The following is a 141,050-nucleotide window of genomic DNA, read 5'->3' as shown; positions in this document are numbered from 1 at the left end:
GTTTTGTGTTGTTGTGGTTAATTTGTTTATTACGATTATGATCTTAAAAACTCAGGACAAAGATTTCAGGCACAATAAATGTAGTTATTTGTGGAAATGTAACAAATTAAAAATATATTGATACCCCAATATAAAATAATGTAGCAAATAAACAGAACAATTCTAACATTCCATTACTTGTATTTTATTAAATACAATTGTTCAAGCAAAATAAAGTCAATAGTGTAACACCCATTCATCCATCAATTTTCTATACCGCTTGTCTGTCTTGTGATTGCAGGGGTGGCTGGAGCCTATCCCATCTGCATTTGGGTGGATGGCGGTGTACACCCTGCACAAGTGGCCACCTCATCGCAGGGCCAACACAGATAGACAGACAGCATTCACACTCACACACTAGGGCCAATTTAGTGTTGCCAACCAAGTGCATGCCTTTGGAGGGAACCCATGCAGTCACCGGGAGAACATGCAAACTCCACAAAGAAAGACCCCGAACCCGGGGATCGTACCCAGGAACTTCTTATTGTGAGGCGCATGCGCTAACCCCTGTTCCACCATGCTAATACTTCAACTTAAGTAAATAAAAGCCCAATAATTGCATGTAATATGCAGTATTGTGACCAGAAATGGTACTGCAATTACGGTAAAAATGTTGTACTCCCCTCCCCATTCTCCATGACTAAAATTGCCAGATACGCAGCTGAATCCGAATCCTATTCCAAAGAACTTCAAATGTCAATCGACGAGTCCTATAGGTTTCTCTTGTTTGTGCTTTTTGCAAGATGGTTTATTAGGGAATTTGGGGGATGGTGTGGCAAAGTTGGTAGAGTAGCTGTGCCAGCAATCTGAGGGTTGCTGGTTCAATCCCCACCTTCTACCATCTTAGCTACGTCCGTTGTGTCCTTGGGCAAGACACTTCACCCTTGCTCCTGATGGGTCCTGGTGAGCGCCTTGCATGGCAGCTCCCGCCGTCAGTGTGTGAATGTGTGTGTGAATGGGCGAATGTGGAAATACTGTCAAAGCGCTTTGGGCTCCTTAAAAAGGGGTAGAAAAGCGCTATACAAGTACAACCTATTTACCATTACCATTTACCATTATTTTTTTAATCGGGACAGATTGTTGGCATTACTCTGCTAAAATGTCTAGTTTGACCGCATGGACCACCATCAAAATATATTATATACTATATTATACATCGATTAGGCCTACTTTGATGGCAAGCCAAGGTCAACAGTAACATTACCGCCACATTTCGTTCAGCATAACTCCATGTTGCATCCAACCTGACACACTGCATTCTCTTCCATCTACGCACGTCCCCATCTTTCAGTGATGAGTGTGATGCTATGAGCCAACCAAGGTTACGCAGTGGTGACCCTCACCCCATCCTTGTTTGTGAATTACTTAGCATTTCCTGGAATCTACTTTTATACCCAATCATGGCACCCACCTGTTCCCAATTAGCCTGCACACCTGTGGGATGTTCGAAATAAGTGTTTGATTAGCATTCCTCAACTTTATCAGTATGTATTGCCACCTTTCCCAACTTCTTTGATTATTTGCACAAAAAAAATGTTAATCAGTTTGAACATCAAATATGTTGTCTTTGTAACATATTCAACTGAATTTAGTTTGAAAATGATTTGCAAATCATTGTATTCCGTTTATATTTACATCTAACACAATTTCCCAACTCATATGGAAACGGGGTTTGTACTATCTTTGTTTTACAAGGTCATAGACTGTATTGTACAGTATAGATTACATACGAAATGTCCATTTCCATTTATTACAAGTAATAAGAAAACCTAAATGCCTTACTTACCTATCAAGGAAACTACCAAGTTTGGCATCAGATGAAAAAATCTTCAATCGTCTCCATCTTTCAAAGGCATTTCAAAATAAATCTTTGTTTTGTTCCTGGCTTTGTCATGAATAGGTTGAAAAACGTAACGACGCCTTTTAGATTTACTAATGTCTGACATGTTTCGTAACTGTACCAGTGGCTGTAGCCGGACGAAGGTGGCGGTGCATAACTGGCAACCTGGATGTGACACACTCACAGACTTTCTAATTTGTCAAACTGTGGAGGGCGAGGCATCGAAATGAAAACAATATTAAGATTTTGGGGCCGTAAATCTAATTTTGAAATTAACATATTCCGGCTCAACTACCATTATCAGTTATAAAGGTATTGGTAAAGAACATGATTTAATAATGCCTTTTGACATATCAGGGCCATTTATTGATGACTTGACATTAAATGATTATATTTGGAACTTTTAACATAACACTGTTGTCGCTCTTGTTGAATGAATACCTGATGTATAAGCGAGGGAGAAAAACAAAACACCTAAATACTGCCAGACAGTGTCGTTTGCTGTGTTTGCCTAGTTTATGACCCTTTAAACTGTGAAACACCCAAACACTTGGCCGGTTGTCCAGGAATAGACAGCCGTGTACTCAGCTGCACCAAACATGAAAAAGCCTCCATGTGTTTTCAGTTGTTTTTTTTCATCTGTCAGTAACCGCTGTGCTTCAGCATACAGCATGTTTTTGTGTATCTACGTGCATGACCAGTTGTGGAACAGTGGCTGCACGAGATTCCCGCTGCACTAACACGACTTGTTCAATTGTTAACTGGACTGTCTTTAAGCGCTCCTCTGAAAAGGAAAAAAAAACACTGCTCCAACTTGTAATTACCCCATGGAGGGCAATAGTTCTCCCTCTCCATCTCTTCAGGAGCCTTTTGAAGAAGCCCCATAGGGAGTTAGTTGTAATCAGGACACATGACTCATTGATTATTCCTTTGCAAGCTTCCAGGAACATAGCATGGAGTGGATGCTGCTGGGGGAGGGTTAGTGTTTAAAGTGTGCACATGGTGTGTGATGCTGGCGATTCAGAGGTGGATTGCATGACCTGGACCTTGAAAACACAAATTAGATGCTGTAAACAACCAGATTTGCATATTGTTGTGTGGTGGTTATCTCAGTTGGCTTGTAAAGTGGCTGGTCAGAAGCGTAGAGATAAACAACCATATGTCGAACAAGAGCACATGTTTTGCAGGCTATTTGCATTTGAACAAGGGGTTAATGCATGTGCCTCACAATACGAAGGTCCTGAGTTCAATCCCGGGCTCGGGATCTTTCTGTAAGGAGTTTGCATGTTCTCCCCGTGACTGCGTGGATTCCCTCCGGGTATTCCGGCTTCGCCCCACCCCCAAAAACATACTCCTGGGCATAGGTTGATTGGCAACACTAAATTGGCCCTAGTGTGTGAATGTGAGTGTGAATGTTGTTTGTCTATCTGCGTTGGCCCTGTGACAAAGTGGCGACTTGTCCAGGGTGTATGGCGCCTTCCGCTCGAATGCAGCTGAGATAGGCTCCAGCGGTAGAAAATGGATGGTTGGAGCATTCCCCAAGTAATTACATTCTGAGATCCCGCTGTGAATTGCTGGGTTGCACATGACGTCATGTCCGGTTGTAGTCATCTTGGGCTCAAGCACTTGGGTGCCAAACAAAGTAAAGAGAGACGTCAAGTGAAAACATACCGAAAATGCGCTGTTCTTGTCGGTGGATAAAACAAATAGAGATTTTGTAAAAAAGTTACTAAGAGTTCCTTGGCATACCCCTTGGCATACCTTCAAGTACCCCCAGGGGTACGCGTACCCCCATTTGAGAACCACTGATGTAAACCATAGGAAGTGTTTTAAATCAAAAGTAATAAAACATCATAATACCACCCTTAAGGGGTAACTGCCTATCATTCACAATCCCCATGTGAGAGACAAGCACAAAGGTCTTCCTCTTTTTTAATGCATTCTAAATCGTAAATAAACACTAGCAAGAGTCAGAAGATCAAAGCGCCATGATGCTAAAAATACAGTAGTTCCTCGCCGCTAGCTCTTACAATAATAATGTCGCTAAAACTTGGTTTAATGTGCAGGTCTTGACATATACAGTATTGTTGGCAGTTTTTATTATAGGCGGAATAGATTAGTCCCATAAGCGTTTATTTGTGATTTAGAATGCATGAAAAAGAGAAAGAGACATGCTGTATATGTTCGTGACTCACTTAGAGATTGTGATTGATTGGCAAAATTCCTTAAAAAATTTGCAGTTATCCCTTAAAGGTTAATTGATAGACTTAACTAAGAAATTATGTGCTTCCATACTATTGTACTTTTTGAGTCCATGCAAGTGTAGAAGGATCAGATAATTTGAAATGTGACCTTTGGTGATGTTGGTAAAATCTAAAGAGCTGCTGCCTGTTGATTTGTTGAAAGTTTGAGAACAAATAATTATATCACATGCATGCGACATACAGTAAGTGTTGTACGTTGGGACGGCGTGGCGCAGTGGGAGAGTGGCCGTGCGCAACCCGAGGGGCCCTGGTTCAAATCCCACCTAGTACCAACCTCGTCACGTCCGTTGTGTCCTGAGCAAGACACTTCACCCTTGCTCCTGATGGGTACTGGTTGGCGCCCTGCATGGCAGCTCCCTCCATCAGTGTGTGAATGTGTGTGTGAATGGGTAAATGTGGAAGTAGTGTCAAAGCGCTTTGAGTACCTTGAAGGTAGAAAAGCGCTATACAAGTACAACCCATTTATCATTTACGTACGGCACTGCCTGCCCCATATACAAATATCTGTACCGTAGTAGCTTTATGTAAACCACATGTGGGTGTCGTTGTTAATTGTCATCTATTAAATTACTGTATTTAACTTAATTCATAACAGAGAAAACCGTTCATATACAACTAAGACTATCAGTATCATACATTATTGCAGAAAATGTTGTATTTAACGGCCGCTTTACAGAGGAAACACAAATATTCAGTGTTGCAAAATAAGCCTGTCTGGTTGATTACAGTACATTTTAAATACAATATTATAAATACAATTCTGCTTAGAGCTCCAATTGAGCCCTGCGTGGCCACTAACACAGGTTTGACTGTACATGAATGCCATATTGGTATATACGTTTGATGTTTTACAAACTGATTAATGATTTATTACCAATTTAGCATGATCAAGATGGGTTTTCTGTGGAAAAAACGGCTTATTTTTGGCTAAATTAGTTTCTTTGCCACCAAAAAAATGAATAGGAAATGCGCAATTAGGCGGGGATTAACTGTAATGTGAAGCGGAGAGTAAAATAAGTTGTTTTGCATGTGGAGCTGCATGTGGTGGGTGGCTCCAAAGGCTGTAATCATTTGATATACAATGTGTAATTTGAACGTTTCAATTCAATACCACATAATGATAGAATAAACATGCAGTCAAATGCAAACATGATAAACGTCCATGGGAAAATGTTGCATGGTGTTGAAACTTTCCTTCAGCCACTTTTATGTTTGTATTGTTAATTTTGACTAGGTTGGTGGAATCACTTATTAAATTGGGCCTAATTTTACACAGAAATAAGCCTTTGTTTATCTATTGCAGTGGTTGTTTGAATATACTTTGTTTAGCACAAAGCAATAAATTATGAGCACATACAAAAGAAAAGCAAGTGAATCATGAAAAATGTATTTTGATATATCAATGCTTGCCTCTGGACACCTGTGGGTTTGAACTGATGGGCTGTGCAATGAGAACATTTTGAGTTGAGATAACAGGGCATTGTTCCATTGCTGAATAAAAGCATAACGCAGGTATTAGGGCAGTGGAAAAAATAATTACGAGTACTGTCATTTATCCATTAAGACTACAGTATTCATGTTGAAGTAATTTTAGGACACCTTAGTACTGGTGAAGAATATGGCTTGTGTGACCCAACAGTAATGTGAAGGACTGCCGTATAGCAAGGCATTCAAGTCTCTTCTTTGAGTCACAGGCCTAGGAAATCTACACTGCGCTAACAAGCCTCCAAAGTTGCCTTTACTTTCCTTGTTGTATTTATTTTACTTTACTTTTTATTAACTTGAATTTAATAGAACCTTTATTTAACTAGATAAGAAACCCATTGAGATCAAGATCTCTTTCACAAGGGTGACCTGGCCAAGAGGTCAACAGCACATGTCACAGAGCAGTTTCAAAAAAGTAATACATTAAGACATACATTTTAAAACACATAACAGAGAACTGTAAAACAATAAAGATTTACACCTTTTAAAAACACAAGCACTGTCCAAAAGTCTCTTGCTCTCTGTCCCTCAGGACAGAACGGAAGTCTCCAAATGGTAGTAGTTCGGTGATTTTCAGTTTTGTCTGCAATGCATTCCATGACATAGGGGCAACAACGCCAAAAGCTCTTTTGCCAAATTCAGTCCGTACATGGGGAACAGTTAAAACATACAAATTGTTGGAACGTAACGCATAAGAGCTGTTTTTTCTTTGTGACAAAGTACACAAGTATGGAGGTATTAAACCTAAATGAGCTTTATAAATGATGGTCAGCCAATGTGTGTATCTGCGTGCACTCAATGAAGATAAGTCTGACTTCATATATATTTATTTGTAACATTCTATTAACTGATTATCCTGCATCCTAAATATACTTTTTTATATATGATGCCCCTCACAGTGGCAGGGGGGTTAGTGCGTCTGCCTCACAATACGAAGGTCCTGCAGTCCTGGGTTCAATCTTTCTGTGTGGAGTTTGCATGTTCTCCCCGTGAATGCGTGGGTTCCCTCCGGGTACCCAGGCTTCCTCCCACTTCCAAAGACATGCACCTGGGGATAGGTTGATTGGCAACACTAAATTGGCCCTAGTGTGTGAATGTGAGTGTGAATGTTGTCTGTCTATCTGTGTTGGCCCTGCGATGAGGTGGCGACTAGTCCAGGGTGTACACCGCCTTCCGCCCGATTGTAGCTGAGATGGGCGCCAGCGCCCCCCGTGTCCCCAAAAGGGAATAAGCAGTCGAAAATGGATGGATGGATGGATGCCCCTCACCTGTGCCCCATACAACTGTATTCGTACACAATCAAAGTTGTTGTATTGTCCCATATTTTGAAAGAACTTTGCATCCTGTATTGAGGTTAAAAGGACATTGACTCATATTAACGTGGGAATCCAAAATAGTCTATAACATGTCAATAGAATTAACATTTGATATGCGCTTTACATGAAATTTGAAGGCACTCATATTACCAGCTATTTAATACTCTGTTACCAATAAACAGTATTAGTAAAGATACTTTAAAAAAAATAATTAATTACATTAACTTGTTACATAAAAAAAAAGTGTTTGAATTACTAATGTGATTATCATTTAATAGATGTGAATTATTCCTAGGGAAAGTAATTAATGCGTTACTTTACTCTTTAAACGTTTATACATGTATGCAGTCAAGAGATGTTTAATGAGAGAAGAGTGTGTTGGTGTGTGCCTTTAAAAGGTGGTTACTGTTGCCAAGTGAGGCGTGACGTCAGTGAAGTTTTAGCTCAGCATTTGTAATCTGCGGACTGGAAGGAAATTGTTCAAGATAGTGCTAATGGAATAATATTTTTTTTACTGATAGTTAATAAAGCAATTGAACGTTTGTCAATGGCTGTGTCTCTCCTTGTCCACAAATGGGGTAAACTGTTGATGATTGTCACTTTATTAAGTAGTATTGCGCTCAAGTGTGTGTGCGGTTGCTGTCGTGTGCTACTTATCATGCATTGATAATCGGTATCATGGGAGACGGAGGAGGTTGTCGTGATTTTAGGGATTCAGATGAACGTGTTGGCACAAGTGGCACAACTTGTGCCACTTGTGCACAAGTTGCCACTTATTTGGAAAATCCCACAAGTGAACAGGCTAATTGGGAACAGGTGGGTGCCATGATTGGGTATAAAAGTAGGTTCCATGAAATGCTCAGTCATTCAGAAACAAGGATGGGGCAAGGGTCACCATTTTGTGAACCAATGCCTGAGCAAAGTGTTTAAGAACAACATTTCTCAACCAGCTATTACAAGGAATTTGGGGATTTCTCCATTTACGGTCCGTAATATCATCAAAAGGTTCGGAGAACCTGGAGAAATCACTGTACGTAAGCAGCAAGGCTGAAAACCAACATTGAATGCCCGTGATCTCAGATCCCTCAGGCGGTACTGCATCAAAAACCGACATCAGTGTGTAAAGGATATCACCACATGGGCTCAGGAACACTTCAGAAAATCACAGTCAGTAGCTACAGTTTGTTGGTACATCTGTAAGTGCAAGTCAAAACTCTGCTATGCAAAACGAGAGCCATCTATCTACAACACCCAGAAACGCCGCCGGCTTTGCTGAGTCTGAGCTCATCTAAGATGGACTGATGCAAAGTGTAAAAGTGTTCTGTGGTTTGACGAGTCCACATTTCAAATTGTTTTTGGAATCTGTCGACATTGTGTCTTCCGGACTAAAGAGGAAAATAACCATCCGGATTGTTATAGGTGCAAATTTCAAAAGTCATGGGGGTGTATTAGTGCCCAAAGCATGGGTAACTTACACATCTGTGAAGGCGCCATTAATACCGGAAGGTACATACAGGTTTTGGAGCAACAAAAGTTGCCATCCAAGCAACGTTATCATAGACGCCTCTGCTTATTTCAACAAGACAATGCCAAGCCATGTGTTACAACAGCGTGGCTTCATAGTAAAAGAGTGCAGGTACTAGACTGGCCTGCCTGTTGTCCAGACCTGTCTCCCATTAAAAAATATGGGGCGCATTGTGAAGCGTAAAATATGACAACTGAGACCCGGACTGTTGAACAGCTTAAGCTGTACATCAAGCAAGAATGGGAAATAATTCTACCTGAGAAGCTTCAAAAATTGGTCTCCGCAATAAATGATAAATGATAATCGGGTTGTACTTGTATAGCGCTTTTCTACCTTCAAGGTACTCAAAGCGCTTTGACACTTCTTCCACATTTACCCATTCACACACACATTCACACACACAAACGTTAACTGAGAGTTGTTCAAAGGAAAGGCCATGTAACACAATGCTCCTGTGCCAACTTTTTTGCAATGTGTTGCTGCCATTAAAGGCCTACTGAAACCCACTACTACCGACCATGCAGTTCAATAGTTTATACAGTATATCAATGATGAAATCTTAACATTGCAACACATGCCAATACGGCCGGTTTAGTTTACTAAATTAAGATTTTATATTTCCCGCGGAGTTTCCTGTTGATAACGTCGCGGAATGATGACGCGTATGATGATGCGTGTTTGTGACGTTATTGGTTGAAGGGGACATTTTAGCCCGGCACCACTTACGACTAAAAGTCGTCTCTTTTCATCGCGCAATTACACAGTATTTTGGACATTTGTGTTGCTGAATCTTTTGCAATTTGTTCATTTAATAACGGAGACGTCAAATAACAATGCTGTTGGTGGAAAGTGGTGGATTGCAGCCGGTGTTTCTTTGTTTGTTGAGAAGCTTTAACACAGAGCGGTTAAACAAACATGTTTCTCTATGTCAACCAGCAAGTTTTTGGATGGGAACATTTTGATATTAAGTCGGCTCTTACCGGAGACTTGAGTGGATTACGCAACCTCATCCTGCAGCTCACAAAGGCAGCTGTGATCTTGACTCCTCGGCTTCTCTCAGAGACACTGGCGTTCACCGCAGCCATCCGACTTTCAGGTATGACTTTATAATCTCACTAAAATACTATTAACACAATAAGCAGATAAGGGATTTTCCAGAATTATCCTAGTAAATGTGTCTAATTTCATCTGAAACTCTCCCACTGCCGCTGCCTGGAGCCGTCGCCTTTTCTTTTCTTTCTTTTAAATTTTTTTTTTTTTTTTTTTTTTTTTTAGTGCTTCACTTTAACTTTCCTCATCCACAAATCTTTCATCCTCGCTCAAATTAATGGGTAAATTGTCGCTTCCTCGGTCCAAATTGCTCTTACTGCTGGTGGCTCACATTATAAACAATGCTAGGATGTGAGGAGCCCTCACACCAGTGGTGTCACACGCACATCGTCTGCTACTTCCGGTACAGGCAAGGCTTTTTTATTAACGACCAATAGTTGCGAACTTTATCGTCGATGTTCTCTACTAAATCCTTTCAGCAAAAATATGACAATATCGCAAAATGATCAAGTATGACACATAGAATGGACCTGCTATCCCCGTTTAAATAAGAAAATCTCATTTCAGTTGGCCCTTAAATTCAACGTTAATGATTATTTGCAAAAAAAAATTACGTTTCTCAGTTCGAACATTAAATATCTTGTTTTTGCAGTGTATTCTGTTGAATATAAGTTTAAAAGGATTTGCAAATCATTGTATTCTGTTTTTCTTTACGAATTATACAATGTGTCAACTTCACTGGTTTTGGGTTTTGAGTTTTGTAGAACTAATTGCTGCGTGAGGGGAAATGCTCTGGACAAAAGTGAAGCGGCCACGCGAAAACACTAACAAAACCAGAAAAGCTACCAAAATAAAAGCACAGGACAGGAACTAACACAAAACACCAGAGAACACCAACAAAAATGGCCTGGTGTAACCAGACCCCCAACAAAATGGTTACCAGACGTTCTAGAAAACGATTCCAAAGTCACAGGAGGGTGGAGGGGGAACAAAGTGGTGGGTCGCCTGGCCATATGTCCTTACAACCGGCAGGGAAGAGTCAGATGGCGCAGACAAGCAGACCGCCACCACTGCTGGCGAGGTGAGCGACCACGGAACGTCCACCTTCTTGACCGACGAGGGGGCCGATGTGAGCGGCGTCAGAACCCTTGCAGCCAAAGAGTCCTACGCCCCAGTCCTGGGTGTCGCTGCTATTGGCGTTAAAGGGGAACATTATCACAATTTCAAAAGGGTTAAAAACAATAAAAATCAGTTCCCAGTGGCTTGTTGTATTTTTGGAAGTTTTTTTCAAAATTTTACCAGTCCCGGAATATCCCTAAATAAAAATTTAAAGTGCCTTATTTTCGCTATTTCCGAAACCACTATTCGTTTCCCTGTGACGTCACACAGTGCTGCCAATGTAAACAAACAATGGGAATACCGCAGCAAGATATAGCGACATTCAGACTCGGATTTCAGCGGCTTAAGCGATTCAACAGATTACGCATGTATTGAAACAGATGGTTGGAGTATGAAAGTATTGAAGAAGAAACTGAAACTATTGAGCGAATAGCTATTGACGCTATTCACAGCCATAGCATGGCCGATTAGCTGCGTTAGCATCGCCGGTAAAATGTGCCAAACGATCAGGACTTTCGCATTTTGTGATAATGGAGCAACTTAAATCCGTCGATTGGTAAGTGTTTTTTCGCATTAAATGTGGATGGAAGAAAACGTAATATAGTTGCAAATGCATCTGCAGGTTATCCATACATCTCTGTGCTATGTCTGCTTTAGCACCGCCAGTAAATAGCATGTTAGCATCGACTAGCTGGCAGTCACGCCGCGACCAAATATGTCTGATTAGCACATCAGTCAACATCAACAAAACTCACCTTTGTTGACTTTATCATTGCAAATGCATCTGCAGGTTATCCATATATCTCTGTGCCATGTCTGTCATCGCCGGTAAATAGCATGTTAGCATCGATTAGCGTAGCATGTTAGCATCGATTAGCATAGCATGTTAGCATCGATTAGCTGGCAGTCACGCCGCAACCAAATATGTCTGATTAGCACATAGGTCAACAACAAAACTCACCTTTGTGATTTCATTGACTTTATCGTTGCAAATGCATCTGCAGGTTATCCATACATCTCTGTGGCATGTATGTCATCGCCGGTCAAATGTGGAGACACTGGCACATTCAATGGGGGTCTGGCGACAGACACTTTTGCATCTTCGGTGCAACTTGCATCCCTCCCTGTTAGTGTTGTTACACCCTCCGACCACACACTGATGAGGCATGATGTCTCCAAGGATCCAAAAAATAGTCGAAAAAACGGAAAATAACAGAGCTGAGACCCGTGTGTGTAATGTGTAGAAAATGAAAATGGCGGCAGTATTACCTCGGTGACGTCACGTTCTGACGTCATCGCCAGCAGAGCAATAAACAGAAAGGCGTTTAATTCGCCAAAATTCACCCATTTAGAGTTCGGAAAGCGGTTAAAAAAATATATGGTCTTTTTTCTGCACCATCAAGGTATATATTGACGCTTACACAGGTCTGGTGATAATGTTCCCATTTAAGGGGTCTGTCCATGAATTGGCCACTGAGGGAGCCACGTGTAGGTGCCTGATGGTCGCTTGTGCAGCAGGCCAGCTGGAGGTTGTGGAGGCGACGATGACGGAGACGATGATGACGGGCCTTCCCACGTCCGTTGTGGTATTTTAAATTCCCCAAAGTAGGGTTATTATTAATAAATGTAATATTTTCTCAGACCATATAAAAACTGTTTACGAACTTCTAAACATTTTTCGTAGCATAATTAGAGCCTTTTAAACATGAAATAACACTTGCTTAGTCAGTGTTTGCACACTTTCACCCAATATAGTAGCTTTGAGTGTGTTCTACTGTGGATCAAAGTAGTCACCGGTATTCCACACAGCTCACTTCAAAGGTTCACCAATGTCATGTAAAGAATGAAGTGCATCAACAGAGTCCATCTCCATTTAGCATTGCCAGGACAGCTGCTGATAGCTGATAGCAGTCTTGGTAGCATTAAAGTACCATCAGAAAAGTTTGACTTTATATGCTTCAATGTTTTTCATTGTATCCATGAAACTATATCCAATCATATTTTACAATCTGCAAAGTATGTAAAAACACCGTTTGAACATCACAAAATACCACAAATTCAGTCATTTCGAATATTCTGCTCCGAATACTTTCTGCTATTTCCGGAGATTGACGTCACTTGAGTAGCACTTCTGCACACTGACCATAGCAGGGGTCACCAACGCGGTGCCCGCGGGCACCAGGTAGCCCGTAAGGACCAGATGAGTAGCCCGCTGGCCTGTTCTAAAAATAGCAGCACTTACTAGTGGGCTGCCTCTATTTTTGGAATTTTATTTATTTACTAGGAAGCTGGTCTCGCTTTGCTTGACATTTTTAATTCTAAGAGAGACAAAACTCAAATAGAATTTGAAAATCCAAGAAAATATTTTAAAGACTTGGTCTTCACTTGTTTAAATAAATCCATTTATTTTTTTACTTTGCTTCTTATAAATTCCACAAAGACAATTTTAGAGAAAAAATACAAAATTAAAAATGATTTTAGGATTTTTAAACACATACACCTTTTTAACTTTTAAATTCCTTCCTCTTCATTCCTGACAATTTAAATCAATGTTCAAGTAAATGTATTGTTTTTTATTGTAAAGAATAATAAATACATTTTAATTTAATTCTTCGTTTTAGCTTCTGTTTTTTCGATGAAGAATATTTGTGAAATATTTCTTTAAACTTATTATGATTAAAATCCCCAAAAATAATTCTGGCAAATCTAGAAAATCTTTAGAATCAAACTTAAATCTTATTTCAAAGTCTTTTGAAGTTCTTTTAAAAATGTTGTTCTGGAAAATCTAGAAGAAATAATGATTTGCCTTTGTTAGAAATATAGTTTGGTCCAATTTGTTATACATTCTAACAAAGTGCAGATTGGATTTTAACCTATTTAAAACATGTCATCAAAAGTCTGAAATTAATCTTGATCAGGAAAAATGTTACATAAATTCTTTTTTGTATTTTCTTTAAAAAGATTCAAATTGGTCAGTGTTTAGCTAGTGTTTTTTTCATAATTTATTCTCTACAAAAAACTTTCCGTAAAAGGAAAAAAAAAATGTACCCTCATGTGCAAATGTGAGTGTGAATGTTGTCTGTCCATATGTGTTGGCCCTGTGATGAGGTGGCGACTTGTCCAGGATGTACAGCACCGTCCGCCCGATTGTAGCTGAGATAGGCACCAGCGCCCCCGGGGACCCCAAAAGGTAATAAGCGGTAGAAAATGGATGGATGGATGGACATTTCAACAAAAGTGTAGATAGAACATGTTAAAAGAGAAAGTAAGCAGATATTAACAGTAAATGAACAAGTAGACTAATAATTCCTTTTCTACCACTTGTCCTTAATAATTTTGACAAAATAATAGATTGATAAATGACACAATATATTACTGCATACGTCAGCAGCTAAATTGTGAGACTTTGTTTGATAATTTACTACTAAAAGACAAGTTGTCTTGTATGTTCACTATTTTGTTTAAGGACACAATTGCAATAAGAAACATATGTTCAATGTACTATAAGAATTTTTGTTAAAATAAAGCCAGTAATGCAATTTGTTTTAGTTCCCTTTATTTAGAAAAGTATCGAAAAGTATCAAAATACATTTTGGTATTGGTATGGTAAATATGGCTGACTTTTGTGGCAGAGGGAGTGGCCTTGATCCCAAGCTTGGGGTTTGTCAGGGATGAAATTCGGAGAAAGCATTAAGCTAAATCAAGAAAAAGCCGAAAGATAGTTATTCCGCCCGATTGTAGCTGAGCTAGGCGCCAGCGCCCCCCGCGACCCCGAAAGGGAATAAGCGGTAGAAAATGGATGGATGGATGGATAATACAGAAAAAACAAATAACGACTTAGCAATTTTTTCCCCGTGTATTTGTTTTACTATGCATCCAATCAAATTAATGTTTGCGTCAAACAATATGAACAAAATATATACAAAAGGCATAAAAAAGGACAATCCATAAGAGACAAGGGGTCTCCTATTCGTCTCTTATTTTCGTCACACTCTCCTCAGCCCTCCATGAAAAGAACTCCAAGGATGTTGGGTCCTGTTCCGATGGCGACACACAAGAAACAGAGGAGCGTGGAGCAGACGAGCTACACACCCAAGCACAAAGGAGCTCTTGAAGGAATATAAAAGCCTTGCAGCAAGAAAGAAGGTTCAAAAGCCAACAAAGGAATGTTGTCTATACTTACCAGAGGCTTGTAGCCAGTGACCTTATCTTGTCAGAGAGGAGGACCTTTTGTGCTGCAGATGATTTGTTAGCATATTTCCCCTGCTTATTTGTCCCCATTCATATTGTGATTGAGTGATAATGGTGTCATTTCAAGCATCCAAAGCGTGTGGCAAAAGAAAACCATAAATAAGACAAGTGTCATGCAGATAGTGGCTGTGGCCTTATCTTGTGTATTTGTGTGTTTGCAGGATTTCACATGAGTACCGCTGTGTGAGTTCGCCTCCATTTAAAGGTCTATAATTCCTTATTTACTCACATTTAGCGTCTTCTCGCCTCCCACCCTGTCCAAAGAGAACGGCTGGCTTAATCGGGATCTTCTCTGGGTGTGGGCTGGTCTTTATTTGCCAATTGACATTTGGTGAAAGGGTGTTACATGAAAAAAGCACCTCACAGCAAGAGGTAGAAGACCCACACCAAAACTCATTTCAGACAAGTTGCGTTTGTGTGAAAAGTTTAAAACCGGTTTGCTCAAAGAGTGCGACTTCACATTTTGATTTATTTAGATCAAATCATTTACTGGGCTTTCTATTTTTGTTTTAGTGTTTTGACAATATAATGGATGTAATTATACGACGGTAACCTGTACTTGGGAGCTGTTAACCATGCATTATCATTACAATAGGACTGATTGATTGCCTTACTTTGTCTATAATTACCTCAGTGGGACAAGTTGAGGGTTACATTTATGAAAGAGCCAACCAGGCACAGTTTAGGCACAGTGTGCCATAAAAGGGAAATGCAAGCAAATAATTAGTATTTTATAGATAATACAAGAATAAAAAAATAAAAAAAAAATGTTTAGTGTAACCCTATTTGTTTTCAGGAAATGCTGATTGTAGAAATAATCAATGTAGAACTATTTAGAGCATATAAATCAAATACACCATGACGTCCATCCATCCATTAATTTCCTACCGATTGTCCCTTTTGGAGTTGCGGGGGGTGCTGAAGCCTATCTCAGCTGCATTTGGGGAGAAGGCGGTGTACACCCTGGAGAAGTCGCCACCTCATCACAGGGCCAACACAGACAGACAACATTCACACTCACATTCACACACTAGGGCCAATTTAGTGTTGCCAATCAACCTATCACCAGGTGCATGTTTTTGGAAGTGGGAGGAAGCCGAGTACCCGGACGGAAACCACGCAGTCATGGGGCGAACATGCAAACGCCACACAGAAAGATCCAGAGCACATGCAGGATCGAACCCAGGACCTTTGTATTGTGAGGCACATGCACATAATAAATAAAAATACGCTCTATATATCTTCCACCCTCGACATTTGTACAACATCCAGTTCAAATATCATAGCAAATATACATTTAAATTCACCCATGTGTCTTGAACCATTCATGGTTTTGGGGATTTTGATGCTTGTTTTGGTATGTCTAATCACATGTACAAGAGTGAAAGAATGATGATTCTAAATCAGGGGTCGGCAACCCAACATGTTGTAAGAGCCAAATTGGACCAAAAATATAAAAAACAAATCTGTCTGGAGCCACAAAAAGATGCCTTTTGTAAGTTTTATAATGAAGGCAACACATTAAGTAAGTGTCTCAGAAGGTGAGATAACTCCTGGAAATTACTGACTTAAAACTGCCAAAGGTATAGATGTATGTGTCCAAGGTAAAAGAAAGAACAGGCTGTCTTCTTATAATAGATTTATTACAATCTTTGCAAGCTGGGAACAACCTGATGATGTTTGCTGTGTTCTGGAACAACATGACACACAATCAGAAATGCAGGCAATATTACATACAGATAATGTGTCATGAGACATGCAAATACAAACTAAATACACAGAGGACATAAATAAATTAAAATAAATGAACTCAAATATACCTACAAACGAGGCATAATGATTCGATATGTACACACAGCTAGCCTAAATAGCATCTTAGCATGGATTATTAGCACTCCACACAAGTCAATAACATCAACAAAGCTCACCTTTGTGCATTCACGCACAGCATACAACGTTTGGTGGACAAAATGAGACTAAGAAGTATTGGCATAAAACACGTCTTTCTGTGGCAGCGACGGAAATAGTTGTACACATTAACAAACTACAGTGAGTTCAAAGACAGACAAAATTAGTAGGACATAACGGCACTGGCCAAATACCGTCATCAGTGAAGCATAAACACAAACATATTAAAAAGTTGAATTTCTTACAATTAGGAACATTTGTGTTATGTCTGTCCCCCTACAGAAACATTATTAAAACAACAAATATATTTTTCTTTTTCCCTTTTTGAAAAAGCTCCAAGGAGCCACTAGGGCGGTGCTAAAGACCTGGGGGCTGCCCGACCCGAGATCCGCTGGTTGCTGATCCCCGCTCTAAATGTACCCCAAATTCATGCTATACTTCCATGTCAAAATAAATAATGGTACAAAGGTTAACGTCTCATAAAGTGAAGAACTATAGCCTCAGTTTTAAAATGTATAATATATGAAGAAGTATAGCCTCAGTTTTAAAATGTATAATAATAAAATATATATATATATCCTATTGCCAAAATTATCTTCATCAATGTATGGAACAACTAAAGCTCCATCACTTCCCTCTTTTTCGGACTGGCCTCCACCTTTGTGAACACTTTTTGACACTTGGACCCATTGACCCAATGGACTTGTAAGCCCTTTTGCTATACAGAGAGTGAAGAATTCTTTTTCGAGGCTAATTTTTGCAGAAGCTCGCTCTTGTGGAGGTTCGCTCATGGTGTTTATCTTGGTGTTGATCATTTTCAATACATACTTTGCTTTTGCCGGAGTGAGACCAAAGCTGTATTATTTACCTGTGACCAGTTTAAAATAAATACTTCCAGAAGACCAAATGTTTGACTGTTGAGTATTCAGTTGAGAATTATAGCCCGTCCTTAATAATGTTACAACTACATGACTACAGTGATGCCCGTTTTAAAGATTACCATTGCGTAGACGTGATGGCTCCATCTCAGGCTTTATGCTGAGCGCACTTTCCGTTAACACACGTAATTATAGTGTCTGGCCTCCACTCAATTCCCACAGTGTGCACTTTGAAAAGCACTTTGGACGGTGAAGCAGAGAGAAGGCTGGTGCAGATAGGCTGTACAACACGATGGCACTGGACAGTGAAGTAATGGCTCTAAGCCCCTCATTAGACAGCGGACTCACTGAAGGATGAAGGACGCCACTCTGCAGGGGGCTACAATTGTCAGTTTTACTATGAGAAATGGAAGAACACTTGGAATGTGTAGTGAAGTACAAGTCAGCTGAATACTATTCAATCTGACACTCTCTTTAGCTCAATTTTGCACTGCATGCATTTAATTTGAAAAAAGAAAAGACAAGTGAATGTTTGACCACTCCTAGAGTTGTATTTGTCTGAATGTTTCAACTGTTTGACACAAAGTTCTACACAGACCAACAAAAACGAGCAAGGTTTTTTTTTTTAAACCAGTTACGGAGGAGCAGTGTTGCCACAGCTATTTAAAAAAAAGTAATTATTTACTGATTACTGATAACTATTAAAAAAAGTTACATAGTAACTTTACTGGTAACTTTATTTTAAAAGTAACAACGTTAGGTTACAAGTTGCTATATTAGTTACGTTTTGTTGCCAGGACAGTGTGAAACAAACCTCAAAGGAGAAATTAACTTTTTTTTCATTTATTTTGGATATCATTTACAATACTTATGAGAGACAGGAAGACAAAAGGTTGTTTTATTTTGCTTTTTAAATTGTAAAATGTGTCTTGTTCTAGGTGGCTAGCAGTGCAGCTAATGGGAGAAATCCATTCTGCCTCTAAGTAACTTTAACAATGCATTAAACAACACCACCAGTACTTCATTCACGTTCCGTATTAACCATTTAATAACCGTATAATAACCAAGCAGTAGGGTCATTTTTATTGTAAGAGCGAACACTGGGAAACTGTTTTTCTAGCGTAGTAACACATTGGTGTGCTACTGTATTAGCCGTAAGCTAGCTACGGCAAGAGTTAAGATAGCTGCTTCTATGACAGCATTTGAATCGCGTTTGAGTTTGTAATGCACAACATAATGCATTAGAACACCAATCTGTACTGTCTGAAAATCATGAACAATCATATTAGAGTATCTGTAAAGTATTAGCCCACATTTCAAGCTTTGTTGCAGCACGCTCGACGGATTGATTGATTGATTAATACTTTTGTTAGTAGATTGCACAGTTCAGTACATATTCCGTACAATTGACCACTAAATGGTAACACCCGAATAAGTTTTTCAACTTGTTTAAGTCGGGGTCCATGTTAATCAATTCATGGTAGTTGTAGTTGTACGATCATGCATGACGTATGTCACACCCCGCCTCGGGTGAAGGTAATGTAACTTTTGCAAACTGGACTTTAAATCAAGGATGGCAAGGCACATAGTGGTAATGTGATGGGACACAAGTAGGGTATTTTATTTTTTTTGTTTTATTGCCATGCAAGTCTTATTTTATTGCTGTGGATTTTAAATTGCATGTTTTTATATTGTAGGATTTGATTATAGTTTTATTTGCATGTTTTTATATTTTAGAAATTGATTGTATTTTGAATTGCACGTTTTTATATTTTAGAAGTTTATTGTATTTTTAATTGCATGTTTTTACTCCTTGTGGACTTTGCTGGTATTTTAAGACATGGCCCCTTTTAGCTGGTTGCCCCTAACAACCAAAGTGCCCAATCAAACGGCACGGGAAATTGGACGCACCTGAGGAGCATAAGGACTGCACGTTTAAAAGGAGCAACAAGAGAAGGAGTGAGGAAGGCAGGGGTGAGAGAGCAGGAAGGATCGACAGAGGGAAACGACAGGCTTGGACGACAGGAGAAAGAGGACGGCAGGATTCGGCAGGTTCTGGCCGGAACGGAGAGGAATCATCAGGCTCTGCCAAGGGCGACCGAGTGAACGCACGCAGGCTGGGAATGAACCCCCGGACCACGCAGTAGACCCCGCAGGCTACCGGAACGAACCCCAAGACGTCCACAACAGGCAGGGGCAGAGGAAACTCTGCCGCCCAAGTAAGTGCCGTACTGTTGTGGATCTGTGGGGACACCCAAACTGCTTTTGGCTGTGGGCTTGCGGGCTCGTGCGTCGTACGCTGGCTGTGTGGTTCTGTGGACAGGGGGCGATTTGGACCCAGAGACCTGTGGAGACCCCCGGAGCGACCAAGAGGCGGAGCGGGACTGGTGCGGCCACGTAGGTCCTGCGAGTGACCGAGACTGGCGAGGAGAGTGGGCATGCCCCAACACTTTGACGTGGAACTACAGCAAAGGCAGGCTTGTGTGTAAGCGTGACGTCAGCCCAGATAGCGTCGCAGTTTTTGTTGATTTTATCTCCGTGGCCTGCCTCCGTTTTTAATTTTTGTGCAGGAGGACGCCGTGGAAGGGGGCGGAACCTAGACACCCACACACCTGTTGGCCCCTCGCCCATCACATTTGTACCATCTGGTATTTTAGCATCAACAACATGACTGTTTTTATTGTATTTTAATAAATTGTGAACTTTCCTTATTTTGGACAGCTGCTCTCACTACATTGGGTTCTTAATATTTATATTGACAATTCTTATTGGTTTTAAGCAACAACTGTATTAGATTTTAATATTTTTTACCACTCGGGATCATTACATTTCCAGTTTACAAACATTTATTTAAAATCCCAAAAGGTGAACAAAACAGGGAGACAAAGCACCAACAATCTGTAACAGTAATAAATAAAGGCAATATTAGTATGGTGTATTATATATATATACTACATTTATATTCTAAATATATTTCAAAGTTGCGTGCGTTAAATAGGCCTATATATAATTCATCAAAATAAGCATATTAAAAATAATCAAAATATAAATTATATCAAAATACATATATTTACAATCAAAAGGTCAAACATCGAATATATCAAAGTAAAGAATTAAATGACAAAACAGATTTAGCAAAATAAATTAGCAATCAAAAAAATTAATTTAACCGGTTACATCACAACATAATCTCCTCATCAAAATAATCACCTCAGTAGTTGTTGTATGACGACCGAAACTCTTGGTCAGGACAGAGAACCTCCTCTGGCAGTGACAGGCAGCAGACTGCCAGAAAAATTGTTGGGAACTCGCATGGCTGCAGTTGTGTGTCCCCGAGTATGCAAGAATCTAGGAGAGTTGAGTGAAGGTAAGAGGAATTTAATTCAGAACTCATAAAAAAACAAATACACATAAAGCAGTCGTGCAAAGTAACGTTCTCAACATGATATTTTATCGAGCACTGAGGAGTGCTCGAGTGAAACATAGACACTAGTGTGATTGACAGCAGGTGTGAACCGCTACCAATCAACGAAAAGAGAAAAACAGTGCTCCGTGAATAAAACAGGAAATACAACAAAATAAGAGCACTGAACAGGAAGTTAATACAAAAACACGAACAACTATCAGAAATGAAGTGACAGATTGTCACAGGACCTCCCCCTCAAGGAACAGATACCGGATGTTCCTTGTAAAAGAAAAATGGAAAAAAGTCCACAATGTAAGGGAGGGTGGAGGGAGGATTTGGTGGAGGGTCGCCAAACCTCGTGTCCCCGCAGCCTGCGAGGGAAAGTCAGGTGGCGACGGCGCGTAGAGCGCCGCTGCAACTGGCGAGGCGGGCGGCCAGGGAACGGCCACATCACTGGCCGAAAAAGAGGAGAGTGCGTCCCGCGAGGAGAACGCCCAGGGAACGGCCACATCCGCGGCCGACGTAGAGGCGGGCGCGATGAAGCCGGCCGGAAGCAGCAGACGTCATCGGCGGCGTGAAAACCGCAGGCTTCATCGGCAGCGTGAAAGCAGCAGATGAATACGCCGGGCGAGGAGAAGCAAATGCCGGCGTTGGAGCAGGCGGCGACAAAGACAACAACGATGATGGCGGTGTCGTGCAAAGTCCCATCGGCGACGAGGACGTCCCCGTGGGAGAGAACGATGGCGTAGATGACAGCGGCGTGAAAGCGGCAGACGTCATCGGTGGAGTGGAAGCTGACAGCGGCGTGTGCTTGGCTGCACCACCGCGAGTAGTGGCAGCTGTCATCGGCGTCGTGAAAGCGCCAGATGAAGACGCCGGGCGAGGAGCAGCAAATGCCGGCCAAGGAGTAGCGGATGACGGCGGTAACGAAGCCCGGCGTGGTGTTGCTCTTGGCGGTGTTGGAGCCGTGCGTAGTGCCGGCGTTGGAGGCCGGCGTGGTGCTGCTGATGTCAGCGTTGCAGCTGTGCGTAGTGCCGGCGTTGGAGCTCAGCGTGGAGCCGGCATTGGATCTTGGCGTGGAGCCGGCGTTGGAGCTGTGCGAAAGCCCGCCAGGGACGTAGATGTCTCCGTGAAAGGAGACGCTTGCGAGGATGACAGCGGTGTGTGCCTGGCTGCACCACTGTGTATTGTAGGCCCCCCTCCACTAGGCGGCTGCCAGACGCCGTTCACACTTGCGGGAAAACGTGCCTCGTCATCGGAGTCCCCCGGTGCGAAAACCAGGGACGGGTGGGAGGGGGCCAGGAGGAGGGACGAAGACACGTCCCGCGCCGAGTCCCAGCAGGAGCACAAAAAAATCCTCACAGTGGTCTCCACTGGAGTCCTCGGTGAACCAGAAAAGAGAGCGGGAGAAACCGCTGGAAGCTGCGTAGGAGCAGGGAGAAGCAGCACTGTAGACGACGGGAAGGATGGCGGCGGCGGGCGTGCCGGTCGGAGAGCCGTAGTCGGCGACGGAGCCGCGGGAGCCGCGAGACGTGAAGGAGGAGGCGGGCGCGCCGGTCGGTGAGCCGTAGCCGGCAGCGTTGCCGAGAGGAAGGAAGGCGGCGGAGGACGCGCCGGTCGGAGAGCCGTAGCCGGTAGCCTTGCCGCGGGAAGAGGGTCCCCGTCTGTTGGCTGGAACCGCACAAACCTGGCCTTCGAGTCCTACAGGAATTGTGCGGTCCAGAACGTCGGCTGAGGATTGCCGACAGGGATTCTCGCGAGGACACTTTCTGGCTCGATGATACTGTTGGGAACTCGCATGGCTGCAGTTGTGTGTCCCCGGGTATGCAAGAATCCAGGAGAGTTGAGTGAAGGTAAGAGGAATTTAATTCAGAACTCATAAAAAAACAAATAAACATAAAGCAGTCGTGCAAAGTAACGTTCTCAACATGATATTTTATCATCGAGCACTGAGGAGTGCTCGAGTGAAACATAAATAGACACTGGTGTGATTGACAGCAGGTGTGAACCGCTGCCAATCAACGAAAAGAGAAAAACAACAGTGCTCCGTGAATAAAACAGGAAATACAACAAAATAAGAGCGCTGAACAGGAAGTTAATACAAAAACACGAAAAACTACCAGAAATGAAGTGACAGATTGTCACAAAAATGGCATTTTCCCCACTTAAATAGCCCATAGCCCGCCCACTAGCTGGGACCAATTTGACAGGGGAAATTAAGAAAACAGTTATTTTGTAAATTTAACCATAAATAACCATCAGATGTCTAAAAAGTATTCACATAGTACTTTTGCATTTTTAAAGCAGTCACTTTTGTCCACAGTGTATTCAGGTTTAGACAACACAACTTTCAAAAGTCCAGTGTCCCTCAGCAACACCCAGTTACTGACAATCATGGTTTGGCCCAAATTAGGCCTAATTAGTCAAAGCAGGTGTGCTCACCTACATAAAGCCTTCAGCCCCAGCCTGACTCTTTTAGCCAGACATGCAGAACAATGGTGAGTGAAAGGTTACAGTTTGTTTGTTGAGCATGCTTTCCACTGACTAAAAAAAAGTGTTGAGGGGAAGCCAAGGTTCAAACAGTAACAATGTGGGGTCAAACTGTCACAGTGTATCATGATCGATATCATAGTGACTCACTCGTTGGACAGTTGTCCATTTGGTACAGCTGGGTTTTCCAGTTGATTTTGGGTAGGCAATTCATTCCATAGCTTGGCTTTACCTCCACATTTATACCCAAGAGTCACGCTGACCTCACTCTCTCGGCATTCTTCTGCTCAAAAGTTTCACCCTCTATTCATGCTTCGTTCTGTAAGCAGCAGTTCATCCTCCGTATATTCAGGTTGAAAAAGATTAAGGTTTTGAAATCTTTATTTGTCCAAACATAGTTGTCTTCATGGTCTGTTACCAAGTCTGCCATGACTGTATGGAGCCAGAACACTGCCAGTAAAATTCAGAATGGAAAAAAATATATTTGATAGAAAAAGTTGTATTGGCACTGAAACAAGTTTTGGCAACAAATAAATACAAACCCCGTTATTATTTGACTTGGGAAATTGTGTGAGAGGTAAATAAAAACAGAATACAATGATTTGCAAATCCTTTTCAACCCACATTCAATTAAATGCACTACAAAGACAAGATATCTGATGTTCAAACTCATAAACTTTTTTTTTTTGTTGCAAATAATTATTATTAACTTAGAATTTCATGGCTGCAACACATGCCAAAGTAGTTGGGAAAGGGCATGTTCACCACTGTGTTACATCACCTTTTCTTTTAACAACACTCAATAAACATTTGGGAACCGAGGAAACTCATTTTTGAAGCTTTGAAAGTGGAATTCTTTCCCATTCTTGTTTTTTGTAGAGCTTTAGTCGTTCAACAGTCCGGGGTCTCTGCTGTCGTATTTTACGCTTCATAATGCGCCACACATTTTCGATGGGAGACAGGTCTGGACTGCAGGCGGGCCAGCAAAGTGCTGACTGTGGCTTGTCATTGTCTTGCTGAAATAAGCAGGGGTATCCAAGACAAAGACAGCCCTTGGATGGCAGCATATGTTGTTCCAAAACCTGTATGTACCTTTCAGCATCAGTGGTGCCTTCACAGATGTGTAAGTTACCCATGCCTTGGGCACTAATGCACCCCCATACCATCACAGATGCTGGCTTTGGAACTTTGCGTCAATAACAGTCTGGATGGTTCGCTTCCCCCTTAATCCGGATGACACAATGTCGAATATTTCCAAAAACAATTTGAAATGTGGACTCGTCAGACCACAGAACACTTTTTCACTTTGCATCCGTCTATCTTAGATGAGCTCGGGCCCAGGGAAGCCGGCGGTGTTCCTAGGTGTTGTTGAAAAATGGCTTTCGCTTTGCATAGTAGAGTTTTAACTTACACTTACAGATGTCGCGACCAACTGTAGTTACTGACAGTGGTTTTATGAAGTGTTCCTGAGCCCATGTGGTGATATCCTTTACACACTGATGTCGGTTTTTGATGCAGTACCGCCTGAGGGATCAAAGGTCCGTAATATCATCGCTTACGTGCAGTGATTTCTCCAGATTTTCTGAACCTTTTTGATGATTTTACGGACCGTAGATTGTAAAATCCCTAAATTCCTTGCAATAGCTTGTTGAGAAATGTTGCTCTAAAACTGTTCGACAATTTGCTTTCAAACTGGTGACCCCCGCCCCATCCTTGTTTGTGAATTACTTAAGATTTCATGGAAGCTGCTTTTATACCCAATCATGGCACCCACCTGTTCCCAATTAGCCTGCACACCTGTGGGATGTTTCAAATAAGTGTTTGATGAGCATTCCTCAACTTAATCAGTATTTACTGCCACCTTTCCCAACTTCTTTGTCGCGTGTTAAAGTTAAAGTTAAGTTAAAGTACCAATGATTGTTACACACATACTAGATGTGGCAAAATTATTCTCTGCATTTGACCCATTACCCTTGATCACCCCCTGGGAGGTGAGGGGAGCAGTGGGCAGCAGCGATGCCGAGCCCGGGAGTAATTTTTGGTGATTCAACCCCCAATTCCAACCCTTAATGCTGAGTGCCAAGCAGGGAGGTAACGGGTCCCATTGTTATAATCTTTGGTATGACTCCTCTGGGGTTTGAACTCACGACCTACCGATCTCAGGGCGGACACTCTAACCACACACACACACACATGCACGTATGCACACGCACACACATCTTCATTCAATAACTTTAAACATAGATTAAAGGCCTACTGAAATGAGATTTTCTTATTTAAACGGGGATAGCAGGTCCATTCTATGTGTCATATTTGATAATTTCGCGATATTGCCATATTTTTGCTGAAAAGATTTAGTAGAGAACATCGACGATAAAGTTTGCAACTTTTGGTCGCTAATAAAAAAGCCTTGCCTGAAGTAGCAGACGATGTGCGCGTGACGTCACGGGTTGTGGAGCTCCTCACATCCGCACATTGTTTACAATCATGGCCACCAGCAGCGAGAGTGATTCGGACCGAGAAAGCGACAATTTCCCCATTAATTTGAGCGAGGATGAAAGATTTGTGGATGAGGAAAGTAAGAGTGAAGGACTAGAAAAAAATAAATTAAAAAAATACATGGCGCAGCGATTCAGATGTTATTAGACAAATTTACTAGGATAATTCTGGAAATTCCCTTATCTGCGTATTGTGTTACTAGTGTTTTAGTGAGATTATATGGTCATACCTGTACAACCTGAAAGTCGGAGGGGTGTGGCCACGGGTGTGGTGACCGCCAGTGTCTCCGAGGGAGGGCACGTTTCTCGACGAGGCGAAGGCAGCCAGTGGGGCCTGGCTGAGATTTTTATTTTTTTCCCTCCTCCACGGTGGAAGTATCCGACGGTCGGGGGCGCCGGGTGGGAGGAGGCAAGAGAGTCCGCAGCTGCCTCTTTGACAGGTACAGGAGGAACGACGCAAGCTTTCTGCTCATGTCTACGGAAAGAGCTGACTTATCACCACCATTTTCTCACCGAAACCTGCGAACCATGTTCGCTTGACCGCTCTGTGCCATAGTAAAGCTTCGCTGTCATCTTTCGGGAATGTAAACAAGGAAACAAGGAAACACTGGCTGTGTTTGTGATGCTAAAGGCGGCCGCAATACACCGCTTCCCACCTAAATCTTTCTTCTTTGACGTCTCCATTATTAATTGAACAAATTGCAAAAGATTCAGCAAGACAGATGTCCATAATACTGTGGAATTATGCGATGAAAAGAGACAACTTATAGCTGTGAATGGTGCTGGACCAAAATGTCCTCTACAATGCGTGACGTCACATGCACGCGTCATCATACCGCGACATTTTAGCATGATACTTCCGCGCGAAATTTAAAATTGCAATTTAGTAAACTAAACCGTCCGTATTGGCATGTGTTGCAATGTTAATATTTCATCATTGATATATAAACTATCAGACTGCGTGGTCGGTAGTAGTGGGTTTCAGTAGGCCTTTAACAGTCAGCCTGATAAATCAACATTCTTCATTTATTCCTACCTTACAATGTAGCGCTATACTTCCTCACGCACACACGCACGCACGCACGCACACACACACACACACACACGCACACACACACACACACACTAGCAAACCACACACATGCAGTCAAGGAAGGAGAAATGTCAAAATGATGCATACAGAGACTTAAGCTGGGTTTTGGGGAAGTTGGGTGCCTTGCTCAAGGTCAGGAGGTTAACCACTGATATGTGGTGAGGTTCAAAGCAGATAAGTCACTTTGGAGTTTTTTTGTTTTTTAATAGAATTTCATTTGGTCTTGTCATTATTAAAAATAGGCTGCTCATTAAGAGGATAAGAGGAAAATAAGAGAATCGGTAACTCCCATAACATTTTTTATCAAATACATCTTCGTCACAGGGATTTTTACTTTTAGAAGATTAAAAACATTTGTGGTCTGACGTTTTATTGGTATGTGAAGTACATATTATCCTTTTCCAGGAAAAACTATTGTACATGTACAATACTTTTTATTACAAAAGTCTGATCACCTACCATTTGATCAAAAAGTTTGGTTTAGAGGCGTTGTTCAGCATCTTAAAAATCGCATTTATTCATTCAGCGAAACATTAACATAAATTTCATAATTTTGTGTAAATATTTTTTTTTCTAATAAAAATCAGCTGATTTCTTCTGTGGAAAAAGATGGTATGGTAACAACAAGCCCCTGTGAGTACACGCACTCCACTACACTTAAGCACAGTGCTTCGCAGTATGATATTTTTGTATCTATCGTATAAATAGCAATGATAACAATGACACATTTAAATTAAATATATTTCACAAGCGGTGAATTTTACAATGTAGGAAGTCATTGTGTAATAATGTTTCTGAAAACTTCCAGCCATCCATTTCTACCGCTTAATCGCTTTGGGGTCGCGGGGGGCGCTGGCGCCTATCTCAGCTACACTCGGGCGGAAGGCGGGGTACACCCTGGACAAGTCGCCACCTCATTGCAGGGCCTACACAGATAGACAGACAACATTCACACTCACATTCACACACTAGGGCCAATTTAGTGTTGCCAATCAACCTATCCCCAGGTGCATGTCTTGGTGGTGGGAGGAAACCTGAGTACCCGGAGGGAACCCACGCAGTCACGGGGAGAACATGCAAACTCCACACAGAAGGATACCGAGCCCAGGGTTGAACCCAGGATCTTCGTATTTTGAGGTACATGCACTAACACCAGTGCCAACGTGCTGCTCGCGGGTATAAATAAATATGTATAGTGAAATTTATTCTAATCTTTTTATGGTTGTTAAGTAGAGGCAACCTGGACGTCAGCATGGATCTACGTTAGGTTTATTTTTCAACCCACTTATTGTAAATAACCTATGTGTCATGATCCGTTACCCGGCTTAGTCTGTTTCAGCACCCCTGAGTTTGTTTGTGTTTTAGTTACCAAAGGTTATGATTACTTTCACCTGCCTCTGATTAGTGTTGGGGACGTTCACCTGCTTCTGGGCACTAATGAGACAGCTACTTATTCCTGTTTTTCGCCACACTCGGTCTGGCTGTCTTGTGTGATACACCGAAATCAGATGTTATGATGACGTATCCACTTCTACTGACAGGTTGCTTCTTTTCCTGTGCACAGAAATGATGCAGCTTGCCCAAAGATGACGTAAAAGTCGCATTCAGGTCACATTCCCATTTAGACTGCAGTCATATTTCAAAAGATTGGATTCTAACGGGATTTAGACTACATACCTCCTGATGTACCCAGTTTCTGATACGAAAAAATCAGATTTTAAGCACTTTGAAGTAATTAGACTGCCAAAAAATATGCGATCTCTGTCACTTGAGGGCAAAAAAATCGGATGTAACGTGCAGTGAAACAGGGCTTTAAACCGTGACCCAAAGCTAATGTCCTTCTATGTATGGACATACTTCCATTCCCTAAAAAAAGAAGGAAGAAAAACAACAATTTTAGGAAAACAACACTTTGACAATTTGGTTATTTGATCCACTGTCACATTTTCATGATTAAAATCTTAAGATAATGTGCAATTTCCTTCTGACAACCAGCATCCTCCACAGTGGACATATGTGTATTGAATAAAAGGTCTTATTTTTTTTCTAAATTGAGTAAATGACAGACAAAATGTCCACTGAAGAGGACCCTGGTTTTATACAGATATACCAAACTGTGCTAATTGAAAAGGTGTCTCGGCTGTTGGAGGATGACATTTGCTTTTTTAGAGAATAACTTCAACAGTTCCTTCAGAAAGTAAATGGCATGTGTGGTCATGCAAAATAAATAACAGAGCAAATGCTGTTAATACAGCCTTATCTGAAGACTCAAACTTTAAAAAAGGAGATTAGCGCCTTTACATGTGGTTACATTTTTCTCTTTCAAAATGTAGATCTGTAGTGCCCCGGACAAGCCCTGCGTCCCTGCCGTGAGAGGTTTCTTACTTTGACAGACAGCCTCCAAGATAAAGTTACACCCAATTGCACAGGAGGGCACAGCTTGGACATATCTCAGTGTGTCTCCAGCTAACAAACAGCCCAGCTCTCCATGGGATCTCCTATGTGTTGTCATGGCAGTCCTCCAAACACAGTAGGGATGCATTTAGGGGCTTTGTATTTTCTGTGTTTACCAAGCGTCTTGGGCAATCCTGCAGCGAGGCACAGGATGCCTTCCCCACAAAGCGGTGATGTCGACGGTGAGGTCCTTAGAGAAACAGCAACACACACATGGGCAGAGAAGAGAAGCTAATCCTGGATGACAATAGTGTGCAGTGACTGAGCTGTTATGTCACTTTTCCATGGTGCTGACTTGAATGGTAATAACAGACATCCTCTTTGCACTTATCATTCCTCTCATCACGCCTTACCCCAGCCTAACACAACATTGGGTGAGTTCTTCCACAGAGGCTTGCCGATCTCTGTGGGTCATAAGTGGATTTGTCAAGCAGGAAACCAAGCTTTATTTAGAGAAGGATCTAAGTGAGGGTCAGAGGACTGTAATCTGACCCTATTTTAGCTTGACATTAACTAATATAGCAAGCCGCCATCAGGGTTGGAGATCTATGTGGCTTTTCCAGGTGTGAGATCAATACGCAATTGTTCCTTTTCACCAAGCACGCAATAAGTACCAGTAATTGACTACTGTAAACGCTTAAAGCTGCAGCAATAGTAGTGGCAGCAGACACAATGTCATCAGTCTTTTGTGAAGATCACATCAATTAAGAGCTGATGTATTCTGCTGTTCGGCTTAATAAAAAGTGTAGATCACCTGGAATGAATAAAGGATACAATGTTGTTTTAATTAGCTTGTTGATTGGTTGTACATATTGTATGTGTCACAACTTTGCTTGGATTAAAGTTGTTTCTTCGATGCAGAGAATGATTTGCACGGGCAAGATGTGACTGTGAGTACATCGTTGTTTATTTAAACACTATAATAAAAAATAAACAAACTAAAGGCGCTCACAAAAAGGTACAGACACTTGGCTATGAACAAACAAAAGACTAGCATAAATGCTGCAAACGACAAACATGAAACAAAAACACTTGCTCGATTGGCATGAATAATAATGAACTATAAACAAAACTAGCACAATGGCATAAGTACAAAAACTTACACGGCATGGAACTATGGACGAGGGCACGAAGGAGGTACAGCATGGGCAGCGTGTGTGAAGATCCCAGAATTAAAACACGAAAAAGAGTGACTTAAGTAGCTATGATAATTAGTGAAAACAGGTGAGAGGCTGAGGACAGGGACGTGACATGACAGGTGAAAAGTAATGAGTTGGCATGGAGACGAAAACAAACCAGGAAGTGCCAAGACAGAACTTAAATGTCCAAAAAACTAAACCGAACATGACCAAAACAAAACATGATCCATGGGTGTGACAGTGTGTTATGTATTGTTTTCTTTTAAGACAAATATCTGTAAAATTTTTTTGCTTAATCACGTGATAGGTCTTTTCACAATTTTGATCAAAATTGACATGAACACGTATTAGAATAAGACAGTGTTTCTAGAATTAATAAAATACACCTCTGTCACAATTGCGGTGCATCTTGTTGCGCGAAGTTGTCACCTCTTGGATGCACGACGACCAGACAGGCAGGATTGCAGGTAAAACTTGATTTAATATACAAAAATAAAAAGAACACTGACAAAAAGGCATAATAAAGCGCGTGCCAACCCACGGAAGATAACGCTAAGCTTAACAGGATACAAAAAATCCAAACGGTGACGTGCCAAGCGCACGCGAAGCTAAGACGGGACTTAGCAGAGAAAAGCAGAGAAACCAACGTGACTGTTGCATTTAGCAAACAATGAGCCGAGTAAGAATTGAGGTAGAATCCAGGCTTAAATACTCAAACAATAATTGCCATCAAGTGTGCGACAAAGGCATAGCAGCCGGGACAAATAAGAAACTATGGAAACAAGATAAAACAGGAAGTGCACAAACACAGGGATCGGCAGAGTGTAGAACTAAACATGATCAAAAACCTAACAGGCAAAACCATAAACGATCCGAGTCTCTGCTGTGGATATACATAGTATCAGTTGTTCCTAAAATTGTTGTAAGTTCACTTCTGCATAAGAAAGAAAGAAATATCCATCCATATTCTACCGCTTATCGCTTTCTGAACTTAACATTGTTTTTATTGTGTAACAGAAACGATTTAAAGCGCATCATTTTGCCTTGAAATCCACCCAAAAAACATCGAAATCGGAGGTATCAACGTTGGCAAGCATGCCCCCCTAGCATCGCACTTTGCCCCACTTTGGGGCCTCTCCACAATAATGAAGAATTCCACCAAGTAAAAAACCCAAATCCAGTGAAGCTTGCACTTTTTCTAATTCGTAAATAAAAACAGAATACATCCATCCATCCATCCATCCATTTTCTACCACTTATTCCCTTTGGGGTCGCGGGGGGCGCTGGTGCCTATCTCAGCTACAATCTGGCGGAAGGCGGAGTACATCCTGGACAAGTCGCCACCTCATCGCAGGGCCAACACAGATGGACAGACAACATTCACACTCACATTCACACACTAGGGCCAATTTAGTGTTGCCAATCAACCTATCCCCAGGTGCATGTCTTTGGAGGTGGGAGGAAGCCGGAATACAATAATTTGCAAATCATTTTCAACTTTTCTATCCATCTATTTTCTGCCGCTTATTGCCTTTGGGGTCACTGGGGGCGCTGGTGCCTATCTCAGCTACAATCGGGCGGAAGGCAACTTTTTTTCAATTGAATGCACTGCAGGGACAAGATATTTAATGTTCGAACTGAGAAACTTGTTTTTTGTTTTGCAAATTATCATTAACTTGGAATTTATCGGCAGCAACACATTACAAACAAGTTGGCATAGGGTCATGTTTACCAATTTTAACAACACTCAGTAAACGTTTGGAAACTGAGCAGACCAATTTTTGAAGCTTTTCCGGTGGAACAACAGTATTTCCCATTCTTGCTTGGTGTACAGCTTATGTTGTTCAATAGTCTGGGGTCTCCGTTGTGGTATTTTAGGCTTCACATTGCGCCACACATTTTCAGTGGGAAACAGGTCTGGACTACAGGCAGGCCAGTCTAGTACCCACACTCTTTTACTATGAAGCCATGCTGTTGCAACATGTGGCTGGAATAAACAGGGGCGTCCATGAATAACGTTGCTTGGATGGCAACATATTTTGTTCCAAAACCTGTATTTACCTTTCAGCATTAATGGTGCTTTCACAGATGTGTAAGTTACCCATGTCTTGGGCAGTAATACACCCACATATAATCACAGTTGCTGGCTTTTGATAGTTCTATCCCTCTTTGTTCCGGAGGACACAACGTCCACAGTTTCCAGAAACAATTTGAAATGTGGACTTGTCAGACTACAGAACACTTTTCCACTTTGCATCAGTCCATCTTAGATGAGCTCAGGCCCAGCAAAGCAGATGGCGTTTCTGGGTGTTGTTGATAAATGGCTTTGGCTTTACATAGTAGAGTTTTAACTTGCACTTACAGATGTAGCGACCAACTGTGGTTACTGACAGTGGATTTCTGAAGTGTTCCTGAGCCCAAGTGGTGATATCCTTTACACACTGATGTCACATTTTGATGCAGTACCGCTCTATAGAGGGTGGTCCTAGAGAGGTAGGTATTTTTCTGAAGTCTCAAGAAGGTAACAAATACAAGAAAGAGAGTGTGTTTGTGTGTGTGTGTGTGTGTGTGTGTGTGTGTGTGTGTGTGTGTGTGCTTGCGTGCGTGTGAGGATTAAAATGAACAGCAGCAAGAAAACTGAATTTCCTTTAAGCAATTATAATCAGTACACTAAATTAAATTTAAACACAGGTTTGTGTAATGAAACATTTAGATGGTTGAGTCCTGTGGTTCATCAGAACATGGTTCTTCTTTTAAGAAGAACATATCCAATGTGGTTTGGCACTGCCTACTAAAAAAAACTAAAACATTCCACCACATGGTCATCAGAGAGGTCGATACTCCTGTGCAAAAATCCTGCACTCCGACACGCTGTCACCTCTCATTTGTTTCTCATTAATCCACACATGCAGCTGTTTTCTGTTTGTTTTATTGCATCAGTTCTTCTCCTTTTAACCCTTTTGTTACCAGTTACTATCCTTGATGGGGTCTTATTTCTTAAATATGGTTGATATAAAGCATGCTGAGCAGCAATATGAGACGTGTGAACTGCTTTTTTATTTGCATACTGTCGCATCACCGTTGTCCTTTTTGGCTTGCCTTCACCAGTAGTCATTGTGTTTGATTCAGGGAAAACATTTTCCTTCAAAGTGAAAGAACAAACAAAATGCACCACCACCATGCTTCACTGTAGGGATGGTATTGACCTGGTGATGAGCAGTGCTTGGTTTCTTCCAAACATGACGCCTGGCGTTAACGCCAAATACTTCAATCTTTGTCTCATCAGACCAGAAAATTTTGTTTCTCATGGTCTGAGAGTCTTTGAGTTGCATTTTGGCAAACATTTATGATGGACCGACTTCCGTCTGGCCACTGTACCATTCAGGCTTGATTGGTGGATTTCTGAAGAGTTCGTTGTCCTTCTGGGTCTAAACGGCCGGCCAGCTCTTGGAAGAGTCCTGGTGGTTCCAAACTTCTTCCATTTAGGGACGATCGAAGCCAGTGTCCTCATTGAGTTCTTCAAGACATCAGATATTATTCTGTATCCTTCCCTAGATTTGTGCCTCGAGGTAATCCTTTCTCGGAGGTCTGCAGTAAATATGTATGGGACCCTATATACTGTATAGACTGGTGTGCGCCTTTTCAAACCATGTCCAACCAACTGAATTTACCACAGGAAAGGGAAAAGCTGTAGAACATGGATGGATGGATGGACTCCAATTAGGCTGTAGGAACATCTCAAGGATGATCAGTTCAAACAGGATGCCACTGAGCTCACTTTTGAGCTTCTTGGCAAAGGCTGTGAATACTTACGTACATGTGATTTATTATTATTTTTATTTCTAAAAAAATTGCAATAATAAAAAAAAAAAGTTTTCACATTGTCATTAAGGGTTTTTGTGTAGAATTTTGAGGACAAAAAAAATGAGGCTGCACTATAAGAAAATGTAGAAAAAGTGAAGCGCTTTAAATACTTTCCAGATGCATTTTATTTGTATTTACATATCAATGAACTCGGACATAAACATCCTCAACCATCCACTTTAAATAAAAAAACATATAATAACAGCAACAACTCATAAAATTATATATCTATCATTTTACCATCTAAGTGCATCAAACTAGTTATTCCCAGCATTCTGTTGCATGCAAGTCGGTACTTTGGTTACGGACTCTGCGAAAAATTGATAAGGTGCAATTTGAGCCGTTTTCCATCAAAAGTTCAGGATCTTTAAGTTCTTGTAGTAGTGTGTTGTTTGTGTTTCACAGTTCAGGGTAGTTTATACAAATCATGCTGATGATGTATGAAAGAGTGGTACAGTATATATCTACAAGGATATCATGTAATATATTCTACCAAATTACGTATTTTCTGGAAGATTGAAATTAAATGTATTGTAATGGCAGTGGCGATATGAAGGAGGAAGATTGTCTTTGAACAATCTCCCTTTCTTCTTCGCTACCACTGAGTCTATGTTTAATACTGCAGGCATGCCTGCCACTGCCCTCTGCAGCCCACATCGGGTGATTACACTTCACTACACAATAATACCAATCGCTATGGTATCTGTTCTTTTATAACCTGTTCTGATTAATAATCTGCAACGACATATTGTTTAACAAGCTTGAATATTACATTGTATTAGGTAAAGAAGGTTAAAACATTTTCATGCAGAGATATGAATACCATTAAGTTGTACAATATGTAAAATACATAATATCAGAAACATTTATTTAGGTAGAAAAAATATCACCTAACATCTTTGACAATCAAAGCATGATCGTAACAATTCAAATTGTGTGTTAATACAGGTTGAAACTGTTATCTAAACATGGAATTGTAGCTGCTCTCCTCTAAATGCAAGTGCCCCTAAAGCAGGAATAAGAAATACTGTATGTATTCCTACAAAATACAAAATATGGCAAGACACCAACGCTTTGCAGGTATTCTTCTTATTCTCTTTAACAGTATGTTTATACTGTATCCTTTTTGTGTTGAGCTGTTTCAAACAGCATGTATAAAAACATTTAATTAAAGCAAATTAATTGTCTAGTCATGGTATTAGAAACTTAAAATGTATCTGTCTATGGTACACTTACTAATGACGAAAAATTATATCTATCTGAGATTAATCTCGATGAATTTTGAGTTAACTATGAACAATACAATTAATTGCGATAAATATTTTAATCGTTGGACAGCCATAATACTTCTCACTGGGCTGCTACCTTATCGTGGTAGAAAGGTTTGCATGTCCCAATAATCCTAGTCGCTCTGTTGCCCGGGGCTTCTGCGCCCCTGACAGGGTCTCCCATGACAAACAGGTCCTAGGTGAGGGACCAGACAAAGAGCAGCTCAAAGACTATGGGGAGACATATTCAAGGATCGTGGTTTCCTTTGCCCTAACGCAGGGCACCGAGGCTACCCTCTTGAGCCAGGCCTGGAGGTGGGGCTGGATGGCGAGCGCTTGAAGGCTGGGCCTTCCCCCATCGGGCATGACCAGGCATTCTACCCGAAGAGGCAACGTGGGTGCCCCCTCCAATGGGCTCACCACCCGTAGCAGTGAGGGTGTGAGGGGATCTGGTTTAGTGGCTGCGGGATTAGGTCTCTGATGTGATCCTGCTGGCTTCATCTATATCTATGTATATGTATGTATGTATGTATGTATGTATGTGAGTGTGAGTGTATATATATATATATATATATATATATATATATATATATATACATAAATATGCATACAGCATATGTATACATATAGATGTACATATATATGCATATACAGTATATGTATGTATATATATATATATATATATATATACATAAATATGCATACAGCATATGTATACAGTATATGTATGTATATATATATATATAAATATATATATATATATATATATATATTTATATATATATATTTATATATATATATTTATATACATACATATACTGTATATGCATATATATGTACATATATATATATATATATATATATATATATATATATATATATGTACATATATATGCATATACATATATATATATATATATATATATATATATATATATATATATATATATATATATATATATATATATATATATATATATATATATACACACCGATCCGTTGTGGTGAAGAAGGAGCTGAGCCGGAAGGCAAAGCTCTCAATTTACCGGTCAATCTACGTTCCTATCCTCACCTATGGTCATGAGCTTTAGGTCATGACCGAAAGGATAAGATCACGGGTACAAGCGGCCGAAATGAGTTTCCTCCGCCGGGTGGCGGGGCTCTCCCTTAGAGATAGGGTGAGAAGCTCTGCCATCCGAGAGGAGCTCAAAGTAAAGCTGCTGCTCCTCCACATCGAGAGGAGCCAGATGAGGTGGCTCGGGCATCTGGTCAGGATGCCACCCGAACGCCTCCCTAGGGAGGTGTTTAGGGCACGTCCAACTGGTAGGAGGCCACGGGGAAGAGCCAGGACACGTTGGGAAGACTATGTCCCCCAGCTGGCCTGGGAACACCTCGGGATCCCCCGGGAAGAGCTAGACGAAGTGGCTGGGGAGAGGGTAGTCTGGTCTTCTCTGCTTAGGCTGCTGCCCCCACGACCCGACCTCGGATAAGCGGAAGAAGATGGATGGATAAATAGATGGATGTATATATATATATATATATATATATATATATATATATATATATATATATATATATATATATATATATCCCGGTATATAATTATTATTTTTTTTTCCTTGGTACGTCCAACGGGTTTGTGGGCCCCTTAATGTAATACTAAAAAAGCACATGTTTAAAAAAATGTATCATGTCACCCCCAGTTTAACAGCAACAAAGCAACCGTTTACAAATATTATCTCTTCTTGGTGGCCCCTTGCTTCACCTCGTGTATTAAGAGGGGCCTGCCTGGTGCTTTGCATTATTATTCTGCCTCCTAATTTCCTCTCTTCTGTTTACCTTTTCTACTGTTGATATATATTTGTCCTTCAGCGGATGTCTCAGATTTTATGGATGACACAGAGGGACTATATGCTGGGGAAAATTGTAAAGAGCGCAGCAATGAAAAGGGCATTCATTGATCCAGCTAAAGTGCACACAACCCTAATCAATAGGATAGATCTGTCAGAGAGTTATGTGTGTGTGTGGGTGTCAACCGTTATTAAATGACGTCTCTCCCGGATGCTGGTAATCAGCCTGACTGGAGCCTATAAGACTCATGTCACCCTGTCTGCCATGTTTTCTTATTTGTTTTATGATTACAGTATTTACAAAGCGGCGCCAACCTCATAATCCCGGATGAGGTCATAAAATGCATGAGTTATGAGTGACGCTTTGAATTTAATGAATCGATGCGCTGTTATAATCACTTAAAATAGACACTGATGCGTAGAACTTAACCAAAAAATATATATTTAGTTTATTGTGTTGTGTTGTGTGTTTGCTGTGAGATGTGATTGTGAACAATGGAGACAGTCAAGGCCTTTCACAACTGACAGAGCTTGTGGTTATCAAAGATTCTTTGATGTTCAGTCCTGACCTCATCCAGATCTGTGGAAACTCACTCACCAGCAATATTTCCTCTCGGGGGGAGGGGAGGTACGTGCTGCAGTGCAAGTGAAGCTCATCTGTTTTGATTTTAATGTCAGAAATTCAAAAAGATGAGGGAGCTCAGTTGCAAGCTGTCCTCCGAGATCCACTAAATCCCCCGTCCTTCATGTGTAAATCCTTTAACAAACTGGCCTAGAGTGTCTCCCTGGGTTGTCCTGTTCAAAGGATCTTTAGGGTCAAACCTGCTGGGTCAACCTCCCTAAAAGTAACAGAGGTTACCCCCTAACTAACCCCATTTTCTCTAAAAACACATGGGGCCCCATTTAGACTGTCATCCTACCTACAGTCCAAGCCTGTTGTGATTTACTGCATGGGTACACATCCCATATAAACATATCATCCACATGTCATCATCTGGCCCACTGGGGGACTTTTCACCGATCCGTGGTACCGGATTGTTAAGATGTATCCATCTCTGCTCTTTCCATCATGCAACATCAGCACAAAAAATGTTTTTAACAGAGATCCATGTAACCAGCAGCATAATAAATCAAAACGCTGAGCTTGGTTTATATTCAAGCACATTCACTGTCAGGTGTTAATGTTTATCTTAACAGCAGTAAAAGGAAGCTCTGTTGCCACCCTTTTATTTAACCTATTTATGCCAGGAAGCAGCGGTGCTAAATGCCAGGAAAAGATAAAGGACGATTCACCATATGTTGCCTTTCAGTACCACTTTGAAATACCTGTCTGTCTTGTTCAAAAAAATCCAAATGATTAATGAGAAACTGATGTTTGACATTGCCGCCGACTGGACTATCCCATCTTATGTCTGCGTTCTCAAGCTTACAAAAGACTCATTTCTTTCTACTCCCAGTACAAAAGGTTAATGCCAGCCCTCCCCCGTACTTTACTTTGAGTCACGTTTCAAAAAACCATTTATCAGAATAACGTATAGAAATAACAATAGCATGCACCGTTTCAAACTTTTGACCTCTTCACTTTTTTCATATGACCATGTGACGTGCAGCACAAAATATTTCTCAGCGGATTGTCCAGCCTGTATCAGATGTTGCATTAGACTGCAAGAATTGCTATATGCAACAAAATTGAGAGTTGATAGTGACAGCTGTCCGAACCTCTGGGTGCAGAGACTTGATACTGCCAGGAGGATCAGTCTGTTCCCTGCATGACCCCTGACCTCTGCACTAGGAGAGGAGCGCCTTGTCCAAATCACTCAGGAGACAAGACCTCAGGGAGTCCTGCAACTTGTTAGTGGAGCCGGCTGAGATTACCTTTGTACGCTCTTCAGTATCATGTTTGTTTGCTTTTTTGGGGGGCCCTGAGACACAAAAACAGTGAAACGGACACTAATGAAAACAAGTGAAACCGACTATGCGAAAGCACACATCCGGAACTGTAATTCTGCCTCAGGGGGAAAGGCATCTTGTTATACCTCGTAATTTCTAAATGAGTGGAGCCACTCCAGCACACCTGCGGGATAGATGCTAACCACTAACTATACCTAGGAGACAAAGGTAAACAAGACAAACAGCAGTATTTACCCCAAGGAAATGCTGCATTACGGCCTGTAACAAGCAACCTCTCTCTGCTGAGGTCAAATTAATTGGACGGCCTTTCACGCTGTGGAAAATGTATTGTGTGCGTTTGTGTATGGTAAATTTGATCTGCATTGAATGGTGAATGAATGATTTATTATATCTACCTTAATCCATGTTTTCTAACATCATAAAGGTAATTAAAACAAATGGTTCAACATACCAATCATGTAAAAAGCCATAAAATGGTGGATAGGTGCTCATAAAATTAATAGAATATTGACGCCTCCAGTTTTGCCAGCTGAGCCTTTATTTTTATTTAACACAAATAGTGCACTGGAGGAACACAACTACAAGTCTTTGTCTCAAATATTTTTATAGGTTGGACTATAGTCTATTAGGCCTTGAGTTGTTTGAGCTGAAGGAAGCCCCAGCTTTCAAGGGGCCATTGTGTAAGCACTTGCAGTGGATTTATGGCATCTTGTAGGACGGGAGCAGTCACACGTGAAGGGCAACCAAATAGTTTGTCGGAAGGAAGCAGAGAGAGCTCAAAACGATGTATAGTCCATTCATCCATTTTCTACCGCTTGTCCTTCTCGAGGTCGCGGGGGATGCTGGTGTGTATCCCAGCTGCATTCGGGTGGAAGGTGTATTTTATATACAGTAAATACAAAACCCAGTGGTGGTGTTCCATAAGATTTGGTGAAGACTGATGTTTGGTATATCCAATCAATCCAATCAATCAATCCAATCAACATACTTGCCAACCTTGAGACTTGAGATTTAGGGAGGTACTCAAAAGGGGCTACGATATATATATATATATATATATATATATATATATATATAATGGGGCAAAAAAGTATTTAGTCAGCCACCGATTGTGCAAGTTCTCCCACTTAAAATGATGACAGAGGTCTGTAAATTTCATCATAGGTACACTTCAACTGCGAGATACATAATGTGAAAAAAAATCCAGGAATTCACATTGTATGAATTTTAAATAATTCATTTGTAAATTATGGTGGAAAATAAGTATTTGGTCAACCATTCAAAGCTCTCACTGATGGAAGGAGGTTTTGGCTCAAAATCTCACGATACATGGCCCCATTCATTCTTTCATTAACAAGGATCAATCATCCTGTCCCCTTAGCAGAAAAACAGCCCCAAAGCATGATGATTCCACCCCCATGCTCCACAGTAGGTGTAGTGTACTTGGGATGCAATTCAGAATTCTTCTTCCTCCAAACACGACTAGTTGAGTTTATACCAAAATGGATACATGGATGATACAGCAGAGGATTGGGAGATTGTCATTTGGTCAGATGAAACCAAAATAGAACTTTTTCTGCTTTTTCAACTCTTGCTGGCCTACTGCCCTCCGTAATGGCACCATTCCCAAAGTATGTGGGCTCTATTGATAACCTCACTAACAACTTTAACGATGCCCTGCGCGAAACCATTGATAGTGTAGCGCCTCTGAAGTTAAAAAAGACTCCAAAAAGGCGTACCCCGTGGTTTACAGAAGAAACTAGAACTTAGAAAGGATCATGTAGAAAGCTGGAACGCAAATGGCGCACGACTAAACTTGAGGTTTTCCATCAAGCATGGAGTGATAGTTTAATAACTTATAAACGCATGCTAACCTTAGCTAAAGCTAAATATTACTCAAATCTCATCCACCTTAATAAAAAAAATCCTAAATTTTTGTTTAGTACGGTAGCATCGCTAACCCAACAAGGGACTCCTTCCAGTAGCTCCACCCACTCGGCAGATGACTTAATGAAATTCTTTAATAAGAAAATTTAACTAATTTGAAAGGAGATTAAAGACAATGCGTCCCAGCTACAACTGGGTTCTATTAACACAGATACGTCTGTATATACGGTGGATACTGCCCTCCAAAATAGTTTCCCTCGTTTTGATGAAATAACATTAGAAGAATTGTTACAACGTGTAAATGGATTAAAACAAACATGTTTACTTGACCCACTTCCTGGGAAATTTGTCAAGGAGCTCTTTGTATTATTAGGTCCATCAGTGCTAAATACTATAAACTTATCACTTTCCTCTGGCACTGTTCCTTTAGCATTCAAAAAAACAGTTATTCATCCGCTCCTTAAAAGACCTAACCTCGATCCTGACCTCATTGTAAACTACCGACCGGTGTCTCACCTTCCCTTTATTTCAAAAATCCTCGAAAAAATTGTTGCAGAGCAGCTAAATTAACACTTAGCGTCTAACAATCTATGTGGAACCTTTTAATCCGGTTTCAGGGCAAATCACTCTACGGAGACAGCCCTCGCAAAAATGACTAATGATCTATTGCTAACGATGGATTCTAATGCGTCATCTATGTTGCTGCTCCTAGATCTTTGCGCTACTTTCGATACCGTCGATCATAATATTTTATTAGGGCGTATCAAAACACGAATTGGTATGTCAGACTTAGCCCTTTCTCGGTTTAACTCCTATCTTACTGACAGGATGCAGTGCGTCTCCCATAACAATGTGACCTCGGACTATGTTAAGGTAACGTGTGGAGTTCCCCAGGGTTCGGTCCTTGGCCCTGCACTCTTCAGCATCTACATGCTTCCGCTAGGTGACACCATACGCAAATACGGTGTTAGCTTTCACTGTTATGCTGATGACACCCAACTCTACATGCTCCTAAAGCTGACCAACATGTCGGATTGTAGTCAGCTGGAGGCGTGTCTTAATAAAATTAAACAATGGATGTTCGCTAACTTTTTGCAACTCAACGCCCAAAAAACGGAAATGCTGATTATCGGTCCTGCTAAACACCGACCTTTATTTAATAACACAACGTTAGCATTTGACAACCAAACAATTAAACAAGGCGACTCGGTAAAGGATCTGGGTATTATCTTCGACCCATCTCTTTCGTTTGAGTCACACATTAAGAATGTTACTAAAACGGCCTTCTTTCATCTCCGTAATATCGCTAAAATTCGCTCCATTTTGTCCACTAAAGACGCTGAGATCATTATCCATGCGTTTGGTACGTCTCCTCTCTATTACTGCAACATATTATTTTCTGGTCTCCCCATGTCTAGCATTAAAAGATTACAGTTGGTACAAAATGTGGCTGCTAGACTTTGGACAAGAACAAGAAAGTTTGATCATATTACGCCTATACTGGCTCACCTGCACTGGCTTCCTGTGCACTTGAGACGTGACTTTAAGGTTTTACTACTTACATATAAAATACTACACGGTCTAGCTCCAGCCTATCTTGCCGATTGTATTGTACCGTATGTCCTGGCAAGAAATCTGCGTTCAAAGGTCTCCGGCTTATTAGTGATTCCCAGAGCCCAAAAAAAGTATGCGGGCTATAGAGCGTTTTCCGTTCGGGCTCCAGTATTCTGGAATGGAACAGTTCGAGATGCTACCTCAGTAGAAGCATTTAAGTCTCACCTTAAAACTCATTTGTATACTCTAGCCTTTAAATAGACCCCCTTTTAGACCAGTTAATCTGCCATTTCTTTTCTTTTTCTCCTCTGTCCCCCTCTCCCATGTGGAAGGGGTCCGGTCCGGTGGCCATGGATGAAGTACTGGCTGTCCAGAGTCGGGACCCAGGATGGACCGCTCGCCTGTGTATCGACTGGGGACATCTCTGCGCTGCTGATCCGCCTCCGCTTGGGATGGTTTCCTGTTGGCTCCACTATTGTGTTGGATCCACTATGGATTTAACTTTCACAGTATCATGTTAGACCCGCTCGACATCCATTGCTTTCGGTCCCCTGGGGCCCTTTCCAAGGTTTCTCATAGTCATCATTGTCACTGTCACCGACGTCCCACTGGGGTGAGTTTTCCTTGCCTTTATGTGGGCTCTACCGAGGATGTCGTTGTGGTTTGTGCAGCCCTTTGAGACACTAGTGATTTAAGGCTATATATATAAACATTGATATATATATACAGTATATATATATATATATATATATATATATATATATATATATATATATATATATATATATATATATATATATATATATATATATATCAACAACACACTCACACCAGTGCTTTCTTTCATTTCAAGAATGTTAATGTGTGAACTGTTAATGTAGCCATTCCTAAGGTTACTTTTTTAACCTATTTATTCAGCCTCCTTCACTTACATTAGGATCCCCTTGAACTATAAAGTGATTCCTCAAGATAAGCAGCTGCCAAACGCCAGCTCACAACCTCCAGATTTAGATCTGCTTAATACATTTTGAGACATTTTTAAGTAACAAGTTAATGGACCACACCTGGCCAGTGAACCTCTTGTGAATCAGTTGCTCTTTTGAGCCCTCGGAAAAGAAAGTGGTTTCCATCAAATGAGTGTAGTTCTTTATTTCTTAAATTAAACTAAAAGTCTACACATCAATCCCATTTGAACTGTTTTATTTCTAATCACTGGCGGTGTAGAATATTTTTTTCAAACACTGTTTGCTTATGGAACTAGGTAGATGAACCTAATGGTTCAAGGGATGTGTGCAGAGAAAGGTTCGCAAGTGTCAAAGAGGAATTTACGTGGGGGGACTTGTTAGTTGCCATATGGGAGCAGCAAGGAGGGCGACGAGGCTGGAGGGGGGTACCTGCAGGGTCCCATGTTCTCCTGTCACTCTGATCTTATCAGGGGGCCAAACCAAGAGGAGGACCAGCTGTCACTCTCGCCGCCCTTTTGATGTCCTCCTCCAGAGCTCACACTCACCACTTCAGAGATTGTTTTTGTTCACGATGAGAATCGGTGGCTTTGCCGGGGGGCTAAGTCGGCAAACCCCAACAGTAAATAAAATGCAAGATAAAGCAAGGATTGCCGTGGCCCTCTGAGGACACGTAGGGCTGGGACAGTTGGAACAAGTACTTTCTGGGTTGACAAAAGAGAGGCAACCCTTGGAGCTGACACAGGACATCCTGCTCATAAAACAGTCAGGACATCCTCACAGAGAAGCACAGGCTGATAATAGAGGAAATGCAATGCATTCAACAGATACACTCATTAGTACCCTTGATGAGCGCGTGAGCTCCTTTGAAGTCTACGCACTTTGTTGATTACCACTAAGCTGCTGGGAGTTTGTGGCAACATTATTTTTGCCGAGTGCAGCTCAAAAGCTTGCGTCAACCATTGCAAACTTTAAGGCACACAAACCACATACAAGATGACGAATGGCTGCATTGACTAATTCGTTTTTTAGATGCACGTCTCCAGGGTTGAGATGTTTTTAGGGCACACCCAGCAACCACAAACTCGGAGCATAACGTCGATGCAAGTGCTTAGTTCTTGAATGTATCATACTGCAATTTCTTCTTAAACAAATGATCTCACATTTATTTGTTGAGGTAGCATGCTTGTGGTTATCACAGTATTTTAATTGTCTAGTATTATGTGATTTAAACTACAAATAACAATTTTACCAAACATTACCTCAGTTTGGCTCCAAACCAAAAGACTCCCTTTGCATGCACGCACAAGGATTTTCTCCCCTAGACAATTGCTTGGCAGGGGCAAATGCACTCACGTTGCCCTCTGTGGCTGTGAGTGCGTGCTCTCCATACACTGCGAACTTTTGAACCACCCCTTGACCACAGCTTGAAGGGGGTTGAAACAATGGTTAGCAAACACAGCGGAGTGAATGAAGGGATTAGCTATTAAATGACAGGATGTGCTTAAAGAGGAGCAGGTGGTGGTAAAGGAAAGGCCTGCTAAGCCTTGCAGGAGTTGGACAGCATGCGTCTCCATTTTCCTTCATGCCTTCACAGTCCACAATCTTTTATAATTGCATGCTCTCAAATCTTGCTGCTCATTTCCCTCACTTCTATCTCTTCACATTGCCGTTCTATATCTCCATTGTCTACTCCTCCATTGCCAGAGAAGAACTGCTCCTTAACTCTGACTTCAGACAATTGTCATTCATGAGGTTGGACATTCAGGTCCAGCTCCATGCATATGTACAGTCAGCAAAGGGACAAAAGATACTATAGAGCCCATCCCCCATATGGAGCGTTGCAAAGAGGCTTGTTGAATTTTGTTTGAATATAAACCTTTTTAGGGGGGCTCCAGAACTGCAAAATGTAATCTCATCTCCCCTAAAAGCACAAATGATGATAGTACTACATACAGTCTCGATCAAAAGTTTACATACACTTGTAAAGAACATAAAGTCATGTTTTGAGTTTCCAATAAGTTCTACAACTCTTTTTTTTGTGATAGTGATTGGAGCACTCACTTGTTGGTCAAAAAAAACATGAAATGTAGTTCTTATACGAATTTATTATGGGTCTACTGAAAATTTGACCAAGTCTGCTGGGTCAAAATTATACATACAACAATGTTAATATTTGGTTACATATCCCTTGGCAAGTTTCACTGCAAAAAGGCGCTTTTGCAAAAGGAAATTTACCTCCAAATTCTTCAGGACAACCTAAAATCATCAGCCCAGAGGCCTTGGGCGCAATTGGGTGTTCCAACAGGACAATGACCCCAAACACACGTCAAAAGTGGTAAAGGAATGACTAAATCAGGCTAGAATTAAGGTTTTAGAATGACCTTCTCACAGACCTGACTTAAACGTGTGGACAATGTTGAAGAAACAAGTCCATGTCAGAAAACCAACACATTTAGCTGAACTGCAACAATTTTGTCAAGATGAGTGGTCAAAAATTAAACCAAAAGCTTGTGGATGGCTACCAAAAGCACTTTTTGCAGTGAAATTTGCCAAGGCACATGTAACCAAATATTAACATAGCTGTCTGTATACATTTGACCCAGCATATTTGGTCACATTTTTAGTAGACCCATAATAAATTCATAAAAGAACCAAATTTCATGAATGTTTTTTGTGACCAAAAAGTATGTGCTCCAATCACTCTATCACAAAAAAATAAAAGTTGTAGAAAGTGTTGGAAACTCAAGACAGCCATGACATTATGTTCTCTACAAGTGTATGCAAACTTTTGATTGCGACTGTATATTATACAGTACTTTCTTTTCAAATATATTTTATTTGGACCATAACACATTTATTTTATGTTTTAAAAAGGCCAGGTAATCTTCGATAAAACGCACACACCACTTCTACTTCAAGTCCCCGAATGCATTGTAACCTATTAGCTGGTTTTCCATAGAGCTCCAAGACATGACCTCACAAACCCGACCCTACACCACGGCAAATCAAAACAAACGCCATTATGGCAGGACTGCTGGTACTCCACTCGGCGACGGAAAGTTTCTGTGAGTATGGCTTCCTGCGCTTCGTGCACTTTACTCATGGATAGGTTGGCTTTGCTAGAGAGCCGTGTCCGCCAGTTAGAGCAGTATAATTTCGTAACTTTAGATGTTGCGGACACATCTGCTAGCGTTAGCTGTAGCGAGCTAACTAGCCCAGCTTGTAGCAGCCCTAAGCGGCCTACAAGCTACGGTGTACCAGTTGAGACGCATAATAGATTTAGCCCTTTAGCTAGTCCTACACCCCAGTCTACCGGGCACCACACTTTAGTCATAGGGGACTCCATCACCCGAAACATAAAGCTTAGCAAACCAGCCACAATTAAGTGTATTCCCGGGGGCAGCGCACCTGACATTGAAGCTAATCTTAGGGAGCTAACTCGCAACAGGTCGAGTAAACACGTACGGCAGGCTAACCACACCACTAGTTATGCGAATATAGTAATACACGTTGGCTCCAATGACATTAGGATGAGACAATCAGAGATTACTAAGAGAAACATAGCCAGGGCTTTTAATCTCGCCAGAAAGATGTCCAGGCATCGAGTAATTGTCTCTGGCCCCCTGCCTGGGAGAGGCAATGATGAGAGATATAGCAGATTAGTCTCTCTTAACAAGTGGCTGGATAGCTTCTGTAGACAACAGGGATTTACGTTTATTGATAATTGGCCCTCTTTCTGGGGCAAACCTGGCTTGCTGAGGAGAGACGGCCTTCACCCTAACCAGGAAGGCGCTATCCTTTTGTCTCGGAACATAGATTTCGCATTGAGCCACATTTGACTAACTGCACTAGAGCAAGCCCGGTCACAGGCAATTACAGAGCCTGCTAGCCTGGGTATGGAGTCAGTTAAGTTAGAACTAGCCAGCGCCAGGCTGGATGATCCCTGTACACATGGCAATTTTCGTAGAATAATACACAACTCACAAAATGTTTTTTCTGCTATGACTATGACTACGTCAGAGTTAGACATGCGTTCTACTGAGGTGGCAAATTATGATGCGTTCAGTTTATCGCAGCGCCAAGTAGACAATCTGAAAATTCCCGTCATATCAATTCCTAGATATGGTCGTAATTATTTTAAGTACACTGCGCATAATAAACGCAACATTATTAATATTGCTACTACGGATAATTTTATCAACAACTCCTTAAAACAGCCCACTACCTATAATATGGGCTTTCTAAACATCAGATCTTTGTCTCCCAAAACGTTATTAGCTAATGAGGTCATTAGAGACAACAACCTTAACGTCATCGGTCTTAGCGAAACGTGGCTTAAACCAGACGACTTTTTTGCGATAAATGAGGCATCCCCACCTAACTATACGAATGCGCATATTGCCCGTCCCTTTAAAAGGGGAGGGGGGGTCGCACTAATGTACAACGAAAACTTTAACTTTAGTCCTAACTTAAATAATAAATATAAATCGTTTGAGGTGCTTTCTATGAAGTCTGCCACACCTCTGCCTCTGTGCCTGGCCGTTATCTACCGCCCCCCAGGAACCTATTCGGACTTTATTAGTGAATTCTCAGAGTTTGTTGCTGATCTAGTGACGCACGCCGATAATATAATTATAATGGGGGACTTTAATATCCATATGAATACCCCATTGGACCCACCGTGCGTGGCGCTCCAGACTATAATTGATAGCTGTGGTCTTACACTAATAATAAATGAACCAACGCATCGCAGCGGTAATACGATAGACCTAGTGCTTGTCAGAGGTATCACCGTTTCCAAAGTTATGATACTCCCGTATACTAAAGTAATGTCCGATCATTACCTTATAAAATTCGAAGTTCAGACTCATGTTCGGCAAGCTAATAATAATAAAAACTGCTATAGCAGCCGCAACATTAATGCTGCCACAACGACGACTCTTGCTGACCTACTGCCCTCGGTAATGGCACCGTTCCCAAACTATGTGGGCTCTATTGATAACCTCACTAACAACTTTAACAACGCCCTGCGCGAAACCATTGATAGTATAGCACCGCTGAAGTTAAAAAAGGCTCCAAAAAGGCGTACGCCATGGTTTACTGAAGAAACTAGAGCTCAGAAATTATTATGTAGAAAGCTGGAACGCAAATGGCGCACGACTAAACTTGAGGTGCACCATCAAGCATGGAGTGATAGTTTAATAACTTATAAACGCATGCTTACCTTAGGTAAAACTAATTATTACTCAAATCTCATCCGCATTAATAAAAACGATCCAAAATTTTTGTTTAGTACAGTAGCATCGCTAACCCAACAAGAGACTCCTTCCTGTAGCTCCACCCATTCGGCAGATGACTTTATGAAGTTCTTTAATAAGAAAATTGAACTTATTAGAAAGGAGATTAAAGACAATGCGTCCCAGCTACAACTGGGTTATAGTAACACAGATACGACTATATATACGGCGGATACTGCAAATATCCAAAATAGTTTCTCTCGTTTTGATGAAATAACATTAGAAGAATTGTTACAACGTGTAAATGGAATAAAACAAACAACATGTTTACATGACCCACTTCCTGGGAAACTTATCAAGGAGCTTTTTGTATTATTAGGTCCATCAGTGCTAAATATTATAAACTTATCACTTTCCTCGGGCACTGTTCCCCTAGCATTCAAAAAAGCGGTTATTCATCCTCTCCTTAAAAGACCTAACCTCGATCCTGACCTCATGGTAAACTACCGACCGGTGTCTCACCTTCCCTTTATTTCGAAAATCCTCGAAAAAATTGTTGCAGAGCAGCTAAATGAACACTTAGCGTTTAACAACCTATGTGAAACCTTTCAATCCGGTTTCAGGGCAAATCACTCGACTGAGACAGCCCTCGCAAAATTGACTAATGATCTATTGCTAACGATGGACTCTGATGCGTCATTTATGTTGCTGCTCCTCGATCTTAGCGCTGCTTTCGATACCGTCGATCATAATATTTTATTAGAGCGTATCAAAACACGAATTGGTATGTCGGACTCAGCCCTGTCTTGGTTCAACTCTTATCTTACTGATAGGATGCAGTGCGTCTCCCATAACAGTATGACCTCGGACTATGTTAAGGTAACGTGTGGAGTTCCCCAGGGTTCGGTCCTTGGCCCTGTACTCTTCAGCATTTACATGCTGCCGCTAGATGACGTCATACGCAAATACGGTATTAGCTTTCACTGCTATGCTGATGACACCCAACTCTACATGCCCCTAAAGCTGACCAACACGCCGGACTTTAGTCAGTTGGAAGCGTGTCTTAATGAAATTAAACAATGGATGTCCGCTAACTTTTTGCAACTTAACGCCAAAAAAACGGAAATGCTGATTATCGGTCCTGCTAGACACCGACCTCTATTCAATAATACAACTTTAACATTTGACAACCAAATAATAAAACAAGGTGACTCTGTAAAACATCTGGGTATTATTTTCGACCCAACTCTCTCCTTTGAGTCACACATTAAAAGCGTTACTAAAACGGCCTTCTTTCATCTCCGTAATATCGCTAAAATTCGCTCCATTTTGTCCACTAAAGACGCTGAGATCATTATCCATGCGTTTGTTACGTCTCGTCTCAATTACTGTAACGTATTATTTTCGGGTCTCCCCATGTCTAGCATTAAAAGATTACAGTTGGTACACAATGCGGCTGCTAGACTTTTGACAAGAACAAGAAAGTTTGATCACATTACGCCTGTACTGGCTCACCTGCACTGGCTTCCTGTGCACTTAAGATGTGACTTTAATGTTTTACTACTTATGTATAAAATACTACACGGTCTAGCTCCAGCCTATCTTGCCGATTGTATTGTACCATATGTCCCGGCAAGAAATCTGCGTTCAAAAGACTCAGGCTTATTAGTGATTCCTAGAGCCCAAAAAAAGTCTGCGGGCTATAGAGCGTTTTCCGTTCGGGCTCCAGTACTCTGGAATGCCCTCCCAGTAACAGTTCGAGATGCCACCTCAGTAGAAGCATTTAAGTCTCACCTTAAAACTCATCTGTATACTCTAGCCTTTAAATAGACTTCCTTTTTAGACCAGTTGATCTGCCGCTTCTTTTCTTTCTCCAATGTCCCCCCCTCCCTTGTGGAGGGTGTCCGGTCCGATGACCATGGATGAAGTACTGGCTGTCCAGAGTCGAGACCCAGGATGGACCGCTCGCCTGTGTATCGGTTGGGGACATCTCTACGCTGCTGATCCGCCTCCGCTTGAGATGGTCTCCTGTGGACGGGACTCTCGCTGCTGTCTTGGATCCGCTTTGAACTGAACTCTCGCGGCTGTGTTGGAGCCACTATGGATTGAACTTTCACAGTATCATGTTAGACCCGCTCGACATCCATTGGTTTCGGTCCCCTAGAGGGGGGTGGGGGGGTGGGGGGTTGCCCACATCTGAGGTCCTCTCCAAGGTTTCTCATAGTCAGCATTGTCACTGGCGTACCACTGGATGTGAATTCTCCACTGGGTGTGAGTTTTCCTTGCCCTTTTGTGGGTTCTTCCGAGGATGTTGTAGTCGTAATGATTTGTGAAGTCCTTTGAGACATTTCTGATTTGGGGCTATATAAATAAACATTGATTGATTGAAAAAACGCGAGTGAGATAGTTTTTTTATGTCGTTCCTCAGTTGTTCCAACTATTGTAACAGATGTGTGCAAGGATGTCAGAACAAACAAGGAGAGAAGAAGCGGAAAGCATTTTACTGCATTTTCAAAGACCCTGAAAGACGACTGATAACTTTTATTTTAGCTGCTGCCTTTCCTGCCAACATGGCAATGAAACAAAACCTCCCACCCCTTGAGAGGGACAATGGAAAGGAAAATGGATGGATGGATGAATGGAAAAAGATTTAAAAAATGTTTTTCCAGAAAGAACAGATTACAAAATCTAAACTTGGCTTCTGATGAGAAGGGATGGCCTAAAACAATAAAAATAGAAATCACTAAAAAAAAAAACAATTTAAATAAATTTAAACATCTAACTAAAAACATAGTTTTTTTGTAATTTATGAATCGCAATTTTGATGTGAATTGATTTTTTTTTACATTTTAGTTTCAGCGCCTGCCCTGTGATGAGGTGGCGACTTGTCCAGGCTGTACCCCGATTGTAGCTGAGATAGGCTCCAGCGCCCCCCACGACCCCAAAGGGAATAAGCGGTAGAAAATGGATGGATGGATGGAGTTTCAGCACCCTTACTCAAGGAGAAAGGAACAGATTGGAGGAGTAGCACCTTTCTGGTGGCAAAAACTACCAATGGCATCCGAGACTGGTCTACCCATCAAGCACCATGTGATGCGCAAGCTATGGCCAGCTCGTCATCAGCAAGTGGTTTTAAACTGAAAGCACCCAAGGTCGGATTTCCTTCTCGGAAAACTGGAGAGTGCTCACAAACCCAGATAACTTTCAAAGATGACTGCTCTGAGTGTGAACAATAATAGAAGCTTCTGTGGCAGCTGTTATTAGCATCCCTGACTAGTTTTCGTGGGACTAAATCAGCCATATATGATGCATTGTCTATATTGCTAGTAATGGCGTCCTTCTGTTTACCCTTCATCCACCGTGTTTGAAGGTTGCAGAAGGAGTGAATATGTGTCCAGAAGTTGATAAGTCAAGCGCATGAATAGCTTTCGTGAATTTGGCCATCTTGATTTCCGACCAAGCAACTGGAACGCTCGTTGCTCAGCTTTGAAGCCATTCCCAGCCCTGACTTCCAACTTTCGAGGTCAATGGAACACACCATAAACTTGATTAACATGCAGGTCACAGCATGTAAATGGAAAGTTGTTGGTTGTTTTTGAATGTTTTTTTTAAAGGCTTTATAGGCGGATTAGATTAATCCCCATTAACTTTACAGTACTTTACCCCACTATCCACCATTGTTAGCCACCTCTTGCTAGCAGTTTTTCACTATTTAGAACATAAACAAGAGGAAAAGACTTGTGCAATTTTCCCTTAATTAGTTCTGGGATGATTTAAAATCTGCATTCCCATAGAAACAATAACATGTTTCCCCATATTTCTTTCACTAAAAAAGTTAAATAAAATAATAATTCATTATTTTTTTCCTTTTATCTACTACTTGTCCTATAAAGAAATCAGTAATGAGTAATTCAAAAAATTTAAGGACGGACTCACACTGCGGGCGATTTCCCCTCTTTTTCCCTTGCTTGTGCTCACTGAACGAACATTGTTGCTTTGCTATCTGGTCCCATCACTGCTGCATTGCTGCAATTTTCCTGACTTTGTGGATTATGCCAAGCCTTATTTCCACTTGTTTTGAGTATTTTTTCTGTCATGCCTTCATTACACACACAAATGTAATCAGGGTGAGTAAGCTTGCCGGGGTTTAAACTTTTACATTATTTTGTCTTTTTATTTTCCTTCTGCAGCCGTCCCTCGTTTATCGAGGTTCATTTGTACTGGACATGACTGCGATGAACTGATTTTCTGAAAAAGACCGCGATAAACTAATTTCCACAAAGTAGGATTATCTTTGATAAATCAAATATTTACATAGGTAGAACTCAAAACATGTGTGTGTCCTTCTGAATATGTTTTTTTTCATTATTAGAGCCATCTGATCATAAAATAACATCCATAGAGTCACCTTTACACTGGTCTCATCTAATATAGTAAGTAGCCTTGAGTTCGTTCTACTGTACATTACTGTACTCACCGTTAGCCCGGAGAATCTTCTAAGTTCCAATGCTGTGGTCGTTGCCAAGCCATTAAAACACGAGTACTTCATCATATCCTGGGTAATTCCTCTAAATTAGAACTGGGCTTCTATGAGCTGAAACCAAGGCTGAGTGTCGGTTTGCAAATACTTTGTCACAAGTCACAGTGACTATCCTTAGCTTGTTAGCAATGCACATACTATATTGTCATTCTACATAACTCATGCCAAAGCTGAGTTATTTCTGTCAAAGATGAAGTGCCTCAGTGTTGCCAACTCCTCATCAAAGGAAGTAGCTATTGGCTGTCCTAAAAGTCTGGTAGAAGTCGCCAGATGATGTAATCACTTCTTTGCAAATGTGTACAAAAGTGAGTTTAAAGAATACGTATGATTTGAACTGCAAATTAACTCTATTTTTTTAAAAATCTGAGTTGTTTTTTATATCAAATTGTTCTACCAAATTTAATTAAAAGCGCGTTGTAATATTCACTAACGAACCAAATCTAATGACTGGCTCATAAAAACATGAACGATGGAATTGGGACATTGCAGTGATTTATATTAGCTTGACATGACACTGAATAAATATGTATAATAACTAAAAGTGGCAGCCTTGCACATGCACGGTTCCATTGCAGTCTGGAGACGTATGGGTCTGCTCTCTGCACTGACATGATGAGATAATGAGCCAAATATTCAACTTTTGTCACAGAGACACACACACACACACACAGAGACAAGGTGAGTAAATGAATGAGGCTGTGTACAGCAGGCAAATCAAATTCAGTCAAGTCAAATGTATCAGTAAATAAACATTTTCTTTTAGAATTCCAGTTAAAACTTCTGGCTAGGAACCTGGAAATTCTGATTTCTCAGTACAAACGGAACGCACCATAAAAGTCCAGACAGCAAATAATTTACGCATGCGTGGACCGTTGTAATTCCTACCCTGTGTGGATCTCCGCTCTGCACGCACAGCAGCAGAACCAGCTGACCGGCAGCACGCGTCACTGCTTGTTAAAGACGCAGTACCGCTGCGTTCATTTACCTCAGACAAAAGTCTCAAAAATGTCTCCAATAACACCAGAAAAAGTTCTTGGATTTGTCGCTGGTAGCTGTTTGCAAAAAAAAGATTTTGGCTGCCTCTACACTAAATCGGCTAAGATTATACAGGATGTAACCCACCTAACCTTATCCCTGTTCACACACACACAATGCCATAGTTTAAGACCCCCTCCCCCTCCATCCGCCGGCGCAATGCGACCTAGTACACATGCGCGGAAAATGGCAGATGCGCATATATGACGTCATAGTCACCTCTGACCTGGAAGTGTATCCTTGCAGTCTGGTATGTAAAGTATTTCAATGTAGAGTATTGCCACATTTATTTGAACAGTAAACCTTGCTTACGTCACCATCAGCAGCTGTTAAACTCGCCCTATTGTAGTGAATCACACCTGAGCTATCATATGTGAATCAAATCTTTAATGGACGTGTGAAAGTAAACAATGTGATAAAAAACTATTTTACAGCAATCAATCTAGGGATATAGATATCTGGTCAGGACACTCACTCTTTTACCTTCGCCCTTATTGTCCATTCTTGCAATCCTGCATGTGCTTGGAGGCTGAATTTGGCGGTCGTACTCTACAGCCATAACCACTTCATGGCTTCACAGTAGTTATGGAGTACAAAACTAGACGTTGAGCAATCGCTCGACATACATGGCGGATAATAACTGATACAGTCTGCTTTGCTAGTCCAAATGCATACATTGTTTTCTGTAGTCTTCCCTCGTCGGCCAGGTAATAAAAAGCACACGCTACCTTTTTTTATCACATCCACAGGAGCCCGCATTCTCGTTGTCTCCCCTTCGACAAATGGACAACGTTTTTTGCTATGTAGAATCACAGCTGGCACAACACACTCATTGAAAAACATATCCCACCAGGCTGCCGTTCTTCCAGGCCTTATCCAACACTGTTGCTCAACATTGCTATGTTGCCGTCTGAGATGTGTTGTACCTGAAATAGCTGCAATCGCACATTTCCTTCTCCTGAGGTATTCTTGTGGGATTTCTACAAGCGCATATACATGTACAAAAAGGAGAAACATGGACATGTCTGAATGATTCGCCTCCATCTTTCTAGTGGTTACCTCCGAGTGGAAACTGATTGTTATGAAGCTGGCTCTGGCGCATTCTTTCCGATGTCACTTCCTCTCCAAACTCCGTTTATAAACGATCAATGAGTCCATACAGAGCTAAGAGCCGGAGATTCAAGAAATAGACGGCGCACTTACCCGTGTAAAAAAATATCCAAGGAGGGGGACCTTAAAGGCCTACTGAAATGAGATTTTGTTATTTAAACGGGAATAGCAGGTCCATTCTATGTGTCATACTTGATCATTTCGCGATATTGCCATATTTTTGCTGAAAGGATTTAGTAGAGAACATCTACGATTAAGTTCGCCACTTTTGGTACTTCCTGAAAAAGCCTCGCCTTTAGCGGAAGTCGCAGACGATGTCGTTGCAAGTGTGGGGGCTCCTCACATATTCACATTGATTTTAATGGGAGCCTCCAACAAAAACAGTTATTCGGACCAAGAAAATGACAATTTCCACATTAATTTGAGCGAGAATGAAAGATTTGTGTTTGAGGATATTGATAGTGACGGACTAGAAAAAAAAAAAAAAAAAAAAAGCAATAGCATTGGGACGTATTCCGATGTTTTTAAACACATTTACTAGGATAATTCTGGGGAATCCCTTATCTTTCTATTGTGTTGCTAGTGTTTTAGTGAGTCTAATAGTACCTGATAGTCGGAGGTGTACGTCCACGGGTGTCTTGACGCGCAGTGTCTCAGGGGAGTCGACGGCAGCTGTACGGACGACACAAGCTCAGCTGATATCCGGTAAGTGGCGACTTTTTAACCACAATTTTCTCACCGAAACCTGCTGGTTGACATGTGGTTGGGATCCATGTTGGCTTGACCGCGCTCTGATCCATAGTAAAGTTTCAGCTCCGGGAATTTTAAACAAGGAATCACCGTGTGTTTGTGTGGCTAAAGGCTAAAGCTTACCAACTCCATCTTTCTACTGTGACTTCTCCAATATTAATTGGACAAATTGCAAAAGATTCAGCAACACAGATCTCCAAAATATTGTGTAATTATGCTGTTAAAGCATACGACTTTTACCTGTGTGTGTGCGTAGCGCTCATACTTCCTAAAAACGCGTGACGTCCTGCGTACACGTCATCATTACACGACGTTTCCAAGACGAAACTCGCAGGAAATTTAAAATTGTAATTTAGTAAACTAAAAAAGCCGTATTGGCATATGTTGCAATGTTAATATTTCATCATTGATGTATAAACTATCAGACTGCGTGGTGGGTTGTAGTGGGTTTCAGTAGGCCTTTAAACGATGGGTTAGTGTGGCTGACACGTAACCTGACTCTTGCCAGATCCTTGTATTTCGCTGAGCTCCACACAGCTAGCTTCCATACAGTTTGACTTAGGTCTGTATGGAAGCTAAAAATCAATGTAGTTCGGTGAGCTCTACACAAGGATCTGGGACTTCTCTATAGGAGATGTATTTCAGAAGGCGGGGCCTTGTAAAAAATAATCATTGTATGTGATTGGATAAACCACTTGTCCGTTATCTTGAATGACGTGCTACTTCAACCACTCACATCGAAATCAACCCGTGACGCTGATGACAGTAACGCTGGGAAATTCAAAACAGGACCGCCGACAAATTGGATAACGACAGAGCGAAAAGTTGGAGAACTTCTTCTGAAACAACGCAGCAATGTCAGTAGACGATTGATGTCGTTTGTGCAAAGAAAATATGCGAAAAAAAGGCTTCATTGGGAAGGCTTCATTTCTCCTTCACCACCAGTGGAGCGATTTGGTAAATCAAACTCTTGCCAAACCCGGTCGGAAGAAGAGCCAAAACATCCTTGCCTTCAAAACCGTTCTCTGTTCATCTTTTAAAGAATCAATATTCTAGAAGATTCGACAAAACAGGTGCAATAGCAGAATCAATGTCAGCACATGACTCCTCTCTGCGTGCCACCAATGTTGTTTGAAACAAACAGTTGCTTCGGCGCTATGTCACATCTATGAAATCCCGTCTGGCGATCCTAATTGGTGAATTGTTTTTGCTATCCTGCAGGCGTTTGCATTGCCCTTGAGCCCAGATCCTTGTGTGGAGCTCAGCAAACTACAAGGATCTGGCGAGAGTCAGGTTAGCTGACATGTGGTTTAGGCTAAATAGTTATTAGTTATAGTAATAGTAATAGTTATCTGGCCTAATGTAGACACGACCTCGGTGAAAAAGTCAAAAAGGGGGCAACACGGCCCTCTCAAATTAAATTAGTTCATCTCCACTTTGCAAGATAGTAAAGATATGTTTATGGATATGCATTGATTAACGTGGACCCCGACTTAAACAAGTTGAAAAACTTATTTGAGTGTTACCATTTAGTGGTCAATTGTACGGAATATGTACTGTACTGTGCAATACACTAATAAAAGTTTCAATCAATCAATCAAAGGCTGCTCGCGGTCTCAATTAGCCGAATGTCCGATGCTACGACCTGCTGTTGTCTTTTGATAACGCTCGCAAGTCTCACCGATGTAGAGATGTGTTATTAATGAGGCAGGAATCGAATAATGTCCATTAAAAATGTGTTCTTCCAAAAGTTGGTTAACTTTAGGTTGTTTTAGTGAAGATAGATTAGCGCCAACATTAGCCGCTTGTTGTTGTTAGCATGGTTCACCCAAAACCCGGAAACAGAATTCCCGCTTGGCGAAGAATAAGAATAAGAGAAATACTGTATTATAACATATAAAATGGGAAAATATTTTACATTTAATTTTGGCCCCCCTAAAAAATGAAATATATGCTTGCAAACAAAGAAGTAAACAAAAAATCTGCAAAGTTGTGAAGCTAAGATTTTTTAAGCGATGTAGCAAAGAGGTTTGTGTTGGTTATCATTAACAACCTGCAAGAAGCAATCGTATGACAGTCATGCCATAACCTAGCTCGACTATTCCAAAAATGCCAAAGGAAGTTAAAGTTAAGGTTTTCCAAGCAAAGCCAGATAAGAGCACTTTCACTTTACATTTGTCTAATAAATTGGGTTGACTTTCACAGTAATACTGTAATATTCATCTAACCAAACTGATGTTTGGAGAGTTGACTAATGTTGAATGTGTTTGAGCACTGCACATTCCACTCTTCATCTGACCCTTTTTGTTGTTTTAGGTATTTGTCAAAGTGCTGTGTTATTAATCTTCTGTTCTGTGAAGTTCAAATCCTAGATGTTCCTCTGCTATCTGCTGATCCAAAACAGAGTACATTCTAGAGAGGTCTGCAAAATACTTTAGTTGTATTTTTGTCATGCTTTGCTGTGTCTGTTATCAAACTAAATAATAAACGTTGCCATTGAAAACTTCAAGACAAAATATTATCAGTCCAAACGGTGTACCTAAAATCAAATTAAACACGATTAAGCTTAGGTGCAGTAAATGTGTAATTTATATTATTTCCGTAGGTTCCTCTGCAATACGATAACTCAAATGCACAACCTGTGTTGTGAACGTGGAGACAGACTAAGAAGGTTTGGTATAAATTAGGAATTGCGATTACCTAATCGTCATGTAAGAGGAGAACCCCTCCTCCAACTCTGACCCAAGTCAAAGTTTAATTAGCACCTGTCTGAAGCACACCCTTTGTTGTTCTTGGTCCTCTCTGTGCTCTCTGTGGCGTTTGTTTGCAATGTTGTTCTTGTTTCACGGTTGTCACATTGTCACGGAATTGTCAAAGCTACCCGGCCATACACAATTTAATATTTTCGGTGCTCCGTTGATAACAGAAATACGCTTTGGCTGCTGTGCTAACTGCAAGAGTCACAGCAAGAGTCACAGCAAGAGTCACAGCTCAGTGACTTAGGTGTAGCATGTAATAAGATCACTGTCCAAATCTGCTCAGTGACATGTGTTCTAATGACTTCAGAGATCATCTGTTCTAGTACTAAGAGCACTCATTCGTGACACTACTACCTATTTTTATCTCAATGGATGTTGACAATAATGACCTGCTGCAGAGTAGGGTAGACAACATGTCACTGGGAACCTTAATAACCAAACTAACAGGCGAGAGTTACATCTTCGCTTTAAAAGCTTCTTTCCCTGCCTTCGCTTTGGCAAGCAGCTGTGATGTTTCCACCAGCCGCTGCGGTGTCAGCGAAAAAAACAAACAAACTGTATGATCTTGATGAGACCTGACATCTGTCCATATGTTCTCTTGCATTTGATGTCAAAGTCAGAGTGCATGAACGACAATCTGTGTAATGAGATCCCACGCGACATCTGTAGTCCTTATTTAATGACTTGACGGGTAACCATGGGGGAGTATTTTAGGAAGAAGGTAACACCTTTGGCATAAAATACTTGATATACATATCAGTCACCCAGGTGATATTATCCTCAAATACTCATTTGTACATTGTTGGCCAACATATTTTTTCTCACAGGCCATTTTAGCCTTAATTCTACTAGAGTTTTTTCAAGACTTATCTCCAGCAAAAGTACATCGATTCTTTGACATTACAAAATGTATATTTTTCTGAAAGGGGTTATGTCATGCGAAAAACCCACTGTTCCCGCCTGTTTATCCAAAAAAATGTAATTCAAACAATAGAGGCTTGGCGGAGAAATTCCATAAGACAATTTTGCCTTGTTCCAGACGAGCCGTTGCCATTGTTACAACAGCGGATATCTCATTACATGGTAGAGCTTTACCTGAATTTTATTTAGTTGTAGTCCAAACAAAAATATGTCCACAGTGCAATCCATAGCCTGACCATGTGCTTTTGTTGGTCATATTAACTAGCAACACGAACGCACAAACTTCCAGTTTCATCTGAGGAAGTAAGAAGTCCATGGTTGACGTTTGTGTATTAGAATAAATATACACCTAATTTCACCCATTTGTTTTTAACTTCATGTGACAATAAACTGTTTGATTAAGCACATATGCAGCTGCATCTCCGACCTTCGGGCCTGCCTGACTACTATCTGTTGCGTTGGGGACATTGATGTGTGTTTTGGTACATCTAATCGCTAGCACAAGGCCAAAATAATGATGGCTCCTAACGTGTAACCTCAAGTTCAAGTTGACTTCAATAGCTAAATAATGGTAGAAAGTTTAGATATTAGTTATCAGTTATCAATATTTGTCATTAATAATGATCATTTTAATTAGCTACACGAGCTTGTGACAACAATTCCCCTCATCAATGAATGTAACAACTCAAGCTTCTCCTCTTTATCACTTTATTTTTCCTTGGACTGCCCCCCCACCTCCGTGAACAATTTTTGACCATGGACTCATTGACCCATTGGACTTGTCTGCTCCTGCTATAAAGAGAGTAAAGATACTTCATCGGGGCTGACTTTTGGCAGAAGCCAGCTCTTGTGGAGGCACCCGCTTGTGGTGTTTACATACACAATCGACAATACAAAGAAAAACATGGGTAGAGTGTAAGGTTACCTACCTGGGGTACCTGATGTGGGGCCCAGTGAGAAATGCTAAGAAAACCTGGCCAAGATACACCCAAGTTCCTACAATGAATGGCACCAATGGATACAATAAAACAATCAGTCCAGTAATAGTGGATTAACAAAAATAATAATACGCTATTGATGTAGCTTTGTTAGCTTGTACAGTAGAGTACTGTTGGTTTAACCAGTCTACATGTAGATGAGCTAAGAACAAGCTATGTATAATGCTATATTACTGCATGGATGTACATACCGTATTTTTCAGACGATAAGGCGCACTTAAAATCCTTTCATTTACTCAAAATACGACAGTGTGCCTTATAACTTAGTGCGCCTAATGTACAGATTATTTCGGGTTGTGCTTACCGACCTCACAGCAATTTTATTTGGTATATGCTGTAATAATATGTGTGACCAGTAGATGGCAGTCACACATAAAAGATAATGCAGGTTGACTGACGCCTGTTCAATAAATGACGCTACCAAGTACCTCTAAGAAAGCAACACCAAAATATTGATGTTTCATTGACCACATTGAACATTACACACAGTGCTGAATCTGTCAAAATGTATTACGACTTTAGTAAGCTACCAAGTCGCACCACTTGATGTAACGCGGAGTATTATGGCTACCAAAGTCAGATGTACTGTGCGTCAACGTGCGGGTAATATTAAAATGTGACTATGTGATTATGAGGGACAAGAGGTAGAAAATAGATGGATTGATCTATTTGAACATTTACCGTTAATATCTGGTTATTTTCTGTTTTAACATGTTCTATCTACACTTCCGTTAAAAAATATAATAATCACCCAATCTTCTGTTGTTTGGATAACTTAAATAGGTTTTAGGTGATACCACAAATTTGGGTATCGATCCGATACCAAGTAGTTCCTCAAAATAAGAAAAAATATTTTGTGATGATTAAAAATCAAAATGTCATCATCATAATGTCGATGAGATACGGCTCTTGTACTTGATATGGTTACAATTGATATTTGTGTAGACCCACCCTTCTGTTTAAATTCAAGCACGTTAGCGGTTAGCTACTGTATCCTCCAATGGTGTGTAGTGAAGCATGTTTAGCTATTCTTCGTCCAGTAGGCATGATATTTGTAAGAAACATACTGTATTTATCACCAGGGAGGCAAGGATTAGTGATTTAGAAATAGCTAAAACACTACGGACAGATGCTAGTCGCTAGCTAGCAATTAGCTACCTGTGTTTAAAAGCACCGTTTCCATAGCAGTGCTTCAGTGTTTATAGCTCCACCTTTATCATTATGTTTAAAGCCAAAATACATCCATTCTGCCTCTTTTGTCCTCAAACAGTTTCTTTTTGCAAGTGCTGTGAGTGCAAGTTTTGACCAACACGCTTGACTAACTAACTTGTTTGTCAGCATAATCATCATGGCGCACATCATGTCGATGAAAAAAAAAGGACTGGTATTTTTCAAAAGCAGTAAAGTACAGCTTTACTTTATTAATACTGGTATACCGTACACCCCTAATATACTGTATGTATACCGTATTTTCTGGACTATAAGGCGCACTTAAAATCTTTTTTTTTCCTCAAATCTCGACAGTGTGCTTACTGGTTTTTCTTACCGACCTCGAAGCAATTTTATTTGGTACATGGTGTAATGATAAATGTGACCAGTAGATGGCTGTCAAACATAAGAGATACGTATAGACTGCACTATGATGGCAATATGACTCAAGTAAACAACACCAATATTTTATTTGTTGCATTGAAAATATAGAACATTACACGTGGCGCGCAAAAATCGATGAAAATGTTTTAGTATGACTTTGGTAAGCTATGAAGCCGCATCGCTTGATGTGCTTCAACATAAGAGTATTATTATGGTGTGTGTATAAGGCAAGACATATTATCTGGCGTTTTGTTTCACAATGTTATGCAAAAGCAACTTTTCTTACTTTCTGGTACCTGCTGATCTGTATTTGGGATCCTCAATAATCCTGAAAAATTGTGCGCGTCCCCCTTTGTAGTCTGTGGACACCGTAGTCGATTAACTTCTTCTTTTTCTCTATCTTCTTGTAATGGGCCAATCATCCTCCACTGTTGCCATTTCTAATAAAAAGTAGTGTAAAGTTCTTACTTATATCTATCAGTAAAGTCGCCATGAAAGCGCTAAAACCTATCGCTGTAGTGAGTTCACATTATTCACCCAAGGAACTTAAGTAATTAGAGAGTTTCCGTCGGACGTTTTTTCACGGGACACATTTCCAGTGTTGTTGTTTCCAGATGAGGAAATGCTCCCCCATTATTGATTTAAGTAAAGTCTGAATGTCATTAAAACAGTTAGCTCCGTCTTTTGACACTTCTTCCACTCCCGTCCTTGCACGCTACACCACTACAACAAAGATACGGGGAGAAGACGCTGCCGAAGGTGAGCCACGTAAAACTCTGCATCCGAAAGAGACTGTCAGAAAGCTTCTTGAAGACGGTCTGTAAAACATAATCTATGCAACATTTTGACCAAAGAACCACCATCACATGTTATGTAGACCAAAAGGTTGTGTTTTCAATTTAGAAAAAAATTAAAATAATATGACTCCTTTAATGCGTTATATATAAAAAAATATCAAAAATAGACGTCGGCAGTACGCCTTATAATCCGGTGCACCCTATGGTCCGGAAAATACGGTATATCTTTACATATGTTACATTGATTTCAGTGCCCACAGCAAATGCAATTCCTACTTTTGTCAAGAAATGTGTGTTCCTACTTTCCGCAACAAACCTGTGTGTTTCCTAATCATGGCAGACTTGGAAATGGACAACAAAGACGACTATTTTTGGGCAAATGATGATTCACAACCTTACCGTTTTGAACTTGAATATACAGATGATAAATTGCTGGTTATAGAAGAGCAACATACTCAACAAGAGGGTAAAAAAATGCAGCAGACAGGGGCAAGAGAGTTAGGACCGGCATGACTTGGCGTTGTATATGTGGAACTTACCAAGCTATGCCGACACAAGTGGCACACATATTTATTATCGATGGAAGCTTTTTGTATCTGCCGACAAGGACATTTCAAATAAACCGCATCACAATGAAAGACGGACTGTTTGTGCTCACAAACACTGCAGTCGTAGAAACTTTTTTCCACCTACACAAAATCAACTGCCCAAAATGTACCCGGCCGGCTGGACCAAACAGACAAATGTCCCACAATCAAGTCACTATAATATTGATCATGATACATGCAGCGCGTCGTGTTTGATAATACAACTAAAGGTGTGGACAAAAGTTTACATACACTTGTAAAGAACATAATGTTCTTGAATTTCCAATAATTTCTACAACTCTTATTTTTTTTTGTGATAGAGTGATTGGAGCACATACAAACGTACTTGTTTGTCACAAAAAACATTAATGAAGTTTGGTTCTATTATGGGTCTACTGAAAATGTGACCAAATCTGCTGGGTCAAAAGTATACATACAGCAATGTTAATATTTGGTTACATGTTCTATGGCAATCTTCACTGCAATACGGCACTTTTGGTAGCCATCCACAAGCTTCTGGTTGAATTTTTGACCACTCCTCTTGAAAAAATTGGTGCAGTTCTGCTAAATTTGTTAGTTTTCTGACATTGACTTGTTTCTTCAGCATTGTCCACATGTTTTTAATGGGGTTTAAGTCAGGACTTTCTAAAACCTTAATTCTAGCCCGATTTAGCCATTCCTTTACCACTTTTTATGTGTCATTGTCCTGTTGGAACACCCAACTGCGTCCAAGACCCCATCTCTGAGCTGAGGATTTTAGGTTGTCCTGAAGAATTTGGAGGTAATCTTCCTTTTTCCCATTTAAAGCACCAGTAAAGCACCAGTTCCATTGACAGCAAAACCGGCCCATGGAATAAAACTACCACCACCATACTTGACGGTGGTGGTGGTAGTTTTCCTGGGATTAAAGGCCTCACCTTTTCCCCTCCAAACATATTGCTGGGTATTGTGGCCAAACAGTTCAATTTTTGTTTCATCTAGCGTTTCATAAACTGATGGATGTGTTACTACGCTTTAAAAGTTCCTCTGTGTTCACTCTTACTATACCAATATCGCTACAGCTGATTATTATACGGGTTACAAAATGTAAACAAAGTGTTGTTGGCGGATTTTAGATGTGTTTTGAGAGTGTTTACTCCCATTAGCTGCTTTCCTAGCCGCCTGAGAACAAGCTGATTAATACAAATTATAAAGCAAAATAAAAAAAATTCTCTTTTTGAGGATTGTGAATGATGGGCCCCTAAGAAGTGCTGTTCCACTCTAAAAAGTGAACTCCAGGAGATATTTGGGCTCATTACAAGCAAAAGGATAACAGACATGTTGAACATAAAAAGACAGCAAGGGTAAAAAAAGGCCCCCTTGACCCCTCCTTTGTAGATACCCTCGGAGATGAGCCAGCGCTACAGCTGCAGAGGTCAGCCAAGCACAAGGTGATGCCGACACGGCTCACCATCAAAGTTAAGTCCAGCAGCGGTCATGCTCCCTGTGAGCCTGCATGAAAACAGCAGCACTAATCCCACCAAGGCCTCGCTGTTGCTCTTAAGGAGTGGACAGAGGGTGTGCAAAACCCCCAGACAGTTGACTCAGTTGAATTGAAAACACTACCTTTGATGTATGAATTGCGGCCTCTGCACTTTAGTCCTATTTTTTCTGGAGGAGTGAGGAGGAGTGCTGCTTTAAGAGGGTTTCACTTTCATCATGTTTTCGTGTCAGAGACGACTATTAAATACTCATGTCTATATGGACATTCCATTAAATGGGTGCCCTTTTCTTGTTTTAACTCTCTTCAAATAAAGTTAATATTAATATTGCCATTTGCCGCTTATGCTAATGGGATGTTAAAGTTAAGTGCGTTTGAGATATTGAATAAAAATAGTATTTTAAAAATAAACTAAATATATATAAAAAAATATTTAGGTGACAGGACTTTATTGAGATTTTAAACTCTTGTCACTTGTCCAGTCATGTTTAAAAATATCAGCAAATACGCAGAAAAATAAATTAATTGACTTGAGGATTGGGATGATGCCACTTACTGTGCACCATGTGACTTGTGGGATTTTTTTTTTTTTAAAGGGGTTTTGTGGTAGCCTAACCGGAGTGAAAACATCTGGAACACAACTGAAGTGTGAATTTCACTATTTTCTGTAAGAAGTAAAATTGGGAGAAGTACCACAAATGGGCTTCACGGTGGAAGAAGAGTTAGTGCGTCTGCCTCACAATACGAGGTCCTGCAGTCCTGGGTTCAATCCATGGCTTTCTGTGTGGAGTTTGCATGTTCTCCTCGTGAATGCGTGTGTTCCCTCCGAGTACTCCGGCTTCCTCCCACTTCCAAAGACATGCACCTGGGGATAGGTTGATTGGCAACACTAAATTGGCCCTAGTGTGTGAATGTGAGTGTGAATGTTGTCTGTCTATCTGTGTTGGCCCTGCGATAAGGTGGCGACTAGTCCAGGGTGTACCCCGCCTTCCGCCCGATTGTAGCTGAGATAGGCGCCAGCGTCCCCCGCGACCCCAAAAAAAGGGAACAAGCGGTAGAAAATGGATGGGATGGAAGTACTACAAATATATTTCAAAAATGTAACATCTGAAGGATTTTAATTATTGAATGTAATGATAAAGTCTTGTTTTAGGACACGGGGCCACAGATAACAAATACATTTTTTTCAGTATTGAAGGTAGTTTAAACATTATATATTGAATATGCAACCAGATCAATGTGCCTTTAATAATTTAATAAAAAACATTTATTGCACAGTTAAATATATCATGCATTTATACATTTTATACACAGGGGACGCACATGGCAGAGATTTACTGGAATGGCCCCAATAGCCTTTCTAGCTGCAGGGAACACATCTTCAAAGTAGAATTTGATTAAATGCTGACTATGCGATCTTTGTAAGCTTCTTAGTTCAAAACTTTATGGTTAGAAGTAGTGATGTGGTATTACGGAAAACCACGTGAGACAACGTTTTTTCCACCCCAACCAAACTGGGTTCATCATCACAAAGTGATTTTTGCAAAGAAATAATTCTTATTATTCTCTTTTAAATAAATAACACTTCTCACTGTATTGTCTCCTTATGTCAGCGCAACAACTTAGAACCTCTGATTATTTCTCTCCCCTCTTAAATCCCATAAAAGTGGAAGCCAAAGCTACGACACCTCACTTAATGTCATCTCAGTGCCCGCTCGTGTGTTGCGATTGTGTGTTTTAGTGCTCCAGTGTTTGCTTTCATTTGAATGTCTGAGTGCTGACAAGTTTCGCCCCGCTAATTAAGCATGACTGTCTGGATCTAATGTTGAATCTGCAACTTATTAAGCCAACAGCTGGTCCGAATCAGGAAACCAGATAAGGAGCTGCGAAAGATATCTGTGCTAAATTGGTTTCCCTCAGCAGGATGTTTGTCAGGATCAAGAGTCATTCTTACCAGTCACATGTGAAAAAGAAAGAATGTTGCATTTGTAGCTCCTAATCATTTGTAACATTTTATTTCAGAGTCAGTCCAATTCAATATATTCATCAGTTATAAATGTATTAAAATAAGAAACAAGCAGAATTAGTCAGAAAAAAATATGATTAAACTATCAACTGACATAACTAAAGCAAAAAGTTAAGTTTAGTTGTACACGTTATTATGAAGTTCTCACAAACTCTCCAATAGCAAACACATGCATTTAGGAGTGAATTAGAATAGTATTTACAAATAAGTGTAAGTATAATTCTGTCATACATGCATGCTTCTTTGGTTATAACGTCATTGTTCATGAAAATAATCAGTGCACAGAAAAGAAGGCTGCTGCTCAGACAAAGTTTCCCACAGTTCTCTGCTGTAGCCTGAGGTAACACCGCTACACCAGAGTCATGACTTTTAGAGAGGCAGGTTGGAAGCGACGGATCTTCTTCTTCAGGGCTCGAGAGGCTTTGATGCGGCAGGACGAGGGCTCTGGTCGTGGGAGTTGCTGGAGTGTTTGTCCAGCTGCAGTGGGCCCAAGCGTAGCTTCAGCCCATACTAGGTCTCCCTCCTCAAGGTTGTCCAATTGGTCCCCCTCGTCCAGGGAAAGGCTGCTTTCTGAGTCTGAGAAGGATTGGAAGCTTTGGCTGGATTCGCTATCCCCAAAGCGATTGGTGGTGTTGTCGCTCATCTCCCCATCACTGCTTGCAGCTATAGTGGAGTGAAATAGCGACATGCACTCAGCGGAGTACTCAGACTCGCATCGAGGTGGGTACTGGCTGGATAGGCAGTGAGGTGCTGGGGGGTATCGGGCATTGAGATTACTATGGAAAGTATTAGCCGACATAGAGGTCATTGAGGGGTGGGTAGGTCCTATCCATTGGCCTGACCTGGCGCTCATGCTGCGGACCAAATGCATGCCTCCTGGCACTTGGGAATGGAGATCTTTGGGCCACTGTCGCTGTCCACTTGATGCTTGGAACTTGTCCCCATCAGATAACCATTTGGCTGCTCCTTGCCTCTTCTTTCTCTGATCCACCGGCTGCTCATACTCTCCACACTGTAATCTACGGCTTTTGTTGGACTTGGTTGCAGCTTGAACAGGGTATGGCTTTGAGTGGACCTTGTGAGTGTACATCAATCCAGGGCCACACAGGCTGGAGTCTGAGCCTGAACCCTGTTTGCGGTCCTCGTTTGGACAGCTGGGGTATTTCTGGAGTAGCTTCGTCTTTCCTGACCTTCTCGCTTCTCCCTTGGATCCACATGGTTCTCGTGTTCTTTCGCCAGACGAACATCCATGCGACTGCCTCAGTCCTCGAGGTTTTCTCTCTTCGCTCTTTCTTCTAAGTTTTATGGCTTTGGTTTTACGATCAGCCTGTCTCACTTTGACCTTCTGAGTCCCAGCTGGGACAAATTTGGCGTGGACAAACTCGAGGGAGCCCCTGTGGCCATTGTGCACCTCAAAGCTTTGACTGTCCTCTGCGCTTGAGCTGTGAGACAAGACTGGTCTTTGCCTATGACCCTTCTTCTCTACCAGCCTTGATTTTGAGTTATCCCCACATGTCTTCTGTACTTGGCCTCTTGATACAACTTGGGTTTTGTCCTTCTTCCTCAGTGATGACATAGTCACCTCATCAGAGCTGTACCCTCTTATGACAGCAGGATAGGATTCCCCATACGAAACTTCCTGAGGTCTCACTGACTGTTGGTGGTCTGCGTTATCAGTTGTTTCTGGACTGGAATGTGTCATGCGGTGTTTCCTCTGTTCATTATCTAGTGGTATGATGTTTATGGCTTGAGACTGGGGAGGTTGAGGAGGAGATACCGGTTTCTGAGGAAACACAGTTGCGACTTCAGTGGGTTTCCTCTGATAGTTGCTATGTGCCTGCATAGCCATAGGGGACATTTCAATTTGGCTTTTGCTAGAGATGCGGTGGAGGAGTTTGTCAATATAGCCTAGAGTCTTGGTATCATATCCCAGCTCAGTACCATGGAGTGTGTCAGAATCACTCATGGGGGCTCCTTCTGCAAGTGCCGGTATGGCAGGTTCTCCGCAGTGGAAAAAGATTGGGCTTTGGAGGGCCACGGCATGCAGTGGACTGGGGTAGTGGTACAGTTCAAATCCATTGCGGGAAACCAAATTGCTCTGGAACTTGGGATCCATCATGGAGATCTTCGGGTTGGGGTACGTTGGTTGTTTCTTAGCATCCACAGATTTATAGTTTAGTCCTTGAGTCATCATCCGGTCGAGGTCACCTAAAAAAAACAATTAAACGTTGAATGAAAAATGCACTACAACAGCAGACTTTTTACACAGTTCTTGTGTTGCATATCATTATACTGTGCAGGTGGCATGTATGCGTTAAAATTATGTTTCAAAGATTATCACTCAATCAATCAACCAAAATGTATTTATTTAATTCACAGGCAAGTTGCAACATAAAGGGCCTGATTTACTAAGCTCTAAATAATTGGTGCTAAACTTCATGTGCAATCTATAAAATAACATGTACGATTAGTGGGCTTGTTGCGTGCCATCTACTAAGATTGTGTGTACAATTAAACATTGGTACAGACCGCCTTATTTAAATGGGAATTTTGCTTGTACTATAAGGGGCCGCAGAGCCATACTCTTAATCACTGCACATACATGTTGTCATTCTTCTACCTGTGGCGTTTTGGGAGGCTGCGCTACTGCGCACATGACCCAAACTTCAAGAAGTTTTCATAATTTAAGATACATATTAGTAATATACCTGTATATTCAATGTCAAAAAATGTACGGCATTGAAAACAATTTAAATGACATCAAAATGCATCAATTTAAGTAATCTATCAGCTACAGTATGACATTATAAAAGGATGTTGCTGAATAGAAAATGTGTCTAATATTTTTTATTTCTGACCGTCCAAATATGTCAAAACATATAACGCCGTGTGTGGAACTGTCAGTTTACGCGTCCTTTTCAAACATGCTGAATGAAACGCAAAAACCGCTTGCAAAAATGGTGCTGTGTAATATATTTGCATTTTCTTCTCCCAGTATTGTGGCTGTTTTGATGATCAGCATATATTTTGCATATTTATCAAGACAGAGATGCAAAATGGATTGCAGGCCCAATTCTGCTCACGAGGAGACGCAATCCTCTTTGCACACTTTTAGTAGATCAGCTTTGCACGTAAAATCAAGTTTGCACATGTTTTAGTACTCACAAACAGTTAATAAATCAAGCCCAATGTGCTTTAGACCAGTGAAAAAATCCTCAGCATAGCTGTGAAAACTGATGCCTTGTCTTCTAATGACTTCCCCAAGAAAAGGCATGGAAAGATAAAAAAAATTGAGCCTTGGGGAACCCCACATCTTATTTCATGGGTTCCTGAGGAGCATGTATCCATACTTGCATAAAAGATTAGTTCATATAAAACAGAGTTTTTGGGTTTCAAACTGCTAGCTCAGAGTCAGCAAAAAGTAGAGCGTTAAAGAGGTGTTTACCTGTTGACACAGGTCTTGGTCGTCCATGTTCGGCAACGACGCAGCTCGCCCTAATCCTGCTGCTTCCCAGATGAATGCCACGGGTACTGTTGGGCTGGGTTGCGTTTTCATCGGCTGAGCGGCGACGGTAAACATCCTTTTGTAATTGTGGACTAACTTGAGCGTTAGGGGGGCTCGTGGAAGGGATGAGAAGACTCGTCTGGGAGGACGACAGGCACTCGCTGTACACTGAGGTGCAGGAGTTGGACAAGGAGCATGAGCCACCATCGCTGAGCTCGTAAAAACCTGGAGAGTATAAATGAATACTTAACGGTGACGTAAGGCGTGAATCCTTGACTATAAACCAGCGAGTGAGCATACACACCTGAACTTGGCCTGCTGTCACTCTCCAGTTGCTCTGTGGAGGCCTTGCTCACATCCAACTTCAGCTCACTTATTTGTTGGTCCAGCTGCTGTAGGTGCGTTTTCAGTCCTACGTCCTGTTTCCGAAGACGAGACTATTAAAAAAAAAAAAAAAAAAAAGTGTTAGAGTCTATGTCCATCAAAAATTGTGTCAACTGGTAGAGTTAATAAAGTTTAATTACAAATGGCCACAGTTGAATGTTACAGTCTTGGTCTCACTCCTGTAAATGCTTCTTCCGGTTAGTCAAGTGCAAGAATGAGCTTTGACGCGTAAGTCTTCATCCTCTTTATTTCACAAAGGCAGGCCAGTCAAGTGTGTTCAAAATTCAGTGATTTGTGGTCCCATTTCAATTGCTTGGTGACTTTCAAGGTTTATTTACATTACATTATACATTATTACATTACAGTGCAATACATTTTCATAACATGGTCACTACTGCATAGTTTCTCTTGTTATATTCTTATTTTTACTGTTATATTATGATTGTTATTATTGCTTTTTATTCTTATTCTTATTGTTATATTTTCAATTTTATTTCCATGTATACCCCCATTATTTACTTTTTAAATTTGATCTCAATTCTGTACACTGCTCCTGGAATTTGAATTTTCCTGGCGGAACTCTCCTGATGGAATCAATAAAGTACTATCCATCTATTTTGGGAATGAGGATGTGTAGCTATAACATTTCTGTCTTTGACACTTTATATCAGGGGTCCCCAAACTAGGGCCGGACAGCGTCCAAAATTCGGCCCGCAGGAAGTCCCAGGTTAAAAAAAACTACTTTTTATTTTCTTTATTATTATTTTATAGGCTGTCCTCTCTAATCCATTTTCTACTGCTTGTTACTCTCGGGGTCTTCTAGCCACTCAGGTAAATCAAATTGCCTAAGAATGTATTTTATATATATATATATATATATATATATATATATATATATATAGGTAGGTGTGGGAAAAATCACAAGACTACTTCATCAATCATCAGGAGATTGAGGGAACCCCTCATGAAACAGTTCTGTAGAGATGAGGTAGTCTTGTGATTTTTCCCACACCTACATATTGCGCTCTACCACGGTATCGAGCACTTTTCTCTGGATAATCCAATCAAGATATATATATATATATATATATATATATATATATATATATATATATATATATATATATATATATATATATATATCCGTCCATTTACTACCGCTTATTCACTTTTGGGGTCGCGGCTATCTTAGCTCCAATCGGTCGGAAGGCGGAGTACACCCTGGGCAAGTCGCCACCTCATATATATATATATATATATATATATATATATATATATATACATATATATATATATATGTGTGTGTGTGTGTGTGTGCCTCACAATACGAAGGTCCTAAATAGTACGGGGTTCAATGCCGGGCTCAGGATCTTTCTGTGTGGAGATTGTATGTCCTCCCCGTGACTGCGTGGGTTCCCTCTGGGTATTCCGGCTTTCTCCCATTTCCAAAGACATGCACCTGGGGATAGGTTGATTGGCAACACTAAATTGGCCCTAGTGTGTGAATGTGAGTGTGAATGTTGTCTGTCTATCTGTGTTGGCCCTGCGATGAGGTGGCGACTTGTCCAGGGTGTACACTGTCTTCCGCACGATTGTAGCTGAGATAGGCTTCAGCATCCCCCATGATCCAGAACGGGAAAAGCGGTAGAAAATGGATGGATGGATATATATATATATATTTATACAGCCCGGCCCCCGGCCATATTTTTTCAACCCAATGCGGCCCCCAAGTCAAAAAGTTTGGGGACCCCTGCATTATATCCTGTGTTTTGTTCCTTCTATCGGACTAGTAAAGCAGTTTTATGTCAAGCAAAATGGTATATATTCTAGAATATTCCATCATTTACTGTACAGGTATCAGAACAAGAGGCGCTGCTCAGCTGTGGCAGATGATTAACCCCAGCAGGACATGGGGGAGCATGGATAAACCAGCGGTGGGTAACTCATTTCTCCCCCACAGCTCGGGGGCCGGCTATTGTGTAAACTGCTTAGAGGCTTGGGGGGTTGGGGATGGAGTGGTGTTTACTTTTACTGTTACAGTTCCCCTTAAAAAAAAATACACTTTTAAGTCTTATTTTCACGCGTCTGCAGCTTCGCGTCACCAGATTCGCTCCAATCTGCAAGGTCAAAGAAGTTATGCATTTCGACATATTGTCAACCTAATACGGTCGATGAAAAATAAGATGGCCTGAGAGTACCCCACAATAAATCATTGTAACTCAAGCATGCGGGATAATCCCTGGCCTTCCTGCCAGAAGCAGCACACATGGCAGAGTTTGTCACGCTTTTAGACACCAGTTGTCTGCAAAACTCACACCAACTCACACCATCCTTTATTTTATTATTTCCTGGCATTAGTGGTTAATGATTGTGACTGCCCCCCTGCAGTCCACACACACACACACACACTTTACTTTGTTTACAGCAATGAACCTGATTTATGACACCCAATCCTGCTTCCTACCCCCAGCTGAGGGCTTGAAAGTGTGTCTGCCAATAATTAAAGATCAGTATATTGCACAAGAATGGTAAGACCACATTAAACGATGCATGTTGGTAAAGTTGAGTTTTGACTTCATACCAGCTGTTGCTTGAGCGCTGTGAGGGTGGCCTCCAGCCGCTGCTCCTCGGCCCCCATCGTCCTCATGCTCTCGTCCGGGCCAGTGAGCGGCTCCTCCCGGTCCGCCCTCAGAGCCCAGCTCACCATGTCTCTCTGCCGGTCCCGGAGCAGATGCAGTTCTTGCAGCCCGGCCAGGGCAGCCTGCAGCCTCTCCCCGACCCTGCTGCGGTCCATCCCCACTGCCGCGCTCATCATTCCCACGCAGGAGCTCTTCGTGCTCAACATGATGGAGATTAAACAGCGGGCATATCCAGAAATGTCAGAGAATGATGGGAAAAGTCCTCAGTGAAGGAGCGAGTCTTTACCTGCTTGGGTTTAGAACTACCTGATGATGGGACTATACCCTCCAGCATAGAGATGAGATTTAAGCCCCGCCCACACACAACAAATGGCATCGCTCCCTATTGGCTGGACGCTGCGCCCGCAGTCAACATCTGCTTCTAATCTTTCTCATTTAAACCAACATCATCTGCCTATCGTTCCAAAACAGGGCAAGTATATATATTCGGTAAATTGCGCCCCCTTGAGGTTATGTCTGTTACTGTGACTTTAGGGTCAGTGGAGTCGTGTAGATATATATTTTTTTATGTTTGTTTGGTTTTGTATTGTGTAGATATATTTATACGGTAATTATTATTCTGTGACTGTAATTGTTTTGCTTGTTTTCTTACTGATGCTTTTATTTTTTTAATGTAGTCTGTAGTTATAATTATATGCTTTTATTTGTAATTGTATTGAGTTTGTGGACCCCAGGAAAACACGGGGGTTGTTGTGGCAACCAGCAAATGAGGATCCTTAATAAAAATCAAATCAAAGCCAAAAATATGTGCAAACAAAAACCTTTTTTCGGTTTGAAAATATAGATATTTTTTAGATTTCAAATATATGTTTTAGTTGCAAATCTGTTTTGTTTGGCTGCCAGTGGTGGACGGTGCTTTTCCCACCTAGGCCTTCAGTGATGTCCGACGTCAATGATTACCTCTCAAAATAAATGGTAAATACCTGTATAGCGCTTTTCTACCTTCGAGGCACTCAAAGCGCTTTGACACTATTTCCACATTCACACATTCCCATCAGAAACAAGGGGGAAGTGTCTTGCTCAAGGGCACAATGACTGTGAAGCTGGGGATCGAACCAGAAAACCCTCAGGTTGCTGGCACGGCTACTCTACCAATGCGCCACGCCATTACATAATTTATGTCACCACATGACCATTGCTGGAGAAAGACTACACATTTCATCGCTGACATTGTTTCACAAGATGTAGTTTCTCTTTAAATATATTTCTTGAAAATTGCCTTTCAAATATATAGCTGCCAACTAATCAACGTTTTGTTCTCCTTTGGGGATCAACATTTCATGCTTCCTGCTAAGTTGCAACTTCGCAGAAGTGACAAGTGAGTATCCAATCACAGTCTCGTTAATATCAAGCCACTTAGATAGGCTACTGATAGGCAACTGATCTGATTGGCTATCGCAACTGTCTATCAACTGTATGTGTTTTTAAATTCATCCGCTAACAGTCCCGTATCCAATCACAGGATGCGTAAATGACATTCAACGTGAGGCCATTTAGAAGGCCTTACTGACAACAACTCATGATCTGATTGGTTATCGCAACTGTCTATCATCTGTATGTGCCCTTTCTCTTAAAGTGCTTAGAGGCTTGCATTGTTGATTCTCAAGGCCCCAGGGCAGATTTGGTACTGCATGGCAACATAAGCTAGCTAAATTCTACGCAAAAGAACCTATAAACTAAAAACAACAGCACTGGAAGGAGCATAATATTACATGAAAAAATATTAATATTTTTAGATATGAAAGTAAATTAAAAACTACTTTTATTTTTAATTATGATCATCATTTCTGGTTATCTTTGGGCAGCAGAGGCTCACCCCAGTTGGTCGCATAAAAAACACACGTTTCTGTCCAGAGATGCCTCTCGGATATAAATGAAACAAATATTTTACAGGATTGTTTAACTTAGTTTTTAAATAGTCATTATTTCAGTACATAAAGTTCTTGTTCTACTTTAAAAACTATGTTAGTTTATTTTTACTCCAGCATTTATTTATTTTTTTAAGTATTGTCATTTTTTATTATTCTAAATACAAAGCATCTCGCTTTCACCTTAGATTAATTACAAGTGACACCCATATTCTGCTGGTCTGACATGATATAATATGTATGTATAGACATATGTTTTAATGCAACCAAACACAAATAATGGATCTGCACCCCACAAAAAGTGTGAAAACAAAAACATTGATTTTAAACAAAAAAAAATGATAATAAGAGTTTTGGTTGCAAAATTGTAATATGTTTTAGATTTCGGGCTTCACGGTGGCAGAGGGGTTAGTGCGTCTGCCTCACAATACGAAAGTCCTGAGTAGTCAGGGATCTTTCTGTGTGGAGTTTGCATGTCCTCCCCGTGAATGCGTGGGTTCCCTCCGGGTACTCCGGCTTCCTCCCACTTCCAAAAACATGCACCTGGGGATAGGTTGATTGGCAACACTAAATTGGCCCTAGTGTGTGAATGTGAGTGTGAATGTTGTCTGTCTATCTGTGTAGGCCCTGCGATGAGGTGGCGACTTGTCCAGGGTGTACACTGTCTTCCGCACGATTGTAGCTGAGATAGGCACCAGCCCCCCCCCATCCATCCATTTCTACCGCTTATGGGAATAAGCGGTAGAAATGGATGGATGGATGGGTTTTAGATTTCAAATAGTTTTTCGGGGTGTTTTCTCAACCAAAAATATATTTAGGTTTATTTGGTTTTTAATTATGAAACAGTTATTAAAAACACATTTGAAATATATAGTTCAAAACATTTATATTTAAAAAAAAAAATCAAACATCAACTATGACAGCTTGTTTCGCGTTTGAAAGGAGATATTAAAGCAAACAAAAAAACAAAAACAAAAAAAAAACATGTGAGTGAGCAGGTTAGGTTCACAGAGTATGTTACCATGGTAATTTACTTTTGAGTTTGACTTACCTCTATTTTTTGGAAAGGTGCATGTCTGCATGGACACACTTCACACTGCCATGCATATTGCAGCGTTTTTATTGTGAACCTTGATTGTTTTAACGTCATCGTCGTCTGGATGAAAAATCCCAACACAAAGAAAAAAGGTTTTATTGTCATTTAAACTTAAACCTATATGCCAAGTCTGTTGTTCTTGTGTTAAAGTTTGGGACACTCTATATATGGAATAAAGACAGAAAACAATATGTTCACACACATGTTCTCCAGTCAAGCTGTGATTCATGCATCATTTTTTTATTAATAAACCAAGACCAAAATTGTGATTCGAAATCAACCATGCGCTTTGGCCTGACTGTGAGAACCTATCCAGTGTCCTGTTACATTTCTCTGATGTCATACCAACACTGCCCACTGGCTGCAAGTAGAAACTGTGCATATCCTCAGCCTTTCCCTCCTTGTTTTTGTTTCTTTTGGCATAATCACAATTTTTGGAAAACAAACTAACAAAAATACAAACACCCTTTGCAAAGGATGCTGGTTCTCAGGAGAATATATCATTTTGAGATTTGACATGCGGGGATTGTACTAAACAGCATTGTTATTCACCATTCTCTGAACTGTTTGTCTTTGAATTATAGGGCATTCAAAAATGACAAGTTAACTCATGTGATTGGTCACGTAAAAGGATTGCATTAAGCATGTGTATAAAAAGATTAATCTTGCAATTTATGAATTTATGAATAATAATGAAAGGCGGCACAGGAATTATCAGTGCAAACATGATTGAGGAAACTCAGACTGGTGTGCTCACTGGCAAATTTTGCTTACAAAAAAAACCCAGACTGGAATTTAGATAAAACTCTTACCACATTTTAAATACATAAGTGATGTGCAGTCAGGTAGACAATTTTCCTGTAAAAAGCCGTGTAAAAATGTGTCCGAGGACCTTAAACGCTGGTTTAGTGTAGCTGAAACGGGGCTTAGGCTAAATAATTATTTGTTTATGGGGTTAAACCACTAAGTGTAGACATGGCCTTAATCTCTCACTATCCATCCATCCATCCATCCATCCATTTCCTACCGCTTGTCCCTATCTCAACTGCATTCAGACAAAAGGTGGGGTACACTCTGGACAAGTCGCCACCTCATCGCAGAGCCAACACAGATAGACAGACAACAATCACACTCACATTCACACACTAGGGACCATTTAGTGTTGCCAATCAACCTATCCCGAATAATCCAAATTCAGAAGTGTGATTAGTCTAATTTACTTTAAAATTATATTTTTGAATAATTTAAAAATTGAAGCTCCACAAAAGGCCTTCTTGACCTGGGTGTATTCCAAATATGTGGTAAGACATTATCATATCCTCCATGTGATAAATAACAAAGGTGACTCATATGTATCATATTTTTCTCAATCAGAGTCAGGAAAATTAAATCCTTGTTGCAGTGTCTAATAATCTGATAACACATCAAGAAGTTGGGGATTGCACCCTCACCCTGTTCTATCTTTAAAGCATCTCAATATTGGCCATTAATACACATGCAAACATTAGACACTAGAGAGCAGTCTCATACTACTTTACACACTTGCCAGGAAATACCAGACTTGGAGGATGTTCATTAAGTTTCATTTTGTAGAAAAAAGCAGATACCAGACATGACACAATCTATAATCATCTCAAAGGGCAACTTTGTGGCTTTAAGAAGCACTACAAGAAGTCAAGAAAATATATTGTGGCAGCAACCGTTTCATTTGTAGATAAAGCATGGTGAAATACTCATTATTATCAATAATGAGGACACATTTATGGAATTATGAAAAACAAACAAACAAAAACACTAGTACTTCGTTGCACCACCTGTGGCTTTATTAGAGCTTGCAGTTTCTGAGGCATGGACCTAATCAGAGACAATCAGTACTCTTCATTAATCTTGCTTCAGGTTTCCTTAATTGTTGTGGTCAGATCAGTTTTGTAGGTTCTGTCATGGACAATTTTCACCAATTTACACTACAGTGTTTTAATTGGACTGAGATCCAAAATATTTGACCTCATGTATCTTTTGTCAAAGAAAATGTTAAAGGCCTACTGAAATGTGATTTTCTTATTTAAACGGGAATAGCAGGTCCATTCTATGTGTCATACTTGATCATTTCGCGATATTGCCATATTTTTGCTGAAAGGATTTAGTAGAGAAAATCGACGATAAAGTTTGATACTTTTGGTACTTCTGAAAAAGCCTCGCCTTTACCGGTAGTCGCACACGATGATGTCACATGTTGATGGCTCCTCATATATTCACATTGATTTTAATGGGAGTTTCCAACAAAAACAGTTATTCGGACCGAGAAAACGACAATTCATCATTAATTTGAACGAGGATGAAAGATTCGTGTTTGAGTATATTGATAGCGACGGACTAAAAAAAAAAAAAAACGCGATGGCATTGAGACGTATTCCGATGTTTTTAAACACATTTACTAGGATAATTCTGAGAAATCCCTTGTCTTTCTATTGTGTTGCTAGTGTTTTAGTGAGTTTAATATTTCCTGATAGTCGTAGGGGTGTGTCCACGGCCGGGTGTTGACGCGCAGTCTCTCAGGGGAGTCGACGGCAGCTATGGACGGCACAAGCTCAGCTTTTATCTGGTAAGAACAGACATTTTAACCACAAATTTCTCACCGAAACCTGCTGGTTGACATTTGGTCTGGATTCATGTTCGCTTGATCCATAGTAAATTTTCACCTCCGGGAATTTTAAACAAGTAATCACCGTGTGTTTGTGTGGCTAAAAGCTATAGCTTCCCAACTCCATCTTTGTACTGTGACTTCTCCAATATTAATTGAACAAATTGCAAAAGATTCAGCAACACAGATGTCCAAAATACTGTGTAATTATGCCGTTAAAGCAGGCAACTTTTACCTGTGTGTGTGCAGCGCTCACACTTCCTAAAACCCCGTGACGTCATACGTACACGTCATCATTACACGACGTTTTCAAGACGAAACTCCCGGGAAATTTAAAATTGTAATTTAGTAAACTAAAAAAGCCGTATTGGCATCTGTTGCAATGTTAATATTTCATCATTGATGTATGAACTATCAGACTGCGTGGTGGGTAGTAGTGGGCTTCAGTAGGCCTTTAACAGTTTTGTTCTATGGCTAGATTCATTATTTTCTTTAACAATGATGGCACCATACCCAAATATTATTTCGATTGATGGAAATGTGAATGTAAACTTGAGCATTTATCAAAGATGTTAGACAGCCATCTCCCCAGTGCCATTACCTGACATGCAGCCTCACTTAACCAATGACTGTGGACATTTACATGTTTTCTTCAGACAGTCGTCTTTATAAATCTCATTGGAACAGCACCAAAGAGAAGTTCCAGCATTGTCACCTTGCCCAATGCAGATTTGCGATTCATCCATCAATCACTCATCACTCATCACTCAATTGAGATTCTTCACTCAATATGATTTTAATCCTGTAATTCATAGTCCATTACTTTTTCTTGACCCACTGTAACCATGTTTTTTTCTGTTTTGGTGTTAATTTGGGCTTTTCAATAGCTTTTCCGTAAATCCCATTTCTGTGAGGCGGTTTCTTACAGTTCGGTGATGGACGGTAACTCCAGTTTCCTGCCCATTTGTTCTATAATTCATTTTGCTGTTAATTTGCTGTTTTCAAGATGTATTGCTTTAAGTTGACACTCGACACGTTTATGTTTTCCTTGGTCTACAAGTATGCTTGCTCTCACAACCTGCCCATGTTTGTACTTGGTCCAGCTTTTAGACAGGTGACTGTGACCAACCAACATCTTTTGCAGCATTTCATGGTGATTTACCCTCTTGAAGAAGATTGAGAGTCCTTTGCTTTGTTTCAGTTGATGTATCTCGTGTTAGAGCCATCATTTATGCCTACTTACCAGGTGCAACAGCTCTACCAGGTGTGAACACTCCTTTTTAACTGAAGAATAATGAACACATTTAATCTGATGCAGGTGTTGACTTTGGGAATTAAAAATTACAGGGTGATTCCAAAATGTTATCCTCAAAATGAATTTAATAACTGTACCCACTTAGCATCCATTGCCGGCGGTCATCTATAGCAGTGGTCTCAAATGGGGGTACGTGTACCCCTGGGGGTACTTGAAGGTATACCAAGGGGTACGTAGGATTTAAAAAAAATATTCTAAAAAAAGCAACAATTAAAAAATCCTTTATAAATATATTTATTGAATAATACCTCAACAAAATATAAATATAAGTTCATAAACTGCGAAAAGAAATGTAACAATGCAACATTCAGTGTTGACAGCTAGATTTTTTGAGGAAATGTTCCATAAATATTGATGTTAAAGATTTATTTTTTTGTGGAGAAATGTTTCGAATTAAGTTCATGAATCCAGATGGATCTCTATTACAATCTCCAAAGAGGGCACTTTAAGTTTAGAAATCCATCCATCCATTTTCTACCGCTTATTCCCTTTCGGGGTCGCGGGGGGCGCTGGCGCCTATCTCAGCTACAATCGGGCGAAAGGCGGGGTACACCCTGGACAAGTCGCCACCTCATCGCAGGGCCAACACAGATAGACAGACAACATTCACACTCACATTCACACACTAGGGCCAATTTAGTGTTGCCAATCAACCTATCCCCAGGTGCATGTCTTTGGAAGTGGGAGGAAGCCGGAGTACCCGGAGGGAACCCACGCATTCACGGGGAGAACATGCAAACTCCACACAGAAAGATCCCGAGCCTGGATTTGAACCCAGGACTGCAGGACCTTCGTATTGTGAGATCTTTATTTATAATTGAATCACTTGTTTATTTTTCAACAAGTTTTCAGTCATTTTTATATCTTTTTTTCTAAATATTTCAAGAAAGACCTCTACAAATGAGCAATATTTTGAACTGTTATACAATTTAATAAATCAGAAACTGATGACATAGTGCTATATTTTACTTCTTTATCTCTTCATTTCAACCAAAAATGCTTTGCTCTGATTAGGAGGTACTTGAATTAAAACATTTTCACAGGGGGTACATCACTGATAAAAGGTTGAGAACCACTGATCTATAGGAAGGGTACCCCCATGTCCACATTTCTTGATTTTGTTTAGTTTTTCTTAAATCCAGAAAGTTGCCATTTGAAATAACTATAGTTATATGTTATGTCTATTATCTGTTATTTTACTACAAAAACATACAAGTAAATTAACATCCCCCAAAACTGGTCATTCCATAATATTTTCCAGAGGTTATATTCCTACACTCTACTGCATAAGATGGCGGCGCGTACGGACGCAGCGGCTTACAGCTCCCACTTTCGGTGCTTCCTTTTATGTTTTATATTGTTTTGGTTATGTCTATCTACTTTCGCGACACAACACAGTTGTCAAAACCTACTGGACATTGGTTTTCGACACAATATAGCTGTTTCGAGCGATTTCCACCGCTCACACAACATACCCGACGAGATAGCGAGACCGCCGGAATCTCCGTGGATTGTTATCGGGTCAGGCAGGCGACGCAGGCGGCGGCGGGAGAGGAAACATAAGCGGGGCTGCCGGTCTGGTCTCTTAAAGAGAATCAAGAAAGAGCCCCACAAGCCTCCGCTGCTGAGCATTTACCTCACCAACGCCAGATCCGTGGCTCACAAAATGGACGAGCTAAAACTTGAGCTAGCTGGAAATAGCTATATCCAGGACTGCTGTTTTTTGGTCATTTCCGAGACCTGGCTTCACCCACTAATCCCCGACACTGCGGTGCAGCTAGCTAGCCGCACGCTGCTACGGCGGGACCGAAACGAGGACTCGGGTAAGAGCAGGGGAGGTGGTCTCTGTGTTTATGTACATAACGCATGGTCTAATAACAGCACTATAATAGAAAGTCACTGTTCCCCCGACCTAGAGTTTATGTCAGTGAAATGTCGACCTTTTTTTCTGCCAAGAGAGGTAACAGTAGTAATCATTACGGCAGTCTACATACCACCAGATGCTAATGTTAGCATGGCTCTCTCCCTACTGCTAAATACAGTAAACAAACAGCTGCGTGCCCACCCCAATGGTGCTCACATTATTGCTGGTGATTTTCATAAAGCCAATTTGAAAACATTACTACCTAAATTTTACCAGTTTGTTAAATGCCCTACTAGAGGGGGAAACACTTTGGACCATGTTTACTGTAATATCAAAGAGGCATATAGAATTGAATTGAATTGAATTATATTTATATAGCGCTTTTTCTCTAGTGACTCAAAGCACTTTACATAGTGAAACCCAATATCTAAGTTACATTCAAACCAGTGTGGGTGGCACTGGGAGCAGGTGGGTAAAGTGTCTTGCCCAAGGACACAACGGCAGTGACTAGGTTGGCAGAAGCGGGAATCGAACCTGCAACCCTCAAGTTGCTGGCACGGCCACTCTACCAACCGAGCTAAACCAAGCCATCCCCCTCCCCCACCTAGGCCAGTCAGGCCACCTCTCTTTGCTGCTCATCCCTGCTTACACCCCCCTCAGATCAAGGACACAAGCAGTAATAAAGACTGTTACAACTTGGCCTGAGGATGCACTCCCCCAGCTACAGGACTGCTTTGCACAAACTGCGTGGGATTTTTTCAAAGACCAAGACCTGCCCACACACACAGAGTCGGTACTATCCTACATAAAGTACTGTATCAGCAATGTCACTGTGAAAAAAAACATCCGGGTTTACCCAAATCAGAAACCCTGGATGACATGCCAGGTCCGCATGCTCCTCAAGGCCCGGGACATTGCCTTCAGGTCAGGTGACAGTGCTCTATACAGCGCTGCGCGTGCTGACCTGAAGAGAGGACTCAGAGAAGCCAAGAAGGACTATAAAGAGAGGATCGAAGACCACCTCTCGAGCAACAACCCACGGCAGATGTGGCAGGGCATACAGCACATCACCAATTACAAAGGCTGTGATGCAGTCACCGGGGACTGGGATGCATCGCTAGCAGAGGAGCTGAACTGCTTTTTTGCACGCTTTGAGACATCACAATCAGTCACAGCCACACCACCACCAGCACCCCCAACCCCCCCAACCCCCAGTCCCCCCACACTCATTCTTGAGGAGCACGAGGTCAGGCGGGTGCTCAAGGCAGTGAACCCCAGGAAGGGGACTGGTCCAGACGGTGTACCCGGGAAGGTGCTCAAAGCATGTGCCGACCAGCTCTCCTACCTTATCACCGTCCTCTTCAACCTCTCCTTGGCCCAGGCATTCATCCCACCCTGCCTTAAATCTGCCACAATCATCACGGTACCCAAGAAAGCTGCCACAAACAACCTCAATGACTATCGCCCAGTAGCACTCACACCCGTCATCAGGAAGTGCTTCGAGAGGCTGGTCCTCCACCACATCAAACCCTGCCTCCCCCCCACCCTAAACTCACAGCAGTTTGCCTACCGGGCAAACAGATCCACAGATGACACCATATCCATGGCTCTCCACTCCACACTGAGCCACCTGGAACACCGGGGGAGCTATGTCAGGATGCTTTTCATTGACTATAGCTCCGTCTTCAATACCATCATTCCAGACATCCTGGTCACCAAACTGCTGGATTTAGGCCTACCCTCACCCACCTGTCTTTGGATTAAGGACTTCCTGACCAACCGACCTCAAACAGTAAAACTTGGCCCCCATCTCTCCTCCCCCCGCACACTCAGCATCGGCTCCCCACAGGGCTGTGTGCTGAGCCCTTTGCTGTACTCCTTCTACACCCATGACTGTAGTCCAGCCCACTCGGAGAACACCATCATCAAGTTCGCCGATGACACAACGGTAGTGGGTCCCATTACAGGGGGGGATGAGTCTGCATACAGAGATGAGGTCCTGAAACTATCAGCGTGGTGTTCAGTGAATAATTTGGCACTGAACACCAGAAAAACCAAGGAACTCATCTTTGACTTCAGGAAGAACACTGCAGACCCCGCCCCCCTCTACATCAACGGCGAGGAGGTGGAGAGAGTCAGCTCCTTCAAGTTCCTCGGCACCCTCATATCTGCTGACCTGTCCTGGACCCAAAATACAACTGCGGTCATCCGGAAGGCCCAGCGGAGACTCCATTTCCTGAGGGTGCTGAGGAAGAACAGCCTGGAGAGGCAGCTGATGGTGACCTTCTATCGCTCGGCTGTCGAGAGCCTGCTGACGTACTGCATAACAGTGTGGTACGCCAGCTGCACTGAAGCAGACAAACAGGCGATTCAGAGGGTCATAAAGTCGGCACAAAAAATAATCGGCTGTCCCCTGCCCTCCCTGAAGGACTTACACAACCCCCGTTGCCTCAGCAGAGCAAAAAACATTACCAAGGACAGGACACACCCTGGCTTCCACCTGTTCGACTTGCTACCATCAGGCAGGCGCTACAGGTGCATCAGAGCCAGAACAAACAGGTTCAGAGACAGCTTCTTTCCCAAAGCTGTCACCATGTTGAACTCTTACTTATAATAATAATAATTCACCCCTATACAATATAATGCCCTAATACCCTACTGTGCAATACTACCCTTCGAGTGCAATACGTCCGTCACTGATTGTTATTTATTACTTCGGTACTCCTGTCTTGCTCTGTATATTGTACAGTATTTGTATTTTGTACTTCTATAGTGTTTTGTATATTGTACAGAATTGTTTATTATTTTTATTGGATAGTAGTCTGTTTATTTCAATTGTTAGTTTTTCCTTTATTACCTCTTATGTCATTTATTTCACCCCATATTTGTTCCCACTACCGCACCTTAAGTTGGAGTCTTTAATCTCGTTATATGCAAATATAATGACAATAAAGTTAATTCTATTCTATTCTATTCTCTTAATGAGGTCTTTAATACAAGTGCTGCTACAGTTTTTTCCCCCCAGAAGCACATAATTCAACCAGTCGGCGGTCCTCCCTGGCGCACTTATCAAGATGCTCCCACCATATAGGACAGATACAATACAATGTGAAGACAACTCCTCAAAGGGGTAGCGTCATGTCCTTGTGATGCCACAGGCACACAAGGCTGCATTGTGAAGCCTTGATGCCCCCATCTTCCCTCAAAGATTTTCTCCCGGGTGACATCACCTGAGGTGCTTGGCCACACGTACGCGGTTATTTAGATTTGCAGGACCTGTCCACACAGATATGTCACATTAAACAAGACAACAGATGGAGTTATGACACCTAGGGCTCGATCTACTAAGATCCAAATATCAAGTGCTAAACAGTGTGTGCAAACTATAAAATTGTGTGTTGTGTACTGTTAGTGAGTGTGTTGCGGGTGGTCTACTAAAACTGCATGTACAATTGGTAAGAAATGCAAAAGTGTCGCAGACTGCCATATTTGAATGAGGTATTTGCATGTACTAAGCAACTTCAACATGGAAACACTCATTTCCCTCCACATTCATATTCTCATATTTTATATACTCAATATGTGGGGTTTTGCAATGTTGAAAAAACGTACACCAACCTGTAACACCTTCATCTGCAGTATAAAATTACCATCTATGGAGCATAAACTGGGATTCACGGTGGTTAGTGCGTCTGCCTCACAATACGAAGGTCGTGAGTAGTCAGGGTTCAATCCCGGACTCGGGATCTTTCTGTGTGGAGTTTGCATGTTCTCCCCGTGAATGCGTGGGTTCCCTCCGGGTACTCCGGCTTCCTCCCAATTCCAAAGACATGCACCTGGGGATAGGTTTATTGGCAACACTAAATTGGCCCTAGTGTGTGAATGTGAGTGTGAATGTTGTCCGTCTATCCGTGTTGGCCCTGCGAAGAGGTGGTGACTTTTCCAGGGTGTACCCCGCCTTCCGCCCAATTGTAGCTGAGATAGGCACCTGCGACTCCAAAGGGAATAAGCGGTAGAAAATGGATGGAACATAAACTATTTTTAGCACGCTACAGCGGGTTCTGCAGGTAGGCGGTGGACCATGGCAACACTGCAGCGCATGCATTAGTCTGAAATGATCCAAATGCAAGAAAATGCATATCGCAAGATATTTTTTTGATGTATGGGATGCATCATAATATTATATTTCATTGTGGGGAAATAAAAACGCTATTAAAAAAAATGCCAGCAGATACTCTCCATCCATTTTCTACCACTTGTCCCTTTTGGGGTCATGGGGGGTCGCTGGAGACTATCTCAGCTGCATTCGGGCAGAAGGCGGCGTACACCCTGGACAAGTCGCTACGTCATCGCAGGGCCAACACAGACAGAAAATATATTGCCTAAAACGCATCAATTAAATTTGTTTAATCGGCCCCTTAAGTCATCCAGTAACTATACATAAAGGGGCAGCATGGCGTAGTGGGTAGAGCGGCCGGCCAGAAAGGGTTGCAGGTTCGCTTCCCACCTTCCCATCCAAAAAAAAAATAAAAAAATCGCTGCCGTTGTGTCCTTGGGCAGGACACTTCACCCTTTGCCCCCGGTGCCACTCACACTGGTGAATGAATGATGAATGAATGATAGGTGGTGGTCGGAGGGTCCGTATTCGCAAACTGGCAGCCACACTTCCGTCAGTCTACCCCAGGGCAGATGTGGTTACTGGTGTAGTTTACCACCACCAGGTGTGAATGAATGTTGAGTCCCACTTCTCTGTGAGCGCTTTGAGTGTTTAGAAAAGCGCGATATAAATCTAAGTTACTATCATTAATATTATAATAAAGTGATCAGTGGCCTTGTGGTTACAGTGTCCACCCTGAGATCAGTAGGTCGTGAGTTCAAACCCCGGCTGAGTCATACCAAAGACTATAAAATTGGATTGTACTCTCTATTTTGGTCATTAAAGAGACGCAGTCCTCTGGGCACAAGTTTAATAGATAGATAGATAGATAGTACTTTATTTATTCCTTCAGGAGAGTTCCTTCAGGAAAATTAACATTTCCAGCACAATCCCATTCAAGATCAGACACACATTACAGGGAGACAGACAGGATCGGTGACAGGTCTGCCAACTTCCGGCGCCCCTTACAAAAAAAGGTGAGATACAGGCAACAAGGGGGGCGAATGGGAGAAAAAAATAAAAGATTAAAATAAAATAAAATAAAAACATCGGTCTAAGCCTGGGTCTCTGGAGAGGGGGTCCAGACTGACGCCAAGGGAAAAAAACAACTCACAGCCATAGTATACATCCCTCTTACAACAAACATCAGGACATGAAAGACATTAAAGCAGTGGAGCTGATACAAACAGCCACCTCCACATACAGCTATGAATAAAAACTAAAATAAACATATTGTTGTGTTTGTGGGGTTGTTTATGTGTTTTAGATCGGATGCTAAGTTTAAGTAAAACTGAGTTAAGTATCAGCAGTCTAAAACCGAAGTGTCTCTTTAAGAGAGGCGTGTACCCTTAGCCCAGCTGATCGGCGTTAGGACTGATAATTGGCGTTGCAGTTCATTCAGTCTGTACTCACGCTCAACCCGGTGTGCAGCCACTTGGTGAGTTCCCGTTTGCATTGTTTTATGTTGTACACTGTCACCATGCTCATCTGTATTATGTTGTGTCCGCTGCTTTTAAACTCCACTGTAGCGCTCTTGTAGATCCGGGCGCTTAGATAAATGTTTGTTTACCACGGCACCTGTCTTAGCGTAGGTATCGCTACTTCCTGGTTTGCCGTGGTGCATTTTGGGAGTTGTAGTGATTTACTAAAATGCACTTCCAGAGGCTTGTAAATGGTAAATATAATGTTTGATGGATGAAACGTGCTCATGAATTATATAACTTTGTTTGAATTTTATTGTATATGATCAACATGAGTTTATAAATGGTTGATATTTATTATAGATATTTATTATTATTATTATTATTCCATCCATCCATCCATTTCTACCGCTTATTCCCTTTCGGGGTTGCGGGGAGCGCTGGCGCCTATCTCAGCTACAATTGGGCGGAAGGCTGGGTACACCCTGGACAAGTCGCCCCCTCATCGCAGGGCCAACACAGATATACAGACAACATTCACACTCACATTCACACACTAGGGCCAATTTAGTGTTGCCAATCAACCTATCCCCAGGTGCATGTCTTTGGAAGTGGGAGGAAGCCAGAGTACCCGGAGGGAACCCACGCATTCACGGGGAGAACATGGAAACTCCACACAGAAAGATCCCGAGTCCGGGATTGAACCGTGACTACTCAGGACCTTCGTATTGTGAGGCAGACGCACTAACCCCTCACCCACCGTGAAGCCCATTATTATTATTATTATTATTTATTATTAAGGCCATTGATTTTGGTACGAAAATGATGCACTGAATTCTTCCTTTCAGATTTATTACCTAACTAACTGATTGACCAAAACTAACTAACCAACTAAGAACCAGCCACCAAATAATAACAACTACTGCTGCTGTTCTCCTGCTTGGAAAATAAATAAACGAAAATACAAAAACTGGAAATCTTGAGTAATAATCTGCGCACACTTGGTTGCCCTTTCCGTGGGGAAAATGGAACACATATACACTGTGGTGGCCTCTGCAGTGTTCCACGCCATCGCCTGCTGGGGTGGAGAGAGTATGGCCAGAGACAGGAGCAGACCCAACAAGGCAACCAAGAGAGCCGACTCTACTCTCGGCCGCCAACCCACTCTCAGCTCCGCAGCCCTGTCTCTTCATCCGCATCTCTTCCAGTCTCTCCAAACTGACTTTGGTGTAGCAGAGACCCAGCAGCTGGTCTCCATGGCCAAAAGGCTCCTGGGAGGCAGATCCAGAAGTCCACAAAAAGTATCGCAGAGGTCACGAAAGTGCCACCACTTGTCACATAGTCCCAAAGGGTCCCGGACCAAAAGGCAAAAAAAAAAAAAAAAAATATATATATATATATATATATATATATATATATATATATATATATATATATATATATATATATATATATATATATATATATATATATATATATATATATATATATATATATATATATATATATATATATATATATATATATATAAACAAACATATGAAAACAAGGGGGAAACACAAAAGGATGACACAAGAGCACAGAGCTCCTGCCAACAGCAGCCGCTACAGGGCGCCCTCTTGAAAAAGAAAAAAAAAATTAGAACAGCTTTGTCTTCGCTATCAAGCTTGCACATATTTCAGTACACACAAACCTTTGAGTAGATCAGGCCCTTAGTCTTTACCAAACATTGGGAACCTGTAGAAATTCCTTTTTAAAAGAGACACAATAGTACGGCGAATAAAGGAATAGAGTTAAAAAGGCCACTCTGTGACCTGTTACTTTCTTTGTTGTTTGGCGATATCACATGGTTCCACTGTCCCATAGTGAGACATTGTGAATTCAGTCACCCAGTAATGTTGACGGAAAGAATAAGCAGGATGGGAATGAGTTGGAAGTCACTTAGATAAACATGGGGTGTTGTCAGTGAATCTGTTGTCTTCTCTTTGTACATAAAAGTCCACACATCTGATATCGTTGTATGATCCTGATACTACAAAGAAGAAAGCATTCCTATAATAAACCTTGTTGGTTTCAAGCATGTGTGTGAGGTGAAGAATTCCTGTATGGGTTGTCTGAAAGTCCCTTTTGAAGGATTTTCTGCAAAGTGATTTAGTTTTGCGTCAGACAACAGTGCCCTTTTTGCTTCTGTCCTTAAAACAAATTAATGAACAGATTTTCTGTGTGGTTTTGAATTTTTTCCACATGTACGAGCAAATGCATGGCAAATCCTGACTGGTGAGGCACTGTCTTATTTTGTTTTTATTCGTAACACAGTTGGACTTACACCGTGTATTAATACTGCAACACTATGCTTCTCCAGCAAACGTTATGTTACTTTCTTGCAAATAAATCCTCCTTATTTTATTTCATTGCACTTTTCCTCTTTGAAGAAAATAAATCGACACAAGCCCCCGCAGGCTTACCTTCATGGTGAGCAAGAGTATTTTGGTTCTAGCGCTTTGACAATCGCAAACGAGTCACGTCTTTTGAATGACTCTTTAAAGTGAACAATGAGAACCGATTCCCTATTGGGAGTGGTTCATTTGCGAGACTTTTTAATATGAAAATTACCCACACCGACACTTTTACTGCTGTACGAGTCGGAATGGGTACTGAAGTCTGTAGTTTTAAAAGCACTAACCGAATTTGGGTATTGATTTACGCAAAATCAAACGATAGATTATTTCCATACCTTTGTTTTGTATGTGAATGCAATTTTGCATTCGCATCATTATCAAGTACAAATGTTTATTCTTGTATTTATAACACTATGTACTGTACAAACATATACATTCAAATTTTAGTTGTATATTTATTTTAGTATTGTTAAAATGTTGGTGGAAAATTTAAGTTTGCATGGGCTTAATCTATAGCGTACATGTTTATTTTAGTTGTGGCAGGAAATTTTGAATAATACAGTACAAATAAAAAGTGTAGTCTCATGGTCAAAGCATGGGGATATGGCACCACTGAATAAAATGTATAAAACAAGCCAAGATTTGAATTATTCTGATAAATTTCATGGCTGGTTTACAAAGTGGACACTCCGTGATCACTTACGACCGCCAGACAATTCTGGATGTGGATGGATCAGGTCGTTTTGGACTGAAAGATGTGTGTACATTGGACCACCTCGCTAACATGGGAATACTTTGCCGGCTACATCCAGCGGCCTTTGACGCAGCTGAGTATAGTACCAGCGGAGACCGTCAAAGGAAGACACGCAAGCAGTGTGAACAAAAGCAGAAGCGCGGATGCCGAGCGGGGCTAACAACAAAGCAAAAGGCTAATCCCCACAGAACACAGCTTCCTTCCATCCTGAAGCTGGATTTAAGTGGAAGACGCGAGCCTACTAGTCTGGTTGAGGCGTCAGTTAAGTTAGAACAAGTTTTTTTTTATGACTGTGTCAGAATTGGACATGCGTTCTACTGAGGTGGCAAATTTTGATGCGTTCAGTTTAAAGCAGCACCAAGCAAACAATCGGAAAATTCCCGTCATATCAATTCCTAGATATGGTCGTAATTATTTTAAGTGCACTACGCATAATAAACGCAACATTATTAATATTGCTACTACGGATAATTTGATCAAGAACTCCTTAAAACAGCCCACTACCTATAATATGGGCTTTTTAAACATAAGATCATTGTCTCCCAAGACGTTATTACTTAATGAGATCATTAGAGACAACAATCTTAACGTCATTGATCTCAGCGAAACCTGGCTTAAACCAGATGACTTTTTTGCTCTAAATGAGGCTTCTCCTCCTAACTATACGAATGCGCATATTGCCCATCCCCTTAAAAGGGGGGGGGGTCGCACTAATATACAATGAAAACTTTAACCTTAGTCCTAACCTAAATAATAAATATAAATCGTTTGAGGTGCTTACTCTGAGGTCTGTCACACCGCTGCCTCTATACCTGGCTGTTATCTACCGCCCCCCAGGGCCCTATTCGGACTTTCGTATTGACTATTGCAATTCTCTTTCCACTCTTTTCAAACAGTCAACACTAAAAAACGTCAGACTGTAAAAAATGCACCTGCCAGACTTTTGACCTGTGCACCCAGAATAGCCCATATTACCACCATTGTATCCAGTCTTCATTGGCTTCCAGTTAAATTCTGCGTTGAGTTTAAAATTTTAGTCCTGACACTCCGTGCGTTTCATGGTGGGGTCCCTCAGCACATCACTGACTTGCTATGCCCCTACTCTTCAGGGCGCAACCTCCGGTCTTCAGGCCAGGGTCTTCTAAAGATCCCAGAAACTTGTTTTAAAACCCGAGGAGATCTGGCATTCCAGACTATTGCCTTGAAACTCTGGAACAATTTGCATTGGTTCCTCCGTGATCTTGACTGTGTTGACACTTTTAAGAAAAATTTGAAGGTGTCTCTTTTAAGTAAAGCTTTCAGTTAATGCACCTTTTAACTATCAATTTTAATCCACTTTGTTTCATTTTTATGATGTTGCCCCTGTTTTAATTGAATTGTTGTTTTACTTCATTTGTTTTGTACAGCTTTGTGATTTTTTTTCTGTGAAAAGCGCTTTATAAATAAAATGTACTTACTTACTTACTTACTGTGGTGAGAACTGAGATATTTGCAAAGAAAATGTGAATGTTTATGTACATACCTTAATTGTTTGCAAACGGTGCCTGTAACATGGCAGTAAAATAGCTGTTCAAACAAAGCAGAAAAGTCAGTGATGTTTTTATTCATCCTTAATGAGATGAATAAGATGTTCTCCTGTTTTAAAAAGGTTCAATATGTTTAGCAGGAGTCTTCTTCCTTAAACTCTGTAAACACTTTGAGTTTGAACTGTTTCTCAAAGTGGGTTATTTTGGTGCATTGTTTGATTTCTTTGCTTAATCCAATCCATAATTTGGCCAATACCGAAGAAAAATCACTGAACTAGCATTCAAAATTTGAGAAAAAAGTAGCGTCTTATAGTTTGCAAAATACGGTAAGGGTTTAGAAAGAGATTGACTTTAATACATGGTTTTGCAAACATTGTATGATGCTGACAAACAGAAAACGGAACGTGCATTCCAGCACAGTTTGTAAGGGATTGCGCAAGCAGGAGGGTAGACTTAATTTTAGCTTTCTGTCCTGTATTTGACAGGAAATGTGCAAATTCAGCCATACATCTCAACAAAATTATTGGAAATCATGCAGACTATAATTTTATGACAGTTCAGTGGACACATATTATATATGCTATCTACATCTGCCTACCCTGAGTATTGAAGCTGTGAATTAACATCAATTGTTTTATATTGCTTGTGCAATTCCAATAAACTTGCATGTTTTCCCTGTTTTGTAGACACATTTCCTCCAGTCTTTGAGGTGTGTCCTCCCCTCGTACTGTTACTGTCCAAACTATTCATGGATTCTTACGCTCAGACAGTCACAGCACAATCCACCATGTCAGCTTTCTATTCTTTGTCAGTGGAGCAGCTCCAAGATTTATCTCCTGATGAAATCTGAGATTAGATGTTTGAATCTGTGTGTTTAGGCTTTGATTAGAAGCGCCCCATGCCAAAAAAATGTTGAGTGAACTGTTTTATGTTGTCTCTTTTATTTTTGGTTTGGTGACTATTCTTGATTCAGTCCAGACATTTGATGATGTAATCTTGTGGAATTTTTAGCTAACTCCCCATCGAATAGGCTCATTTTAACACACCAGCTCATGTTGGTAAACAGTTCTAATGCTGTCATGTACAATTGCCCAAAAGCTAAAATATTAGAAATACTGTGCAGCTCTACAACACTACAAATACTAATAAGAGCACAGCGCACAAGTCTTTTGTCATATCAGCTGTCTCTTGACTAAAGATTGTTGATGGACAGTTAGAAAGATAAAATTTAGTTTTTCCAGCTATGGGATTGAAGAAAGTGAGTGTAAGGCCCAGTGCAGAGAAGAAATAGAGGATGGCTTCAGAACGGTAGAAAAAATAGTTCTGACTCATTTTGCGCACTTGTGTACTTTCTGAGTTGGCCATGTGTTTCTCTGTTTCTATACATGCACAGTGTCCACCCTTTTGGCAGTACATAAGTACAAATACGTTTGTTTTTTAAAAAAAAAACTTACAAGCAACTTAAAGCATAACAATTGGAGACAGATCTTATTTCAAAACACTCTTAAGTTGGGATACTTTTAAGTTGAGGTACCACTGTAGTCAAGACAAACATTTCAACAAAACAACCCATTGTTTCATTCCTTAGGAAGAAAAGCTTTTTTTTTTTTTTTTTTGTCCTGTCCAGCTTCTGAGGCAAATCATATAGTTGATATAGATGCCCATATCAGCTGTTCAGATTTACTTTACAAAAGAGAAGTGTGGGAAACTTCTCTTTTTGCCTTATTTGTATTTGAATTTATTAAATAATAATAATAATAATAATATTTATTATTTGGTGCAGGCAGGCCGGAGCAGGAGGGGATAGAAAGAGAAAAAAAAGGAAAACAGAGGGGGAAAATTGTGGGGACAATAGGGGGATTAGACAGAGAGGCAAACACAACAATAACAACAACAACAACAGAACAACACCAGCAAATACAATATGTACAAATATGATGGTAAAAGTGATAGCAAAGAAGCAGTTAGAGAAAATAAATAATAATACAAAAATGACAATGAGCATTATTACACTACAATTGGAGCAATTCCGATACCAATAGAAATAGCTTTATTGATAATGAACAATACCAAAAATGTACCTCTATTATCAACAATACAGTTGATCAAATGCAACAATACATATACGTAATGATAACTAGAGATACAAAAGAAAGCAAAAAAAATGGAGGTGAAGAAAGAGAAGCAACCTATATTAACCTTGTAGATTGTTATAGTAAGAATAGGTTAAGCTTTGTCAGTGTGCCATGTGTTATCCAGTTTACCCTAGGGTAACAATGTTAATTTATGTTTGATGAAACGTGATTATGTGCCTGAGTGTATGTATGTATATGTACTTGTATATGTCCAGTATGTGTATATCAATGTTTTTACAGTAAATGTATTTGTAGAGTATGTGTATATGTATGTTTGTACAGTGAATGTGCATGTGGATGTACAAACTTTGAGTATGTAGGTTTGTACTGTATTTGTGTATGTATGTAGGAGTGTAGGTACGTATGTATGTATGTATGTATGTACGAATAACGGTGTGTATGTGAGTATCTGTGTATTTGTATGTACAATATATTTGACTCTTAGTGTGTTTGGGAGCCAGAGTACGGCCCCAGCCACCCAGAGAGCCCAAACTACAAACAGCAGGTGTGGCGCCCAGGGAACCAGGGACCACCGGCCCCACGGAGCCAGGCCGGCCAGCAACAGGAACCCCAGAGCCCAGCCCACCACGCCGCCCGGAAGAGCCAGCAGCAGGCCGCAGACAGACATGCGAGAAGCGGGGGACAGCCGACCCAGGTCGGCCGTCACAGGACTGCCTAGCATGGGGCCACGGGAATAACCAAACCCACCCGCAGGGACCCCAACGATGGAGATGGAACAACCAGCAACCGCCCAGTCGAAAAATCCCCCTATATGTTAATGTCATCGCAAAATAATCTGGAACACTTCAGCATATATGATGACAAGATACACTAATATTGCCGAATTGTGTCTAAAGTTCCGCCAATTAATCATACAACGAATGCAGCTGGGATAGGTTCCTGTCCCCCCCTCCTCGGGAGGGACAAGCGGTAGAAAATGCATTGATGTATGGATGGACAGACTCAAATCCTTTTCAGAAAGGACACACAACAGGCTTCCTTGGATTGGTTGTGGCCAGGAGTCTGTACTAGTTTAAAGTGACCAATCAGAAAGGAGGCCATGTATACAATGCCCGCCCATAATTGCCAAAAGGGTGGAACACACTGTATTTGTAGAAAAAGTGAGGAAATGCTGGGCGAGTGCAAAAAGAGTCTGCATGTGAGGCCAAAAAAAGTCCATGTGAGTGTAAAATGAGTTAGCACGCATTGTGTCCTGCATGACAGAAGAGAGGACAAAATTATATAAGAAAGAAATATTTGAAAACATCACTTACTTGGCAAAGCAGTACGAGCGCAGCACTGCTATAATAAATTCTGAAGGGCGAACATTTATCCCCGAAAATTTGGAAAAGCTATTAATGGTGTGTTTATGAAGCGGCTCACAGACGATAATGTAGAAATTAGCTCTCCAAGGGAAATGCTGTACGTTATTATCACTTTATTTAATAAAAATCATGTTATTTTTGATACATTATTCATAATCTAGAAGTTTGTTTTTCTTATCTAAAAGCATGTTATGTTACAACAATGGTTGTGTTGATGAAATTAATTTAAATAAATTTCAATCGCGAGGATAGATTTGTGATAGAAATACCACAAAACCAACAACATTTTTAGGCTTAGGTACCACTGTATTATGATTTAGAATTGGGGATTTGCACATCAGCCGAATCATTTTGGAATGTCCAAAAGTTTTAAACTGGCTTGAGTGGACTAGTCTATAACGTAGGACCTGATCAGCTTCATCCTTCATCAACATGTCCAGCATATACTGCTGAGTCGCAGTTGATTTGCCCTAAGAGTGCAGAACCTCAGCACATGAGAGAAACCTTTATGCTGCATGCTCACAAAATTATCTCCTCATCAAATTTTATTTGAGCCGAGCAAAGTTCTGTTTATTCAGCAAGTGAGTGAGACTGGCTTCCATGCATCGTACGCAGTCCTGTAAATCATAAAGACATCGGTCTACATTAACATTGATTTAGCAGTGCTTTACTATTTTATTGTGTGCTGCTTTCAGCCAAGTTCCCAATGAGGAGCAAAAGTAATAAATGTTCAATGCTTCTTGTATGACAAGCAAGGCAGCCCTGTGGAAAAAAAAAACATATCAATATATTATTTTTCTGAAAGCCCAAATTAGGTTGTCAAGCGGTATATACAATGTTAATTTTCGGAAACATGTTTTACATTGTATGTTTGCTTCCCCCTCACCATTTTATGGTGCATTGAGATAACTTAGTGTGTTTATAGAATTCTTGTCTAGTTCGGCTTCAGACGGAGAAAAAACATTAGTCTGAAAGACGTCATTTACCTATGGTGCAGGCCATATTTCAGGCATGGGTATATAAATGTCCAAATAAATACAAAGGACACTTGATCTCAAGTGGCCAATAGATTTGAATATGAGAGAGACATTGTAAGTTGTTGGAATTCTTGGAAATGTCTCAACTGCTTTGCACTTTTTGCAGACTAAACTCAATTCTAATAGTAAAATTGCAGGGAAAATAGAAACCAATTACATCTCTTTGTCTTTAAAGTTTGTTTTGCATGAATGCAATGTTACTTGGCTCAGCCTCTGCCCAAACATAAGAGTGGGATATTCCATTACATGCAGTTTGTTATTATAGCTCTGAAAGAGCTACTTTTAAACAATGTACTTGGGAACGAGCTCTCTGCATGCAAATGCTATATTTCTTCCTTTGGCCAAGGAAAGTCATTGTGCAACTTTATTTGAGTCTGCAGTTTTTAGAAGCAGAACTGTGGTTCAATGGAACGGCCCAAAGACATGTTTTGCACAAAGGACTTCTGTTTTGAGGATTGGATAATGTTTTTAGGACTGCCTGTGGTATGCATTTTTTAACTCTTTAACACCAGACTGCAATTACTCTAGATGTTTAGGAGTTCTCTCCTGTAGTGCCACAATGTGAATAAAAAATCAGTTTTTGAACTGCAAGCATGAATCAGATTTCATACAACACTTTGGTTTTTGTATGCCCACCTTTTTGTATGATTTTGGTTTTCATTGAAAATTACGGCCAAAAGTCTTGGTTGTCGTGCGGCCAAACAATACACATAACCAGAGGCGTACCACCAACTTCTGGGCCCGCTTACACAGGACTCCTGGATTCCACACACACACACTTTGTATCTTAACATGCACTAACCAACGAATTATTGCCTGAAATTTGGTTAAAGCTATATTCACTTAAAATATGATTATGAATCTGTGAAGTTTCCCTTCAACGTCAGAGTGTAAAATAGAGATTAGCTGTTACACGTAGGAATATCATCAGTGGATAATGCAAATCATAATAATTAGAGATGTGCCGATCAATCGGTCCGGGATCCGTATCGGACGATTTTCGTCAAAGAGTATGTGGTCACCCATTACCGATTAATGCCTTTTAATGCCAATCATCATTAGTTGACAAGCGACTAGCGGCTTGTTGAGTATCTGCATACACACAGTGTGGCTTCAAACAACACCAATTAATAAGTGCTCAGTAAGATGTAGATGGAACCACGTTGCAGATAATAACAGGAAATTAACAAGAATATTAATACAAGTCTAGAGGTGGTAGAAAATGGATGAATGGATGGATAGACAGAGGATAATGTAACAACTGTTGGTGTGTCAGCATTGTAACAGTCAGTATACAATTATGATTTTATTAATATTAGCGCATCTTCTGGGAGTCAAGCTTCTAACTTTTAATCGAGGGTCCTTGAACGCGCCACAGTCATCTGCAATGAGAAGCAAAAATAAAATGTATACATGACTTTTTCTTATGCTGCCAAAAATAGATTTTTACGTTTATTTGGTGACCTCATTCTTGTCTCAAAATGATGCGGCTGAGTGTGAATGCTTAAAGGAGAACTTTGATGACATTGTGGCGTCTGTGTTGAGGGAAGTGTTCGATCTAGGTATGTCACTGTCCAGGTAGAATAAACCATTTGGCTTTTTGATAGTGCGTGTAGGTAATCTTGGATAGTCCTAGTTTGATTTAATTAATCTTATTATTGAAATTTAAAGGCATTATTTATTTTCTATTAACATGCATGATCTGTTAAAAAAAATCTTCAAACTTCACAAAAGCCAAGTAGCCCCGTACGCTTGGGGCCCCGGGGCGACATCCCCAGTCCCCACTTACCCCTTTACCTTCGACGCCTCTGTGCGTAGCAAACCCTAGTCTCTTTTTGTTATGATCCGCTGCCCGGATAATATTTTGTTTAGATTTTTGAGTTTGTTTGTGCACTTCTCAGTTTGTTTCCATGGTTGCTTATTGGCTTATTGTTTTCACCTGTCACTTGCTCCCGACGCGCACCTCTGTTTGTTAATCACTGCCTGTATTTAAGCCTGCCTTCTTTGTTCTCTCATTCTCGCCTCCTAGTTTTGTGTTACACGCAGTTTGTGTTATACGCAACAAGTGACAACTCGGTTTCTGTATTCTGTCTTTGCTAGCTTTCGCGCTATGCCTTTGTTTTCCGCTAGCTCCCATGCTAGTAGTTTTTGTTTTGCCTTTTGTGCCTAGTGCAAGTTTTCTGTGTCTTAGTCTGTTTAATGTTTAAATAAATAAGTATTTCTTACCTCACGCTGTTTCTGAGCCCGACCTGCATCAAGAGAGAACGCACCCGCATCACGATGCCTCGAACTCGTCACATTAGGAGGCGAGCAGAACAAGGTTCTCTCGCTGCGGGCTTCATGGAGGTCGACCACGAAGGAACGTGGGCCAAATAATAATAAATACACATAAACAGGCATCGATAGGTAGGAAAAGTTGTTTTTCTGGGGCAGCGTGGCTCAGTTGGTAGAGCGGCCTGGTTCGTGGTGAGGTGGGTCGATCGCAGCTTCCGCCATCCCTGTCACGGCTGTTGTGTCCTTGGGTAAGACACTTGGTTTTCATACAATTTGGTCTTTCTTGGACCTTCTAGAAGAAATAAAAGTCCCAAACATAGATAAAGCTATATTTTCAAGGGTGTCGCATGTTCCCTTATAGAATTAAGTTAAAGTTAAAATACCAATGATTGTCACACACATACACACACTAGGTGTGGTGAAATTTGTCCTCTGCATTTGACCCATTACCTTGTTTACCCCGTGGGAGATGAGGGGAGCAGTGGGCAGTAACGGTGGCCGCACCCGGGAATCATTTTTTGGTGATTTAACCGCCAATTCCAACCCTTGATGCCACATTTTCACTTTTGTAACCTTAAATGTTCTCATGTGTGCTTCTTTAGCTTAGGTGTTTTTTTTACCTGTAGAGAAGCGCTATGAGTTTCCATACCCCCAAGGTGGTATTAGAAACTGTCCACACATCTTTGACAGGCATGGTTCATGGAAACGCACAACTTACGCACACCCCTTTCTTTACCTGGTTAAAAAAAAAAAAAGAAGTGAGGTGAGGTCTTGCTAAAACTGTCAGCACACAGCAGTTTTGCTGCACAACACTGATGACACTGATGCACTGATGACATAGTGGGGTGGGGTTTGTCACCACCGGCCGAACCACAACAACCTGCTGCTCTCCCCTTGGCTGCACTCAGAAGGAAAACACCAGTCTCGGGTGGTCTTGGGTCCAATTATCAAACACAATGGATGGAGGACGAGTCAGCTCCCGAATCCTCAAATAGTGGCCTCTGCTCTGATTGACAACATGCCTCAATTAAATATGAGGTGAATAAACACCTTTCCCAAAATAGATGCTTCCTTTTTTGTCCTCAGGTAGAAAGTACTGTGTATGCCATGGTTTGCTTTATTTTTCTAGCTTTTCCACCACATGTGAACCGCTGTAATCTTGCTGCCCTAAGTTTTTGAACCAATATTGTAAGGGCATTAAATACTACCCTATGGGAATTAAACTTTATTTTTGGACTTTATTTATGTTCCCTTGTTTTATATTATTTCCTCTCCAGCAGATTTTCTGTAGTCCAGGGGTGTCAAACTTATTTTAGACCGGGAGCCACATGGAGAAAAATCTTCTACTCTACTGGGCTGGACTGGTAAAATCACGGCACAATAACTTAAAAATAAAGACAACTTCAGATTGTTTTTTTTTTGTTTAAAAATAGAACTGTTATGTTTAACCGAGAGGAGATTATGGCAGACTGACACCAGAGGTTGGGAAAGTTCAATAATTGATTATATATATATATTCAATAAATATATATATATAACAAGAATAATAAACAATTTTAACAAATAAACTTTGGAAATGAAGTGTGACAAAACTCAAGAGTGTGTATGGTGTAAGACTATGTGTAGAATTTAACTGAAGTGTGTGTTACCAAAGTGTTGACGAGAGCGAAGGAACGAGGCTGTCCATGGGGCAGGCAGGATCAGGGGCGCGAGAGAGCCGTTAAGAGTCCAGGGTCGAGCGAGGATTCGAGGAACGAGGGAGGCAGTCAGATGACAGAAGGAGATCAGGGGAAAAGTGAGACACACAGCTCACTTACCAGGCAACGGAGGGTACTGCAGGGACCGGAAGAAGACAAGGTGACAAGTCAAAACTCAGAGAGGAAACAAGACTAGAGCACAAAGCAGTCGCTTACGGTACAATGGCCTGCGGGCCATACGTTTGACACCCCTGCTCTAGTCTCAGCACTGGCTCCCTCACCTGTCCCTGATTGGCAATGTGTCTTAAAAGGGAACTGCACTTTTTGGGTAATTTTGCCAATCATTATGAGGGACAAGAATGGTAATTGGAAAATGGGTTATACTTGTACAGCGCTTTTCTACCTTCAAGGCACTCAAAACACTTTGACACTATTTCCACATTCACCCATTCACACACACATTCACACACTGATGGCGGGAGCTGCCATGCAAGGTCCTAACCACGACCCATCAGGAGCAAGGGAGAAGTGTCTTGCTCAAGGACACAACGGACGTCAATAGGGTGGTAGAAGCTGAGGATCTAACCAGGAACCCTCAGATTGCTGGCACGGCCACTCTCCCAACCATTTTAAGGATGATAAAAATGCTTTGAAAATGTGGCTAATTGGAGTCACTATTGTAGCCTTTAAAGCCATCTAAGAAAACTTCAAAACCCTCCATTAACGTGTTGTATACACACTGCTAGTCGATATATGAAGGAGTAACAGACACGTTCATAACAATGTGTAATAGGTTCAATTGTTAACGTATTTGGATCATTTTCACAAGTGCCAACACTGACTTCTACCGCGCATTGATTTCCGGCAACGTTTGACTTCTGGCAACATGTCTGTTCCTACTTCCAGAATCAAAGAAGTGTTTTCTAATCAGGGCAGACTTGATAACAGACAACAAAGACGAATATTCATGGACAAAAGAGGAGTACCAGCCTTATCTTTTTGAAGCTGAATAAACAGAGGATGAACTGCTGCTTTTAGAAGCGAGCATAAAGAAGAGGGTGAAACGTTGGAGCAGACAAAAGCCGATAGAGTGAGTTTGGCGTGACACAAATAAACCAGAAAAATGTCCCCGGCCAGCTGGATAAAAACAGACAAGCGTCCATCGAGTGAGTCACACTTTATATTGATCATGACACACGCAGCAATTCATGTGTGTAACATGACAAACAAAACATGAAATCAATCAATCAATCAATGTTTATTTATTTAGCCTTAAATCACAAGTGGCCTCGAAGGGCTGCACAAACCCGACATCCTCGGTAGGGCCCACATAAGGGCAAGGAAAAACTCACCCCAGTGGGACGTCGACAATGATGACTATGAGAAACCTTGGAGAGGAAGCATATGTGGGCAATCGTCCCCCCCACCCCCCCACCCCCATTGGACCGAAAGCAATGGATGTCGAGCGAATCTAACATGATATTGTAAAAGTCTAATCCATAGTGGCTGTAACGTAACCGTGAGAATCAAGTCCAAAGTGGATCCAATATAGCAGCGAGATTCCCGTCCAAAGTGGAGCCAGCAGGAAAGCATCCCAAGCGGAGGCGGATCAGCAGCGCAGAGATGTCCCCAACCGATACACAGGCGAGCGGTCCATCCTGGGTCCCGACTCTGGACAGCCAGTACTTCATCCATGGCCACCGGACCGGACCCCCTCCACAAGGGAGGGGGGGACATAGGAGAAAAAGAAAAGAAATGGCAGATCAACTGGTCTAAAAAGAGGGTCTATTTAAAGGCTAGAGTATACAAATGAGTTTTAAGATGAGACTTAAATGCTTCTACTCAGGTGGCATCTCGAACTGTTACCGGGAGGGCATTCCAGAGTACTGGAGCCCGAAGAGAAAACGCTCTATAGCCCGCAGACGTTTTTTTGGCTCTGGGAATCACTAACAAGCCGGAGTCCCTTGAACGCAGATTTCTTGCCGGGACATATGGTACAATACAATCGGCAAGATAGGATGGAGCTAGACCGTCTAGTATTTTATACGTAAGTAGTAAAACCTTAAAGCAATGGGTATTTCACAAATAAAACCCAATTTAGTAAACCAATTTATTTTTTAGCAGTTTTAACTGTTTCAGCAACATAGAATGGTAAATACCACCCTAACCAGCTCAACACAACACAACACAACACGGGGCGTTCTGGCAAGTCCCCAATTTCATGTTGACTTGAACTCAAGATGATGTTGACCGCCAGAATGCGGTTTTTATTATAAGATAAAATTCTGAACATTACAAGCTTGAAATTACAAACCTGAGCTTTTGCTTTTGTAGTCTATGCTGTCGGATCTGACTGGGCCAGAGCGGCGTGTGGTAACCGGACCCTGATGCGTCGTCCACTGACTCGTCCTGCTGCACGTGTTGTGTACAAATCGTCAAACAAACGTTCAAACTTCTGACTTCGACTTCGGACTGCCGCCCCCCTACCGCCCCCTTCTTCCTCACCCCCCACTCACCCCCACCCCACCCAGATCTTTCCACTGCCCCCAGGGGGGCGGTACCGCCCACTTTGGGAACCACTGCCTTAAAGTCACATCTTAAGTGCACAGGAAGCCAGTGCAGGTGAGCCAGTACAGGCGTAATGTGATCAAACTTTCTTGTTCTTGTCAAAAGTCTAGCAGCCGCATTTTGTACCAACTGTAATCTTTTAATGTTAGACATGGGGAGACCCGAAAATAATACGTTACAGTAATCGAGACGAGACGTAAAAAACGCATGGATAATGATCTCAGCGTCGTTAGTGGGCAAAATGGAGCGAATTTTAGCGATATTACGGAGATAAAAGAAGACCGTTTTAGTAATGCTTTTAATGTGTGACTCAAAGGAGAGAGTTGGGTCAAGAGATAATACCCAGATTCTTTACCGAGTCGCCTTGTGTAATTGTTTGGTTGTAAAATGTTAAAGTTGTATTATGAAATAGAGGTCGGTGTCTAGCAGGGCCAATAATCAGCATTTCCGTTTTTTGGCGTTGAGTCGCAAAAAGTTAGCGGACATCCATTGCTTGATTTCATTAAGACACGCCTCCATCTGACTACTATCCGGCGTGTTGGTCAGCTTTAGGGGCATGTAGAGTTGGGTGTCATCAGCATAACAGTGAAAGCTAATACCGTATTTGCGTATGATGTCACCTAGCGGCAGCATGTAGGTGCTGAAGAGTGCAGGGCCAAGGACCGAACCCTGGGGAACTCCACAGGTTACCTTAACATAGTCCGAGATCACATTGTTATGGGAGAAGAACTACATCCTGTCAGTAGGATAAAAGTTAGACCATGACAGGGCTAAGTTTGACATACCAATTTGTGTTTTGATATGCTCTAATAAAATATTATGATGGACCGATCGAGGAGCAGCAACATAAATGACGCATCAGAATTCATCGTTAGTAATAGATCACTAGTCATTTTTGCGAGGGCTGTCTCCGTAGAGTGATTTGCCCTGAAACCGGATTGAAAGGTTTCAAAATTATTGTTGGATGCTAAGTGTTCATTTAGCTGCCCTGCAACAATTATTTGGAGGATTTTCGAAATAAAGGTAAGGTGAGACACCGGTCGGTAGTTTACCATGAGGTCAGGATCGAGGTTAGGTCTTTTAAGGAGAGGATGAATAACCGCTTTTTTAAATGCAAGGGGAACAGTGCCAGAGGAAAGTGATAAGTTTATAAATGTGGGCTAATACTTTACAGATACTATAATATGATTGTTCATGTTTTTCAGTCAGTACAGATTGGTGTCCTATCGCTGTGTTTTGCATTACAATCTCAAACGCGTTTCGTGCTGATGTAGAAGCTAGCTTATTTCTCGTCGCAGTTAGGTTTATGGCTAATACGAAGCATGCCGATGTGTTTCTACGATAGAAAAAGACTTCCTCACGTTCGCTCTTACAATAACAATGTCGCTACAGTTTGGTTACTATACAGGTTACAGAACGTAAATGAAGTGTTGTTGGCGGTTTTTGAATGCATTTTGAAAATGATTTTAAGGTTGGATGGATTGCTCCCATGAGCTGCATTGCTAGCTACATAGAACAAGTACATTTTTACTTGTTAAAAGGCAAAAAAACCTTTTTCGTTTTGTCTCTCATAATGATTGTGAACAATAGGCAAAATTCCAAAAAGAAAATCAGGTTCCCTTTAAGCCAGCTCTGTCAGTAGAAAGAGTGTGGGTCATTTTGCTTTGAACGTCAACATTTAGTTTAGCCTTTTCTGTGCTTCATAACCCTGTTTGCCTTTTGTGCACCTCCCTACAGCACTATTTTTGATTTGTCTTCCCTAATTACATGACTCTAACCGGCATTCGTCTGGATCCTTGCCAATACAGAAAGTAATAATTTTCTATTGTAATGTGAAAATAAAATCAAGAAAATAAACTGATAGATAGCCTGATCCCCCTGCTTAATAAGAAGTAAGAAAAGTCTCGATTGATTATAACAGATAATCCAGTCGTAATCATCTTCATTTTCACCCAAATCCCATTTAGGAAACCATGAGTTGGCTTTCTCATAATTTAAAAATATGTCTGATAACATATTTTTGTTTGTACCTGGCTTAAAGGCCTCCTCTAATGCTGACAGTACTGGCACTTATTTCACAGTTGTGGACCTAAAACTGAAATAGACACAGTAATGATTTTAGTCTTGTTTTCTGATGAGTTTTAACACATTTTGAAACACAGACTTTTAGCTTCAAAATGTGCCTGCTTCAGCCTGCTGACGTTGACTGCAGAGAACATCATATTGCATCGTATGTTGTAACCCAGGTGCAGGGCCAGTCCTAGGAATTCTGGGCCTCCCCCTGAAAGAGTATCGTTCTGGGCCTCTCCACCCAATGTTGATGCGTGGATTTTTCTTCCAAGATGCAGCAGGAACTCTGGAGGCTAAGGTGCAGGTAAGACAGTGATTTATTTTCATAAATCAGGCCGGAACAAACAAACAAAGCAAGTGTGCCCAGGCAACAGATCATGACAGGTTTTTAGTGTTAATGACGATGCCTGGTGTAATAAACCCAAATTGTTTCCTTTTTATGTTTATCCACTTAACAAGTCAGAGTATTATTATGCAAAATATGTATGTGACGGACTCCTACCGTCGTCGTGGGGGTTGCATGGACCATCAAGGATGGACATGTTGCTCGCACAGGTTTGACTCTTGTTTATTTTTTAATAAATCAAATCTTTTGTCGGGTTGCTTTTCAGCTCCTCCTCTGCTGCTCGCTCTTCGGTCGCTTTGGTCGTCGCCGTCTTCTCCCTGTCGCTTTTGCGCTGCATGTGCCGGGACTCTCCAACTCCTTCTCCCTGTTCTCTCCTCCTTCACCTCTTTTATACATTGTCAGGAGAAATTTTAAAAATTTCCCGGTGTGTGAGCCACGCACCTGAATTTGATTGCAGCGCCGTCGCTCCCGGTACGCCCCGCCTCTCCGTTCCGCCACATTCTCCGCCTCCTTGCCGCCACCTTGAGCAGGGCTACAACGTGTCCTGCCCCACCGTCGGTTCTGCATCTCCACAGTGTATTATTAGTTGTTGTTTTTTTTTTTTACTTTTCCGTATTTAGGCTATTCAAATTTCCCACCAATAACACATTTTACAAGACCACATTGAACACATCCTGATAACGTAACTGGCCTTAGTCAGGTGCTCATAATTATTCATTATGAGAATCCATACTTGCCAACCCTCCCAGATTTTCCGGGAGACTCCCGAAATTCAGTGCCTCTCCCGAAAACCTCCCGGAAAATTTTTTTCTCCCGAAAATCTCCCAAAATTCAGCCGGAGCTGGAGGTCACGCCCCCTCCAGCTCCATGCGGACGTGAGTGGGGACAGTCTGTTGTCATGTCCGCTTTCCTGTTATACAATCAGCTTGCCTGCCCAATCACGTTACAACATCCACGGATTTTAATAAAAAACTGCACACACAAGGAGACGAAGCAGAAGAACGAGGAAGTAACAGCCAAGGCGACGCCGTTTGTAATAGAGTGATTCTATGTTGTCTGTTGCCATCTCCTGGTGAATATTGGCTACAGTGTTATGGGGTTGCTTTTTGATTGGCCAACGATTTACGTGGTGTTTTGCACTTGACGGCAAGTGACTCTCGCCAGTACGCAAATGGCAGAACAAAGGTTATTCAAATAGTGAAAGGTAAGTGTTTTTTTTTTAGTAACCAGCAAGCACAGTACAGTTAGAAGAACAACTGTGTTTTTATTACTGTGTATTTGATAGGTGCCGTCTGAAATTCAACTATTTATTTTATTTATATATATCTAATAAAATAAATGTTTATAGCTAGAATTCACTGAAAGTCAAGTGATTCATATATATATATATATATATATATATATACATATGTATATGTATGTATATATATATATATATATATATCACACATATAAAATACTCGAGTTGGTGAATTATACTCCTCCCCTCTTAACCACACCCCCCACACCCGACCTCCCAAAATCAGAGGTCTCAAGGTTGGCAAGTGTGTGAGAATCTGACGTATAACATTATTCAGCTACCCAGTAATTATAAGTATTTATGTTTCATAACAACACAGTAACTGAAAATTACTGAGTAGAACTTGAATGTGTCATGATACAATTCAATGCGCACGCCGGAGTACTACCAAACAGTGATATGTGCATATCATGCACAGTCGCACCGTTGCTCTACAATGAACTGGTGTTTTCTCCACAGTGTGGCGCTGCCAAATGACAGCTAATGTAGGCTCCAGAGTTTATACTGCGCCCCGTCGAAAGTAATGTTACATACATTAAATCAATGTATAAGTCGGCTAATTGTTTCAGCCGCCCCCGGTAGTTTTAGACCCTATTTACACTAAGCCGGCTAAGGTTATCCAGGGTAAATCTCACCTAACCTTATCCGTGTCCACGCACAACAATGCCACCGTTTAAGACCCCCGCCGCCCTCCGTGCGCTGGCGCAACGCGACCTTGGACGCATGCACGGAAAAAAAAAAAAAAAAAATCCCCATGAGTGTCCATCGTGTTTCAAGCTCTCTAGTAGATGACTTTACTTCACTTTTAAGTTATTTAAAAGAGCTATATTGAAAATTGTTTGCTTTGCATTTTACATGTGTTTGCTGTGTTTTGTGTGCAAGTTTTTAAATTAAAATGTGTCTCCTTTATACTCAATATTCAGTGTTGTGGTATTTCAATGATCAAGAATCCAGTGTGCTGCGCGGCCCTATTGAAGTGAATCACACCTGAGCCATCATAAATGAATCAAATCAATACTCGACATGAGAAAGTAGATAATGGGATAATTAATCTAGATGGACAATACCCAAAGTATTGTTGTTGTGGGTTGACTCCGCAGTTGGGGTATTGTTTTCGTGAGATATGGTGTCAGGGGATAAGCTGGGTCACCCAAAAGAAAAACAGGGACCGGATCTTCATCTTCCAGCAGTTGTTTGGGACTCGAGGGGATGGTTCCATTTTTCAGCTGCGCGCTCATGGCGGCGTTAGCGAAGATGCGGGCATCATTCAGGCTGCCTGGCCATTTCACAGTCACATCCATAAAGCAACATTTTGTAGTCACACACTGCCTGTATCACAACCACGGGAGGAAGGGACCAAGTTTTTCGCTAAGTAGAATCACAGCTGTACTCTTGCCGTCTGAAAAGTGTTGTATCCGAAATAACTGCAATCGCTCGTTACTTTCTCTTAAGGTATTGATTTGTAATTTCCAAAAGCGCCTGTACATGTAGAAGGAGAAACACGGGCATGTCTGGATGATTCGCTTCCATCTTTGTTATGAAGCTGGCTGTGGCGCGTTCTTTCTGGTGGCACTTTCTCTCCGAACTCACTTTGTAAACAATCAATGAGTCCATACAACGCTAAGTGCCAGAGATTCAAGAAATACACGGCGCACTTAGCCGTGTAAAAATTTGTCCGAGGAGGGGGACCATGAAGGGGGGCGTGGCCTGCGGGCCTGAAGCGGAACGGAGTGTGCCAGGACCGGCCTCAAAATCAGCGACAGGTGCATAGATGGCCCAGGTGGACGTTGTTAGTTAAACTGGCTGAAACTGAGCATAGGCTAAATAATTATTAGTTTAAGGGGTTAAACGACTTAGTGAAGACATGGCCTTAATCTCTCACTATCCATCCATCCATTTCCTACCGCTTGTCCCTTTTGGGGTTGCGGGGGTGCTGGAGCCAATATCAGCTGCATTTGGGTGCAAGGCGGCGTACACCCTGGACAAGTCGCCATCTCATCGCAGAGCCAACACAGATAGACAGACAACATTCACACTCACATTTACACACCAGGGCCAATTTAGTGTTGCCAATCAATTCTTAGATTTCCTGGGTCCCTGCTTTGCTGATCCTACCTTTGGCATCCTTTTCAAACTCTTTTCTGGTGTTCGGACTTGTGCTTTTTGGCGGCATCCGAACCCTGCAGGAGTTCACTCGCGCTCACTCATATCCAATGAGGAAGAACCATCAGAAGATGGTGACTTGTCCACCCAGAGTGTGGACCAATGTTCCTCTTTGTTTTTCATGTCTATCCATTCATCCACTTTCTACCGCTTCTCCCTCTCAGGGTCGCAGCTATACTCATGTGTCTGAGCAAACACAGAAACTCCTGGAACGTTCCTTGGACCACATGTGAGCAACAACTAGCATTACACCTGTCCCAAACCTGACATCATAACAAGTTACATCTTTTAATAAAATCATCAAATAACAGCTTTCATTCATTGTATAATATTTTTTTTTTTTATGTAAGTGATTATGCCCACTGACAATGAACATTTAAAATCTTGTTTTTCATTCGCTGCTGTGGAAGAATTTTGATGTTTGTAAAATACATCATTGCAGATTTTTAATGAGCTTTTCATAACTAATGTCCAAAAAATAACATTCTTAACACATGACACTAGAATAACCACAAATGGATAGGAGTTATTATTAAAAAAATAAGAGTTAGCATGCAGCATATAACTCTTTTAACTCTGCTGCTATATGCTAACTTACAAACTAGCAACAGACACACATAACACGCTGTTAATAACATTGACCGGCTACGTGTGAACCTTATCACATTGACGACGTAAGAGAGTGGTGTTAATGTCAGATTTTTTTTTTTGTGGCCGTGAATGTATCACAGACTGAGTATGTGGTCAATTGTAAGAGAGCAAGCGACTGCTGTCAATTGCTCGGATTTAAATGACGTCATTGAATATGCGTGGCGGTCAAGCTAGCTCTGTTCTCAATGAGTACAAGGCGCCGTTTAGCCTTTCTTGAAGAAAAATGCCTCATGCTTGTGTTGTTTTCGGCTGTACGAATACCGTATTTTCTTGAATTGCCACAGGGCATATTGTATGCGCCTGACCTGAATTACTGCCGGGTCAAACTCGCTTTGCAAAATAATTAGCGCATGCTTAGTATTACTGCCTGGTCAAACTCGTGACGTCACAAGTGACACTTCCCCTGTCATCATTTTCAAAATGGAGGAGGCTGATTTCAATACCGGAAATTTGAAATCGCACAAGGGGAAGAAGATTAAGAACTATTCAGTAGGATTTAAGGTCCAGGCTTACATCACACTCAATTTTTTACTGCATGCCTTTGGTAAGTGCCGGAGTGAGAAGAGGTTTTAAAATAATTAACGCATGCTTACTTATACCGCATGCCTTTGGTAAGCGCAGGAGTGAGGAGAGGTTTTAAATTTATAAGCGCCGCGGGGGCAATTCGAGGAAATACGGTATACTTTATGACATAGCCTTCTTTTGATATTTTGATGATCAGGGCTTACAGTTTAAGAAAACCTCAAATTTATAATTCATAAAATGTGGGGTTTTCGAAAACTGTAAGCCATGATCATCAAAATTATAACAAAGAAAGGCGTGACATATCTCACTTTACATGTGGTGAGTTTATATTGCACATTAGTTTCCCACTTAAAGTTGAATTAATGAAATGAGCGGGCTTTTGCACATCAAGCGCTTTTCGTGTCGCTCTTGCCAGTTCTAGGTACAAAATTTTTAGCGTTATATGTAACCAGTGATTATACTATAACGTTATTTTCCATTTAACTCCACCAGTTTTAGATTATTTGTATTCAAAATGGCTGAATTTTCACATTTGCCGTTCAAATACTGAGAAGAGACTTGCGGTGAGTCACCAGCCAGCTGAGCCTCACCATGGATTGCCCGATGACTCGGCTAACTGCTGGCCTGCTGTGCAGTGAGACAGTGTTGCTCTATGAATTATATTATACATTTCCATAGTTTAGTTAGCTGAGGTATATAATGTACAGTGTATTTTGTCAACAACTGTATGTTTGTAACGTATTTCTTGTGCTGGGCAATCATAAAACGGCTGCGAAGACGCACTGGGTGAGGCTCGCAGCTTTCTCCTGGTGGTAGAGGGCGCTAGTGATCCCTGGGATCATTCTTGCGACTACTCGGCTGCAGAAGAAGTGACAACAAGCAGCAACAGTTAGCAGTGATTGTTTATTTTTTCCTCTCGGCTGGCCTTTTTACATGGAGAATTACATATCTAAAATAAAACAGTTTTCTAAACTGGACTTTCAATCGAAGCAGGAGGTAATAATTAAAGGAAGATCTCCATCGAGACAGAGAGACATTTAAAACTGAAGAAAGATAAGGAAGACTTCTATAAACAAGTTATCGATGCTTTTGTTCAAAAGGAGTGGCGCATGAACTTCATTTATAAGTAAAGGTAAGCCCATAATAACGTTTTTTTTTTTTATTAAATGTGCTTTTTTGTGTCCTACAGTTTGTATGTGTAAAGTTAAAGTTAAGTTAAAGTACCAATGAATTGTCACACACACACTAGGTGTGGTGAAATTTGTCCTCTGCATTTGACCCATCCCCTTGTTCCCCCCCTGGGAGGTGAGGGGAGCAGTGGGCAACAGCGGCTGGGAATAATTTTTGGTGATATAACCCCCAATTCCAACCCTTGATGCTGAGTGCCAAGCAGGGAAGAATGCTGGTATGAGCTTTTCAATATAACCTGGTAACTGCTGCCAATTAAATGGTGAATAAGATACTCTTTAGGGTTCATAAGTTTGTAAATCTGACTATGATGAAGTCAGTGCCTCACCAGCCATGAACCCCACCACACGTCACTGGATTATATTCTCAGCCATCTACTCTTCAGGTGAGAGGCAAGATTTATGATCTACAACAAGCTTACAGGGACCAGGGAAGCGAGGAAACAGCAGACCACTGGCTGATGTAAACATCGGCACACATGCAGAAGTGATTAAGGTGCTGCTACAAATAGTTTGTCTGCGTTAGCGCTTATAATGAAAATATAACTAAAACTTGGTTCAGTTTATAGTTACAAAATGTAAATGGAGTATTGTTGGCGCTTTTGAATGGTTATTTATTGGATTTTATGGGCGAAATAGTGGAGCTTCCATTGACTGCGCTGTAAGCGGTATTTTATTTAAGTTTTTTAAATATTTAAAATGTATTTAAAAAATCCATGTTTTGTCATGTCTTTCATAATGATTGTGAATTATAGTCAAAAAAAAAAAAAAAGGGCAGTTCCCCTTTCAATATTGGCCTTAAGCGGCATTCTCCAGGGGTATCCAAAGGATGAGGACGAAAAAAGTCATGTACAGTTTTGCTCAGCACTCATTTACTCACCAGGTAGTACAATTATGTCCAGTTTCAGTTTATTTCGAACATGCATACAATACAATGTAATGCATCACACAATTCCAGTTGTTTCATTACAGCACGTCCGAAAAGGAGTGGGAAGAAGCAGAGCTTATTTAATCCTACCCCTTTTCATACCATAGCAATTTTATCCAATTTCCTTGTTTTCTGCAATAGAACAGTGAACTCATAAATAATAAATGAATAATATACCATAGTAAGAAAATAAATATTAAAATATAAATAACCTTTGTCCCTATAAAAAACAAAAGGAAAAAAAAGGATTCAAGATGTTCATCATAATTCTTGTTCTGTGTACTTTGTGAACACTTGTAGTTTGAACAGTCTTTTAAAGTGAATCATCTTGGTGCTTTGTTTGATTTCTTTGGTTAATTCATTCCATAATTTAATCCCCCATACAGATAGATATGCTAAAGGTTTTAAGTGTTGTACGAGCAATGTGTTGAATTAGATTTTCCTCTAAGGTTATATTTCTCCTCTTTTGTTGAGAAGAATTGTTGTACATTCTTGTGTATCGGGTTATAGTTTGCTTTGTTCATCATTATAGCTGTTTGCAAATGCACCAAATCGTTGAAATTCAATATCTGTGATTTAATAAATAAAGGGTTTGTATGTTCTCTATATCTAACATTATGTATGATGCGCACATTTGTAGTTGTTTCCCCATATTTCTGCACAGTAGGATATGTTTGTCAGATGAAGTGGATGAGTTCACTGTTGTAGCTCAAACCGCCAACGACCAAAACCTTACATCTAATGTTCATTTTAGAGGCGAGACCACATGCGTAATCCAAGGCTGACCCCTTAACACTTGCACCTGAAAAGTTCAAGCCCTCCTCTGGTGTGCTAATCCGCCTGAAGCCCTCCATCGGAGCTCATGTGGCCCAGAGGAGATGGAGTGGATGCAATGAGGCTGACAGCACCAACACAGCTGGCCTCTCTGGCTGTGTGTCTTGCCCACACACAAAACAAGCCTCCCAACACCCACTTTTTCAAATGTGAAGCTCCCTGCAGAGGAGAAAAGCCCATTTGTCTTTCCCAATGTCCTCCATCTGCTCGCCCCTCGGGAAAGCAAACTTCCAGGTATACAGACTGTGTGCTCCATGAATGTTTCCCTAGACAATGGACCACACAAGACTGTTATGTATTCCCATAAACATTTGAAACAACTATCACCAGATTAATGTTTCATTTTGACTTCAGTTTTCCAGCCACTGAAAATATACAGATGGGACCAAATCACACTATTATTGTAATGTATTTTCATGTCTGAGGTGAGCTCATGAAAAATCTAATCAGCAAGTTGACATTGGGGCTATTTTCAACCTGGCAGAGAGGATTCAGCGTAGGAACTAAAAACAAAATGTGATGAATCCCTCCCTGAGGAGGAGCAATTATCTCAATTATCTTCCCCTCCTATCAGGGCAGAAGAGTGTTCGCAGGAAGATAATTTGTAGCAAATGTTTGCAAATTCCTCAGCATCGCTCCTCACATAATTTGTAAGAAGTGTACTATAAGCTATTAACAGGTCAAGTTTTATTCGGAGGGATATTCCCCTTTGAGCAAGGCAAGGCACCTTATAGAGCAGGGGTGTCACACTCATTTCAGATCTGGGGCCACATGGAGAAAAATCTACTCCCGAGTGAGCCGGACTGGTGAAATCACGGCACGATAACTTAAAGATAAAGACAACTTCAGATTGTTTTCTTTGTTTGAAAATAGAACTAGCATATTCTGAAAATGTACAAATCATAATCCATCCATCCATCCATTTTCTACCGCTTGTCCAGTTCAGGGTAGCGGGGGCTGCTGGAGCCTATCTCAGCTGCATTCGGGCGGAAGGTGAGGTACACCCTGGACAAGAAGCCACCTCATCACAGGGCCAACACAGATATACCGAGAACATTCACACTCACAATCACACAGTTGTTGTTGTTGTTGTTTTTTTTACACTTACCTGTTTCGGTTAATAGTATTCTATCTTTATTTGTCGTTATTTATACTTTCTGAATACATTTCAATCAATCAATCAATGATTATTTATATAGCCCTAAATCACTAGTGTCTCAAAGGGCTGCACAAACCACAACACAAATCACAACGACATCCTCGGTAGAGCCCACATAAGGGCAAGGAAAACTCACACCCAGTGGGACGTCAGTGACAAAGTTGACTATGAGAAACCTTGGAGAGGACCGCATATGTGGGTAACCACCCCCCACCCCTCCTCTAGGGGAACCGAAAGCAATGGATGTCGAGCGGGTCTAACATGATACTGTGAAAGTTCAATCCATAGTGGATCCAACACAACCATGAGAATCCAGTCCAAAGTGGATCTAACACAGCAGAGAGAGACTCGTCCACAGTGGAGCCAGCAGGGAACCACCACAAGCGGAGGCAGATCAGCAGCGCAGAGATGTCCCAGCCGATACACAGGCGAGCTGTCCATCCCGGGTCCCGGCTCCGGACGAGCGGTCCATCCTGAGTCTCGACTCAGGACAGCCAGCACCTCATCCATGGCGACCGGACTGGACCCCCTCAGAGGAGGAAAAAAAAAAGAAACGGCAGATCAACTGGTCTAAAAAGGGAGTATATTTAAAGGCCAGAGTATACAAATGAGTTTTAAGGTGAGACTTAAATGCTTCTACTGAGGCAGCATCTCGAACTGTTACCGGGAGGGCATTCCAGAGTACTGGAGCCCTAACGGAAAACGCTCAATAGCCCACAGACTTTTTGTGGGCTCTGGGATTCACTAATAAGCCGTAGTCCTGTGAACGCAGATTTCTTGCCGGGACATATGGTACAATACAATCGGCAAGATAGGCTGGAGCTCGAACGTGTAGTATTTTACACGTAAGTAGTAAAACCTTAAAGTCACATCTTAACTGCACAGGAAGCCAGTGCAGGTGAGCCAGTATAAGCGTAATATGATCAAACTTTCTTGTTCTTGTCAAAAATCTAGCAGCCGCATTTTGTACCAACTGTAATCTTTTAATGCTAGACATGGGGAGACCCGAAAATAATACGTTACAGTAATCGAGACGAGACGTAACAAACGCATTATGTGATAATGTTCATCAGTCAACTCATTGGTGTTAATTTTCAATCTATGAAGATGAAAAAAATAATAATTCAAATTACAGGATTGTTTTTATGTATTTTGCTCATTTCCTCAACTTTTTTTTTTACATATGTAACATCATCTACAAAGATACAAATAATTGCTATTGCGACATCTAGTGGACACATTTAGAACAACAGCTTCTTTCATTTAAAAAATTTGGCTCATTTTTATACTTGGCACACTCAACACGCAAGTCGGATAAAACTTGTTTGCGGGCCAGATCAGGCCCGTGGGCCGTACCTTTCAAACCCCTGTTAGAGCGGAAGCCGAAGGTCAAGCTAGAGAGACATTTTTTTTCATATGTCAACATGTGAGAAAGAGAAAGTTTCACCCTTTTCTGCGATGTAGGTTGCGTTTGCATGATGTTTATGGTCCCTGCAGTGAAAAAAAAAGCAAGGCCATTCCAGTTTGACAGTGAGCTGAGCAAGTGATGCTGGTTGATGTCATGTGTGGGGGCAAAGAGAGGTCTGCTGCCTTTATTGGTTATATGTCTCTTCAGTTGTCTTCTATAAAGCACTTATGTAAATCCTCCTAGTATCACGTATCAGCACAGGTATTTGAAACGGTACAGCAACTATAAGAATATGTGTCTGAATTTTTAATTATTCATGCATTTTTGTGTTTGGAGGGTAAATAAGTATATTTCTGATGGCGTGGCTGATGGACCTCCAGCTCAGCTGCATGGAGCCAAAACCATGGAAGTGTGATGAGATAGGGGCATTTCCAAAAAGAAAACTTGATCCCTGATATTTTTCTCCTGTTGAAAAGAAATGGTGAACTTTAGCAAAGGAGAAGGGGCCAAGGAGCCATAATATAGTCCTTCACTGCAAGGCCAGGTCTGACGCAGGGAGCCCGAAGCTCGGCGGGACAGTACAGAGCACGTCTGTGTTTAGTGCCAACCACAGCAACTCTGTCACCTCGCTGCACCGCATGGAATCCCCCGCATGCTCATGTCACTGACAGCATCCTACAACAGCCACATGTTGACTTGTTTAATTTTTGCCGCCAACGGGTTTTGTTTTGGATGCATTTTTACGAGCTAATCTGGAGAAGAAACTGTCAATTCATACAAACAATAATGAGAGTGCTAATCATAAAAACTCATAAAATACACGCTGTGTCAAAATTTGCAAACATAATAATGTAAAAGTGGTATTCATTGAGCAATACACCTCAACTTACAAGTTCAATTGGTTCCTTGACAGAGATCGTACCTCAAATTAACATATCGCAGCGAAATAAATTGAAACCAATTTAATTAATGTTTAGCCAGCCGAAAACAGCACAATCTTAACTTGTAACATGACTTTTAAATTTTTAGATAATACATATTGTATCAAAAAACAACACTCTAGAATAGGAGTCCCCAAACTCCAAGATCCAGCCCGCGGGAAGTCCCAGGTTTAAGTAAAAATATATTAACAATTATTTTTTTTTAAATTTTAATAACTGTCCTTTCTAATCCATTTTCTACTGCTTGTTACTCTGTGTCTCCTAGCCGCTCAGGCAAATCAAATTGTCTAAAAATGCATTTTTCCATCGATGGAGTGCGCACTTGATGTCATGTTTTCAGTCAATTAAGTCAATTAGTGCGCGAGGAATATGTTTGTACACGTATGTATGTGTATATACATATGTATATACACATATGTATATGTGTATATACATATGTGTATATACATATGTATATACACATATGTATATGTGTATATACACATGTATATACACATATGTATACGTGTATATACATATATGTGTATATAAAATGCATTTTATATATATATATATATATATTTATATGTATGTATATAAATATATATGTATATATATGTATATATGTATGCATATGAGGGAAAAATCACAGAACTACTTCATCTCTACAAAACTGTTTCATGAGGGGTTCCCTCAATCATCAGGAGATCTGATGATTGAGGAGATCTGATGAATGAGGGAACCCCTCATGAAACAGTTCTGTAGAGATGAAGTAGTCTTGTGATTTTTCCCACACATACATATTGCGCTCTACCATGGTATCGAGCACTATTCTCTGGATAATCCAATCAAGACATATGTATATATATGTATATATATATATATATATATATATATATATATATATATATACATACATATATAAACATATATATGTATATGTATATATATATATATATATATATATATATATATATATATATATATATATATAGACCGGCCCCCGGCCAAATTATTTCTACCCAATGCGGCCCCCGAGTCAATAAGTTTGGGGACCACTGCTCTAGAAAGTACTTCAAAAAACTACAGTAGTTTTATGAAATAATGTAGGAATAATCTACAGCATTTACCTTGGAGAGTGGACTTCCATGGCTCATTTAATTTCCTTTACTTTTGTCCTCTGAAATTCCACAATATAGTGAGTTTGCAACCAGCTTAAATTATACACAAAGCAAACTACAATCTGCTACCCAAGAATATACAAACCCCGTTTCCATATGAGTTGGGAAATTGTGTTAGATGTAAATATAAACGGAATACAATGATTTGCAAATCATTTTCAACCCATATTCAGTTGAATATGCTACAAAGACAACATATTTGATGTTCAAACAGATAAACATTTTTTTTTTTTTGCAAATAATCATTAACTTTAGAATTTGATGCCAGCAACACGTGACAAAGAAGTTGGAAAGGTGGCAATAAATACTGATAAAGTTGAGGAATGCTCATCAAACACTTATTTGGAACATCCCACAGGTAGGCAGGCTAATTGGGAACAGGTGGGTGCCATAATTGGGTATAAAAACAGCTTCCATGAAATGCTAAGTAATTGACAAACAGGGATGGGGCAAGGGTCAACAATTTGTAAGCAAATTGTAGAACAGTTTTAGAACAACATTTCTAAATGAGCTATTGCAAGGAGTTTAGGGGTTTTACCATCAACGGTCCGCAAAATCAATAAAATCTTCAGAGAATCTGGAGAAATCACTGCACATAAGCGATGATATCACGGACCTTTTATCCCTTAGGCGGTACTGCATCAAAAACCGACATCATAGTGCAAAAGGACATCAACACATGGGCTCAGGAACACTGTCAGTAACTCCAGTTGGTCGCCACATCTGTAAGTGCAAGTTAAAACTCTACTATGCAAAGCGAAGGCCATTTTTCAACAATATCCTGAAACGCCGCCGGCTTCGCTGGGCTCGAGCTCATCTAAGATGGACTGATGCAAAGTGAAAAAGTGTTATGTGGTCTGACGAGTCCACATTTCGAATTAAATTTGTAAACTGTGGACGTGGTGTCTTCCGTAACAAACACGAAAATAAACATTCAAATTTTTATAGGCGCAAAGTTCAAAAGCCAGCATCTGTGATGGTATGGGGGTGTATTAGTGCCCAAGGCATGCGTAACTGTGAAGGCACCATTATTGCTGAATGGTCCATACAGGTTTTGGAGCAACATATGTTGTCATCCAAGCAACGTTATCATGGACGCCCCTGCTTATTTCAGCAAAAAAATGCCAAGCCACGTGTTACAACAGCGTGGCTTCGTAGTAAAAGAGTGCGGGTACTTTCCTGGCCCGCCTGCAGTCCAGACATGTCTCCCATCGAAAATGTGTGGCGCATTATGAAGCGTAAAACATGACAACAAGACCCTGGACTGCTGAACAACTTAAGCTTTTTATCAAGCAAGAATGGTAAAGAATTCCACTTTTGAAGCTTCAACAATTAGTTTCCTCAGTTCCCAAACTTTTATTGAGTGTTGTTAAAAGAAAAGGTGATGTAACACAGTGGTGAACATGCCCTTTTCCAACTACTTTGGCACGTGTTGCAGCCATGAAATTCTAAGTTAATTATTATTTGCAAAAAAAAATTAAGTTTATGAGTTTGAACTTTAAATATATTGTCTTTGTAGTGCATTCAATTGAATATGGGTTGAAAATGATTTGCAAATCATTGTATTCCATTTATATTTACATCTAACACAATTTCCCAACTCATATGGAAACGGAGTTTGTAGGATGTCAGACTTGCAGCAAACGGACTGCACTACAATTTAATACATTTCATGAAAAATTCGACAGCTAATCTGCTTATTGGATATTTTTTTATTTATTTTCGAATCACTTGTTCTGACAATTTACAGCAGTGTTTTTCAACCACTGTGCCACGGCACACTTGTCTGATGTGCAGTCAGAGATTATGCAACTTCACTTAATTAGTCCAAAAAATATTTTTTGCAAATCAATAATTATAATCTGCAAATAATGTGCTATTGCCTAGTGTCTGTGCTGTGTAAAACTCGGCAGGGTAACCATATAATACTCCATGTCAGTAGGTGGCAGCAGATCGTTAATTGCTTTGTAAAAGTTGGGTGAGACGAAAATGTTTTGTTGTTATACTAATATGCAGACGACAGCAGGAGGCCGTGTACAGGTAAAAAGGCATGTAATGCTTAAACCAAAAAATGAACAATACGGAAAGGAAAAGGCAATGGCTATGAAAAACGAAAGTAAAACTGAACTGGCTACAAAGTAAACAGAATCAGAATGCTGGACTACAGCAAAAACTTACGGCGTCTATAAAGTTCATCCGTACTTGACATGACAATCAACAATGTCCACATAAAGAAGGATAGCAACAACGTAAATAGCCTTGCTTGCTAACACAAAGCAGGTGTGCGGAATAACGCTCTAAGGAAGACATGAAACTGCTACAGGAAAACACCAACCAAACAGGAAGGGCCACCAAAATAACAGCGCAAGACAAAAACTAAAGCACTACTCACTGGAAAACATCAACAAACTCAAAATAAGGCACGGCAACCTGTTGGAATTTCATTTTTTAATGTTTTCTGCTGGTGGTGTGCCTCCGGATTTTTTAATGAAAAAAATTTGCCTTGCCTCAAAAAAGGCTGAAAATGACTAATCTACAGTAACTAATGCTGTCTGGACAGTCTAGCAAGCCACATGTTCCGGTGTGTTTAACATACTTGGCCAATAACGCTGATTCGGATTCTGATGTAGCTTTTGAATACTGGGACTTTTGCTTTTAATAGCCTATGATCTGTCTAATAATACATCACAGGCAACGAGTGGCCTGGTTTCCTTCTTGCCTCTCGGTCCACTGTTGATAGTGGTGAGGACTAGTAGTAAGACACAAGAGGAAGGGTTAAGGGGATAATTTGGATACACCCATTACTAAAAGCTAACTTTTGAGAGTCAGCTGTTACTTAAATGAGCCAATTCAAAAAAGCATTTTGTGCTCATTCAATGAGCACAAATACTTTATCATTCTTTCAGTCCAGACTTGTCAAAATAATCCTTGCGTCTCTGAGTCAGCTGTGTGACAAAGCTTCACATGAATAGTGGCAGGACAGATAGCATTCCAACAAGCATTCTACAACAACCAGTAACAGATGCAAATTCTTTGGAAAACATTGTTGGAAAACTTTTTTCCTTTTATTTCTCTTTCAGCAAGTATGGAACAACAACGTTATAAATTAAACAGCAGATGAATTAACTGTGGACTTTTATATAATGTAGTACTATACTCTTTGATCTGCTACAAGAGTGTCCGAACCAAAATGTACGGGGTAAATGTTGTATGTAACCACCAATCATGCTTCGTAAACAAGCCTACAGTATGTGTTACTATAGCGAGCAAAGGAAATTAGTGTAATATATTTAAATCATAACAAATGTATTTTATTTTTATAATATGCCAGCGTCGAATAAAAAAGTACTTACAGGATAAAAATGCAGTAAAAAAGCTGAAATCTAAGTAAGATGAAATATCTCAAATAAGGGTGATATATGCCTATTTTCTGTCTGATAAGATAATTCTTCTCACTCAGCAGATTTTATGTTAGAGTGTTTTACTTGTTTTAAGGGTTTTGGTCCTAAATGATCTCAGTTAGATATTACAGCTTCTTGCTGAGATTTGATGACCTACTGTATATTGAGTAAATCATGCTTGAAACTAGAATATCAACGCTTGCAAAGCTGTGTCATCAACACTCATAAGTATAAAAGTACTTTTTTTAAAGTAATTTCAAGCATGAAAAAAAAAATCATGACTTTGACACAATTGTGTCTCATAAATAAAACAGATGACTTTGGTGTTTTATTTTCAATGAAACAATATAAAATACATACTCATATACAATAGCAGTACTGTTGGCACAGTACAGTAAACTGACAGTTAATATTTAAAAACATTTACCATTTTCTAATAATTTTGAACAGAAATAGTTCATGCACATTCAGATAAATTCTTCAAAATTACAATTTTGGCTGGGGGCCGGGCTGTATATATGCGCACTAATTGACTGAAAGAGCACGCACTTGGCGCGAGGATGTCTTGTTATCGATGGGAAAATGCATTTTTAGACCATATGATTTGCCTTAGCTACTAATAAACCCAGAGAGTAACAAGCGGTTGCCTTGTTGCCTTTCCGTTAAGAACAATAAATTCGTTTTTAGTATAAGTTTGCTGGTTTCAAGAAATGTAATGCCGAGCCCATATCATTATGTCAAGATAATGGCACTAGGATTTACTTAATTTAAAGGCCTACTGAAACCCACTACTACCCACCACGCGGTCTGATAGTTTATACATCAATGATGAAATATTAACATTGCAACACATGCCAATACGGCCTTTCTAGTTTACTAAATTGCAATTTTAAATTTCCCGGGAGTTTTTTCTTGAAAACATCGCTTAATGATGACGTGTACTCGTGACGTCACGGCTGTTATGAATGTGAGCGCTGCGCACTCACACAGCTAAAAGTCGTCTGTTTTAACGGCATAATTACACAGTATTTTGGACATCTGTGTTGCTTAATCTTTTGCAATTTGTTCAATTAATATTGCAGAAGTTAAAGTAGAAAGACGGAGTTCGGAAGCTTTAGCCTTTAGCCACACAAACACACGGTGATTCCTTGTTTAAAATTCACGGAGGTGAAGCTTTACTATGGATCAGAGCGGACATGGATCCCAACAGAATGTCAACCAGCAGGTTTCGGTGAGAAAATTGTGGTTTAAAAGTCGCTTCTTACCGAATATCAGCTGAGCTTTTGCCTCCCGTACAGCTGCCGTCGACTTCCCTGAGACACTGCGCGTTATCGTCTGCGACTTCCGGTAGAGGCAGGGCTTTTCTCCAGTTGCGAACTTTATCGTGGATGTTCTCTACTAAATCCTTTCAGCAAAAATATGGCAATATCGCGAAATGATCAAGTATGACACATAGAATGGACCGGCTATCCGCGTTTAAATAAGAAAATCTCATTTCAACAGGCCGTTAAGAATATTTTTCAACAAATTGAGCAAAAAAGGTCTAATATTTTTTTTTCTACCAAGAAAAGTGCACTTGTTATTAGTGAGGATATACTTATTTTAAGGTATTTTTTGGGTTCATTGAAGTTAGCTAATTTTACTTGTTTTGGAAAGTCTTGACAAGCCAAATTGTCTTGTTCTATTGGCAGATAATTTTGCTTAGTTCAAATAAAATACCCCTAATTTTTTTTTTTTTTTTTCTTGTTTTTGAAAACTGACTTTTTGCAGTGTGCTCCCCGGATAATACTTTGGCCCTACTGTATTTCTCACTTTAATGAGCAGGTTTTTTTTCATACCGTACTCGGTTTGGTACTGGATTTGGTGATTTTTCTTGTTACTGACCAAGGTCTGTCTGTACTAGAATAGAATACAAACCCCGTTTCCATATGGGTTGGGTTTTTAGATGTAAATATAAACGGAATACAATGATTTGCAAATCCTTTTCAACCCATATTCAGTTGAATGCACTACTAAGACAAGCTATTTGATGTTCAAACTCATAAACTTAATTTTTTTTTCAAATAATAATTAACTTAGAATTTCATGGCTGCAACATGTGCCAAAGTAGTTGGGAAAGGGCATGTTCACTAATGTGTTGCATCACCGTTTCTTTTAACAACACTCAATAAACGTTTGGGAACTGAGGAAACTAATTGTTGAAGCTTTGAAAGTGGAATTCTTTCTCATTCTTGTTTTATGTAGAGCTGTAGTTGTTCAACAGTCCGGGGTATCTGTTGTCGTATTTTACGCTTCATAATGCGCCACACATTTTCGATGGGGGACCAGCCTGGACTGCAGGCGGGCCAGGAAAGTACCCGCACTCTTTAACTATGAAGCCACGCTGTTGTAGCACGTGGCTTGGCATTGTCTTGCTGAAATAAGCATGGGCGTCCATGATAACGTTGCTTAGATTACAGCATATGTTGCTCCAAAACCTGTATGGACCATTCAGCATTAATGGTGCCTTCACAGATGTGTAAGTTACCCATGCCTTGGACACTATCACACACCCATACCATCACAAATGCTGGCTTTTCAACTTTGCGCCAACAACAATCCGGATGGTTATTTTCCTCTTCGTTCCGGAGGACACCACGTCCACAGTTTCCAAATATAATTTGAAATGTGGACTCGTCAGACCACAGAACACTTTTCCCCTTCGCATGGGTCCATCTTAGATGAGCTCTGGCTCAGCGAAGCCAGAGGCGGTCCTTGGTGTTGTTGATAAATGGGTTTTGCTTTGCATAGAAGAGTTTTAACTTGCACTTACAGATGTAGCAACCAACTGTAGTTACTGACAGTGGTTTTATGAAGTGTTCCTGAGCCCATGTGGTGATATCCTTTACACACTGATGTCGGTTTTTGATGCAGTACCGCCTGAGGGTACAAAGGTCCGTAATATCATCGCTTACGTGCAGTGATTTCTCCAGATTTTCTGAACCTTTTGATGATTTTACGGACCCTAGATGGTAAAATCCCTAAATTCCTTGCAATAGCTCGTTGAGAAATGTTGTTCTAAAACTGTTCGACAATTTGTTTACAAATTGGTGACCCTCGCCCCATCTTTGTTTGTGAATTACTTAGCATTTCATGGAAGCTGCTTTTATACCCAATCATGGCACCCACCTGTTCCCAATTAGCCTGCCTACCTGTGGGATGTTCCTAGTAAGTGTTTGATGAGCATTTCTCAACTTTATCAGTATTTATTGCCACTTTTCCCAACTTCTTTGTCAGGTGTTGCTGGCATCAAATTCTAAAGATAATGATTATTTGCAACAATTGAATATGGGTTGAAAATGATTTGCAAATCATTGTATTCCGTTTATTTTTACATCTAACACAATTTCCCAACTCATATGGAAACGGGGTTTGTACAATAGAATAGAAAAGAATGGACTTTATAGTCGTTATATTTGCTTATAACGAGATTAAGGACTCCAACTTAAGGTGCGATAGTGGGAACAAATATGGGATAAAAATGTAATTGCACAATAGGTAATAAAGACAGTAAAAATAGAATTGAAATAAACAGACTACTACCCACTAAAAATGATAAGCAATCCTGTACAATATACAAAACACTATACAAAATAAAAAAAAAAGTACAATATACAGAGCAAGACCAGAGTACCGGAGTAATAAATAACAATCAGTGTTGGATGTATTGCACTTGAAGGGTAATATTGCACAGTTGGGTCTTAGGGTAGGATATTGTATAGGGGTGAATCGTTTATTATAAGTTAGAGTGGGTACCACTGGTTAGTACTACTGGGTACCAATTGATTAAAAACAAATACAACATATTTTGATGTCTTTATTGCACGTGACGTCATTTCCGATCGTAGACTCAACTCTGGCTCCAGCACCTGGCGGGGAAAAAAAGCAGCCAAGCACTAAGAGGGGACTCTGCCATAATGTTGCAATTATCTATGCCAACAAAGCAAGAAGAAGGCGCTCAAAAGTACAATAAGGCTCAACTTTTCCAATGCCCTAGCTCGATATTAATTGGATTTGCCATAGACATGCTGGCTTTTAGCATGAGTGATTTTACACAGCGATTTCAACGCCTCAAATAAATGTTCCAGCCCTAGCTGAATGGTGAGGCTGTATAAACCCTTCTGATTAGTGACCACGAGCAGGTGAGTGTCCTAATCAGTAAACAGAGGCAAGTGTGTTCAATCAGCGATCACAGCAAGAAGTGGCAACCAAAGTACAGAAGGAGCACTGAAACAGAAATTTCCACTAAACAGCAAAAACAATATACAAGTATCATGTATACAAGTATCATGTATACAAGTATCATGTGAATATTTTAAACACAGGAAGTGAGCAAATGACAAACACTCTGCTTCTACCTACTTTGTGAATTGTGGTAGTGTAACTATGTGATGTTCCTTAATGAAACTTGTTAGGCATGTTCAAACCAAAATGCATAGCCTTCACACAATAAAAAGCAGTTGTTTTGTTGAGATGTATTGTGTTCCTTCTGTTAGGGCCAAGCTCATGTTAGAGCCCCGTGCAGCATATACTGATTAGTACCTATCAGTATTTTTTTATGCTACCGGGATGTGAGGAGAGAGAGGCTGTGGAATCTTTCTGGAGATCTGAGCTATGTAAACTCATCGATGTGGGTATTGGCGTAACAAACTCATTCTCCCTGTTGTACTTTGTGGAGAAGATGTCGCGCAGATTTCTTTCACAGTTCTGCAGGATGACTGAGATAATGTCATCATGGCAGAAGGGCACCATGGACTCTTCATCCGTACATGAAGAAATGGTTTCAAGACGATTCACGTTGACAACCAGGGCCACCCCTGGCCAAATTTGGGCCCTATGCAAAATGGTATTAAGAACTCAGTACAACTGTATACTGAGAAAGTCACACATAATTTGTCATTATGTTTGTATCAGCGGCGGATTAGGAAGGACTGTAAAATTTCATATGAAACGCCCTGACATTTATTAATTGAGGTTTTACGTGAGCTTCCTCATGCAAAATGAGATCCTATACAAAAGATTTTTACAAGCCAAACTAAGAAATTTCCTTGACCTGTTTTCCCAGCAGTCTTAAGATATTGAAACAGTGTTGAGGACTTCTTGATTTAGGTCCTTTTTGATTGATTGATTGAGAAGTTTATTGACATTCTAAATAATTTAATCCATGTAATGCTTTAAAAAGGCAAATTGTGGTCCGTTAAATATTCATCATATTTGATACATTCAATAATGAAATATATATAAGCTGTATGGCTTCACGGTGGCAGAGGGGTTAGTGCATCTGCCTCACAATACAAAAGTCCTGAGTAGTCAGTGTTCAATCCCGGGAACGGGAAATTTCTGTGTGGAGTTTGCATGTTCTCCCTGTGAATGCGTGGGTTCCCTCCGGGTACTCCGGCTTCCTCCCACTTCCAAACACATGCACCTGGGGATAGGTTGATTGGCAACACTAAATTGGCCCTAGTGGGTGAATGTGAGTGTGAATGTTGTCTGTCTATCTGTGTTGGCCCTGCGATGAGGTGGCGACTTGTCCAGGGTATACGTCGCCTTCCGCCCGATTGTAGCTGAGATAGGCACCAGCACCCCTCGCGACCCCAAAGGGAATACGCGGTTGAAAATGGAGGGATGGATGGATATTACCTGTATATATAACATGTATATAAAAAAAAAAAAAACGTTACAAAATGGATAAATTATGTATATATACACAGTATACATGTCAGGTGATTTGAAAAAGAATATATACACTATGTCGATAGCGAAGAGCGAATTTAAACTTAACGTTTAATCATCGGGATCTGACGTTGATATGACTATTGAATTTTTGTAATTTCCCAAACAATAATCTACGACACAAATACAATAGTGAAACAATGTGGCGCAGTTGGGAGAGTGGCCGTGCGCAACCCGAGGGTCCATGGTTCAATCCCCACCTAGTACCAACCTCTTCACGTCCGTTGTGTCCTGAGCAAGACACTTCACCCTTGCTCCTGATGGGTGCTGGTTAGTGCCTTGCATGGCAGCTCCCTTCATCAGTGTGTGAATGTGTGTGTGAATGGTTAGATGTGGAAGTAGTGTCAAAGCGCTTTGAGTACCTTGAAGGTAGAAAAGCACTACACAAGTACAACCCATGTACCGTTTAATGTTTTTTACTGACATTAATTCGATGTCAGGTTGCGACATTGATTTGACCCCTGAAATTTGGTCATTTCCCAACAAACAACCTGGATTTAACGTTGGACATCTACGTTGTCGATTTTGCAACGTTGTTTCGAATCAGTTTTAAAGGACCTGTACAGTATGTATAGTCAACATTGTATCAATGTCTAGTGCCTGCTGGGTTATCTCAACATGAATGTTAATAAATGATAAATGGGTGAATGGGTTGTACTTGTATAGCGCTTTTCTACCTACAAGGTACGCAAAGCGCTTTGACATTACTTCCACATTTACCCATTCACACACTGATGGGGGGAGCTGCCATGCAAGGCGCTAAACAGCACCCATCAGGAGCAAGGGTGAAGTGTCTTGCTCAGGACACAACGGACGTGACGAGGTTGGTACTAGTTGGGGATTGAACCAGGGACCCTCGGGTTGGGCACGGCCACTCTTCCACTGTGCCGCGCCGTCCCCTAATAATCAAAGATATGTCCAACACATTTAAAGAGACCAAATGATCTGCAGTGTGGTTTGAGCTTCAGTTATGTGTCTGTTTAACTTTTGCTGAGTTGCTGAGCGAGGACTTGTTGACTGTGCAAGACTGGCCTAGCTCCAAGACACCAACGTGCAATATACACAGTCTGTTCCCTAAGTAACTGTAACATCCTCACTTCACACACTTTACTGATACACACCTCTTTAAAGACAAATACACCAATCAGGAGTTTAACTAGGTATTGTTTAAGGTTAATCCACAGTGGGTACTATTGGAAGTGGGAACCATTTTGGGAAGTGCAAAAAGCAGGGTCTGTAAAGGAACGGTTTATGTTGAAGAATTTTAACTCAGCCGTATCAAAAACCTTTGGGAGGAATTAGAACAGATGTGAACACACAGAAGAATAGAAGTTGTTTTGTTTAGGTCTACAGGCTTTTTCGATATTGTCCCTATTGGCGGACTATGACATGTGGAGGATGACATATAGAAAAGGACTGAGTGAAACCTTAACTCCATCTAATGTAAAACACCATTAGAAGCAAAGTGCAGCAGAACTTTATTTATTTCTTGTGCCCCCGCAGGTTTTTCTTGGCACTCCAAGGCATGTTGTGTCAAGCCATCAACTTTTCCTGCCAGTTGGGCGCCGTGCACTCCCCACGGTTAGTGATTGATGACTACGGCGTGAACACAGCCACTGAGGAGCACTCCTCGTGCTGACCAACACTAAACACTCCAGGATGTCATACCACTAATGTCAAGACAAGAGGAAGACGCTGATTTTCTTTTACCTTGATAAAGTGATATTAGGCACACGTAAATTGGGGAAAGGTACAAAATGTTAGCTGAACTGAAAGACGACTGAGATCATGTTCACACACGTACAGTTATCTTGAAAATGCATGTTTCTATTCGCGTACGTTTTTGTCCTTCAAAACTGAGCTTTTTTTTTAAGAAGATCTTGTTTGTATGCGAACAGGCAAAACTAATGTACCGTACTACTGTAATGTAATGGAGGTGTACCCATTGAAGAACCAGGTTATCATAGGCAACGTTATCACAGCATGGTATGATGCCTTGTTTGAATTTTGTGTTGAATCCCATGTTTTAAATATTCATTCACATCAATAAAAACAACAATAATTTTCTAATGTGAACGGAGTGGAACTGACCTACATGTGTTGAGTTGAGTTGAATTTAAAGGGGAACATTATCACAATTTCAGAAGGGTTAAAACAAAAAAAATCAGTTTCCAGTGGCTTATTTTATTTTTCGAAGTTTTTTTCAAAATTTTACCCATCATGGAATATCCCGAAAAAAGGCTTTAAAGTGCATGATTTTCGCTATCTGTGAAGCCACCGTCCATTTTCCTGTGACGTCATCCAGTGATGCCAATACAAACAAAATGGCGGATAGCACAGCAAGATATAGCGACATTAGCTCGGATTCAGACTCGGATTTCAGCGGCTTAAGCGATTCAACAGATTACGCATGTATTGAAACGGATGGTTGGAGTATGGAGGCAGATAGCGAAAACGAAATTGAAGAAGAAACTGAAGCTATTGAGCGAATAGCTATTGACGCTATTCGGCGAGCGCCTTCTAACCAACGATTGAGTGCCATATCTGCCTTAGAATCGCCAGTAAAATGTGCAGACCAAACGATCGGGACTTTTGCATCTTGTGACACTGGAGCAACTTAAATCCATCTATTGGTAAGTGTTTGTTTGGCAATAAATGTGGGTGGAGGGAAAGGCTGGATGCAAATATAGCTACAATAAAGGGTTTGTATGTTCTCTATATCCAACTTTATGTATTGTTCTGATTTTTTGTAACAATGTTTGTGAATGAAGTGTACTTTTGTAATTATTTCCCCATATTTCTACACAGTAACTCAGATATGGTAACACTAGTGGGCAGTAGAGAATATGAAGTGATTTTTGGTCTAGAACATATTTAGTTTTATTCATTATTGACGTGTTTCTTGCAACTTTATGTTGTATATTTTTTACTTAAGATTTCCAGTTCAATTTATCATCAATCATTATACCTAGAAATTTGGTTTCTATACCTAGAAATTTGGTTTCAATGTCACACAGTATTTGCTGTTCTGTATTTACAAAAGTAAAAAGGGCCCCAATGCTAGTCGGTTTCAGTCATGGTGCATTTATGACAATTCCAAGAATTTTTTGCATCCGGAGTCAACATTTTTATTATTTGGATTAGGAAGGAAGACGGGTTTTGACGGGTGTTCTGTAGAGTCTGTGAGCGAGGTGTCGGAGCCAGCAGTGGTGACACATTGACAAGACTTTCAAAATATATTATTTTTGCCTGTTCTCTGCTTATTTCTTTTCACGGCCTTCAATTTGGGCAAATAATTATGACGACCGCAGCTTTCAGACAGCAGTTGCATTGAATCGATATCAGATTTATATCCACATACGAAAGAGGTTTGGGTTGGATTTTAAAAATCCGTAAGGGTAACGACGCCCCCCTCGGCGAGATGGAACGAAAGTAAACTGTCTTATTTTCCAGGAATATTCCCTTATTCCCCAGTGCAAATGTTGAGAGGTATGCAGGAAGTTAATGTAATGTAATGTAGGTCCACCAATCCGTACCTCTAAGTTAGGTGATGCATGGTTCATGATTTTCAGACATCTGTTTTATGTCCCAATTCTACATTGTGCTCTAGAAGGTGCAATATTCATCATCAGCCTGGCTACAACTCAACCTGGTTGCCAACTGTGCACATCACATGTGATTTTATTGACCATGATCACTGCATTAAATTTATTGGATTTGCTGCAGTAAAAATATTGTTTCGCAGGCTGAACAAGTCCATGGCTCGTAGTCCAAATAACATATACTCAGGTTTGTGTGTGCATGAACACTGTTTGTTTTCACTGCAAATATTGATTTTAATAATGCGGGTAAATATGTTGTCGTTCCAAATTATTTTGGTGGAAATGCCAAAAATAGACAAATACAGACTCAGTGAAATCGCTAGCAGTTACGTGTGGGACGGTAAGACAGTCAGTGTGACTTAGTCGTGCCTTTCAGTCTGCAGACCTTTTGTGTTGTGGTGTTAGGAGAGGTAGGGGGTGGAGGATCCCCGGTTCAGAATCATCTACATTGTTTGTAATCCTCATCCTTTTTGTGTCTTGGAAGACAAGGCACAGGCCTGGGCGTCCATGTGGGTGACTGCAAATGCAACATTCCATCCTGGGTTCAGGATAGGGTTTGTCTTGACTCATCGTTCGTCATTGCGTAAAGCCCTAAAGTAGTCCATTCTTCTTTTTACCGTGAGCAGGACGGTACTTTGTCAGCTCCATCACCTTCCCAAGTCTTTTCTCTCCCTAATCCACCTCTTGTAAACATGTCCCTTGTACATGAGGTTTGAGTAACTGTGGCTGAATTGTTTGCGATCTACCAGGCACACACAGCTTGGTGGTTACCATGCTGGTTAATTTAAAGTAAACACCTGCTCTGTTTTAGCATTAATCTAGTACAGTATATGCATCTTTTTGCTCCCAAACAAGAGTCTCTCTTACACATTAATTTACGTAAGTATGTTGAAAGTACAAGCCTATTTTCAGCAAGAGCTTGCCTCAGTATTGACGTAATTCAACACATTCAGTCATCAGCGAACTGCACAACATAAAACTTATTAGCATATTTTAGGTAGATGGGATGAAGCAATTACACACACACCGAGTGAGTTTACAGAACAACTTGCAATTGTGTAGAAAATGGCAGAGATAAAAAAAAAATTGACCTCTATCCAAAAGCAAGCAGTATATGTGCCACTCACCTGACTATGCCCTGGGGATGGAACCAGGTCCCACAAACTAAAAGCTAAGTACTCTACAACAGCGACTTGTCCAGGGTGTACGCCGCCTTTCTCCCGATTGTAGCTGAGATAGGCACCAGTGGCCCCCGCAACCCCAAAGAGAATAAGCGGTAGAAAATGGATGGATGGATAAATTATTTTGTGATTTTTCTGTTACTATGTCTATCATGATCTTGAATATATCCAATACATTTTGATCAACAAACTTATATAGGAGAAATTTAACAACATATATAAATACGATATAAAACATTATCCACTATGGACTGGACTCACACAATATTAGGCTAGATCCACTCGACGTCCATTGCACAGGTCCCATTGGGTTGAGTTTTTCCTTTTTTCCTTGCCCTGATGTGGGATCTGAGCCGAGGATGTCGTTGTGGCTTCTGCAGCTCTTTGAGACACTTGTGATTTAGGGATATATAAGTAAACATTAATTGATTGATTATCCTAAAAAAATTGCAACTACTCCCTTAATCCCTTTTATCGACCACTAAAATTTGGGCAAAATAAAGTTAACACAGTCGTCCCTTGCTGCATCGCTTTTCATATATAGCTGCTTTACTACATCGCAGATTTGTTTTTCTCAACTTAAAAAAACCACCCAAAAAGTTTTATTTAAAGCATATTCTACATGGTTTGGGCCTAAATTAAGGTTTAAAGTATGTTTGATTATTGTATGATATGTATCTGATTATTGATATGTATGTTATGTATCACAAGGAAGTATTTGTCTTATTTTCTATTATTGTATTGTGGCGATTGATAAAGATATTCACCAAGATAGAATTCCTTTTACGGGTTAAGGGTGAACCATGCTAACAACAACAGGTGACTAATTTTGGCGCTATCTTCACTGCCACAATTTCAAGTTGGCCACCCTTTGGCAAAACAACTTTCTGATTACTTTCATCTTTAATGCGTGCCACACCAAAAACACATCGCCACATTGGTAAAACTTTGAGTGAGCGATGTGAAAATATGTAGCTTCTGACGTTCTGCGAGGCAATTCAGGCAAATTGAAGACAATCAGCTATTAACAGCTGACAGCTGATACCCAGCACACTAAAAAAATGTTGCATTATTTTGAAAACACAATTTATGAGTTGCGAGTGTTGGATTACATTTTTGAGTAATTTTTATGAATAACAATATTTTTGGGGGGTTACAAGGGTATTGTTTTAACTCAATTTCTGGGTTTTCAAAACTATACAGCATTTTTGGGTTGTTTTTCAATGAGGAACACATTTTTGGGTAAAAGGCTTTTTTTTTTTATTAAAAGCACTTTTTTCTAGAAAGGAAATGTATAAAGGATTAATAACAGTAACATTTTTTTACAAAACTAAACAAACATGACTGATTATGACATTAGTAGTTCTATACAGCATGCTCAAATATTTTAATGTACATAAGATGTGTGATTGTAAACAAATAAAGAAATACAAATAAAATCCTTTATACAATTCCTCCATCCCAAAAAAATGGATGGAGGAATTGTATAAAGGATTAATCTCATTAACATTTTTTTACAAACACACATCTTATGTACATGAAAATATTTGAGCATGCTGTATAGAACTACTAATGTCATGATCCGACATGTTTGTTTAGTTTTTAACTCCCTCAGTTCCTGTTTTGAGCACCCCCGGGTTTGTGTTTTAGTTGCCATGACTGCAGATTATTTTCACCTGCCTCTGATTAGTGTCCGGGATGCTCACCTGCTCCTGGGCACTAATCATAGAGCTACTTATTCCCTGCTTATCGCCACACTCAAGTCTGGCTTTCATATTTGCTTCCACGCAACAATTACGAAGGCTACTATTTTGATTCCTGAGCTAATCTTCACCTTTTTGTTTGCCTGTTTACATGCTGAGCTTTTCTTGTTCGCTATTCCGTTAGCTTCCCGTGCTATCGGCATGCTGGTGCTCTTTTGTTTGTACCCTGCATTATTTATGGACAACAAATAATTTCCTTGTCTGCACCTTGCCCCTGGAGTCCCATCTGCATCATGAGAGAACGATCCACGCAGTAAAATGCGACCCCAACAATGACCATACACAGCAATTCTTGTAAAAAAAATGTCTCATCTTGCTTTTGAGCATATTTTAATGCAATAACAATTATTTTGATCAGTAGTTGGGAAGGAGTAGGTCAAAACAGCAGTAACATGGATCATTTTTTAACTAACTATTGAGTCAAGGAGCGCTAAATTGCCCAACCCAATGGTTGGGTTGGATTTAACCCAACATTGTAGTGAGCATAATACAGCTTTTGGGTTAAATAAATCCAACCCAATAGTTGGGTTTATGAATCAACCACCATTGAGTGCGCATAACTGAAGTTTTTGGTTAAATAATTTAACCCAATAGCTTGGTTGGGAATAACGCAACATTAAGTTATCATAGCTCAACTTTTTGGTTAAAAAATTTAACGCAAAAGTTGGGTTGAGAAAATGTTGAGTTAAAATAACTCAAAAAAGGGGTTTTTCCTTTTCTGAACCAGTAGTTGAGTTAAAATTGGGTTACTTTTTAACCCAAGATTTTTTAGTGTGTGGGCAAAGTGGGGATGAACTCTCTTGATTTAAGATGCATTTCATGTTCGACATCTATAACACAGCTTTGGTAGGCAGGTCTTTACAATGCAGGACATGCATTGCTTACAACATGTGTACAACACAGCCTGTGATGTAACAATGAGAATGCTCTGATAATATAAAAAAACATATTCAGAAAGTCATTAACAAAATGTATGCGCTAACTATGAAAATATTTGATTTAGTAGTTTATTTTCTACTTCATGGAAATGTATTTGCCACGGTCATGCCTGGATTCAATTAACCACGATAATATGTAGACTCAAGTGCAAAACAACTAAACAAATTCAAAAACTACCATTGGCTCTCATTCAAATCTTATGGCCTTTTGCCCTCCTGTGTCCAATGATGTTTTTGAAAAGTATGTAAATAATATAACAATTTATACATAAAACATTATTAATATAATACTTAGACCAAAACAACATGAAAATATAGATTTGTGACAACATAATAAAAATAGATTAATAACAAAACATTGATCTCATCTCGCAAGTATCGATCCGTTAATGATAGTACCTTTGGTGTCAATAACAGCGTCTGTCTGTCTGTAGTGAGAGATGTTCTCCTTGGGAAGCAAACAGCTCAAGTTCACTTGCATCTGAAGAGAGACTTAATGAGAACGCAAACAGCAATTATAAAGCTCCAATTACAAGTAAGAGTGGAGTTTTTGCACCTGAACAACCTCATGTCTGTGTATATCTGTTTGAGCATGAACGTGTGTGCAAGTATGGTAGCTGTCTGTAACTTCATGAAAGACTTTCATAAATTTCACAACTACAGTTTACTTTCTCGATGATGGGTTTGTAAACATGGGCAGTTTTAGTTTGGTTTGGTTTACTACATCTAAGCGAGGTCACACGCTTTCTATATTGCAGTGGTCACCAACTTTTTTGACCCCAAGATCCATGGTCCCAGCCAATGACCAAAGCAAGATCTGCCCATGCGTGTACATACATATATATACTGTATATAAATATATACACTGTATATATATATATATATATATATATATATATATATATATATATATATGTACAAACCCCGTTTCCACATGAGTTGGGAAATTGTGTTAGATGTAAATATAAACAGAATACAATGATTTGCAAATCATTTTTAGCCCATATTCAGTTGAATATGCTACAAAGACAACATATTTGATGTTAAAACTGATAAACATTTTTTTTTTTTTTGCAAATAATCATTAACTTTAGAATTTGATGCCAGCAACACGTGACAAAGAAGTTTGGAAAGGTGGCAATAAATACTGATAAAGTTGAGGAATGCTCATCAAACACTTATTTGGAATATCCCACAGGTGTGCAGGCTAATTGGGTATAAAAGCAGCTTCCATGAAATGTTAAAGAATTAAAAAACAAGGACGGGGCGAGGGTCAACAATTTGTAAGCAAATTGTCGAACAGTTTTAGAACAACATTTCTCAAAGAGCTATTGCAAGGAATTTAGGGATTTTACCATCTACGGTCCGTCCCAGTGGGCACAGAGATGTTTAATTAACATTGAAACAACGTTACTTTCCCGTGTTGAAATAACGTTGGATTTGGGTTGAAAATGAAAGTTGGATCGACGTTTAAATACCGACGTTGAATCAACGTCAATGTTTCAACGTTGATTCAACTTTCAGTTTCTACCTAACAGAGACGTTTTATCAACGTTGAAACAACGTTACTTTCCCGTGTTGAAATAACGTTGGATTTGGGTTGAAAATGAAAGTTGGATCAACGTTTAAATACCGACGCAGAATCTACGTCAATGTTTCAACGTTGATTCAACTTTCAGTTTCAACCTAAGATCAACCAACCAATTATCAACGTTATATCAACCAATATATCAATATAATTAAAGAAAACAAAACATAGTGCATATATAGCTCCAGGCTGAATCCTGTTAATGCTAAATTAAAATTAAGTACAAAGAAAATGGAGAATGTCAATCGATATAATTATTTATTTAGCCTGAGATACCCATCCTATTCCTCCCTTCCATCCAGGGGCATATTTCAGTATATTTTTTATGGCATCATGGACGATCGTTTCGGTCCCCTTCTGGGTATCCAAGACACTAGCTGTAAACAGGCAAAAAGAATACAAATTATTTAAGGATGCATGTGATTTACCTCAATCAAGTCAATGTAATTAATAAACACACACACAAACTCACCTGTGACTACATCGAGCAGTTTTGTCTCGGCAAAGGCAGTTTTTCCCCCTTTCCCCTTTATGTTCAGATTGGACATTAATTAATTTGTCATGAGCCTGAAATTGAACACGCAAGTCTTACATGCAGGCCAAAAAGTACGGAATTTTGCATTATTATAATTCCCGATTTAGCACTCATAGATTAGAATTTGGGTCTTACATCGCCTATTTTTAATATATATGTAGAGAAAGAGGAAAATACCTGTCCATGATGGTGCTTAAACAGCTCTTTAAGTCATATCCACCAATCTTTGAGAGCCTGGCTGTCTGCAAATATACAAGAGAATGTATTTAGCATACGCTGGGGAAGGGGCTGGCAAACACATACATACATTCAAGTATAGGGCCTGTTTTATCTACACGTGTTTTATCTACACGATTTCATAACCTGAATTTCTACCTAAATACAATAATATTTCCAATGTAAAAACAGCTAAACAATTATAATGTTATAATTACTTAAACAGGGACGGCGTGGCGCACTGGGGAGAGTGGCCGTGCGCAACCTGAGGGTCCCTGGTTCAATCCCCACCTAGTACCAACCTCGTCACGTCCGTTGTGTCCTGAGCAAGACACTTCACCCTTGCTCCTGATGGGTGCTGGTTAGGGCCTTGCATGGCAGCTCCCGCCATCAGTGTGTGAATGAGTGTGTGAATGGGTAAATGTGGAAGTAGTGTCAAAGCGCTTTGAGTAGCTTGAAGGTAGAAAAGCGCTATACAAATACAACCCATTTATCATTTAATTTACTTACCAGCAAATCTTTCTTGCTTGGTTGAGTTTTTATCAACTCGTCAAGGTCGAGTAGTTCATCCACTGTCTCCAATTTCTGCACATGGAAGGACAGTTTTATCAAAAAATGATTCTTTTTGATATTATATGTATCATAGCAAGTGTACCTATGTCGTTCCATATATGCAAAAACTGAAATCATTGGTACATTGCCCTGCATTAACGTTCTGCTTTTCAATTACCGGTAGTGGTACATGTACATAGACTTAGGGGCGGACCAGATGAAACGTCGGGGAGGGTATGGTTTTTTTTTGGAAAAAAATAGGTTGTTTGGCAAAAACTGAAAAATAAATAGTTTGTTCTCCTGATGTATATAAAAAAAAAGTTTGCTCCTGTAAGCTCTGCAAAAAAAAAGTTGGTTGCCTTCTTGTGCCAAGAGAAAACATTTTGTACCCCCCGAAAATGTCTGCGCTCCGTGCAGTCTTTTATTGTCAATCATAAAACATATGAAACAAAATCTGTCTGGATATTTCATTGTCATATATTTTAGTATACATGTTGGCCAACAGGTCAACAGTGAAACCATTTGGAAGTTTCAATACTTGACAAAAGCTCTTGTAATAGCAGTACTGGTCTTATCAGTAAAATAAAAAAATAAGTAAAGATCATAGCATTTAACATTACATGGATCCTTTTATGGGCGACCCGTGGACTTGCCTTTTGAGACAAAGACTTGCTAACAAGTCAGACTAATTAAAAAGTACCTGTACTTAAAATAAACTGGCAACATTTTAAATAAACATAAAAATGAGCCAGAAAAACCTAACGGCCATCCAGACGGGAGTTTTGAAGATCAAAATCAAGAGGAAGTAAATTAATACAGTGAATGGCGCGGCTGTAAAAGACAATGGGTACAGAACCAAAAAAAAATGTTTGTTTTGTGTTAGCCTGGAAAAACATTTGTTTGCTTTGGGGCAGGTGGGGAAAAAAATTATTTGTTGTCTGCTTGGGGAGAAAAAAAAAGTTTGCTCAGGTCCAGTTTATACAGTCAAAAAAATCCGTTGAGGATAGGCGTTAGATAAATTTCTTGTTTTCTTGCATCCCTCTTGTGAAAGGGCCAAAATTCTATCGATATAAATAACCAGTATTATCACAAGGTAGAAACTTGAATCTTTATGGACGTCGATGGTTTTCTTTGCAGTGAAATAGTTCGATTTCAAATTCAAATCTTCACTCTTCGTCTTGCTTGCTGCATTGGAAAGGAAGTACTTCAGCACGCATGCGCACAAGCTTTGCTTTTAGTTCACGCTGCCATCAAGCGACGGTTTTGTTGAAAACTGTCGCAAATGGCCGATGCGCGCAGAATGGTTGGCAAGTTGACTTGTACACGTTGAAACGACGTTGAAACGACGATGTCCCCCAATGATGAAAACAAACCAGATTTGCAACTTATGGTGTGGTGGGGTCAGTTGGTTGTGATTTGGTCGGGATATGGTTGAGTGACGTTGCGACATTTCAAATTATTTTTGGAAACAAAGGACGTAGTGTCTTCCAGAACAAAGAGGAAAATAACCATTCGGATTGTTATTGGCGCAAAGTTCAAAAGCCAGCATCTGTGATGGTATGGGGTTGTATTAGTGCCCAAGGCATGGGTAACTTACACATCTGTGAAGGCGCCATTAATGCTGAAAGGTCCATACAAGTTTTTGGATGACATATGTTGTCATCCAAGCAATGTTATCATGGACGCCCCTGCTTATTTCAGCAAGACAATGCCAAGCCACGTGTTACAGCAGCGTGGCTATGTAGTAAAAGAGTGCAGGTACTTTCCTGGCCCGCCTGCAGTCCAGACCTGTCTCCCATCCAAAATGTGTGGAGCATTATGATGCCTAAAATACGACAGTGGAGATCCCGGACTGTTGAACGACTGAAGCTCTACATAAAACAAGAATGGGAAAGGATTCCACTTTCAAAGCTTCAACAATTAGTTTCCTCAGTTCTCAAATGATTATTGAGTGTTGTTAAACGAAAAGGTGATGTAACACAGTGGTGAACATGCCCTTTCCCAACTACTTTGGCACGTGTTGCAGCCATGAAATTCCAAGTTAATTATTATTTGTAAAAAAAAAAAAAAAGTTTATGAGTTTGAAAATCAAATATCTTGTCTTTGTAGTGCATTCAATTGAATATGGGTTGAAAAGGATTTGCAAATCATTGTATTCCGTTTATATTTACATCTAACACAATTTCCCGACTCATATGGAAACGGGGTTTGTATTTACGTGCCTCCACTTTGACTGCATGTTATCCCTATCAGCTATGTTGTTGTTTTACTGACAGATA

At 40.7% G+C, this 141,050-nt stretch overlaps 1 protein-coding gene and 1 long non-coding RNA gene across 2 annotated transcripts; one reads left to right on the top strand and one right to left on the bottom strand.

The window, feature by feature from the left end:
- Nucleotides 1-67,860: 67,860 nt before the first annotated feature.
- On the bottom strand, nt 67,861-74,826 carry dact2 (dishevelled-binding antagonist of beta-catenin 2). Its single transcript, XM_061910735.1, has 4 exons — nt 74,358-74,826; nt 71,697-71,829; nt 71,333-71,617; nt 67,861-70,095 (listed from the first exon to the last, which is right to left on the bottom strand). Exons 1-4 carry the CDS (start codon nt 74,619-74,621, stop codon nt 68,237-68,239), a joined length of 2,541 nt encoding a protein of 846 aa, XP_061766719.1. The 5' UTR covers nt 74,622-74,826; the 3' UTR covers nt 67,861-68,236.
- A 13,944-nt stretch (nt 74,827-88,770) lies between these two features.
- Nucleotides 88,771-131,086, top strand: LOC133558795 (uncharacterized). The gene is made up of 3 exons (XR_009808001.1): nt 88,771-88,853; nt 106,798-106,925; nt 129,900-131,086. It is a non-coding gene; the product is annotated as an uncharacterized LOC133558795 (long non-coding RNA).
- Nucleotides 131,087-141,050: the final 9,964 nt, after the last annotated feature.

Source organism: Nerophis ophidion, linkage group LG09, assembly GCF_033978795.1.
Source record: "Nerophis ophidion isolate RoL-2023_Sa linkage group LG09, RoL_Noph_v1.0, whole genome shotgun sequence".
Classification (NCBI taxonomy): domain Eukaryota; kingdom Metazoa; phylum Chordata; class Actinopteri; order Syngnathiformes; family Syngnathidae; genus Nerophis; species Nerophis ophidion.
Note: the sequence above shows the minus strand (reverse complement) of the source record. Positions and strands in the feature narration are given on the sequence as shown.

What these genes read in the sequence shown, in the direction of transcription:
- dact2 (XM_061910735.1), bottom strand. Translation starts at nt 74,621, where the DNA reads ATGTTGAGCACGAAGAGCTCCTGCGTGGGAATGATGAGCGCGGCAGTG. An exon ending in TGACAGCAGGCCAAGTTCAG is followed by an intron (nt 71,618 to 71,696) that starts GTGTGTATGCTC and finishes TATACTCTCCAG; the next exon opens with GTTTTTACGAGCTCAGCGAT. An exon ending in ACCAAGACCTGTGTCAACAG is followed by an intron (nt 70,096 to 71,332) that starts GTAAACACCTCT and finishes TGTTTTTTTTAG; the next exon opens with GTGACCTCGACCGGATGATG.